Source organism: Saccoglossus kowalevskii, chromosome 18 (genome assembly GCF_978046115.1).
Source record: "Saccoglossus kowalevskii chromosome 18, keSacKowa6.1, whole genome shotgun sequence".
Lineage (NCBI taxonomy): Eukaryota > Metazoa > Hemichordata > Enteropneusta > Harrimaniidae > Saccoglossus > Saccoglossus kowalevskii.
Genome location: NC_140658.1, coordinates 21,366,441 through 21,497,448, shown reverse-complemented (window position 1 = coordinate 21,497,448; position 131,008 = coordinate 21,366,441). Strand labels below are relative to the sequence as shown.

Genomic DNA, 131,008 nt, shown 5'->3' with positions numbered 1-131,008 from the left:
GGCGCTGGTGGTGTTCGATATGAAGGCAGTGATGGCTGCAATATCAGTGGTTATAATGATCGATTGTCGTACGCATTATACTCATAAGATAACTTTTGCGTCGACGAGTTAATTTATTCACGTCAACACATTTGTGACTATATTTACTATATTATTCACTGTTTAGTACGACGATACATATAATATAATATTATTTGCATATCTGTGATGACGTGATGTGTAATGGATGTCTCCAAGGTGTAATGGAGATTAATATGGAATGTTTACGCATATACGTTAAATAAAATGTTAATTGTTGCCTTAAATGGTTTACAACGATGATCCCAGATAAAGGGATCCCATTACACCATCTTGTTCGTGGTTCGTATTCGATTCAATCCCGGATTCAATCTGTCATTCGATAAGTAATTTGTGAATACCGCTCGCGTCAAGGAATTCACCAGTTGAAGCAATTGTTGAAATAAAGCGAAGCTAAATTGTCCAACGCAGTCACCCAACGTGAATCCCAGAAAAAACATCTAGTTTCCTCACTAAAGCAAATCACTAACATGGAAACGGAACAATAATGGAGAAATTAGGGATCATTGTTGCAAACCCAGATCGCAAGACAAAAATCCAATCATAACCAGAGTCGTTTTGACGCTTGCTTTAACAGAGCTGAAATGTCCTTAATAATTTCAATAACTTGGCCATGCACACCAACCTTTGCTAGTTTGTATATCGGTATATAATAATGTACCCTTTCAAAAGCTTTTTCACAATCAAATAACGCACAATATAAATGGACCCGTGGGTACTTGTTAATTATGCTTGAAAGACAAAAATATTATTGATTGTTCGATATTCTTTTTGAAACCAGTCAGTGCCTTTTATAGTTTAAAAAGCCATATTTGAAGACGTTTGCAAACTGTGGACACTAACAATTTACCGAATACAAGAAGTTAGTTAGTCTATATAGTTTGTGGTGCATCTCTTGAACATTTTTTGTGTGAATTGAGGTTCATAAAGCACTTGCCCATTCCTCGGGGGGAAGTCACACGAATTGTGTAGATTTAAAAAAACAACAACATCATTTCTGTAACCTATTTAGTAAATTCAATCTGAATTCCTCCGTCATTTTCCGGAGCCTTACCATTACCCATCAAATTAATGCAACGAAAGATTTCCTCCACATGAACTTGACCATCGAGTATGTCATTATCAAGGTTAGTATAGATAATGATCTGTGATAATATGTCTGAATGTTGCAGGGGTTATGAGGTAATTTACCCCCATTATATTAGGGAATTCGCATTCCTTCCCGACCACTTGTCCAAAATAAAAGGTTAAAACAAACTAATGCGATCACTTCTCAAAATCTCCCAGGCAAATTGCTATTTTATGTTAAAATTATTGGGTCCTTCGGTCCTAAGTTGTTTAAATAAGTCTTTGAAGATGTTGGCAGTGCATAACTCGTGGCCTTGCAAAACGTTCTAATTACGATTATATGGTTGCGAGTTGATGTGTCCATCGCACTGCACTCAGATTCGATCTCCTACACCTCTCTTCTATCTGCGTGATTGCACATCTCATAAAATTGACAATTACCTTTTCTTCGATAGAGGTCCCCTCCTTTTCCTAGTTTTGGAGAAGCGTCAATAAAAGAAGGGTATAACGTAATTCCCACTGAATCCGATCGGCATGCGTAATTTGTTCTCTCCCAATTTGTACTTTGCCTATACCCATTTGTCACTAGAACTTGGTTTTCATATCTCGTCCGTTCATGCATCAGCAACAATGTGGCAAAAGAACTGATTTTGAATCTCCCTAATCAAAGTGATTTAGTTTGTTGACAGCAAGAAACAAATCAAATTGTATGTGTTTGTAGGTCACCTGAAGCAAAAAGCCTCTGATATCCGTCGTTTTAAACACATATTTGGTTTGCAAACAAATATTGAACGTTTTTTCAAAATCACTAACAATATAATACCTGCTTTTATGTGGCGTAAATGTCTCGCCAGTGAATTAGAATAATTCACAACGAACCTCTGTATCAATGGCGCGTCATTTGTGACAGCTCGGTCATTGCACCGGCGCACGGGATTTACGAATGCTAAATTACTAGATGTTTTGTCTCTGATTGCGGTGCAACAAGGCTGTGACCCTGGAGAGGGTCGAACAACCACAATTGTAGTGGTACTTGTATCTGATGCTGTGTTTAGAAAGGTTCTCACAGTTCGCTGTCGTGTCTCCTCGTATGACTGTGCTCGCATCGACTAAATGCTGCTATAGTGTGGTTGCCACTGGAAACGCATATTACAAGTATCCTTCGCACCTTTCGTGTGCCTTGGGACTGCCTCACAAACCACATTTTTAATTTGCCTATAAGGAACTGGACAGAAATTACAGGGGCAATGTTTTTAGGAGGAGTTTCATGTAAGCGATTGGGGAGGGTAACTTCATTTTGTGCACACATAAAAGCAGGGTCACTGGTCACTGCATTAAATATAATGATTATAATATACAACAAATGCAATAAAAACATTTCGTGTGCCTTGAGACTGCATCACAAACAACATTTTTAATTTGCCTATAACGAAAAACACTTTGATTTGAACTTTGATTTATTGTATAGCACTGAATTTGTATGAGAAAAAGTCCTACAAATTAAAACATACGACGTGTCAGATCAATGTGTATGTTTTCTAGACCTCTTTATTTATATTCGAAATCCATCATTGTTAATTGTGGACACTACTACATTGCTTGATATTTTGCACGCGACCACATTGACGATTCCACATAACCCTATAGAACCACGTCTGAAACAGTTCCAGATTTTTTGTTGATCATCCCTTTAAATCTCAATTATGTTTCAATAAGTTGAACTCAGTAAATAGTGTTGAACATTTCCATGATTGATACGAGCAATATATTGCATCATTATTGGATACTACAAGTATTAGTTAAAGTTATATATATGGTATGGTATGGTATGGCTTCTTTTAGATACAATTAATTCATAAACGCTGCACATACACCTGATAATCGTATAATATACTTTATCCATAATATGTATTTAAATAATCTTTAAGCTTTAATAGGCCTGCAGATTATAACCAACATCTGCTCTAAAAATAGTTGAAGTGGCAAGGGAGGTACTACCGGCTAATTTTTATTTTTTTGTAATGTATAGGTTCTGAGGACACCTGAAACCAAAATTACTAAAAATCCTCCCACGGTAACATACTGAAATGACGTCATCAATACTGCCGCCATTTTGTGCTGGTTTGCATTCCGTTGAGTAGTGATTGGCAGGTTATTTACATTGTTGACACACACACGTCTGTTGAACTAACACACTACCGATATATGTGACCAACTACCGATATATATGACCCACTCTTAGAACAATTAGTGCAAAAATTGCTACCTAATTTGCATATAGTCACATGATTATCCACCATTTTGTTTTCTGAAATATAAAGGCATTGGGCATCTTTTATTCAGCACGTCATGTTATACATATATATTCTAGTTTAAATGATTCTTCAGAAGATAAATCAGAGTAGACAGTTTTCCTTGTATTCATTTATTGCCTAAATAAATATTCGAAAAAATAACTTAATATAAATATAAGACAGATGTTATGATGGTCAGAAATATACAATTATATTACAATTATATATTATCTGAAGTATTGTATACTGCTTCATTCGAGCCGTTAGGGTTGCCACACCGATCATCACCCCACAGTTACACACCTGGAACAAGCAAGTCCGTCTTGATAGCAAAGACAAAGTCGTTCTTTCCGGCATTTGGTAGCTCCACTGTAGCCACAGAAATAGTCCTTTAGTTTGTCCAATGCTGTAGGTCTCTCATAGAAAACGGTAACAAGGATATCATTCTCTAGAATCCAGCCATGTCTAGCATGCTTAGGGAGTATTGGTTTTGTCAGATGTGCTGATGTCTATGTCTCTGTCTGCCATGATGCACGTTTAACATATTGAATGAAAGCAGCTTCGCATGGAGGAAGCTTTGCTACAGATACACTACGTGTTGCTACTAGACGAACACGGAGTCTGTTAAGAGATGACTGATTATCCCTACTATATTTGTTCTTTGGATCATAGAGGGAAAACACAAATAGAAGCACTCATCACTGAGTCCTCATTTACTAAGTGCCTGGAGATGAGTTAACTCTGTTTTGGAAAGTTTCAGCATTCTCTGTATCACTGTCTTTTTTCCAATACCAAAGAATGAGGAAACTGTATCGCAGCCAGTTAAAGAATGAACTGCATGCATTACTGAACAGGCAAGTGACCCGATTTTGTCTGCTATCTTGTGAATTGGAATCATGCGCCACAGATCTAGAGTTCTAGTTCTAACAGCCTGCATCTGTGGCATGTAGTGAATTAGGAGCACCATTACACCAGTGTCTGGTGATTGCACAACCAGTCTTCCACTGAGGCTATTGGAACTGATCCTCCTATCAAAGTCCATTGCATGTAGAAGCATGCGAGTGTCAGCTTCAATCTCAGTTGATAACAACTCACTTACTTCTTGAATACCATTGGCTGTAATACATTTTGTACTGAGGGCACATGAATATCCTCCTGCAAGGAATAACTTGTGACTAGAGTTGCTAAGTATTATGGTATGTTTTGCTACATTTTCTTCAAGATATACTGAAAGATAAGCTGTCAATTCTTCTTTGTTTCATAATACACCTATAAAGTTCTTCCAGTCTGGTATTGGCCTCTTGCCAGCAACAGATATTTGTGGGTGCTTCCTGCACCCTGTCGATGTGATTATTCCTCACACTTTGGAGAATGTTTATCATCATGTCGGTCGAATATAAAGTGAACCTATTTTGACTTTTCAAAGAGCCTTACTATCTTTTTAGGACATGCTTCTCTCATGCTTCTCCAACACTGTCATTTTCAGAAGGTTCTGACACAGACTCTTTGACACAGTCTTTCAGGGCATGAAGAAAGTCAGTTTTTGTAGTCATTCGTCTACTGCCATCTTCTTTGAAAAGAGTGCTGCTGTAACAGGGTAACCGAGTACTGTAGCCAGATTCACTTCTGCGCGCACTTGTGCTAATGTTAGAGCTCTTTGGTAAATCGACTCAGGTGAAACTGCTATTCACTTGGTTTTTCCAGAAATATTTACCTTTGATGTTTTCGTCATGTCCTTGAATGTCTTTAAACCTGACTTGGTAATTGTGTCATAGAATGATTTGGGGTTCTCAGAATGTATTGTAAGATGAGAAGTCGAGCCTTTAACTATTGCATTAAGAAGTGAATTGCTGATGTCAAGTGTTGCAACCAGACCACTGCCTATGTAGTAGTGGATGTGAATTGGCATCAAATGGGTCTGCCATGTTATCTTCTATGTACTTCACTATCTGCTGTGTGTCAACCTCATCTCCTTTCATCATTGTGGGCATTGCTTGCTCATGACTGCTAGACTTGGTCAGTCTTAACCCACTCTACGAAGATGCATTGACTCAGCATAATGACCCAATATATGTCACATAGTTGTCCATCGTAGAACTGCTGAACCTCTTCTCATCAATCCAGTTATACCACTGTCACCTTTACTGTCTCTAATGACGGTTGTTTCTACTCCCATATCACTCCATATTCCCTAGAATTTACCAGAGTTATGGGATCAAAATGGCGTCGGTGACATCATTTGCTGAAAACTGCTTTGCTGACGTCACTGACCATGGTCAGTTTTTTACAGTCTTGATAATATGTGTTTGGGATAAACAAAAAAAGTTTTTCTGTCAAAAAATTAAAATTAATTGATATTGTACAGCGTAACCTGAAAACTAGGATAATTAGTATGGCGGCCATTTTGATGACGTCATCTGATAATGTTGCCATGGAGGGACTTTTACTAATTTTTGTTTTTGAGGTAGTCTGTACCCATACTTTAATAAAAAAAACAAATCAAAATTAGCTGGTAGTACTCCACTTGCCACTCCACCTCTAAATGCTGGCCCAATCTGCAGGCCTACAAAGAAATAATTTTTAAATAAACATATGATAATTAGTATGTGTCATGAATATTAATTTGAAACACAGACATTCTTCAGAATTAATGTTTGTAGGTGATTTTGTTTTTGTATTGATCATTCGCACATGTACAATTAAATATATAACAAACTTTAGCTACCAACGTTCATTGTTGTAAAGTTGATATGTGGTAAGCGTGCTTAGTTGCTGTATATAAAATCTAATTATATACATCAAAGAGTCACCGACCATTGCACATGTCGCATTCATAGTTTTCCCTTGTAAACTTTGGGGCAACAGTCCCTTCCTGCCCCTTGTTGTTAGATTGTGCATGTTGTTGCCACATTTTGGTAGTTTGTATGCTGTGCTAAACCTTGTGTTATAGCGACACCCCCGTCTTCATGAATGGTCTCGACCATCATCGGCCGCTTAGTTTTGAACATTTACTCATTGTCATGTGAACATTGCGAACCTGGCAGGAAACAGTGCATTAGAATCGGTCATTGTGAATGAGGTGAGTCGCGTGCAGTCAATGACGCCAATGTCATAACTTAGCGGGAGAGACGAAGAACTTTTTTGGGGACAACTTGGCGGGAAGGACAGGACGCAACATGGACGCCGTGGTGAATAGAGAGTGAAGGACAGGCTTATCATTACCTGAACACTGCACAGCAAATGGTTTGTAGGTTCTGCGACCAGTGCTTGTAGGAGTTGAGTCGGACTTGTTTGTGACACAACACAACACAACGTACGTGAAGTACGTGTAAACATGATTCAGTGTGCAAAGGCTTGCCGTAATCGTAGTGCCACGTATTGTTCATCGTCCGAATCGCACGGTTTCGCTAAAGCCGGCCATTCATAACCGGCCTACGAACCCGTGCGTGATCGCGTTAGGAAAAGCTGTATTTCACTGCAGTTAAATTGAGTCATTTGATTGGGCGCGCCAAGTAGCTGGCGCCACCAATCAGCGTTGCTGTATCATAAATTTGAACGTCTGGCGTCATCACAGATTAAAACAATGGCGGCGTGCAGGCTTCACTGGTGAGATTTCCTACCAGATCCGGGTACTTTCATATGCAAATGCGCAGATGTCTATCATTCTATTGTGGCCCATCATGAAAAGGGTCAGGGACTCACGCAAAGTTTGTTTTGACTGTACTATACGCAATCGCGACACTTTCCACAGCAGTTTTTTTGATATCATGACACAAACAAATCTTGACGAATGCATTATAAAAGTTCTGGAACGTTTAGACTACCGTGATATTTCTTGCAAAGAATACCAGCGAGACACTATCGCAAACTACGCAGAAGGAAGATATGTATTCATCAGCGTGCCGTGTTGACATTCGTCTTGTCAAAATGAACTCAGGGATCCCTCACTTTCAGTTGCAATTCTCCTAGAGGAAAATGCCTGCGACCTTTCCAATAACTTTCGTTTAGTTTGTTAAAATGTATTCTTGAACTCATCCATGTTTTTATGCAGAGTCGACCCTCTCAGTGCACATTTTCTGCACGCATACAAACTGACAAGATGTAGATCGATCGTCTCTGCCACAACAAATTCGATTTCTGCGCATGTCGTAGTTCTGTTGATCTGTTTGACTGCCAGAAACAATACACGTTGTTTCCTTGGTTCTAGGCGATTTAATAGTTTTCTTTTCTATTTTGGTTGGAGTGACTGTATTCATTGTGTTTATAACGTGAACAACCAACGCATTCAGGGGGTCATTTAGAATAATTTGGATACATTATGTTAATATAATTTATTTCGTGACGTCAGCATCAACTATGAATTCATATCAACTAGAAACCTGCAGACGGGGACAGTCTCTTGGGACTAAAGTCCCTCGCGTGAAATGGTTCGCATTTCGGCGTTCGAATGTCTAGGAAACACAATTACATTAGGCCCCAGGATAATGTCATGCAGCTTCGAAAATTAAAAAAAGCGACGATATAACAATCATATTGGGGTATTTAAATATGTTTAGAACATTAATCAATTACGACACGGAAATAAGATTTCTACTTAAATTTTAAATTTATGTGTTTGAAATTACAATTTTGAAATTTCTAATTACAATTTTTGTCAAGGGCACACATATTCAAGTGTGGAATGTATGTATTGTGGGATCTATCCCATGTTTGTTGGTTGGTGACATTTCCCACACTGAGCAAGCACACTGCACGATTTTAATTAATGTCTTTGAAAGATATTTTATTTACGTTTTAAATTTATCTAATCAAGTCTTGGAAATTTGATGTATTTGAAATATGTTTATAAATCATTTATCCCAGTAGTTGATGGATTGTGACATGGCGTTTAAAGTAGGTTTAATCATTTCACCACAAGTTTCCATTTTTTCATCACAAACCTGTTTAAAGTCTGCACTGTCCTACAGAAAACGCGGACAAAAATAGCTACATTTGATAAGTCAAAACTTGGTTTAAATTTTGTCTGTTGGCTCAAAAATTAGGGTTCGTTTTCAGAAAAAAATATGGAAGAAGTGCGGACAAATTTGAGCAAGAAAGTCTGGTGGTGAAAAGGTAAAAACACATTCGTTATGTTTGATACTTTTTAAATACACATTTTGTGAGCTCATTTTATTAATGTTTGGAATTGTTTGGGACTTTTAAGTTAGTTAAAAGTATCAAATGTTGATTCACAGATATGACATAATGAGATTGTGGTTAAATACAATAATACAAAAGGGACAGACCTCAGATGGCATCTATGTCACTTCACTGTTGTATCCATAAAACAGAACGCATTTGAACTTATAACAGACCGTTAAACGTTTCTGGGAATCTGAAAGCTGCAACTAAAAATTAATGTAAACCCGGATTCCGATTGCAAATATATACTTCCAATCAGAATGGAGGATCGAGATGAATAGCATTCAGTCAGCGCCTCAACAATGGCAATGAACACTTTAAATTATAAAAAAACTAAAAAAAATGCGTTTTTTCTTGCGTTCGTTTGGTTTGGCGCGCTTGGTTTAGAATCCCTCATTAGCATATTGTTCGCTATAAATAGTGAATCAACGCCAATGACTGTCACTTTGAACTTCATCATCGTCATACGTTCAACATGCCTCCCAAAACTAGTGATAAAGCAGCAAAGAGAGAAAGATCACATTGTTAGAGTTCTGAATTTTGAACGCAATTTAGACAAGCCTCAGTGACACTGTTACAAAAGGGGTAGATCGGAAATAAAAGAAAATTATTCGGCCGATTTCAATAAGTGGTTCAAATGGCTAGCAAAAAGTAACGATCAAAAACCGGAAGCGAGCGAGAGTATGTAGAAGATAGGTACTATATAAAGTGATCTATGATATCGAATCACATACGAGTTTCGTCAAAGAAATTGGAATATATGGTCATTCAACGCCATATGTTATATACAAATGTATATCGTGTTCTGAATGCTTAATGCTGAACAATGTGTAGAAGTTATCCCAGTGCAGCACCAAGACCAAACTAAGGCTGTTCCAGAACTGCGTACAGATAGGAGTGGCAAATCCATGTTGCTGCCAAACATGCCAAGTTGGCATTTGGGCATGAGTGAGTGATACCATATCCACCATTCCAAAAAATAACGTCATGTTAAATTTCAATTCATTATGTAATTTCAGATGTTTGTTTGTACAGCAGGCAGTAAATAAATTGACTGATATCGCCCATCAATTTTTCTTCGAACATTGTTTCATTGAACAACCCATGAAACGTTTTTATTGCTGTTTCTTTTGACGATGGCATTTTCCATTCCAACATCCGGGGCTTCTGGAAACAACCATTTTCATCAGGGGTGATGTGTAGTGAGACCATACACAGTAACATATTTTGCATTTTACAATTAATTTAAATATAACACTGATTGAATACAAAGTCATAAAAAACATTGACATTCGGCTGAAAGGGTATTACAACTCTCCAATGAAAATCGAAGACACATCGACTGTAATACTTTTAGCCCCCCCCCCCCCCTCCACAGCTGCATTGTAACTAATTCTACGATGTACATCGCCTTAGCGTGACATTAAAACCTGGATTAACACTTCGAGATGATCACTAATTACAGTTTTTAAACAAATTAGCAAGAAAAATTAGCTTGAAGATAACAAAACAATAATTGTATTGCATTAAATTTGATTACTAATATAACAAAAAAACTGTCCTAGGTATGAACATAAGGTCTAGATATATACCAAAGTCGCAGCAATACCTGTCTAATCGCATTAGTATAGTTCTACTGATAAGCATACGGTAAACAATGTGTGTTGGGAATGTTAATTTTAATCGCTCTGTGCCATTTCAACCAGACTAAAAAAATAAATACTGGCATCAATCAGGGAATCGGATTAAGAACATTTGCTATTCAAATGACCGTATCTCTTTGATGGCAATGGTAAATATGGTATATATTGTTTGTTACACCGCAACTTTTCCTTGATCTACCCGATGAAATTAACATATAACATCTAATGTAATCCAGTTTCACAAACAATAGTCGACTGTCATCGTGTGTACATTGCAGTATTCAAGATGCATTTAAGTTATTTTCGGTTAATAGTGGTGGCGTTGGCGTATGTAAGTATTATCTATATATTATGAATCGTTTTTCAATTTGTTATGAAACGGGAGTTTACGATTAGATATAATACATTGTAATAGCACATTCTAAAGCCCAGTATGTGACGTATCATGTGTGTGATATATGGTAGACAATATTTGATAATAGTTGTTCGAAATAGCTAGACGTTTTGAGCAAAAGTGTGGTTGTGTAGGTGTGGGTGTGTGTTCGTTTGCGTGCGACTGGTAATCAAATCTAATCTAATATAATCTAATATAATATCAGATTTTATGTTTCTTACAGTTGATTATAAATGTTGAAGGTTAGTGCAACATATTGTACGACATATTTTCGTTTCTCATACTACATACACGTACAGTTAAGACTAAACATAATTATTATAATTATAAACTCCACTCATAATACCCCAAAACAGTTTACACCAGAGTGTTCTCTGTCACATGCGTATCTCGCTAGTGTTATGTAATATACGACAGAGCAGCAATACACGTCACATAGTTTGGCAACGAACAACGTTTTAATTAGATACACTACACGGACTATACTGAAATATTAACTGGATATGTCGAGTGACTCAATTACCACATAATATGATAGAACATGAACATATTTAATAAGCATATTATTTTTTAGAACAAATATTCAAAACCTCATCAGCGTACATAGGTCGTTTGCCTGCAATAGAGAACATATGGAAGTGAGTCACACACAGTGGCATTTTGTTTGCATACAATTATTTTTATTATTTTTATTTGTAGTAGTAGTAGGTTGATAATGAAGTTATGATCTACCTACCTGTCTAAAATAAAACACACACATTTTGTACACTATATTCACCATAAGTCGGTATATGTAACAGACTGAGTGTATTAGAAGTAAGCTTCAGAATTCGTGATGGCAGTCAGCATTCAGCATGCGTTACAGCAAGTCTCAGAAGTATTTGGGCAGCCAATTTGCAAACTTGCTAGCGAATTGGTTAACTGCTTGGGTTTTGGCTAAACAGTTGGCTTTCGAATCTCGCTGGCGCCGTCTTGTGATCACGCCCACTTACGGCGAATCTATATAACAGTAGGGGACGATCGTCATACCTGAGGAGCTAATCGGCGACGGTTTTACAGTTGGGTGGCGATTTCGCTTTCAAATATACTAGGGAAAGTGTTCTATTTCTTTCGTATTCACGTAAAAATGACGAATGGCTTTTTTAGCGGTCGGCTTAATTTTACCCCAACGAATCTTTTGTATGTGAAAGTTTGTTATTTTCTCCCTGATTTGTAGGAAAATGTTTCTCAACTTGACTATTTACATTTTGTAGTTTCAAGCAGTGTTCAAGATGGCTACCCCCATATAATATCGGTGAAATAATCGCATTTATCATATTATCACTTGTACGCCAGCTGACTGTGGTTATTTCCAGGCTCAAACCGGGGGCTCATTACTCAGGGGAATCCAGACATGTACCAGGCTGCGTAAAAAGCATTCTATGTCCCCTACTGCAATATAGACTCGCCCAGAGTGGACGCGATCACAAGTCGGCGCCAGCGAGATGCGAAAGCCAATCGTTTAGTCAAAACCCAAGCAGTTAGCCAATTCGCTAGCAAGTTTGCAAATTGGCTGCCCCAATACTTCTGAGACTTGCTGTAACAAATACTGAAAGAAACTTGGTTGATAATGACAATTTTGGCAGTTAACTGATAATTTCAAATATGTACCATACTGTTAGACAATTTGGAATTGCCCTTAGCCCGTGACACATCATAAACAGTACGACCTCTTGTTGGTTGTTATGTGCACATGGATAAAGAGATTTTTGATAAACGGCCTCATTAATTATGCACATATTTTATTCCAAAAAATTACTATAGATGGACATTCACATATATATTTTACCCTCAATCTTATGTATATTACATCCTGGTGAACTTCTCTTACTTTTCTTGTTATACACACAATCGACTGTCATTCTTCTTTAATAGGCTATAATGAGTGTAGAACCGAATGTAATGGACGCTGCCGTGCAAAGCATTGCAATAGGAATGAACAGGAGTCAACTAATCCTGACTGTGTCATAGAGTGCGATAATCACAATCATCGTCTGTGTTGTGTACCTAGTAAGTTTCCCAGCAAAAAAAATAATTTACAAAAAAAGCCAGATATTAGGTTATCGTAGGCACATTTATCGGGGTGCTTCCATCTAATGTATTAGTTTTAGAAATATTATATACGTTTCTGGTATAACTTCAATTTGAACAGAAAATAAATTAGTTGTGACTGACAGAAATAAAGGAACGGAAAAATCATTTTCTCACGTAAATGTGTTATTGTTTGTCTTATTTCACGAATAAATACTTTCATTTTTCTGACAGATGTAGATGAGCGGAAATGTGAAGATGAGTGTAATGGTCATTGTCGTGCTCATAAATGCAATAAGGGAGAAACCCTGTCATCTAATCCATTTTGCATGAAGGACTGTAACGACAGAAATGGGCGTGTTTGCTGCGTGGATGAAGGTAGGTGTTATACTGATAGAATGCATTCAGATCTTAATCAAATAAAATATTCTGCGTACACTATGCTGTTTTCCCTTAATATCAACTGACTCTGTTGCTGAATACACCTCACAATAATGGTCATATGAATAAAGAGATGACCTTTGTATTCCATGACCAAATCTGAGTGCCAAATATAACAAACAAAAAAAGAAAACATATGTTAATTATATGCTGAGTTATGGTAATTAGATATGACATCTAAGTGCATCGGCGGACATGAATTTGCAGTTACCGTCACTGATAAGTATCGATAATTAGTAGGATTGTGACCCTGTTAAATATTTTCGAATAAATATCCAGTCATAATATTGTAAAAATTTTTTTTTTATACATATGTTATGATACCATTTGTTATATGCTGTAGTCTCAATGATAGTCTGAATGTCTGTTTTTTTCATATGAATTTTTGCAACAAAAACACACAAACCAATCATGAAAACCTTATACACATGGTGTAGACTTCAACTTTCAACTTGACACTGGGTCAAAATAGAAATAAAGTCAAAATTCACAGTGTTTCTTCCCTTTAAAACAGTACTTCCTGGATAGTTGCTGTGTCTGTTTATGGAGACAGTGGAGTTTCTATACCTACTGGCCTCTCTCTGAAACAGGAAGTGTTTGAGGGCGCTCGACTTATGAAAATGGTCTATTGGAATTCTATTTTCAATAATCCCCTGACTAAATTGACTGTTTAAGGAAGGCAGGATTAAATGCAAGACCTTCAAAGTGTTTCTTTGGTTTTACTAATTTAAATTTTGTTAGTCACCGGGTAGGTGACGGTATTTTGCAATTATTACCAGTTAAAATAGAAGCCATACAGCATGCAGCCAGACCTGAAACAGTAAAGCAAGTAAGGTCATTTTTAGGTATGGTTAGATACTATCGAAAATTTGCACTCAATTTTGCTACAATAACAGCTCCTTTCAGTGATTTGACCAGAAAAGGTCAGCCATGAAAGGTAGTCTAGAAGAAACCCCAGGAACATGCCTTTAATCATTTAAAAGTTGTATTGAGTAAGCAACCAATTTTAAGCTTGCCTGATTTTGAAAATTGAGAAAGAGTGTTTGGCAGTGATTTGGGCATTGCATAAATTTCACCAATATTTATATGGTAAAGAAATTATTTTGGAGACTGATCACCAGCCATTGATTTATTTTAAACAAGGCATGAGAAGTAAACAGTAGGTTAATGCAATGGGCTCTATATTTGCAATCATTTAGCTACCGCATTATAGCTATTAAAGGTAAAGAAATATAGGTGTCGACTATTTAGGCAGGATTGAGAATGCTTAGAATTACTGTTACAATATTTGTTTTCTTTAAATTTTGAAAAATCTTAATTTATTGGCAGTTGATGCTGATTATTGGACTGAAAATGTGCCATTTTCAGCCTTGATAAGGGGGCAATGTCAGCATCCTTTATTCTATGTTTTTGTCATATTACCTCAAACCCTGCAAATAAGACAAGTGTGCATGGAATCATGGGAAGAAACGGTGTGCATTGCCGTGTGATAACTGTCATTAAGGTGATTGACAGGTTATACTTGCTTACCACTCTTGAGGGACAATTTGAATCTACCAGATGTGCTTGATATTTACATAACAAAGGATGTTTATAACTTTCGAAGGACAATTGTAATCTACCAGGTGTGCTGTCATTTGAATAAAAAAAGATGTTTATGATCTACGTGACACAGCTGCTAGCAAGATCACATTCTGATTGGCTCATGTGTGAACATTCTTTGTAATGAAGCATAATTTGCTGATACGTAAACAACTGTTGAAAAAAAGCTGATCACACCCAAAAAATTGTAACATATATAGCTGTATTATCGAAATTTCAATACTACATAGATTACTGCGACTGTTTTAAGTCAAGATGCATTGTTCAGTATGTCTGAAGTGTAATCACTTTCACTTATAAATTAACATTATTCATGCGTTGAAGTGTAATTAGTTAGTAAAACACTTTTAAAGGTTTGTTATAATCATGCGAATAATTCTTTTTTTCTACAGAATCAGATATATGCAATGTACGTGAGGCTGGTAGGTGTCTTTAACGAATATACGTTTACGTAACATTCATGCATGCCCAATAAGAAATAGGAAATATATCTTTTTACTTTGTTTTATATTCGTAACAAACGAAAACTGGATGGTTTGCACACTACCCGTATAAGGAAGGAGGATTTTGTATATTGTGCGTACATGTTACAAACTGATATTTATGAATGACATTCATACTTAGATTCCGGATGCGGTAGCCGAGTTACAATCAGCGAATCTCGCATAGTGGGTGGACAAGATGCACAACCTGGAGAATGGCCTTGGCAAGCACAGCTGTATTATATACCAGTAGGTGACGAGGTATGTGGTGGAACCCTAATTGGACCAAGACACGTTGTATCAGCAGCTCATTGCTTTTTTGACTCACCAATAAAGTAAGTTTCTTGGGTAGGACATATTCGAATTCGCAAGATGTGTTAAATGATCTCCTTACCTCTCAAACAAACTTAATCTCAACAATAATTTATTGATTTGCATGTAACACATTTACCTGTTAATGTACTTTTTATTTTCATAACGTATATAGCCCAGATGCCTGGATTGTTCGTTTAGGTAGATATACAAGAGGCAACCCACCAAGTCCTGCTGATGACGAGTCAATAGAGGTTGGCGTCCAAGAAATCATTCGACATAGTGAGTTTAATGGGACACACAGTTTCGACGATGATATCGCATTAATTATTCTCGACCAAGATGTCAGTGCAACTGATTTCATTAACTATGCTTGCCTTGATGATGACGTCACTTTCTATGAGGACAGCTGTTGTTATATTACTGGATGGGGAACTTTAGAATGTAAGTGTGAACGATGTGGATTTGGCGATAAATGTGTTGGTAAACATACATTACAATATGGCAAACACAGTGCGTTACTAAATTGATCACAATAAGTAAGATTCATGTGACTCAAAATTCGTGGTTCGTTGACTCGTTACTTTAAAACATTATTTTCAGTCTACCATATTGTGCTGCTATTGGTGTACTATTCCGCCACAATAAAATACACTAGTCACCGCTTTAAACATTCTAGCTTTCAGAAAACGTAAATCGCATCAATCGCGTCTATAATTGTGATGCTCGACGATTTCGTGTCGTTAACACTCTTATTACGTTTTATTGCTCATTCTGCAGAACCAAACGTACCAAAACGTGTGCTTCGGTTTTATAATTAACGACAACACCGAACACATTAATGTACATCGCTGGAATTTCCTTCTCAACGAAATAGACGCGAGAGATGTTTTTGCTCGTTAAATTGTGTTCCATTCACTCCGTTATAACGTTCTAAGCCAATAATCACGAGTTACTCTATAGAAAATGTATCATTGTTTATGATATGTTGACTGCGCGAGAAGGTTCCACCATGTCAATATCGTTTTTGCCATTGTGAACATAGTCGGAAATATTTTTGTCATCGTTAATACCATCGACATTATAATCAAATAACCATCTTCCTCGCAGTCTTTGGAGATCAGTCCAATATTCTACAGGAAGCAGTGGTTCCCATCCTTTCCAATGACACGTGCATAACCAGTTATGGTTCTTATGTAACTGAAAACATGGTATGTGCTGGTTACCTCACTGGTGGAATCGATGCTTGTCAGGTAAGATTTGTTTACATATATTTTATCAATAAAACAGTGCACTCTTTATTAAAACATATAACATTTGTTGTTGTTTTTGACAGGGTGATTCTGGCGGTCCACTCGTCTGTATTCACACAGATACGGACACTGGTATTAGTCGTTGGCATTTAGCGGGGATAACCAGTTGGGGTTTTGAATGTGCCCTTCCGGGTTACCCCGGGGTGTACACACGAGTGTCCAAGTACTATGAATGGTTGCAAGACCATGGTGTGCCATTCTAAGTTTGACTATAACTCTTCGCTTGTTATTGACATCATTCAGACTGGTAATACATTTTTAGTTTATAACATTTAACTCATACGTGTGAAAACTTTGCTACGTCAATAAACAATATCTATGTTGCCTAACAGATCAAACAAAATTGTGTGTTCGTATCAGCTGAATATTAATATTATTTGCCGCCAGTTTGTATGTTATATATTTTTTTCTTATCCAAATTTTGGACTAATCTTAGACGTTGTATTTATTAGTGTTCGTGTTTGTTATGTATTTAATATGGGACTTTTTTGGCCTGAAATCAAGGATTAATAATAATAATAATATGTTGTTTTTATGGTATGGCATCGTGCGAAGAGAGTGTACATTACAATTGTGATTGTCAGGAAAGCTGATTTATTGGTGAGGAATCTCGTTTCAATATCCGGTTGTCAACACATGTTCTATTGCAGATTCTCACTTCATTGCTATTTCAGTAAAAAAAAGTATATATGTTCCTTTTAGTTTTCAAATATAAAGAATCAAATTCAACTGAGAATCTGAAATACCTTATATAAGATTCAAAAGATTGTCACAATTCAAAATCCTCATGCGCTGTGAGCTAATTAGTACTATAATTTCAGATTCCCTATTAACTGTCATTAAAATCTCACTCCTATTCTACCTTTTATGAATGACGACACGTGTATATCTAGTTTATCTGTCTATTTAGAGATTTCATTTACCTCTTTTTGTGATGTATCTTAGTGTTTTTTTTTATCGGAATGTGTCTCTGTCGATTAGAGTGCATTATCACAAATATCACACCAACCCCGCTGTTAACCAGTTATGTTTACGAGAGACTTTGCAATACATGTCGAACGTTTAAAACCAATGTTCGCTTCAAATGTGTTAAAATACAGTTGTATTATTATATATCTTCGACAATCAATGATAAAAGCTGCGAAATAAATAAATAAATAAATAAATAAATAAATAAATAAATAAATAAATAAATAAATATTTTTATTTATTCATTTATCTATCTATCTGCGGGGGTTTCGCGAAATCAATGACACAGCAGTGAGATGTACTGCAAGTCACATATGTGATTGGATACCAACCAATGACAATTGGTGACGTCAATTGGAGTGTCTGATACTACGCGATATCAGAACACCAAACTGGTCCATCTATATAACTACGAAATGGCTAGTGCTTTCGGGGCGTGTATGAGACGCTCGCTAGAGGTAACTAGAATGTTTGGCAAATGTTTGTTTGTGTGCCCCAATGAACGAGTTTCAGGAACATGGACTTTTTTCATCTAGATATTCAGCTATTAAATATATAAGTTGTCTTGAAATTATAGTAATCCATATACAGTTTGTTGTGGGTTAAATGTAACTTTCTATGTGAATGCCGGTGTTGTAGGAAAGTGCACGGTCAAATTGACCAGATGAATTATTACAACAATTATGTGAAATGTCAATATATCATAATTAAATGGGTATTGTTCCATTGAGATTAGCATGACATTTGTTATGTAAATTACATACAAAATCAGATCAATCATATATTCACTGAAGATATATTTACACATAGTTCTCCGTTTAGTGTGGTTGTAACTGTTTCACCCAGACAACATGCATAGAATCACAAGTTGATAAAGTTCAGAACGTCTTGTCTCCATATTGGCATTCGTTGATTAAAGATTTCATTTCATCGTTTATGATTATTCCAACTGAAATAAAGAACATTGTGTCGTTTTTGATGATCAATTGATCAACACAATTTTACAGTTGAAAGTTGCCTGGGTGATCACGATATAAAGGCAAACCCTTTTCACTGGAATCCGGAATTCCAGCAATAATTCGGTCTGAGAACAGTATACAAGTATCACGTACCTCTTTGGCAAGATATTTGTCCTCGCAGTTTCCAATATTTGTATTGGATATTTCATGTTGCATTTGCTTATCTCTGCTGCATCAACTAGTACGCATATCAATCTGGTTGATCTTTCGTATTTTCGACAATCTTCGCTGAGAGTTTCAGGCGACTAGGTCGTTTCATGGTACGAAAGGTATCTACAAAAAGTTGTTTAGATTAGTGTGTTTCCCTTACATTAATTTCTGAAATAGTTAGAGGAGAGGGACATGGAATTATTAAAGGTATACTATATCAGAAAACAGCCGCCCGACTATAAAAATAACCTAGTACATTGACCTTCTAACAACACGAGTAGATTTTAGCCAGAATGCACGCTCGCAATCACTTATTTTACGTACTTCAGCAATCAGAAAAAAGGTTATGTTGCCAAAAACCGTACACAAACAACATTCACCATCTTCACCAATAATAGATCTTGAACTCATTATGACAATTCGGATTCCTTTATATTATTCGACTGGCAATTGACGTAACTATAATGTGATTGTAACATTAGTTTAAGGTTTGATTTCGAAAGGGGGACATGTGTGTCTTTCTCTATATGTAGAGCATTTGTATTCATGTTTATTATTACGTGGCCCATGTCTGGTCCTAACATTACCGATTAATTATTGTCAATGTTGTACTAATGTTGATACAGACTGATGTGTCTAATTTGGCATGCTAAAATATTTGTGATTAATTTTCAAAAACTAACCAGGAAAGGGCGTGTCACTAGAATAGGATATTTAAGAGCTTATTCCCTGTATCTGGCAACAAATGTATTTAAAATTAGTTTTCATTTGTCTCAGAGAAAATTTAATTAATATATATATATTAATTAATATAGGTATAATACTTTTGCTGACTTTTGATAACCAGAAGCATGAAACTTGGCATATGCACATGTTGGTATGCCTGAACCGGCCAAATCGATAAAATGTCACTGTGTATATTGACATATCACTGAGGTCAGAGTACGTTATCTGTTGTCGTCTCGCCATCGCATGTAGTGGCGGCAACTCCCCATCTTTTTATGTGTGATCGGGTTTTATATATATTTATATAAATGTTTGTAAGTGTTCGGGTACATGTACAGCACACTATATTACCTATGCGTAATTCAGTGTACAATAGCTGTGATTAACGTATCCAATATATCTGAACTGTTGAATATAAGGGACAGAAGCTATACTTTAACTCGAAAGCAGCATACATGTTTCCATTCACTATAAACGTCAATGATTGTCCCAGTTTGTTATTAGGGGTTGCAGACTTGTACCACGAAAAAGGCACAGAGCTGAACATACGTTACTTTACATAAATACAAACGAAGTATCGTACGTTTTGATATTCGCTCATGAATTATTCAATGCATAGCATTTTACATAGACACGACAATTTTTTGAAGTAATGAAATACAAAGCAGATTAGCGTAATCTAACCCAGTCAAAGTTACAAATTCCTTAGTAGTGCTTACTAGGAGTTTTTTTCCGACTGTGGTACAACATAAGGAAGTTCTACCAAGTGATTTGATTTATAGTTACTCAAACATCTCCATGACTGAAGAAACAAACAATTGTACAATTATGGATATGTAGTAGGCGACAATATCACATAAAACAGCTAGTTACTGCAAAAACAAAGCAAAATGTGAAATTCGCTATGTGCCTCTGCTTGTCCCCAGCCATGGTGATAAGTTCAAACATAAAACGTTCTCATTTTAATATATATATTTTAATATATGTACTTTGCATTATGTGTGTTATAAACTGTAGAAGTTTATATTGAATGATGGATCGAAAAGGGGATTTTAAAGTGGCATAGACACTCGGCATTTTGGAGTTTGTAAACAGTTAAATAGAGAATATCAATAATGCTGGGCTTCATTTTATTTTTTTTAGCTATTTTCTGTATTAGGAACGATATAGTGCGAATATTTGCTAATGTAGAATACACGTGAATATATTTCCCCACTACTGCATGTGTACATAGCGGTGTTGATTGGTTCATTATGTTATTTTGGAGGGATGTGTGTTGCATGGAGCTCAATGTGTGTGACATGTTTGTTTGTTCGTGGTATTAAAGTGCTGGACATTGTCTTTAAGCATGTCCCATTTGTGTTCTTTTTTCATAGATTAATTAGATAATCTTATAGATTCTATAAAACGTTCATTTTGATTAACATGTGTACACTTCTTACTTCCCTGTACCGGCTAAAAGGGACTATAAATGGGACGAGAATGAAATAATAATCCTAGGGCTAACAGGTATACCGTCGCAGATGACTTCGGTACCATGCAAGGCATACAACACAGTGAAAACAAGTGGCATGTATCAATCAACAGGTTTAATAACGAATGACAGATTAGTCAAAATACACTTTATGCTTTACTCGAATTATAACACTAGAGGGAGCACTTAAAGGGTCACACACTTGACCTGAGTTACCCAGGTGACCGTCGCATACAAAACGTTTGTTGGGATATGGCCCCAATGAAGGTATTTATTACTAATTGAAAAATGTATATGCAACTAAAGCTGAGGGTGTACCAAAACAACCCTACTACCGGTGGTACGACAAACAATGCAAATTAAACTTCAAATATGCGGTCTGTTACCATGGCAACACAGTCAGGAGATAAATCAAAGCAACCTCCAACCACGCTTTAACAAATATACTGCAGGTATACTCTCCTTTGATATTTTTCTTAACTAGCAATAATATCTATAACTGGCAATAACTATTTCTCAGTAAATGCTGTTTATATCATAACACAGCTAAACATGATATCAAACCAACAATACACTGTCAATAACTGTCCACGACGTGCGTGTTCACAACAGGCGATGCAAGAACTGATTGTCCTTGGTCGGTCACAGCCACAGTCACAGGCCATTTTCGTTCATGAAATCGTAGGATATCATCAGAAAACGCGGGATTTGTGCAGTTTTGAATAAAAAACCAAATTAGCGATTATGAACAATGGTTATTAACGTAACACCCGATCCCCTCTGAACTTTTGGTTTCGCATTTTAAGGTAAGAAATCTATGTGTGTTATTAAACCGACATGGTGTCGATTTCGCTAGGTACCATGTTTCATAACTTGTTTATTTATATGCGTTATAGCGGGTGACTTTAAAAAAAAATAGTATTTATTGATTTCAGCCACAAGTGACTGTGGTCACAGCTACAGTGTACTGGTCTATTACCGGTCAATCAAAACAAGATGAATGTCACGATCACTGTTTACATGCAGGAAACTTTTCACATACAGCGAATCAGTATGCAGATTGCGTCGTGTATCAGTACACAATGTTTTCAATGCAATATTCACGATCGAACGATATTATCAGGGTGACAGGCGCGTTACATGGGCGCTGCCATATTGTTTACATCGTAAACGAGGTCGAATGACGTCACGCATGGTAGTACTGCAAAAACAAAGCAAAATGTGAAATTCGCTATGTGTCTCTGCTTGTCCTCAGCCATGGTGATAAGTTCAAACATAAAACGTTCTCATTTTAATAGTGACAGAAAACTAATTTCAGTCTTCTAATACACCCGAACAATAACATTTTGCATTCTTAATCTGAATTGTGAATGAATATATGTACTTTGCATTATGTGTGTTATAAATTGTAGAAGTTTTTGTTGAATGATCGATCGAAAGGGGATTTTAAAGTGGCATAGACCTCATGGGTTTCAAATTCAAAACGCTCACCTCAACTGGAAATTCGTGGCTATCGCAGTCAGTTCATCACCATCAAAGACCCAAAATTCTCTGAAAGCAGTCCCCGTGTCTTTACCGGCACGTATTAGAACTGTTCTGTCAGCGGCTGGCGATTCAAAGCAATTTCACCACAACTTCCCAAGCATCGTTCAGAGCCATGCAACAATCTCGAGCCTGTCCCACTTTCCTTCTCTGCACTACTCAATAACGTTAGCCGTCACACGGGAAAGGCAAAGCCTCTCCCAAAGCACAGCTGACAGATTTCAAATAAAACACAATCAAATGTGAAAGATATTAAAAAATGAGTATTACAAGCAGAGAAACGATACTGTCTATAGTAAAATGCAATACACGAAAAAGTACGTCCAGACAATGACGTCATAGTTATTCTTAGGCACTCTCGCTCGCAAGCAAGGGTTGTACAAGTGTTTCAGTCGGGGTACCGACAGTACACAACACTTTGTTACACATGTACCAAAAAAGTCCATTCTTAAAAGACCATCCGTCAACATTAAGAGGACGACATCGTATCGATGACATAAAAAACGCCACTACCAAGAAATACACGTGAGGTTCAGTGCGAAATTGTATTAACCTGTGACAGGCCACATTGTCAAGCAATCCAACTAAACCATTTTGCAGATTCGCACTATCGCCTCGGCCTGAATAAATATCAGTCAACATACCACTCTTTACATCCTCGGGGGCGGAGCTACGTCACAAGATGTTCCACGTTGCTAAGACGCGCACCACTGTACCACGTATTTCTACGGGCTCTGCGCGCGCTGCTGAGGAACGCGGAACGCCGAGCGAAGAGCTGGTGAAAATTCGAGAAAACAACAGGAACTCAACTTTGAAGTAATCCTGAACAATCAAATTTATATGCGTTACGCGGGGGTAATCTTGTTAAGTACCGTTTTCTGAGAGTTTTCGGCCTTTGTTTTCACCGTGATGGTTGCCATGCGGTGAAAATGCCCGGATGTCTGCCCGAGAATACTATTGAATGGAATTCCAATGCACGCATTATATGTATTAGTTGTGATCGGTTTTGAAAATGCCGATCAAAAAGTGTTATGTGTACTTGTTGCGGTAAATAGGAAACGGCTCACGATTATTCAAAATCGCAAACAAATACAATACAAAATAAAATGCAATGTAAATACAGAATAAGAAGGCACATCCACAGTTATTTGATATTTGTCTATATTATATTTGTTAGTTGTTGTTGGCGCTGGTGGTGTTCGATATGAAGGCAGTGATGGCTGCAATAGTTACAAATATCAGTGATAACTTTTGCGTCAGCGTGTTAATTTATTCACGTCAGTGTCAACACACTATATTTACTATATTATTTACGGTTTAGTGCGACTATTTAAGAAGGCTATACAAATACTATAATAGTATCTGTATATATGTGATGACGTGATGTCTGTGTTATGAATGTCTCCAAGGTGTAATGGAGATTAATATGGAATGTTCACGCATATACGTTAAATAAAATGTTAATTGTTGCCTTAAATGGTTTACAACGATGATCCCAGATAAAAAGATCCCATGGCACTATCTTGTTCGTGGTTCGTATTTGTGAATACCGCTCGCGTCAAGGAATTCACCAGTTGAAGCAATTGTTGAAATAAATCGAAGCTAAATTGTCCAACGCAGTCACCCAACGTGAAGCTTAGAAAAACATTACATCACTAAAGCAAATCACTAACATGAAAACGGAACAATAATGGAGAAATTAGGGATCCTTGTTGCAAATCCAGATCGCAGGACAAAAATCTAATCATAACCAGAGTCGTTTTGACGCTTGCTTTAACAGAGCTGAAATGTCCTTAAGAATTTCAATAACTTGGCCATGCACACCGACCTTTAAGCTAGTTTGTATATAAGAATATAATAATGTACCCTTTCAAAAGCTTTTTCACAATCAATTAACGCACAATATAAATGGACCCGTGGGTAGGATAAATACTTGATAATTATGCTTAAAAAACAAAAATAGTATTGATTGTTCGATATTTCTTTTCGAAACCAGTCAGTGCCTCTATAATATAGTTAAAAACATCTTTGAAGACGTTTGCAAACTATGGACACAAACAATTTACCAAAGACAAGAAGTTTGTGGTGTATCGCTTGAACATTGTTTGTGAATTGAGGTACATAAACCACTTGCCCAATGCTCTGGGTGACCTGAATTGAGTAGATTAAAAAAAAAAGACATCATTTCTGTAACCTATTTAGAGAATTCAATCAAAATTCCTCCGTCATTATCCGAAGCCTTACCATTGCACGTCGAATTAATACAAGAAAGATTTCCTCCACATGATTTCCTCCACATGATTTCCTCCATCGAGTATGTGACTATCAAGGTTAATATAGCCAATGATCTGTGATAGTATGTCTGACAAGTGTTGCCGGTGTTATGAGGTGAGTTTGTTGGTGTGAGATTGGATGCTCGCCTACTTTTTTGTAACAGGACACGCACGTTATGCCTTTTCTCAACTGCGGCCGAATCTAGGACTAAGACTAGCACGCCGTCGCTCTCATACAGTGGTTGGTGTACACTCATAACGAATCTGCAGCTTTCGAGATTCCTTTCATTGTCTCCCTAGTTTAGTTGTCCCCATTAAGGAATTCGCATTCCTTCCCGACCATGTGTACAAACTAAAAGGTTGAATCAAACTAATGCGATCACTTCTCCAAATCTCCCAGGCAGATTGCTATTTTAGGTTAAAATTATTGGGTCCCTCGAACTTAAGTTGTTGGCAGTGCTGAACACATGGCCTTGCATAACATTTTGATAAAGATTATATGATTGTGAGTTGATGTATCGATGGCACTGCACTCATTCTCGATCTCCTGTACTTCTCGCATGCTTGACTTCACATCTCAGCATAAAACCGTCGTAGAATATTGTTCAGATGTTTTATAATTAATTACTTGAATCCATGATTCTTTCAAGTTGATCTTAGCCAGTCTGTTCAAAAATAAGAAAATAGCATTTTAGCAGAATTGAAAACCGCATGAAAAAATCGGCTTTTAGGGTTTAAGTCCGTTTGGACCACATTTGATCAATTTTTTCTTCTACTTCCACCCAGAACTTGAACACTGTTGCCCATAGCATTTTGAAACGTTTTATGCATATTGGAGACTACGGACGTAACATTCAGAATGTTACTTGGCTAAACCGAAAGTGGTAATTTTTAGCCTTTTCTGAGGGTATAGCCATTCAGATTTTTTTTGGTAATTAAAACGTTAGGGGACATGTAACTTCATGGCGCCATAATCCGATTATTTATTTCTATGTTGCATCTGTTGCAATAATTTGGATCAGTCACGTGACATCGCCATTTTGAAGTTTTGCCAAAAATGACAAAAACTTCGGTTGAGGTCCTCCTCGTTTTCCCTGTTTTGGGAAAGCATCAATAAAGGAAGGGTATTACGTAACCCCTACTGAAATTGGCAAGCGTAATTCGCTCTTATCCAATTTTGTCTTTGATATACTTTGTCACTAGAAGTTTTCATGTCCCGTCCGTACATCAGCATTAGCAACAATGTGAACCTTAATAGAACTGATTTTGAATCCCCCAATCAAAGTGATTCAGTTTGTTGACAGCTGGACAGAGAAGTATTCAAGAAGCAAAATTTAATTGTATGTGATTGTAGGTGACCTGAAGCTGAACCTGAAACAAAACTATTGTGGCTACGGATATCCTTCGTTTTTAAAAACATATTTGGTTTGAAATAAAATGTTTCTCAAAATCACTATATAATGTCTGCTTTTATGTGGCGTAAATGACATGCCAGTGAATTAGAATAATCTACGTGTATCAGTGGCGCGTTATTTGTGACAGCTCGGTCATTGCCCGGCGCACGGGATATCGTTTTCTACGTATTCTTCCGGTACCTGAAATAGATCGCGACACCGGGTTACGTTAATGTCTTACAAATGCAAAATGACTAGATATTTTGTCTCTGAATGTGGTGCAACGTGGTTGCGACCCTGGCGACGGTCGAACAACCGCAGTTGTAGTGGTACTTGTATCTGATGTTTAAACTGGCAAAGTCGGGACTTAATAATTAATTGTTCTTTTAGTCCTTTTAGCGTGATCGCGAAAACTAACCTGACCGCTTAAGAATTCCCGACTGGACGCATCTGCGGCCATTTGACTGTTATTAATTATTCATGATGTCATTGAATATTCATTAGTGGGTGTGTGGAAGTCAACATGACCTTTCAAAGTTGATTCGATTCGATCGTAGAGATGGATACTTTAACTTTCTAAGGGCAAATGCGATACTTTCATCCATGTTTACTGATCACCAGTCGATTTAAATGTCCAATGTATATAAGTAGTCTTTCAAAATCGCCGGGACCTCAGAAGTGAAAGGTCGCGTACATTAACATAGATAAGATATGACGTATACAGCTGCATTCTGATTCGTTGTCAATGCTAGTCAGCAACTTTTAATTAGCATAATCACCGGAGTGATTCCGCTCCGGTTTTCACTCCAAAGCAGGGGGTCACCTGCAGATGCATCCAGTCGGGATTTCTTTCGCAGTCACGCTAGTTTTCGCGATCATGTTAAAAAGGCTAAATTGACAATTAATTATATTCTTCTGTAAAACAAATAAGAAGTCCCGACTTTGCCAGTCTATCTGATGCTGTGTATAGAGAGGTTCTCACAGTTCGCGTGTCTCCTCGTTTGACTGTGCTCGCAGCGATCAAACGCTGCAATAGTGTGGTTGGCACTCCAACGCAAACTCCAAGTATCCTTCGCACCCTTCGTGTGCCTTGGGACTGGCTCACAAACCACATTTTTAATTTGCCTATAACCACGACCACTTTGATTTGATCTTTGATTTATTGTATAGCACTGGATTTGTATGTGAAAAAGCCCTATTTTTTTTTTACAACATACGACGTTTCACGTCAATGAATATGTGCCCTATAATCGAAATCCATCAGTATCTTGTTAATTGCGGACACTACTACATTGCTGGATATTTTGCACACGACCACATTGACGATGTCACATAACCCAGTAGAACCACGTCTGAAAGTAAATAGTGTTGAACATTTCCCTGATTGATACTAGTATCAGGGGGAAATTCTTCTCTCGGGGGGTTTCCACACGTGTCAGGGGGGAATCTCGTCTCGTCTCTCTATCGCGTCCCCTTGAGGTACCGGATCGAGGAAGTCACTTAAACCTTACAGTCAAATAAAACACACACAACGAAATACGTTTCAATAGCTAGTCTTTCGCCACATCGAGAACGCCTCGAGGCGAGCTGCCTCGCCGGGGTCTCTCCCCAGCACGGACCCAGACTCCTTCGCCTCGTGGTGCTCTCTCCCTCTCTCTCTCTCTGTGACCAAGCTTAGACTGTTTATTACATATCAAAACTTAACCAATTACAAAGCAGTTTAAAGACTCTAGGGCGTAACCTTCAATCATACAGCCAATCACACTAAGTACTGAACACGTCATATCTTTTGATTAATCGTTCACTACATTAATAACTACGAATACCAACCTGTCAGAAATAGTAGTCCGAATAGCGACGGTTATCTCGTAATTAGTTCCAAATCACTGAGCCAAGTTCCGTCCAGAACTTCAAATAGGCCGAAACGATGACAGACATAACACAGCCATTCGCTAGTAATCAACTAAATAAGTCGGACAACAGATACGCAAAAACAAATTCATCACACATTCTTCACTCAAACTGAGCCATGCCTCCTGGAATAACACGTTCATAAATCAAAGATACCGTCCTCTACTCTATCATACGGGTTAAATACAATACTAATAAAAAGAGGTATAAATCAAAAGAGTAAAACACACTGATTAATAAACTGATTATAAAGTCTAAAACACAATGATTATAAAGTCACAAATATCAACGGTTATGAATCAAAAAACAAGAGAAAGGCTAACAATCGACTCACTTTTCTCAAACAGTTCGCTGAGGTAACCCTTCGCTGCACTGTCTCTCGTTACTAAGGTTACAAACTCTATATCAAAAGGTCAAAAAAACTAAGGCGTGGCAGTGTAACCAAGCGATCGGCCAATCGCGGCCGTCGACAGCACGATCACGTGATTACCAGGGATGCGTCTCTCGGTTAAAGCATTGCAAAGCGGTAACTAATAAACAATGAATAAACAAGCTATTAATCAAACTCCTGTCATATAAGCTTATAAACTTCAACTGAACTCACAAGTCGTTAATCTAAACAAAAGTTATACGGCGTGGAAACGAAATGCAAAGACAAAGCCGCTATATAAACACATTACTCCTCTGGCAATAAAGACGGGAAAGGCAAAAACGATAGACACTACTAAGTCACATATAATCCTGTCAATCATGAACAAAAGCTTGCGTTATCAAACAATAAGTATATGGGCGCACCACACTCTCATCTCGAAAAGACATTAAAAAACGTTACAAAGTGCTCTCAACTCAAATCAACTCAAAAAGCGTCAGAAGTATTCCGGAAACAACACGTAAACAAAAACAACTCTTAAAACGTCGGTATCTCTGTACTCGACAAATCTCAAAACTCTTAAAAACACGTGGGGGCATCATTCCTCCCATCATATTCCGTACTCATAAACTCATTAGAACACCATAAAACTTCACAAAACTCAAAACACTGTGTTGCAAATACTTGTCCACTGAGGCGCACTTAAATCATTATAAAGGACCTCGCACGTCACTAAATATCACTTCAAAACAAAGATCTGGGCACTTACATAACATACAATTCAACATCACAAAAAAAAACGGTAAAAACGATAGTAAAAGCAAGCAATACATTACATACTGAACAATAGTGTTGGGATTCTGGAAAAGAGGTCAACGTCTTAAGTTACACAGTGTCAGTTACAGTGTCCATCGAGCGGTTATCTATACATGACAATACACAAATAGCTAAAGTTCTAATCAAAGTCTAAGCGTCTCTTCTCTTTTCGTCGCGTTAGTCCGGGTCGTTATTTCATCATCTTGTCTTTAATGTCGCTCAATTCTTGATTATTCAGTCCTATTCGATACTCGTCCTTCCGAAGGGGCTCCGAAGTCTTCATCTCTTCAGCGTTGTACATCAATGTGATTCGGGTTAGTCGTCAAGCGCAGTTTCCGAGTCGTCTCTGCCATCGAGCTGCTAGTTCGGTTCGCAAGAAAGACACACCTTCGCCATTTCACTTTTCTTCACAGGATCTCAATGTGTGTTAAACACCTGCCCGGATTCTCCACCACGTATCAGGGGGAAATTCTTCTCTCGGGGGGTCTCCACACGTGTCAGGGGGGAATCTCGTCTCGTCTCTCTATCGCGTCCCCTTGAGGTACCGGATCGGGGAAGTCACTTAAACCTTACAGACAAATAAGACACACACAACGAAATACGTTTCAATAGCTAGTCTTTCGCCACATCGAGAACGCCTCGAGGCGAGCTGCCTCGCTGGGGTCTCTCCCCAGCACGGACCCAGACTCCTTCGCCTCGTGATGCTCTCTCCCTCTCTCTCTCTGTGACCAAGCTTAAACTGTTTATTACATATCAAAACTTAACCAATTACAAAGCAGTTTAAAGACTCTAGGGCGTAACCTTCAATCATACAGCCAATCACACTAAGTACTGAACACGTCATATCTTTTGATTAATCGTTCACTACATTAATAACTACGAATACCAACCTGTCAGAAATGGTAGTCCGAATAGCGACGGTTATCTCGTAATTAGTTCCAAATCACTGAGCCAAGTTCCGTCCAGAACTTCAAATAGGCCGAAACGATGACAGACATAACACAGCCATTCGCTAGTAATCAACTAAATAAGTCGGACAACAGATACGCAAAAACAAAATCATCACACTAGCAATATTGCATCATATTGGATACTACTAGTATTAGTTAAAGTTATTCAGTTTATGGCCATATGGTGTGGCTCCTTTTAGATACAATTAATTCATAAACGCTGCACATAACCTGATAATCCTATTATATACTTTACCCATAATATGTATTTAAATAATTTTTAAGCTTTAAAAAAAATAGTTTTTAAACAAACATATGGTAATTATTATGTGTTGAAAAAATTAATTTGAAACACTGGTCACCACTCTAGAGGCGTACTGACACTCTTCAGAATTAATGTTCATTCGCACAAATTAAATATATAACAAACTTTAGCTGCCAAACGTTCATTGTTGTAAAGTTGATACGTGGTAAGCGTGCTTAGTTGCTGTATTTAAAGTCCGATTATACACATCAAAGAATCACCGACCATTGCACACCTTAGGCTATTTTCACCCAGCTCTTCACAGCTTAAACAGCTCTTCACTCTTATATTGAGGTTAATCTGATACATAGTTGTGATATTTATTTATTTATTCCTTTATTTATTCACTTGAATATTAGTACGTTAAATTTTATTTCAGTCAAATCAAGGTCAATGGAACAAATTGCCTGCGTATCATTATTGGTAATTAAAAACAGAACACATTTGAGGAACTATAAATTAAGGTAAACCTCAGATCACATTGATAGTGGTTGGAATATCAGACGCAATTTAGGAAATCCGCAGCGGTACATTCCACAGAGTACTGAACATTTGGGTATAGCTTTCCACTCTGAAAGTACATTGATCACATTGTTAGAGGTCTGAATTTTGCAGGCAATTTAGGCAGGCCTCAGCGATACTGTTACACAAGAGGTCGATCAGGATTAAAACGAAGTGGTCCAAATGTCTAGCGAAAAGTAACGATCAAAACCGGAAGCGAGCGGGAGATTGGATGAAATAGGTACTATATTAAGTGATCTTTGATATTGAATCACATATAACCACCTTCCACATCGAGAACCGCAGAAAGATCCTGCGAATATTTTGGCCTGAAACTAGGGTCGGATCAGTTATTATAGCCGGGGCTCGGCCGGCAAATTCCAGGGGGGCTCCTTATTTCTGAAGTATCAAGAGGGGGGCAGTCTTTTTCAGACAGCATTTGAGAGGGGTCACCTTATTTATAAAATATTGATATTATAAGTTACAACATGCCATACTTCACAGAATTTTGCAAGTATAAACTGTTACTTTCTTTCCAGGCTGATATTATCTGCATTGTATTTCTATAGCATTTCGAAATTATTACACTAGCAAATATCGGTATTTTAATTATAATTTATTGCGGTGCACCACAATAACAATTTATGGCGTATGACAGCAAATGATATAAAAACTTGTGAAATGGAATATTAACAATATTGCAACAATTAATGCCAACACATTTGATGTGAAAAGAGCACAGCACGCTCTGTAAGTCTGGAATGTGATTTGTAAATATAAACTGTAAACAGAAATAAACTAGTTATAAATTGCAATAATGTCAATTTAAATGTTGACAAATACAGTACATGACAACACCCTGTAAAGTATGGACGGTTATATGTCAAATTATTTATATTGACTACAGAACAATAAATTAAATAAAAATATAAAAAGTGTTTATGTAAATGTGTAAATTATACCACAATAAATAAATAAGTTTGCGTTGTTCCGTCTATTCTCTTTCCTGTTTCGGCTTCTTTTTCTGCTATCAAAATTCATTCCACTGAAGATGCTGTTTAACTTAGCCAGTGTACTTTCCAACTCAGTCAGAAATTTACCGGCTTTTCTCCCATCTCACACAGAGTTTCCATTACACTGTCATAATGTGCTTTCTGTTATAATGCCCAGGGTTTCAAATACCTGCCTGTTTTATCATAAAGTGTAAGGTATTTGTCTTTTGTCTTCATTTCTTCAGCCATAATCTTCTCTTTTATTTCTTTGGTTTCCCTCATACTCTTTTCACAAATATTTATATGATGTACTTTGGGAATGGTCTTCATATTTACAAACCTACCATATGCAGCATCATTCTGTGATGTTATAAACTCAAGTTTGGCTTTCCATCTATCAAACTCCTGTTTGCTTTCATATCGTTATTTTCTTTCTTTTAACACATACACCTTGAATTAACTCTGAAGATACGGGTAAGCAGCTTCATACATCTTTGGTAATATACAGTACGACCATGACTTTTATTTATATACAGCCATTTTTGCCAAGGTAGTATTTCTTTAAAAGGCTGTGGAGTGGACTTAGATGAACTCGCCCATGGAAGTACTGCAAAAAAAATGAAATGTTTATGAGTCACATATACAGTTCATAATAAAGTGTTTATGAATACATTACTGCGACATCTTAAAAAATGTGAACAATAACTCACCCCATTATAAACACATTTAAAGTCACCACCTGCCTCAGCAGGGTTGTAACAATTGTAACTTTTTAATTCACTCTATGTAGTAATGACAATGGGTTACCATAAAAATAATAAATACATTCAATTACCTGCAGTAATATTTACAATTGGGTGTTTGATGCCTGATAATTCAATTCATTGTTTACCGAAATACAGTCTTATTTTTTAAAAGAATATTCATAGTTGACTATGAGGTTAATCCAATACTGCCCCCTATAGAGATGATGTAATTATTGTGTAAAAGTCAAAGTTAAATATAGTAGCAGATTTTATTGATGCCACTATACATATTTTATGGGACATCAGCCTTGCTTTAAAACACTGAATGTTTCACTTTGTACGTAAAAATTCATTAATAATTTTAATTATTACCGCTTTGTCTTAAATTCTTGTTTGCAAATGATGTTGATGGCAAGCTTTTGCTCATTTTTCTGTTTCAAATGCTTTCTCAGTTGATCCAATTTTATTTTCAATAGCTTGACTAATCCAGGTTTTTCTTTTGCATCAAAACCCAGATGAGCGTAATCACTTTCATCTACCGCAGCTACGACTTCCAGTTCACAGTAGCCTTTTGCCAGAAAACGGTCAGTGAACTCGTCGAGACTAACTTCTTTAAGCCATTCAACAACTCATTTAGTCTTCTGCTCCGCCATCCTGTTTATCCGAGGTTGTTTGTTTGTAATATAACTTCTCCAATTACAGCTTTATTGAAAGCTATCTGCCACCAACAACTGTTCGCTCGCTGCAACAATGACAGTATGGAAACCATCACCATACTACGGCTATGGAGATGGCTTGATCACGTCATAAGACAAGAGGACAACCTCACCCGCACAGCCCTGCATAAATACGAACTATGGAAGCGGAACTGAGTACTTTTCAACACACCTAGGGAACAATACAGAAGCTAGCCTGGGGCAGACAGGACTGTCGAACTTATGCTGCCCTACATGTCAAGTCGGAAGGAGTCAGTGATCCCACATCCACCATTCCAAAAAATAAAGTTTAAAAATTGCAATTCATTGGATAATTTCAGGTGTTTGTTGCTACAACAGGCAGTAAATAAACTGACAAATATCGCCTATCAATTTCTCTTTGAACATTGTATCAGGGGGGAAATTCTTCTATCGGGGTTCTCCGCACTTGCCAGGGGGGAATCTCGTCTCGTCCCTCTATCGCGTCCCCTTGAGGTACCGGACCGGGAAAGTCACTTAAACTTTACAGTCAAATAGACGCACACAACAAAATACGGTTCAACTCTCGTCTTAGTCGGTCAGTTGAGCACTCTATAAGACACAGCGTCTTGGGGAAAAGTCCCCAAGACTATCGCAAGGCTGGCCAAAGACTAGCCCAAGACTGCGTCTCTCATGGAGTTCTCTCTCTCTCCCTCTGAGACCAACGACTTAGACTGTTTATTACTTATTAAAAACTTAACCAATTACAAAGCAGTTTAAACACTGTAAGGCGTAACCTTCACACATTCAACTTGCACATAGCCAATCAAACTAAGTACTGAACACGTCATATCTTTTGATTAATCGTTCACTACATTAATAACTACGAATACCAAACTGTCAGAAATAGCGGTCTGAATAGCAACGTTTATCTCGTAATTAGTTCCAAATCACTGAGTCGAGTTCCGTCCAGGATCTCAAATAGGCCGAAACGATGACAGACATAACACAGCCATTCGCTAGTAATCAGCTAATTAAGTCGATTAACAGATACGCAAAAACAAATTCATCACAATTGTTTCATTGAATAACACGTTTTTATCGCTGTTTATTTTGACGATGACACTTCCCATTCCAACCAACCATGTGGCGCTTCTGGACACAACCATTTTACAATTAGTTTAAATATACCAATGGTTGAATGCAAAGTCATACCAAACATCGACATTCGGCTAAAAGGGTATTGCAACTTTCCAATGAAAATCAAAGACCCATTGACTGTAATACTTCTTATTTTACATCAGCCTATACAGAGCCCTCCACAGCTGCATTGTAACTAATCCTATGAGTTACATTACGTTAGAGTGACATTTGAAACCCGGATTAACACTTCAAGATTATCACTAAATTACGTTATGTAATAAACTAGCCAAGAAAATTAGCTTAAAGAAAACAAAACACATATTATATTGCATTATATTGATTACTCCTATACAAAACCTAGGTATGAGCATAAGGTCTGGAAACTGATATATAGCAAAGTCGCAGCAATACTTGTCTAATCGCATTAGTACAGTTTTACTGGTAAACACATGGTAAACAATGTGTGATGGGAATGTTAATTTTAAACGCTCTATGCCAGACCGCAACTACCCGATGACATAAACATATAAATACATCTAATGCAATCCAGTTTCACAAACAATAGTCGACTGTCATCGTGTGTACATTGCTCCAAGTACACATTTATTCAAGATGCGTTTAAGTTATTTTCAGTTAATAGTGGTAGCGTTGGCGTGTGTAAGTACCATCTATATATTATGAATCGTTTTTACTTTGTTATGAGACGGGAGCTTACGATTGGATATAATGCATTGTTATAGGACATTTTTTAGACCATTATGTGACTCATCAACACCCCCAATATGTGTGATATATGGTAAACTATATTATCGTTTTTCGAAATAAGTAGACGTTTTGAGCAAAAGTATCGATGTGTGTGCGCGCGTATGTATGTAGGTATTTGTACTTTTACGTGCGACTGACTATCTAATATTATATCAGCTTTTATGTTTCTTACAGTTGATTATAAATGTTGAAGGTCAGTGCAACATATTGTACGACATATTTTCGTTTCTCATACTACATACACGTACAGTTAAGACTAAACATAATTATTATAATTATAAACTCCACTCATAATACCCCAAAACAGTTTACACCAGAGTGTTCTCTGTCGAATGCGTATCTCGCTAGTGTTATGTAATATACGACAGAGCAACAACATGTCACATATTTTGGCAACGAACACAGGCTTTAATTAGATACACTACGCGGGCTATACTGAAATATTAACTGGATATATCGAGTGACTCAATAACTACGGATTATGGTGAAACATGAACATTTTTAATAAGCATATTATTTTTAGAACAAATATTCAATACCTAAAAAATTGCATCAGCGTACACAGGTCGTTTGCCTGCAATAGAGAACATATGGAAGTGAGTCACATTTAGTTGGCAGTCAATTGCAGAAACATGCATTTTAATTATTGTTTATTATTTGTATTTGTAATAGTAGTGGTTTGATAACGGAGTTGCGATCTACCTACAAGTCTAAAATAAAACACACACAATTTGAAAACTACATTCACCATAAGTCGGTATATGTAACAGTGTATTAGAAGTAAGGTTCAGAATTTGTGATGGCAGTCAACATTCAGCATTCAACAAAATACTGAAAGAAACTTGGTTGATAATGACAATTTTGGCAGGTGTAATTTGTATTTGGCCTTAGCCCCGTGACACATCATAAACCGTACATCCTCCTGTTGGTTGTTATGTGCACATGGATAAAGAGAATTTGATAAACGGCCTCATTAATTATGCACATATTTTATTTCTATAGATTGATATTTACATATATATTTTACCCTCAATCTTATAACATCAAACATTATGTATATTACATCATGATGAACTTCTCTTACTTTTATTGTTATACACAAAGTCTACTGTCATTCTTTTTAATAGGCTATAATGAATGTAGAACTGAATGTAATGGACGCTGCCGTGCAAATCATTGCAATAGGAATGAACAGGAGTCAACTAATCCTGACTGTGTCAATGAGTGCGATGATCGCAATCATCGTCTGTGTTGTGTACCTGGTAAGTTTCCCAGCAAATTAACAATAACAAATTAGCCGGATATTAGGTTATTGTATGAACACTGATCGGGGAGCTTCTATTTAATGTATTAGTTTTAGAAATATTAAAGATGTTTCTGGTATAACTTCAATTTGAACAAAAAATAAATTAACATTTTCTCTATCAATATTAATTTTGAATCAAAATTTGCATAGCTTATGATCATAAAAAGGGGTCAGGTCACACGTAAATGTGTTATTGTTTGTCTTTTATTTCACAAATAAATACTTTCATTTTTTTCTGACAGATGTAGATGAGCGGAAATGTGAAGATGAGTGTAATGGTCATTGTCGTGCTCATAAATGTAATAAGGGAGAAACCCTGTCATCTAATCCATTTTGCATGAAGGACTGTAACGGTAGAAATGAGCGTGTTTGCTGCGTGGAAGAAGGTGGGTGCTATACTGATAGATTGCATTCAGATCTTAATCAATAAAAATATTCTGCGTACGTTATACAGTTGTCTCTTGAAATCAACTGATTGTGTTGCTGATTACACCTCACGATAACAGTCGTGTGAATCAGGAGATGACTTTTGCATTCCAAATCTGAGTGCCAAATATAAAAAACAAAAACAAAAAAAACATATGTTAATTATATGATGATTTATGATAATTAGACATGACATCTAAGTGCATCGGCGGACATGTATTTGCAGTTACCGTCACCGATAAGCAACGATAATCAGTAGGATTGTAGACCTGTTAAATATTTTCGAATACATATCCAGTCGATAATTGTAATAATTATTTTTTTGTATATTGAAAAAGTCTATTATACGTATGTTATGGTATTATTTGTTCCATGCTGGCGGGAGAATGTTTCATAAATGATAGTTTAAGCAAGTATTTCATTATGCCAAAATGCATTAAGCAATAACCATTTGGGCAACTACCCACCATTAATATATATATATATAATATTGACAGGCAAAATTCCTCACGGAGTTGCCGCTGACATGTACTTTAATAACATGTTCATTTATCCTCATGGTAAACAAGTTTGGCAATGACATCTATGTGCTATTATTAATGTTAACGGGAGGGATATGGGTAAATGTTAATATTGAACTTCAGCGAGCGGGGCTTATGTCTAACATTTCTAAATTTGTCACATTCTACGTTTTCGCTGAATAATGGATAAAGTGAGAGAGAGAGGGCGCTTGGAGACCTGTCTCCTAGGTCTTCTCGGAACAGATATTAGTCTGAATTTAAAATGATTTATATGTAGTTTTTAGAGCTGTTATCACCAAAAAATGTATTTTTTAACAGTATTGACAATTTCGTTATCCTTGGTGCAAAAGACAACAAATCAAATTTCGCAATGATAGATACATTAGGTTGCACCAAATGAGCTGTATGTAGTTTTTCAGCGTGGGCGAGCTGTTATTCCCGGGAAATGTACCCTCAAGGTATTAACAATGGAGAAGCCGATTCTGTGTATCCTTCCAGCAATAAATATGGTACCACTGCACAGTTTATTTGAACATGTGTGAAATGACGACGTTTACAGTTTTATATCAGCTAGTGATATTTTACACTGTATGTCAAAACTGTGAATGAAAAGCACTACAGTCACGTGATCAATTCATTCATTGTATTGTAATTTTATGTATCCTTGTAACATTTGAACCCCCTATACTACATAACATATTAAAATACCATATTTTGTTGATGATCAATCTCGCGCTCATATATAGACAACTGTTGAAAAAGTCTATAAAATGATCACACCAAAACGATTGAAACATACACAGTCAGTCTGTGTAAATTTGTTTTCGCTTATTCGAAATGATAACCTTTCTATTGTTAACATAAGGAAGCTGTATTGTCGACATTTCAATAATACTCCATAGATTACTGCGACTGTAATCAATGTCTAAAGTGTTATTCGTGCGTTGAAGTGTAATAGTTCTAACTTTCAATGATTGTAAGAATAATTATCCGAACAATTTCTTTTTTTTCATAAATAGACATATGCGATGTACATGAGGCTGGTAGGTGTATTTACGTTTACGTAACATGCATGCAAATGTGGTGCGTAGTTTAAAATACAATAATAATTTAATTTAAACAAATATATGTTTTTACCTTGTTTTACATTCGTTACAAACGGAAACTGGTTGGGTTGCACAACACCCGTAAAGGAAGGAAGATTTCACGACGAATTGTACCAACATGTTACAAACTGACGACGTTTAAATGACATTCATACTTAGATTCCGGATGCGGTAGCCGAGTTACAATCAGCGAATCTCGCATAGTGGGTGGACAAGATGCACTACCTGGAGAATGGCCATGGCAAGCACAGTTATATTATATACCAGTAGGTAACGAGGTATGTGGTGGAACCCTAGTTGGACCAAGACACGTTGTGTCAGCAGCTCATTGCTTTGATGACCCACCATAGTAAGTTTCTTGGGTAGGACATATTTGAATTTGCTAGATGTGTTAAACCATCATTTGCCTTTGGTCCATCTCCTTACCCCCTCCCCCCTAAAAAACTTAATCTCAACAATAATTTATTGATTTGCATATAACACATAACACTTTACCTGTTAATGTACCTTTTATTTTCATTGCGTATACAGCCCAGATGCCTGGATTGTTCGTTTAGGAAGATATACAAGAGGCAACCCACCAAGTCCTGCTGACGACGAGTCAATAGAAGTTGGCGTCCAAGAAATCATTCGACATAATGAGTTTTATGGGATACAAAATAACGACAATGATATCGCATTGATTATTCTCGACCAAGATGTCAGCACAACTGATTTCATTAACTATGCTTGCCTTGATGATGACGTCACTTTCTATGAGGACAGCTGTTGTTACATTACTGGATGGGGAACTTTAGAATGTAAGTGTGAACGATGGGCGTTTGGCGTTAAATGAAATGTGATGGTAAACATACATTACAATATTGCAATGGTTCGTTGACTCGTTAATTTAAACATGATTGAGTGCGAATTAGACGCGACAGATGTTTTGCCCATTGAATTGTGTTTCATTCGCTCCGTTATAACGTTCTAAGCCAATAATCACGAGTTACTCTATAGAAAATGTATCATTGTTTATGACTGGGCGAGAAAGTTCCACAATACCATCGACATTATATGCTGAGATTATGATTAAATAATTATCTTGCTTGCAGTCCTCGGAGATCAGCCAAATATTCTACAGGAAGCAGTGGTTTCAATTCTTTCCAATGACACATGCATAGCCAGTTATTGGTCTCCCCTTGTAACTGAAAACATGGTATGTGCTGGTTACCTCACTGGTGGAATCGATTCTTGTCAGGTAAGATTTATTTACATATATTTTATCAATAAACAAGACACTTCGCGATGAGCGTATTTTGCGGGCAGTAATATTTACGAACATTTTTGTTCACTATTGGCGATCCGCTCCGCTAGGATTGCCCTTAAAATCAATTTTGTGTGTCTGTGTGTTTTCACGTATCAATTCTTCTGTGATTTTTTTGGCTTGGCCTATTTCCCTGAAACTTGGCAAGCAGGTCACATCATCACCCTAGTTATTAGGTAAAATCTGAGAAAAAAAATTGGCCCACCGTTGCCATGGATAGCTTCGTGCCAAATGTATCTCCTCCTACAAATTTAGGACAAAACTCCTCAGACATAGCTCATTCTACTCAGCTTGAATGTGGGCACAAAGTTACTATTTGAATTTTTGATATTGTTTTTCATTACCGAGAAATTTGACTCTTCTGTGATTTTTTTTGGCTGGGCCGATTTGGTTCAAACTTGGCAGGCAAGTCACACCTTCACTCTAGTTAGGTTGTCAAATCAGAAAACATATTCTGGCCCACTGTTTCCATGGCAACAGCCAAAAAATGATTTTTTTTAATACCTTCGCGCCAAATGTGTCGCACCCTACAATTCTAGGATTAAGTAGCTCATTCTACTCAGCTTGAGTGTGGGCATAAATTTACTGGTTGTTTTATGTCTATTTTCATTACTGAGAAACTTGACCTCAAAGTTGGGGTAACTTTTCACCAGCAACGGTTTTTAACTGCTATGTGTTTTTTTTTGGCTTGGCTGATTTTGTTCATACTTGACAGGCAGGTCGTACCGTCACTAATTGATAACAAATTCTCGCTCACCGCTGCCATGGCAACAGCCAAAAACTGATTTTTGAATACTTTTGCCTCAAATGTATTACTTCCTACCAGTCTTGTAATAGCAGTGTTCATATGATCATGTTTTTTATTTTGGCTATGTTGCACACTGGTAAGAGATCACCGGCGCCAACGTATCAACGTAATCCCAACGCAACTTTGAACTATGAATGAACTGTAAATGCTGCCTTCAATCTAGAAAATACTATCGCAAAACGGTTGGAAATAATAAATTTAACAGCAGAATACGTCCTACCAATAAAAGAAAGTGACGTCTAAAAGACTGAACGTTTTTTTGCGAACTTCGTATATGGGGCCCGGTTTTAGTTATAAACCGACGTTAGCTTCACGTTCATGTCCTACCATGACAACAGCCGAAAACATGATGTTGCTTGTTTTTGAGCGGAGTGGATCGTAAACCAGCCTAAACTGGCTTGGTAATTCGCACCACCAATTAGACCATGTCACAGCATTTCGGCTACTTTTCCAACAAATTCAAAATCACTCGATAATATTGTTTACTTTACACTTGTACTATGATTACATTTTAAGTTTTGATCATTTTAATGTACATGTATGTAATGTACATGCATACATGTACACTCACAAAAATGCCCCCCTAATAAGACAAAAAAGCATTATTTTTTCTTGTCTTAATATTGCATTTTTTTTTCTATCTGTGTAACTTCATGTGAAAATCCTGATGAGATTTAAAGTTCAGTTCACAACTAACGGTTTTGCAATATTTGATGCTGTGAACTTGTCCATGGAGGCTGAAAATTAATAAATATTATATTCACTGACATTTATTTTGTATTTACATTTGCAATGAGTTCCACAGTATTTTTTCACTGGTGTGGCTACAGTGACTGTGTAGTGTTTTTGTTTTGTGGATTGTTGTCAGTTGTTTGTTTTGTGTTCTTGGAATTTTGTACAAAAATCAACAACGGTTGAAGAGGTATGTTATTTCCATTTTGCAGTATATCGTAGACAGTACTTGTATACTTTGTTATCCAGCATAAATATCAGATTGTTCAGAAGCATGAGATCGTGATGTAAATTTCGTTCATTAATGTTGTAAGATATGACGCCTTCTCCGGAGCCTTCAGAGTCCCATGTTGACTGTGTCCCGGTCCCTTTACTCACTTGTTGTCAGTGTCTGAGTGGTATATACAAAATACGAGCAAGTAAACGTCAGAATATCAAAAAAACAGAAACCTAAAAATCAGTTGCCCATGCCAAGAGAGCCACAGAACCAAAACAATCTGTCAGCCGTCGCCGTCCACGGCAGCGATATGATTTTACACATCGAAATTGAGAATCGCAGGTGTAGACATATTGCATAGCAATGAACACTAAATACATCTATCCCGGCCATCCTTTATTGGAACAGAGCATGTTCTATATTCACCAAAAAACAAAGTTGTTATGTTTCTGGACACACAACAGACTCGAAACAATAGAAACCGTCCGATTCGAGCGACCTGCGTTCTTGAAAATCGAGTCCTATCGTCCTTGCGTTTCCGAGCAAAAAAATATTAAGACCCAAAACGATCGATTTTTGCCCAATCTTCTATGAGGTTTTCATAATATAGCTAATTCAGTCCAGCGGTTAGATAGGGTATTTATTAGAGACGCCCGGAGAACCAAAATTTGGGACGTGAATCGCTCCGGCGACGAAAAATCGGCGAAAATAGCCAAGGGGGTGAGGGACTGCATTTCAAAAACTTGTTTTATATATAGGGTATATAAACAGTACACTCTTTATTAAAGCATATTATTGTTTTTGACAGGGTGATTCTGGCGGTCCACTCGTCTGTATTCACACAGATGCGGACACTGGTATTAGTCGTTGGCATTTAGCGGGGATAACCAGTTGGGGTTTTGGATGTGCCTATCCGGGTTACCCTGGAGTGTACACACGAGTGTCCAAGTACTATGGATGGTTGCAAGACCATGGAGTGCCATTCTAAGTTTGACTATAACTCTTCGCTTCCTATTGATATCATTCAGACTTGTATTAAATGTTTAGATTCATAATGTTTATAACATTTAACTCAAACGTGTGAAAAGTGTGAAAACTTGCTACGTCAATAAACAATATCTATTTTGTCAAACAGATCAAATACAAATTATGTGTGCGTATCAACTAAATATTAACATTGTTTCCCGCCAGTTTGTATGTTATATGTTGTTTTTATGGTATGACATCCTGCGCAGAGAGTGTACATTACAATAGTGATTGTCATGAACGCTGATTTATTGGTGAGGAATCTCGTTTCGATTTCCGCTTGTCAACACATGTTCCGTGGCAGATTCTCACTGCTATCACTTTAAAAAAAGCAGTTATGTTCCTTTTAGTTTTCAAATGTAAAGAATCAAATACAACTGAGAATCTGAAATACCTTAGAAAATTCAAAAGATTGTCACAATTTACAAATCCTCATGCGCTGTGAGCTAATTAGTACTATAATTTCAGATTCCCTATTAACTGTCATTAAAATCTCACTCTTACTTCTACCTTCTATGTATGACGACACGTGTATATCTAGTTTATCTGTTTATTTGGAGGTTTCATTTACCTATTTTTATGATGTATTTTAGTGTTTGTTTTTTTATCAGAATGTGTCTCGATTAGAGTGCATTATCACAAATATCACACCAATCCCGCTTTTACCTAGTTGGAAAACATACAGAATGTTTAAAACCAATGTTCGCTTAGAGTTGTATCAGTTTAATGGCTTCAGGTTAAACAGTTATGTGAGATTGAAGTATCGCTCAGGGTGATATGTAACTACGGTGAAATAAGCGAACGCTACCTCCAACAAACGCAAACGTTAATGAAATTCCGGATTCTGGCCAGAATTCCGGTCGGAAAGATGGATGATTCATACACACGTATGTCTTCTGATAGACATCGATCTACAGTACATACAGAGTACAGCCAGGCTTCAATAGGACAGTGGCAAAACTTGATGTGCAATGCTTCAGTTTGAATTGGGCAGGTACGTCAACTCATCCACACCTAAAGATGCCTATCTGCGCACTTGCACTACCATGGGGATATTAAACACATTTCCTGCAAAACAACAAACGAGTTGAAGAAAAACAAGACCAAGGTTTCAAGGCCAGCTTCGCACAGAGATTCGTTAATATTTCTGAAATATTGCACTATCACATCATATCATATCAAGTTTATTTCCAAGGGACGTGCCAGTGGAAAACTGGAAAAAGTTACCATCCAATGTTTTATTCGAACAAACCTGATAAAGTCTGAGTTTTCTTTGACTTCCCAGTTTCAAGGCACAACCCTCAATATTCAACTATTTAAGGGTAGCTTGGTTGTTGGTGTAATACTTCAATTTCGTGAAGAACAAATTGCCATGGTTGATGACATCAAACAGATGTTTCACCAAGTTAAAGTACACACCACAAATTGTGGTGCCATGAGAGTTCTAAGATCCTAAGTGATAGTTCAGCAGTTTGGGACAACATCATTACCTAGCTGATCAAATTATGCCCTCAAGGAAACTGCAGATGACAATAAACAGAAATGTGGTGGCTTTATTGTTGACAAAGCCGTTTCTTTCGTTGATGAACCTTTAATTTTTTTTTTTGGTTTGCCCGAACTGTTCGATGAAGTGGAGAGCAGAGCTCGATGTACTGAAGATAATAATCATGCCAAGATACTATAAATAAAATCAAGTTACAGACTATTGAACTACAACACATTTCAGATTATGAGATTGCCTCTTATCTGTACCTAACTGATGGATATGGCAAAATACACTGCAGCCTGGTGATTATTAAATCACGGGTCACGCCTCTCAAGCTATAACTACTCATAGGCTAAAATTAACAACCGCTAAAGTTTGGCAAACAAATTAGAGAAGGGCTAAAACTTCCTGTACAGATTCAAGATCAAATTAGTAGTTCAATCGAGAGGCTATTAAAACCGTGGGTTAATTTCCATGACAACCGGAAACTTATTGGTTGCCACAACCTCTGGATTATTAAACTAGATTTGAACCTGAAAAGAGAAGAACAAACATGATGCAGTGTATTTATATATAGATTAGAGATATAATGTAGGTTACACGTCGTCGATTCTCTTCATAGTAAAAGCTCAAGAATATAATTTCATTATTACTTCGCTTTAAGTCTTGAGCTCACTCCCTGTGTGTAGCGAAAGTCTTACAAGGGTAGCCGGAATGTCTGGTATGTCTGAAATTCAGTAGTTAGTTTAAGCAATTGAAATTCCATACGTTTCAATGGGTCATGGATTTACAATGTGGAATTCAATGTTGACCTTAATTGGCAGTTAGCCAGCAATTTGGTTGTTCAAATGAAAATGAATTAGGCAAACAGTAAATGTATCCAAGGGTGGGCCAGTTTGCGTTTGTTAATTCCTAATTGAGCAAGCATGCATAACCCACATCTGTGTTTTCTACATTTGACTCTCTTTTTGAACTAGTTTCTATTATTAAAACCTTTACGAATTATTTGGTGCTATATTTGAAATGTACAGTTTCTAATGAACGCGCATTTTAACCCATGATGAAGAACGTGTATATACGTTCTTCGGTTGGATTAATGAAATACTTTGGGATATCCACAAATCATGCATATTTGAATATTTAATACATTAAACAATAAATGGAAATGAGGGTTAATTCTTTGCACTTGGTTTTATTTGAAATAGGTGATGTCATCCAAAGGACTAGGAGTAACTTCTTCAAACTAAACAAAAATAACGTTTGCCAGTAGATAATGCCTCGGTGTGCAGTGACTAAATACAATATTCTTGTATTTGAACGTGTGATGACGTCATGGTTCACGAATGATGTCACATGTCGCCCTCTACGGCAAAAACTCTCTATTTATGTATCGTTTGAAGTCCAGATTAACGTAACCCTCATTCAAACCTTGTTATAATGAAAAACATTCATTATAGATTATCTTACTTCAGAGACATGGGGTAGCATATCAGAGCATTTTTAGATGTGTGTCTCGCAAAATCTTTGAAAACAGGTGAATATTAACCAACCGTCGCCCAGAGAGGGCGTTATCTACTCGGAAATGGCTGCCAATTTTCTACTTCCTTGAATTTCAGAATTGTATGATTAAGAAATCAAAGAGATTTATGTCAGTGCATGCTGTTTTAGTTATCCCTTTTTGAGATCGGAGGTAAGATTACTTAATATAGGTATCTGTAAATAGAGATGTTTTACAGCTGAGCAGTAAACCGCCTCTTGGGTGGGCGGGCGTCATCACCTTTGCACAGTGTCGAACGTCAACAAGTCGAATACAGTTACAGTTATAATTAGGTTCATGCTATGACCTATTTCATATATACATCACTTCCATGGACGTTTAATGGCCGGTGGTCGTTCGATATGGCGACGTAGTACACAAATATATTGTTTATTTACCAGAAAATTGCAGCCTACATAAGAACTCGCTGTGATTCATTAGGTTTTGAACTGATTCATTAGGTTCTGAAAGCCGACTACCAGTCAACAAACATGACACATTATTAGTACGCATAACAGAGGTATACCAGTACAGCAAATATTATACTACAAATCTGATGAACTGAACTGAATAATGTTCGACACTATCGTAGCATTATGCGTATATGCTGTCATAGTCCGCTAATACAGCTTGTCGTAATTACAAATACACTGATGTACCCTGACGCTGACCGTGCACAATAACTCAACATGGGTTACATTTTTACAATTAGATTTCGTCATGTGACTAAAATATCTGACATATAAATTATTCGTAGAACAAGGTTATATTCGTCACGTGATACTAGTGGATGTTACTAGCCCATGACGTCACTCGTATCAACCGGAAATACGGAAATTAATATCATGACGATCAGTTACCAGTTCTGCACTTAATTGTATACTCTATCTTGCAGTTTAGAATAAATTATTTCACTGTTTTAGTACAAATAAATATGCAATGGCCTACTTTCATATCTGTCACAATCAAATAATAACGAGTTGTAACCTGGAACAGTTTAAGATGCAGTAGGGTTTTGGGCACATGTTAATCAATATGAACAGATTATAACTTATAGAACCCGTAGATATACCTAAGTATTCTATGAAAACTTCAGAGCTCTATCATAAATGGGACTTACTTAAAACAGTAGTCAAAATAATAACCCATCTTGTTTTGATAATTAAATTTGCATTTTTGCAGGTATTTAAATAAATATTAAATCACACATTCGAGTATAAGATCATTTTCCATGCTTACTAATCAACTACATTTTACTGGACGTCAAAACATTCGACACAGAAGCTTTTATGACCATTTAAAATGACATATGTCGCAACTCTATTTATTGGTATATATGAACAATACCTCGTCGGCGATTTTTGTTGATTTCACTATCTGAGTGTAAAAGAAAAAATAAGTAGTATCCCCTTTATTTTTTTCACAGTACTCATTTTAATCTTCAATAAAGAATTGATTTACTCAGTCATCGGTTGACTACATATGAGCTGCATCTAACTTAACAGTGATTTTAATTCGTGTGAATTATGAGCTTTCATAAATATTATAATTTTATATGGTTTGAAACAATTCTATGGAAATAATTAGTGTAGATTTTATTTTTTGAAAATCTCCATTACATCCTTTGTTTTGGATTTGTTTTGATGTGGTACATGTTGCAGCTTTAGCAATTTTTGGATCAATCAAACGCACAAAGTTTAGGAATCAGCACCGTTAAAAAAGTAGCATTAGACTGGCATTAAATTGCTATAATGTCATTATGATAGGAAGATGGTCTCACAGTCCTGTCGCGTAGTCCAAAACTCGAATATGCTTAAGGTAGCGGGACTATTATTTGCATACTTGTTTTCATCTTCTAATTGTGACCAAATGACTACAAATAGACCCAGGAAAGTATATATTTTTGGAATCGCCAGACTTCAAGCTTTTCAAAGGTGTGTTTGCCATGCCCGTATCATTCTACGGTGCGTTACTTAAAGGGGAGCAGAGGTGTGGCTTTTGACACTCTGTACATGAAATTTGAGATCTTTGAATGAATTCCGTCGATAAAAACAACTTATATGTGCTGCGAAATGCCCTAAATATCGGGTATAAAACGGGCCGTGAAGCAGACGACAAACGCCCGCTTTGCCTGGCGTCATTTCGCCTCTAGAGGGCCAGTCAGATGATGTCATCAGTGAACACTGATAACTGAACCCATTCATTTTAGTACGTCAATCCCATAGAAATGCTACTATGAAAGACCTTGTTAACTGACAACTTAAAAGTTGAAACATGCAGAGGTGTTGTGTTATGAATGCCATAACGATTCATGTTATGTTTCCCGAAATCCCAAATAAAAATCACGTTGCTGGTTGCGAGAAATCGGCGGAAGAACTAACCTGAAAGTGAAGACACGTACAGCGTTCTGGCTGTAGTAAACAGTGAGTGAATAAATATTATACGAGTTAAAACTAAATGAGAAATATGCTAATATCACTTGAACCACAGTACTCATTTTGCCCAACTTCCCACTTTTTAAAAGATCGCTTAATTTCCGACCTCACTGTATTTTCCAACCGGAAAACGACCACATTTTTACCGTTTTTTTCTCTCGCTCGCTTATTGAAAACACCGACCGCTCGCCCAAACACTGGTCACCGGCACAGGAGTAGTCAAAATGTTTGGGGGTACATAACGAGTGTTAACTATTATAAATTCTGAACGGCTCTTCAAATCTATACCACTCTGTATCATTCGCGAACAACTTCATCTGTGTCAAATACTAGAGCCGGTACAATATTGTAAACAAATGCCATGATATCTCAGTCATATCGCTATTGTATACACTACCTTTTTTATTCTGGTTTGCACAAACGTTGAATAGCCGTCAAAAATTCAAATATATTTTGTTTTTAACTATCTATAATTATATGCACGCAATTTGACCCTTTGACCTAGATTTGATTGGGATGGAATATTTTATTTTAAACAATATTCTGACGTTACTTACTGCCCCAAAAATGTTTCAACACAATTGCGGTATGACTGTCCGATTTACAAGTACATCGGGTAATATATTAAAACCATTCTCACCAATCGCTAGCTCAGGAGAGAGTAGGAAATCAAACATCCGCAGGTCGCCCGCCTTTTATGCATACATTTCATGACGCCGTCTGACCGCGGTCGGGTACGAAAAGCTCGCACAGCAATTCACATATATTGTCAAGACAAAGAATGAACAGAAAGGACTGGGAAATTAAAAAGATTATATTGCCACAAAGTTAAATAAATCTGGCTGCATCAAAAGTTTGGAAACTAGTTATAATATTTTGCAAAAGACTGAGTCACGGTGATCAACGACATCATTTTGGGACGCAATTGAACTTTAAGTACTTCATTGCGTAACTTACTGCGCGGCGATGCTGACATCAAGTGTGTGTTGACCGAAGTTTGACCCTCAAGTCACGCACTGAACAGGCGCGTTACCTTAGCAATCTTTTTCTTTCATGCTCCGCGCGTTGATCTTGTAAAATTGTTATTAGTTCTGACGGTGCTGTACACAAACTTGTATATTTTGAGGTCGTTTACTTAGTGCGCTGCTTTTCTAATTACGCAAATTTGTTTACAGTGTTGTACCGGCTCTAACAATTTCAACATTGTAATATATCGCTTTCATAATAATCACGCAAAGTCAGTTATTTAATATTGGACACAGGTGAAGTTTCGTCCGCGAACGATACAAGGTGTTGTAGATTTGAAGAGTAGTTCGGAATTTAATAATAGTTAGTACCCGTTGTATCTCCAAACTATATCACTCAAAACCACTATTTCGATCACTCCTGTGCAAGTGACCAGTGTTTGGGCGACCGGTCGGTGTTTTCAATGAGTCGGTGAGAGAAAAATTACGATAAAAATGCGGTCGTTTTTCGGTCGGAAAATACAGTGCGGTCGGAAATCAAGCGATAAGCGGTCGATTAAAAGTGGGAAGTTGGGTGAAATGATTACTGTAGTTCAAGTGATATTAGCGTATTTCTAAGTTAGTTTTTAACTCAAACAATATTTATTTACTCACTGTTTACTATAGCTAGAGCGCTGTACGTGTCTTCATTTTCAGGTTAGTTTTTCTGCCGATTTCTCGCAACCAACAACGTGATTTTTATCTGGGATTTCGAGAAACATAACATGAATCATTATGGCATTCATACGCACAACATTTCGCCATGTTTTAACTTTTAAGTTGTCAGTTAACAAGGTCTTTCATAGTAGCATTTCTATGGGATTGACGTACTAGCATGAATGGGTTCAATTATCAGTGTTCACTGATGACATCATCTGACTGGCCCTCTAGAGGCGAAATGACGCCAGGAAAAGCGGACGTTTGTCGTCTGCTCCACAGCCCGTTTTATACCCGATATTTAGGACATTTTGCAGCACATACAAGTTGTTTTTATCGACAGAATTCATTCATAGATCTCAAATTTCATGTACAGAGTGTCAAAAGCCACACCTCTGCTCCCCTTTAATCCAAAGTGAAAAATTACTTTTTTTGTAAAAAAACGCATTTATGCTGGTGATAAGAAGTTTTTTTTTCTCACTTTTCCTAGTTGATCAATAGTCTGGTAAATTGAATGTGTCTGGTCAGTTTTATTCAAGCAACGCCTTTTGAAAAGTAGTGTCCTGAATTTTAATTTCTGTTTTAGTCGCATTGCCCCCAACTAAAACCACAACACATTGGTAAATAATCCATGAAATAGTTTGTCTGGACACATTCACGTTCCTCTCATTGTCACCTTAAAGCTGTGAAAATTTTGTGTTAATCCGACGACAATAAGTATACATTATTTTTTGTTAAAGACCTTGTATTTTGAAAAACATAAACTCCTAGAAAACGTCGATGAAATCACAGCAAAGATTTTCAAGCTTGTTTATCTGCACAAGCGATTTGTTTTCCCACCAAGGTCTGTTTTAACATGTGTAGGGGCATCCAAATGTGTAAGGCTATTGGAAACCAACAAATAAAGGAATGGGATAGCTATAGTTCGATAAAATCGGCAGATGAAAACACCAAAATCATTGATTTTTTTCAGTGGCTGTGTGACCTTGTGTCTGACACATTCATATGCAAATGACTAATCTGTGAAATAAACCGGGGCGGAGACAAACCACTCAAATGTTTGGAAACACTAATTGTGTGTCAGAAAGCTACTGATAACACATCCTAACATTGCTTTGTCTTGAGTTAATCTTTGAAACTTATAGGCACACAAATTAAACCTGTGTTGTTGATTTTGGAAAACACTACTGAAGCTGCCTTGCTTCCCTTCAGAAAATCTACATTTTAACCAACTTACGACATTCTAGGTTACGTTGACTTTATCAGATGAAAGTTTATAGTGACATTCATCAATTAATAAATAAATGTGAAAATCGTAATTTTCAACACAAATAATAGTCTCGCTACCTTAATGTGGCGAAAATGCACTATCTCAGCACTTAAATACATTAAATATCTGAAACTTTTTTGAAAATCTCTATATGAATAGACGAATTTAAAACACGTGTGCACAAGTGCGGTTTACAGAGACATCTACGAGTGCGTATTGTTAAGAATTATTGTATTATTGTTTTGAACAAAATCGATGTTATATTCTAGTTGTCAACATAATTGAATGTAAACTACGAGCAAACATCACATACCGGGTGAGCAATGTAATTCTCTTTTAAAGAGAAGACTTGCAGAATCGGCGTTTAACATATTGTGACATATACTGGTTTACAATATATTAATCAGTTTCTAACAACAAAGAATTATTTTCAGTTATTACCTAGGCATTTTGATGAACATGAAAACACGTGGAACTTTTCCACCACATTCAAACGCACCGTCATTTAGATAATGATATAACCGTAAAGCTATTTAATTATTCGCTGAACTTCAAACCTCAGTAGATATTTGTGGAACGATGTACGTAAATACATCAGATTCGTTTTATTTTTGATAGTCGTCACTGTTCGTAGTGAAATAGCGAGTTGCACGAGTCTTCGCTCGCCACCCCTGTGTTCGCAAGCATTAGATAATAGTTTGATTTATGTTGCTTCCAATGTCCTGTGGTGTTACCTAATTATGACAGGTTGATTTAATTTAAAGTATCATGCAAGGTCAAAACAATTCCAACCAATAATTCTCTAATTTACACTTACACAATTTACCTTCGTAATGCTGTTAAGATTCACTAAGAGTCTATTTAGAGGTATTTGTGCTTACGAATATGCGCGGATAGTGAGAAAACAGTCCGTCACTAGCGGTACACAACTAATCGACGTCTCCCGATCGTTACTGATTCAACCCGCGTCTTTCTGGTGCTTTGTTATGAGAGTCAGTTCTCATCAGCCTAAGGAGTTCACAGTAGCAATTCAATTGCTGACAGGAGCAACAATTACAAGAAAGTATAATTTGTAATATTGGCGTTCGGTGATGTTTATTGATTAATATGATTTTATGTAAACTAATACAGTTGTTCATGCATCATACGACTCAATTATCCGGTGAAAAGCGACTCCTCACTTTTCAATATTATGGATTGAAATTACATTTTGTGAATAAATATCAATGTTTATTACAAGAGTGTAAACTTGGAGTCCATCAGTGAAATTCAAAAGTCGTGTCACTTCAAAATGGAATTGTGTTCGATGTGACGCGTCCGTTGCGTCATCACTTTACACATGGTTTGATTGGTCATTGCCTTTGTTGATACTACTGTGTATACTGTATCCTGTATTTATTCATCGACGAATGTATTGCAAGTCGTCTACCAGTTTCAACAAAAAAGTTTTTTTTTTATTAATTCTTATATTTATATTGAACAAATCTGCCATTGCATTTGTGTTAACTTGTGTTAAAATTCATTTTCTTTTCCTATTAAATTCTTGCGTGAAATTCCTGTAATGCTAAAAGAAATAATAAAGATATTATTATAAACTTATCTTGTATACATGTCGTATAAAAGTACTATGATATAGATGTCTCACGTTTGATCACACCGACATCGCATTTTTAATGTTATTAAACATTTTTTTTTTTAATTTTCAGACCTCTTTAATTTTCATATCATAACAGAAAATATACTAATCAAAGATGAGTTCAGCATCGAGTGATGAAGATGAAAATGCTCGTGATGACTTTGCCATTTTTATCGAGGAGATAGGTGCAGAAATAAAAAAACGTAAGTTTTTTGCATAGTAATTTAAGTCATATAACCCTGCTCTTTGCTAATGAACAGCTCCGTAAAGTGAGTACGCAACACTTGCATTTTGCTTGTTTTTTTAGCTGCATTTCGTGCCATGAAACGTATGTGTCGTTGTAGATTGTCAGAGAACAAAATAGAATCAATGGAAGACCCCGCAGATCTTATTTGGGCGCTTGTAGACGCATCTGTGATATCTAAATATAATCTGAGCTATCTATCAAGATTATTAAAGACTACAAAGAACTCTACACTTGCTAAACGAGTGAAAGAGTATCAAAATCGTTATGGTGATGCTATAGGTAGGTACCTCCATTCTATATATAAAGTAGGCACATTCAGCAGGCTTGACTGGTTATAATGAAATAAACTCGGTTGTTTACTGGCATTTTGACCAATGAAAATTCGTTTTACAGACGCAGACAAATTATTAAAGCAACGTCACGTGACAGCCAGTATAATCATATATATGCTCGATTAGAAGTAAACTGCCTTTTTCTTTTTCCCAATTATTATTATTAGTGGGCAATGAATGTTGGCGCATTATTGCGTCGGTTTGCTCCTTTTCAGTATGTATTATATACACACAAGTACACCTCCCCTGGTTACCCATATATAAGCGTTTCTGCTGTACTTAATATTGTATTATTGACATTTATTTCATTCACTCGTATGTCAATCCGACTACCACCCATCAGTATTCCTTAGCTTCCTTGGTCAATCAGTGAAAAGAAGTCCAGAACCAAACTACTCTCCCTTTGTCATACTTGCTGTAATTATCACCGTGTTGGTCATTTATTTTCATCAGGGGAGAAAAGAAAACGAAGAGCCTCAGATTCGTGTGTGCAGTACTCAACGCGATGTGCAGGTAGATTAATCTTTTATCATTAACGAATATCCTAAAATAATAATTATATTATACAAGCAATTGCATTGTCCGAATACCTCGTTCCGTTTGGGCGGGAGTGTGTTTTCAACTATGCAAGCCACAACCGGTGAAAACAATGGTCGAAAACTCCCAAAAACATTGGGCTAGTTGTTGAGACTCTCCTGAACAATATAACAAGAGTATCCTCTACATGTGCAACATGTATAAATTTAGTTGTTCAGGATGATCTCATAGTTGAGTTTGGGACAAATACACGTGCGAATTTTCTCCACTGCTCGATGTATCTGTAATCGTTGTATGCTGGTTCCTGGTCCATTTTTATTTTACCACGGTTACAAGTAGAGAGTTTGGGGTGCATTTGTACATGATTATGTTATGGTGTTTTAAAGTTATTTTCAAAAATACATTTAAAGTAATGAAAGTATATATAGCACAAATCACGACATGTGCACATGAGCGTTAGCGTCCATCATAAAAACATCCTAATCGCCATATTTGTATTACAGATATTATGGTTCCAATTTCTTTAGAAGGAAGCAGTGTGGACGACGACGAACAATTTAGGGCGGCAATGACCTTATTTATTATACAGATGAAGAAAATGGTGAAGAGTGATGCATCGGAAAAGGAGAAAAAGCAACTGATGAGAGAGGCATTCGAACAAGTCGGTGTCAATCTCTCTGGTATTACAATATCGAGTGTCATACTCGTCGCCCGTTGCTGGAGTCTGAGAGGATTGGTGTCATTCCGAGATGGTTTGAAGAAGCTAGAAGGATTGTTAACAAATATTCTGATAACAGATGAGATGAAATATTTGATAAAAGACCGTGATATAACATTACGAATATCAACCAATGTGGATTCGTCGTGTTTAGAGATTGTTGAGAAGTATTTCCAAGGTATTTTATATTATATTCTATATGTTTGTCACTGTGTACACAAAACAACATTGTATACTGTGAAAAATAATACAAACGATCAACGAAAACTATCACGGAACAATGATTAAGAAGTTAGCATATTAGTATACCAGTACTGTGCGCTGGTGCATGGTCACATTTTCGCGAAAATGTATGCAATGTTTCATGTCAGCCTTATTATCAAATATTTCTAAATGAAACATTTGTAAGTTCAAAATAATGAAAAGGCATGTCTTCAGACGGCGAGCGTTAAGGGTGAAATAATGTAATTATTTGACTTGCTCAAGATCAATTGCTCTTGTTGGGTTGCAGAAGCAGAAGAGTTTCAACTTATCACGTATGGTTGTAAAAGGGCTCTTACACCTTCCTCATCACACCAAACCATGACGTCACTCACCAACCTGAATCTATTCACAACGTCATATCCGTCAAGACGAAGCTTGGAATCATTTCGAGATTTAGTACCACTATTACAGCAGATGGTAGCTCGTTGTCGGAGGAATGTGTATGATTTGACAAAGCAGCGAAAACGAGTGGAGGCCCTTACTAAGTCAGTAAGAGAAAAAGATGAGATAATTGACTCGCTCAGATTAGGAATACATAGGCTACAAAACGTAAACTGTGAATTATCAACCAAGTTATTTACAAAGCAGGTAAGAATAATGATAGTGATTAACATGCGAACATATGGTAATAGAATTATTGACAAAATTACACACGTTACACAAAGATACACAATTTTTGCAATAATAATAAGGTATACCAAATTATTTTTGTGTAGATTTGGTTGATACGAGTGACGTCATGTAGTGTAGTATCCAGACATAAAGTAACATACTTAGTAACGGACACACATAAAATGGTGACGTGTAACGAATTATCGTAAAGTTTACCTTGCCATATAAGCTTGTACCATGACCATTTTTATTTCACTAGTGCGTCACCCCCAATTGGATGAGAGGTACTTTTAATTTATGCAAGCACGGCTTTCTGTGTTAAGAAGTTGGCCCCAAACGTGAATATCACACAATAAGGTTAAATGCCTAGTAATAATAATAACAATAATAATAATATACCACTATATTTTGACAATATACACAATTGCTATCGCGCGTGTGTATATGTGGTAAAATTGGTCGAAACCTTCTGGTATAATCGCCTCCGCATCTGTGAGGGGATTATTCCTTAAATATTCTTATTTATGTTTTCAGTGTCATGAACAGGATGACGACATCCAACGAGGTATGTATGAATTGGGTCATGTAAGATCAATATTAGTGTTGATCATTCAACGAAACAATATTTATTTACAAAATTACATCGTCGGGTTATAGTGTCAAAATGTATATACGCTTGTTACACGTGCGAACATCATGCAACTGCACATTTCTGAAAACTGGAAGCCATTTTGCGCTACATATATATTTATCTCCAAACGCCATTTATTTCAATGTCATTCCAATAAGTTTTATTCAAAGCACAAATTGCAATTAATGTTTTCAATACCTGTAACATTAAGGTTGCATTTATATTGAAAAAAAAAAATTTTCCTCATCAGATATAGGATTTAGGTTTAGAATTATTTGACTTCACAGACCCGGGCATTTGAAATTTTTTTTTTGTCTTCACCAGCTAGTACATGTATAATGTTTGTCAAAGATATTGTAATTATTCTTTCAGATGTTGAAGCGTCAACCACTGAATCTAGTATTCTGGAGATTGGAGGCCTTAAATGTGGAATGTCAGAAAGTTTAGCTGGGATTACCATTAATGACAGAGGAGAATTGGTTATTGTGGATATGGGCAATAAACGTGTACATATATTGAACTGGAATGGCCGATATAAAGCAATGATAGCATTTAACTTTTCCAAGCCATTTCTGCCTATTGATGTCACCGTCTCGTGTGATGGGATCTATTACATAGCTGACACCAGTAACAAACAAATAGTAGTATGTACAGTCGAAAATCGACTGATAAACACTTATCCTGTACTTGGTGTTATCGATCCCCGTGGTATTACACTGACCAATGATGGTAAAAATGTCGTGGTAATCGATCATCAGAGCGATAATCACAGTGTGAAGAAGTACACTGTAGATGGCGTATATGTATCAACTTATCAACCAATAGATCGAAAGCTCGGTTATCCGTTGTCAATAGCTGTCAACAGCAAGAATCGTGTAATCGTTTCTGACATTATTAATTGTTCTATTCATGTACTAGACACTAATCTAGAGTGTATATATTTGTGTCCATGTATTGGTGAGGATGGTGGGAAATATTTTCCTTCAGGAATTAGTGTTGACAGTGAAGATAACATATATGTGTGTGGTGTGAGTAATAACAAAATTATGGTTTACAACAACCAGTTTGAATTTATAGATGTTATCAGCGGTGTGCACAAACCATATGGTATTTGTGTAAATCGAGGCTCGCCATTGAGAATAGCAGTCACAGAGCAGTTCAGTAGCATTGTCAAAGTCATTCATTTACAATCCCACCTACGATGAGTGGTAATTATAACATTTCAGTCAAGGCGTTAGCATTACTGAAGCCAGAGCTTATCTGACATATGTCTGTACCACATAACTAAAACAATACAACCGGTAATAGGTAAATACGAGAACTAATGAACAAGATTTCAAACCGTAAAACTGGTATAATACATATTTTATCGGATCCAACGCCTCGCTGTCTCTAACATTCTCTTTCTCAAAAGCAATTGGTTTATTTCGCGGTAACCCGGCTTTCGCCATATATACACTCCCTTATTTTATTTTATTGAAAAAAACTCCAAAAAATATTACAAGAGACTGTATAAATCTCCTTCAAATGCTCCGTATATATATATATATATATAATATTGTTGAATTTTTCGTTGTTTTCTCTAAAGTTAAATCAACAATGTTCACTCTGCCAGTAATTGTTCAATATAATTGCACATCGATCGTTATCGAAATCACGCGTCACTTAAACATCAGGTCAAATTTCTATTTGTAAGTTTTAAATGTAGCGCCCGTTAAAGGAACACATCGTTTGTTAACATGGTAGTATAATGCACAAATTAATTACTCAACGGTGTTTACTATATTTTAAGTGAGAAGTTGACTGTATTGTGTATTTATGGCGATTTGGTTTTGAATTGTCCCACACATGTGACTAGATTTGATCAGCCCATAACGTTTTTCCTGGACGATTTACTTGCTAATCTTTATGCGGAAACGCATTCTATATTACTGAAAGTTTACTATTTTTTTCTATGCATCATCTACACATAGCTTTGTGATTTTATATGTTCAGATTTTCTTTCCCAGTAATTGGAGGTCATAGTCACCGTGACATACGTCACTAATATATGTAGATGTTCGTCTTTTTGTTTGGGAGTGTTTTTTTCGATAAGTCATTTTGTTCTTATTATGCTACTACCACTAATGTGTACATGTCAAGCATTTCACTGAATTTATGAATTTGTATGGGACTTGTTTATGTCCATGTTTGGATATTTACTCGGTATTTTGGGATTATTCAAGAAATGCAAGGAGTAATTCTTCATTTTTGTACCTTTTCAGTTTAATCGTATGTACGTGACACATGATTACGTAATATATGATACACCATGTCTCTGAAGTTGAGTCTCCATGATTTTATTTTGGTTTTTCAGAAAATGTCTCACATGGGTGAACCCACAATGTCGACTTTAAGTCCGTGGCATGATACTTGATTATTCACTAACAAGGCTATTAGTCCAGTCAATTTAGCGACAAATTTGGCCTAACCTATCACTAGTTTCAACATTTAAATATGACGATGGAAAATTTTATGAAATTATCTAAATAGTTCATAAAATGACCACGTTAATGCTGTAATTGCTAAACTGAAATTTGTATAAAAAACATATATATATACAGTTCCTTTTACGGGCAATGATCACTTTGGAAATCATTCCGATGGGCGTCGTTACAGGACGTCAATGTTCGGATCATAGGCTAATAATAATTGAGAGTAAAAGGGAACGAACACATTCATCATGCACGCACAGAACCAAGCGACACTAAACAAAGATGAAAATAACTCAAATGTACGTAGCAAGTTGTAATACAAAGACGCGTTATCTATAAATTTGGCAATCAATATATGAGTATATAGCCATACCCCGCGATCAAATAAATACACGCAATTGGCTAAACGTTTCAATAAACGTAACTATGGTCAAACCATGTAGGTAAGGCTGGGGAGCTGAAAGCCTAGCTGTTTATGTGTGCTATGTACTTTACCAGACGTGACCCCGGACTAAAGTAACGAACATCAAATGGCTTGGTAGTACCATAATAATTGACACTGGAACTGTTGGTGTACCATTCGTCCGATGTATAAACAAATATGTAAACCCGGGCATGGTTTCTCATTCAGTCTATAGACAAAAAAATGTAAATTAAAAAGTAAATCAAGATGACGACGACTTTGTTTACACTGCCTATCTATAATTGGTCGAAGCCGAGGTGTTCTCTGGTGGCGGGAACTGATAATAAACATTCATGTATGCATCATCAAGGGAATTGCCGATTTAGGCGCATTAGTTTATTGTCATGCAATTAAATTAACTTTTGAGACAATTGATTGTTATGCAAATCAACACATGTGCGTCGGTAAAATTTGTTGACCAGTATAATTAGATCTATTAAAGCGGTGGGAGTCGTCACCTGCGCATGCGTCAGATGGCCATAGCGTGTCATTGTTTACAAACAAGCGTCTACCCATAAGCCTGTGCGTTTTAGCGTGCACTGTTATCGTCGCTTGGGACGACTCCTCCACTTTAAAGTGTGTTAATTTCAAGCTCACACATTTAATTTCATATCACTGTAGAACCATATGTGACGTCATTCGATTATTCGAGTAATACACGGTCGACGAGTCGTCTGCGACTTAGTAATTGGAGATAAATCTTTGCACAACAGATATACTTACTATTGTCCAACCAGCCAGTACCCCTTCCAAGGAAATGTACAAAGACAATGTAGCGATACGTGCTTGTGGTATACGTATTAACATATAGATTGCATAGATTACGCTCTTCTGAACATAATTATGCAAATGACATCATCAACACGCCTAGTGCTACAAGACACATGGGTCACTGCGTTGGCCGGTTGTGCGGCGAGCAAAAGCCATAGAAGACGCAGTCAATTCGTTTTATACAAAATCTTCCCACAGTCGATTTGTCTCACTAACATGACCCCCCCCCCTCCCCCGAGTTTGTAACACCAATGTAACGGTATACAGTTAACAGGCATGTCTTGCAGCCGAATTCAAATGTTGCTCTACTGGGCATGCTACTGCTTATTTTTTGTTTATTGCTCTTTTTTTTAATTATTTTATCTATTTTTTTTATTATTACATGTATCACCAGTTTTGTAATTGTAGTTTGTTTTTTTGTTTTTTAAACCATTGTCGTGCTTTAGATAGTATCTTTTGTAAAAATTGTATGTTTTAAATATGTGTTTTAGCAGTTAGTGTGACCATTTTAATTCCCTCTAAGGATTTTTAAGTGTTTCAATAAACTACTAAACTACTGCACATATACGCTATGAATTGTGGGAGAGAACCTCTCAATGTTAAATAATGGACAATTATTATCATCCTACAAACTCACTAAATCGTACGTAGATTTTTTTAAATGTTTCCACAATATTAGAATTCCTCCCATGCCACCCAAGAAAATTTTGAGATGTAAAGAAATATTTCCACCTGCGTAAAAAATGACACCAATTTCCATGACATTTGCGACTATAAATAAACATGTGACTCTGTTAGGATTCAGAATTTCCTCTGTTATACACATTATAAGATACTGAACCGTGAATGGACTTAGGGCATCCATAGCTAGTTTAGATAGTGGATATACTGGAAACGGATGCAATGAAATACATCACAAGATATAGCGGTGTTACATTAGAAATGTGATTTTCCTTTGTTCTACAATTACTACAAGCAATATACAGTTGTCGACCAGTGGTCATAAACAGTTGTGAGGAAAACATTGAACACGCCGCGAATGAGTTGTCAGTGATCATGAATAAAATCAGGTTGCTCAGTAAATAACATTGTCGCTGAATACAGAATCAGATTTTACTATAGAATACTATAGAATCACGCGTTTCATGTATGATAATTATTATTTTGCATTGTTTTCACATGATAATGTTTTACCAGTGACTCACTATTTCGAACTATTTACTGCGTTCTACAAAATTTGGGAAGGTGAAATCATTTTGTGTTTATATGTAATTTTTAGTTATGTCTATCGTATTCATGCATGTTAAGCCTTAAAGCTATCTTCAAATCCATGAAAACAGGGGAATACCAAGCATAACGGAAAGAGGGCGTAAACAGCATTAATGGCGAGATACTATCGGCGGCATTTGCTACTTCCGTGTAAGGGTAAAGGGTATTTCCTGAAACCATAATTGATTGGTTCTTAAGATATTGTTACAAGTGTGATAGGAGGTAAGATTAGTCAGTATTTATCTACATATGCAGCAACATATATAGCTCTTTGTATAGCAATGCTGATGCCGGCGATTCATGGCAAACGACAGCAGTCCGCAGGGTGGACCTATCGGTGCCACCCTTTCCGAAGTATTGCAGAACAAAGGCCATGAGTACAGTTTATTAAATGGCTGTTATATTACTGAGCACTGGGCGACAACATGTGAAATATCTCAAAATATATTTCAACATCACTGTGTCATTGATATGAAAATTATATAACCACCTTGTTGTGATCTTTGACATTTGAAATACCGGTCAACAAACACAACACGTAATCTTAAAATAAAATAGAACCAATCAACCGTAAGCATATATATATAGAGATATTTACCAAAGCGCAGAACCACTGGCCTGAGCAAGCTCTCGTGTTATAATGGTGGGTGTCTATTTGCTGCGTTTAGTACGTTTAATGGCGGTGGTCGTCGCACCCTTTCCTTTCAGAGATTTGATTTCAGTTTGGCATAGGTTTTTGGCTTCTCTTCTAGGTTTCACTTTCATTTCACTCTTTAGTCCAGTCATTCTAGCTAACCCGTCACAAATTGCAACAGAAATAATTTCTTCACAATGCTTTTCGGAAAGGTATCTAGATTGATATACTAAAAGTCTAGGAAAATTTAGGCTTCCGAAATATACCTAATGTGCATATATTCAAAAAAGCCGTTTTGCACATTTTTACAACATAGAAATATAACTATTTGGACATATCTTTAATTTTAGATGAGGTATTATAAAAATTCATGATGCTATGGTACTGTTTTGAGTCGGAGAAGGTATGAGAGTGCCAAATGTGTTGATTGGGTAGATGAAAATTAGCATAAATCCAATATGGCCGCGATAATATAGTTATTTAATGTAACTTCTCTTCCGGCTTCTCTTCTATGTGGCATAAGTAATAAGTTTAAGATGCTAGAATACAATTTTAAACAGAATCTTACAGTACAGAAAAGATGTAAATAAATGGTTTCCTGGGTAGACGGATGCTTCATCTGCATAAATCCAACAAGGCCGTCACATCTAAAAGAAAAACTAGAGGGATGAAACACCTTGGTTGGATCTACAAATCTGCTATACTATGTACATAATAGACCATTTAAACGTAAATTTTCAACTCTATAAAATATATTTTTGATTTAACAAACTGTATTAAATAGTTATATTTCTAATCTAACCTAATTTCTAATATTTGCTAATCGTCATCACTATCTTCATCAGATATCTGAACTACATTTGTGCATCCAGATCTTCGACATTGACCACAAACTGCAGAACATTCAAGGTTGTGCTTTCTGCAGGTACATCTGACTGCAACAGTCTGTGGAGCAGTTGCATCTCACTATTCTCAAGAGAAATTCAGGGGCTGCCTCCTTGTCAGTCATTACAGGAATTACGATTGTTTGTGGATCACATGCTGGGATTTGCTTCCTGGCGAGAAACCTGATTCGTGTCTTTATCACGACTTGATTGTCCATAAAGATGACACAACCGTCCGAGAAGGACAGGGCCCCTAATTCAACCCAACACCTATCTGAGGCGAGGGTAGGAAGACTGCTTTCCACGTCAAAAGTTTAAGTGGTGGTGATCAGAGAGGCTCAAAGGGCAGTCTGCTTAGAGCGGCCAACACAACTGATAATTTCCAATTGGTTGGTTCCCTCGTTCGGGGTATAGGTCTCTGATTAAACAGAAAAAACCTAATAACAGCCCAACAAAGGATGACATGGATCTCCCTTCCACTACACCAATCAGTGTACGCACATAATTTTGAGGCATAGGCTGTGTTGGTGGGATCCCTGTTCGCCCTAGCCAGGACGTTGGCAGCCCACTCTGAGTGAGTCAACTTAGAGCCTTGATGCGTGTAAGTGGTACACCGCTGGCCTCAAAGGCAGTGCGCCATCCGGTTGGGACAGCAGATCCGGAAGTCCGGAACCACCCCTGGTGTTTCGATTAACATTTCCAACAGTAGTGGAAACCAGACCTTGCTCGGCCCATTGGGCGGCACCCGCGACAAAGTGCAGATGTGCTCATGTCGAAGTTTCTCCAGTACCCGGTGAATAGCGGGAAGGGAGGAACGGCGGGTCTATAAGGGTTGACAAAAGTGTCCCTGGCCCAGGCTCCTGGAGTCGGCAGGAGTGTCGTGTACATCGGGAGCTTGGCGTTCCGGGGTGTGGTGAATAGGTCTAACCTTTGACCGTCCCACCGCCGAAACAGTCTGGGGGTTACCCATTGGGTATTTGCCAGAGTCGCCATGAGAGGGTGTTCGCTTGACTGTTTCTCGCCCCTGGAAGGTGGTGTGTTGCTAGCTCCACATTGTATTCCAGGTACCAAAGGAGAATTTGCTCCGCTAGGACTTACAACGATGGGGATCTGGTCCCCCCTCCTTGTAGCTATAGGATACCGCCACTGTGTTGTCCGTGCAAAGCAACTATGGGTAGAAAGTGAAGTAGTGCTAAGCGCACTTCTTTCAGTTCGAGCCAGTTGATATGGCAGTCGTGAATCTAATGCAGGGGCCATATTTTCTATTGGGCTTGTTCGTCCAATAGGTGCGCTCCCCAACATATGAGGGAGGCATCCGTTTCCGGAGTCATAACCGTGGCGAGTGGGTCCAAGAGAACTCCCTGCCTGAGGTTGGCAATTGCTGACCACCAGCACAAGGCATCCTTCGCTTGGCCCGAGAGTGTTACACCTTCCCAGTTCCCATAAAAGAGCCAGGTGCTGCAACAAAATTGCACTGTAACAGGCAGCTGCATAACGCGGCATGGAGGAACTACCCTGCAAACCGCTAACATCATTCCAATGATCCGCATTAGTTCTCGGAGGGACACAGAGGGAATGCTGACTAGGCATTCGGCTAGGTCGTTTAGGCAATGGGCCTGTGGCGACCTTACCAAGCCCACCTCCGTGTCAAACTCCCTGGCCAGTAACACCAACTGTTGTGTTGGCTGAGGGTGGGACTTGCTCGATTTACTAGGAAGCACAACTGGTCTAGAGAATCTAGTATTAGCCTTACTGTTTAACTAACCATCCCTTGTTGGGTTGTGTAGCAGCCAGCCATCTACCATCTACCAGCCAGGTACACATTGATGTGTACCAATGTGATGTGTACCAGCGCAGCAGTAGCACCACCTGTTTCCACACTCTGATGAATACGTATGGAGCCATGCAAAACCTGAAGGGGAGCCTCAACTGCGCTCAACTACTTGGCCCAACTGGACGAATTGAGGGACTCACTGGGTGTATCTGTATGTGCGGGTAAGTATCGCTCAAATCTAGTGAGGCTAACCAGTAGAAACAGAGCATGGAGAATAATATGGTGCTTGGTGTTTCCAGGAAGCTCATACTGATTTAGTCTGCTTAAGTCCAGAACGGGGGAACAGCCACCTGTAGTCACAGTTGTAGTCTTTGGAACCACAATCTTGCGAGTAGAAGCCCGGACTTAACACCGAGTCACCTATCCTGTGTATAGCGCCCTTTGTAAGCAAACTATCTACCTCCTGTCAGATTGCTCCCACTTTGCGGGGGTCCCCTGGTAGTGCCCCGAACGGGGGCTGGTGCCAGGGGAGTGGAGATCTTGTAACCGTGTATCCCCACCTGGAGAGTCCAGGGATCTGTTACGTGCGCTGCCTCTGAACTGGAATACACTGGCACAATCAGTGCAACAGAGATGTGTGGGTTCGGCGGTTCCACATCAGGGTGATCTCTCCTCCCCCGAGGTGAGACCCTATGTGGTCTGTAGAAGTCAATAGGTTTGATACCTCCCGCCGAACATATGCCCATCCCCCTTGTCGCAAACCTGCTTCCCCTGCGAGCTTGGTAGGAGACCTCAAGGAAGAGGGGGGACACCACCTGGTCCTTCTTCCTGGTGGCGCATCGCCACTCTTCCCTTCCCTGGAAGAGGCGGGATGCTTGCTTCCTGGCCCACCAATGGCTGTGTCTGCTGCTCTAGGAGGCTGGTGTGTTCTGCCATTGAGACTTCAGAGTGCTGGTGACGCAAAACAATTTGTTCCAGTGGGCTGGCCACAACTTGAAGATTGATTGTCGCCACTCTGCTCTCAGTGCGTGGATTGTTGACTAACTGGTTGAAATATTCCATGAACGCAGCCCCCCTCCCATTTGCCAGCCCCACTACACCAAAAAAAATTGTGGTACCGGGGTCAGGGGAGGAGCCGAATGATCCAATTGGGGCGCAAGATTTGGCTCCAGAATCTGCTGGCTCCGGGTGGGGGTGGGTGGTGGTTGAACATCGGGTCACTAGGATCGATGTTCCCCACTCACCCCATGGCGTGGCTCACGGAGTCATTACGAGGAACAGACTCTGCGGGGCCGCCTGAGGTTGCACATTTAAATGATACTATTTGGACGGCCATACTGGATTTATGCAAATGATTGTTATTCAATCAAATGTTTCACAATCACATACATTCACACACACCAAACCATATCGCAGCAACTTGAATATCTAAAAAATGTCATCTAGAATTAAAGATATGCCCTAATAGTTATATTTTCCATGTTGTAAAAATGCACCAAACGGCCATTTTGAATATATGCAAATTAGGTATATTTCGGAAGCCTAGATTTTCCTAGACTTTAAGTATGCCAATCTAGGCACCTCCCCGGAATGTATTGTGAAGAAATTATTTCTGTTGCAATTAGTGATGGGTCAAACCATGAATTGACTGGACTACTTCCTCGACACTGAAAAACATTGCTCCCAATTCATACTGGAATATTGCCAGCAATAATTAATAAAGCTTGTTCAGAAAACCATTTATTCCCGACATCATATTCAATGGCTAGTTCTCAGGATCTACAACAGTAAATAAATAAACAGAAATCATTTTGATGCGTGGTTTTTAGACGACACTGCCATATCGCACAGATATTCAACACCACCATATCGAATTTGGATTTGGCCATACCATTTTAAGCTGCAGGGTGTCTAAACAATGACTCAACAAACAATAAACACATCTCCCACCCACCACACAAATTTTAGCCACAATTGAACAACCAAGAAAGCAACAAATATCAGGCTGCATCTTGAAAACAACGAGATACCACATTACAACCAGTCATTACAAACATGAAATCCTCCACCCCTCCCAGTACAACCTACAGCATTAATGGTTCCTATACTCATTTGCATCTATGTACAACAAGCTTAGCCAATAGATGCACCTGACTCATCAAACCTTTGACCAACCACTCATTCTAAATATTGTGGAGTGAGGGCGCTATTTACTAATGAGAGGAATCTTTTAAACGAATTAAACAGATCTAATATTACAAGCAGTGAGTATCTAGTTATGCTATAATTAGAGAAGGTATACAATTCACTCACCTGTAAACATACTGTGGCATGACTTATAACTTGTTCCTATAGATTTGGTAGCCTAGGCGTAGTGAATACGTGTACGATATACGTCTCAGATATTGAATTTGCTTTACTTCTGAAATTAAAATAAAATATTAAAATTAATTCATTACAATTACAAGCAGTGAGTATCTAGTTATGCTTTAATTAGAGAAGGTATACAATTCACTCACCTGTAAACATACTATGGCATGACATATAACTTTTAGCCCTAGGGGGGTCAGACTAGCCACCGTTGAAATCTTTTAAAATTTGATTTCACAGATAGTGATTCAGCTTTAGTTCTGAAATTAAATTAAATTATTAAAATTAATTCATTAATATTACCAGCAGTGAGTATCTAGTTATGCTATAATTAGAGAAGGTATACAATTCACTCACCTGTAAACATACTATGGCATGACTTATAACTTGTTCCTATAGATTTGGTAGCCTAGGCGTAGTGAATACGTGTACGATATATGTCTCAGATATTGAATTTGCTTTACTTCTGAAATTAAAATAAAATAAAATATTAAAATTAATTCATTACATCTGTTCTATTTTTATAGAAGAACCTTCCCAAATAAAAAAAAATTCTAAAATTTAAAAATATAAGAGGTAGTCACTAAACCATGTACTTTCACACTCAAGCAAGAGAATAGACATGTTGGTGAACTAGCCTTGCACTGTGAGTGTTTTATTGTTTACACTAAAGTTTTTTTCACAAATAAAAAAATTAAAAAAAAAGAACTGCAGACCACACTTCTTTATATTTATTAGTGGGCAAGCCATGTTTCCACATACAAAAATACACATAATATATTTCTATTTAATTTATTTTATTTAAAAAAAAAATATTTTAGAGGCATAACAATACAACGACTAGATTTGGTGTCACAGTTTGCTCCCAATTCATACTGGAATATTGCCAGCAATAATTAATAAAGCTTGTTCAGAAAACCATTTATTCCCGACATCATATTCAATGGCTAGTTCTCAGGATCTACAACAGTAAATAAATAAACAGAAATCATTTTGATGCGTGGTTTTTAGACGACACTGCCATATCGCACAGATATTCAACACCACCATATCGAATTTGGATTTGGCCATACCATTTCAAGCTGCAGGGTGTCTAAACAATGACTCAACAAACAATAAACACATCTCCCACCCACCACACAAATTTTAGCCACAATTGAACAACCAAGAAAGCAACAAATATCAGGCTGCATCTTGAAAACAACAAGATACCACATTACAACCAGTCATTAAAAAAACATGAAATCCTCCACCCCTCCCAGTACACCCTACAGCATTAATGGTTCCTATACTCATTTGCATCTATGTACAACAAGCTTAGCCAATAGATGCACCTGACTCATCAAACTTTTGACCAACCACTCATTCTAAATATTGTGGAGTGAGGGCGCTATTTACTAAGGAGAGGAATCTTTTAAACGAATTAAACAGATCTAATATTACAAGCAGTGAGTATCTAGTTATGCTATAATTAGAGACGGTATACAATTCACTCACCTGTAAACATACTGTGGCATGACTTATAACTTGTTCCTATAGATTTGGTAGCCTAGGCATAGTGAATACGTGTACGATATACGTCTCAGATATTGAATTTGCTTTACTTCTGAAATTAAAATAAAATATTAAAATTAATTCATTACAATTACAAGCAGTGAGTATCTAGTTATCCTTTAATTAGAGACGGTATACAATTCACTCACCTGTAAACATACTGTGGCATGACTTATAACTTGTTCCTATAGATTTGGTAGCCTAGGCGTAGTGAATACATGTACGATATACGTCTCAGATATTGAATTTGCTTTACTTCTGAAATTAAAATTAAATATTAAAATTAATTCATTACATCTGTTCTATTTTTATAGAAGAACCTTCCCAAATAAAAAAAAATTCTAAAATTTAAAAATATGAGAGGTAGTCACTAAACCATGTACTTTCACACTCAAGCAAGAGAATAGACATGTTGGTGAACTAGCCTTGCACTGTGAGTGTTTTATTGTTTACACTAAAGTTTTTTTCACAAATAAAAAAATTAAAAAAAAAGAACTGCAGACCACACTTCTTTATATTTATTAGTGGGCAAGCCATGTTTCCACATACAAAAATACACATAATATATTTCTATTTAATTTATTTTATTTAAAAAAAAAAATATTTTAGAGGCATAACAATACAACGACTAGATTTGGTGTCACAGTTTGCTCCCAATTCATACTGGAATATTGCCAGCAATAATTAATAAAGCTTGTTCAGAAAACCATTTATTCCCGACATCATATTCAATGGCTAGTTCTCAGGATCTACAACAGTAAATAAATAAACAGAAATCATTTTGATGCGTGGTTTTTAGATGACACTGCCATATCGCACAGATATTCAACACCACCATATCGAATTTGGATTTGGCCATACCATTTCAAGCTGCAGGGTGTCTATACAATGACTCAACAAACAATAAACACATCTCCCACCCACCACACAAATTTTAGCCACAATTGAACAACCAAGAAAGCAACAAATATCAGGCTGCATCTTGAAAACAACGAGATACCACATTACAACCAGTCATTACAAACATGAAATCCTCCACCCCTCCCAGTACACCCTACAGCATTAATGGTTCCTATACTCATTTGCATCTATGTACAACAAGCTTAGCCAATAGATGCACCTGACTCATCAAACTTTTGACCAACCACTCATTCTAAATATTGTGGAGTGAGGGCGCTATTTACTAAGGAGAGGAATCTTTTAAACGAATTAAACAGATATATATATATATATATATAAAGACAAACAGAGTAGAGTACTCTGGTATTGTGAATTATTGGTCGTTGAGCAAACTGAACTTTGTTCATTTTAAACAATCTGTAGACGAAGTCACAGGTCGTGTGTACCTGACCTAACTATATTTATATTTACATTCAAACACAACGAAATGAGTACAATGTCTTTGAAAGGGTGTCCGACCAAATATACTATCTGTCGGATTTGAACTTTACAATCCTGCGTTTATGTATCCTCATTATAGATCAATATATAGAGCCAGTGATGAGAGCCCCCCCCCCCTCCCCATTGCGGAATTTGCCACACAAATATTTCCTGTTATGTTACTGAACTCATGCTTTTTTGATGATTTTTAATTAGTGAAAATTATCTAATTTGCATATTTGTGTCAATAAATAACGTAGTTCTTATATAAAATGTTTTAATGTAGAATCTAATACTGAAATAAGATCGTAAATCGGATCAATACATTTTGAGATATTATTTTAATTCAAATTTTTTATTAATTATTCAAAAAGAAAATTAGGTCATCTACACTATCAATCTGATTAAAATAACATCCTAGTTTTGGCTTCTTTTATTTTTTTGTATATTTATTTTATTTTACTCTATCTTATTTTATTTTCATCTAGTATTTTTTTTGAAGTTTTGGTAATTACGGAAACCAACAAGGATCTGACACAATGCCAATGTAAACAAGTGCGCAAGTAACAGCCAATCACAGCCCTCCTTTATACAAGCTGTCGGTTGCTTACAATTCATACTTTTCAGTGTGGAACAAGACGTTCCACGTTGCTAAGACGCGCACCACTGTACCACGTATTTCTAAGGGCTCTGCGCGCGCTACTGATTAACGCGGAACGCCAAGCTAAGAGCTGGTGAAAATTCGAGAAAACAACAGAAACCATAGACCTATGTCTTTTAAGGTCTATGCAGAAACTCAACTTTGAAATAATCCTGAACAATTAAATTTATATGCGTTACACACACAGGGGTAATCTTGTTACACTGTTCAGGGGAGTCTCAACAACCATCCCGAAGTATTTTTTTCTGAGAGTTTTCGGCCTTTGTTTTCACTGTGATGGTTCCCATGCGCTGAAAATTCCTGGATGCCCCCCCCCCGAGAATACGGGCAATCTTCCTGTACACTATATTTTGGAATTTATTAAATAGTAATAAAAGTGGCCAATCTACAAAAATCCAATCAAGCGCATGGCATGTTTATTTTTCTCAACTCTTTGCGAGTACAGATTTGAATTATGGGAATGAAAGTAACATGTTTTTAGAAGAAGTTCAAGACTCTCTTGATAATTTATTAATTTTGCCAGAGTGAAATGCAGTTATTGACTATCAGATTTTAGATCAAGCCATTACAATTGTGGAATTGGAACATGCCCTCAGTCGGTTAAATGCAAATAAGACAGCTGGTATTGATGGTTTATCGCCGGAAATATTTAAGCATATTCCTATGATTTTTAAACAATTACTTGTTAAACTTTTCAATACAATACTTAATACTGGTATATTCCCTCCACAATGGGTGCATGTGATACCAACATAAGCGAGATGCTTTTTTTTAGTATAATGGTACTGTGCCCTCAACGGCCAGTTTGGGTCAGCTTTCACTTTGAATTATGTAGTTTGGTAAAGGATGCATTTTGGGCTAAACGAAAGTCCTACGATTTGCTAAAAATGTTGTTTTATTAATTATGAAGTTCTGATGTGTTATTTGTGATTTACGATGGTTATTTCATAAAAGCCCTATTTCATGATGTATTTTTATTAGTTAAGTTAGGGAGGCGAGCGATCGCTCACGCGCTCTCTCTCTCTCTCTCTACAAATGTCGGCAGAGCACATGTGAGGATTGAGCTGCTTCGCAAAACGAAGTATTAGTGCTGGATAGATTTGAATCCGAACTGACCGATTTTGTCCAGTCAACAGAGGACACTTGGTGCTCTTATTGAAGGCGTTTTGACTTGATTTATAATTTAGTAACCACTGTGAAATAGCGTTTTTCCGATCTCTACTCGGGCCGAGCTGAATTGAACTCCCACAAAATGCGAGACTCGGTTTCCATGGGAAACAAGATGGCGGCGCCCATGAAGTAAACACGGAAGTGTGAAATCTCTCAACCGCAAGCCAGATAAGTGCGTTACGAATATAATCGATTACTACCATTGCCTTATGTACAACTTAAGTGCATATCGGTGCATATGAATTGTTTCCAGCCTCAACATTATTCATTCTCTTCCGCATTGTTATACTGTTGATGTTCGCCATTGCTGAGCATTGTACGTACATACGTGCCACTTGTTATAGTAATACGTCTATGATCGATGCTAGATGTAACGTTATTGCCAATATAGACATTTGATTATTTTACGTCTTCGTGATTGAAGAAAGCGCCCTCAACTTCAAGAAGTACACCTGTGCAGCGGAAGCTATGCCGACATGGTAAGGGTCGTGGGGGGAATGTCCTGTGGGGGTCGGGCCCTGCCAAACCTGAATTAGGGACTGACGGAAGTTCACGCCTTGAGCTGCATAGCGCTAAATGTGTCACTGGTAGCATAGTGGTTGTCGCATCGGAGTCATGATCGGTAGACCCAAGTTCAAATCCTACCTTAGGCTGAACATCAAAATGGTCGACCCCTACCCTGGGTGAGTGTACCGCAGACTCAATGGGAAGGCCAATTCCACTGACCGAGATTCATTCACTAACGAATGCGACTTTGGGGGAACCTTGGTTAAGGTCTGCAGGTGCTTGTGTTCGACCGGGCCTGGTTGACGCCAGGATAGCGCATTACAAATTGCCATTTGACAGAGAGATGGCCACACAGCCCTGTCATGTAGTCCCAAACATGAATACGACTTCTGTGGCAAAATGCACTATGTGTTTTCACTTGCACTTGCAATTTGCACATACAAAAAAAAAAGTCAGGAGAGACAACAGTGACACTGAATGTCCGGAACTGTCGCCTGGCACAAAAAATTAGACGTAGGCGTGAGCGCCGACGAGAATGTAGTGATGTTGGTTATTCACACATGATAACACCAGCTTCTTTGCATTTACCGCGTATATCGACCTTTATGGGAGACCCGAAAGGTAAGGATAATGTTACGTTTGAGTGTTGGAAATATGAAGTCCAGTGTCTATTGAGGGACAGGGTTCACTCTCGTAAGGTACTCACACAGGCGATACGTAAGTCTGTGCATGGAGAGGCAGGTCAAGTAGTTATGGGTATGGGCGTAGATCCTACTGTGGAAGCTATAGTGGCCAAACTCGAAGGTATGTATGTGGTAGTGGATACTGGATCTGCCCTCTTGCAACAATTTTATAATAGTAAGCAAGAGAGTGGTGAAACCATAGCTGCTTATGGGTGTAGAATGGAGGTGAGTATACACAGAGTATGCGAACGAGGTGGCATAGCTAGGAGTGTCCTGGATGAGACACTCAGGACAGTGTTCTGGAAAGGTTTGTGGAACCAACGTATAAAAGATATTGTGAGGCACCGATATGAAACTGTGAGAGACTTTGACGAGCTGCTGCGAATAATGAGGGTGGCAGAACAAGAGGTAAGTGAGCAAACGGGTATGCATGACGGAGATCAGAGAGATGCCAGATCTAGGGCAGGTAAGATGAGGTTACTGGTAGGTGTGAAAGATCAACGTCGTAATGGAGATGACAGTACAGATAGTAAGTTATTTGTGGAAAAAGCATTGCAGGCTATTCAAAACGAGATGCAAGACCAAACTCGGCAGGTAGATGAGCAGATGCAGCAGTTGCGAAGTCAGATGGCTGCATTGACTGCGCAATCTGGTGACGTTGTTAAACATGAATCGGTGAAACACCACCTTGGTGACTCGTCTGAAGGACAGGCTCACTCGAGAGCCTGGGACAGTCATCCTGGAGAAACTACAGACAGAGGTAGATTTGGGGGAGCGAGGCCATCGTCTCGTCAGTATCGAGGTGGTATGAACAGGAACATGGCTGCCATCAACTTCTACAACTGTGGCAAGCCAGGACATATGTCTGTGGATTGTAGTGCACCTTGCAGGAAGTGTAAGCAGCAGGGTCATACGTCGGGTAGGTGTCTGAATAGTAATAAAGAACAGCCTCGGAGTAGCCAATCTACGAGTGGCAGGTCGATGGGCAAACAATCCAAGCGTGGTCGACCAATTGATGATAAGATACTGGGTGCTTTGAGTGAGGAGTGGGCATCTATTGAGGGAATTCAGTGTTTGACGATGATAGACACTGGGTCATAGGTAACTATGATAAGTGGAGCCTTTTACGACAAATATCTATCATATATCCCATTCACGCCTTTGGATGAATTATTGCAGATTCAGGGAGTGACGGATAACGTGCTAGAATACAGAGGGGTGATAGAAGTTGAAGTAGCGTTTCCACGCAATGTATTCAATGACGATAGTAAGAAACTCCTGTTGGCACTGGTTGTGAAGGACAATGCATACAGTAAAAGAGTACCGATGACTGCAGGTGCAAACTGGCTGAATTTGTACAGAGATCGGCCAATACGAGGTGATGGTCGCCACCATTGGGACAAACTGGCACCAGTCGCCCGTAGGGCGATTGCGACACTTCGTGCACGAGACAGGTTCTGTGGTAGTTCGGGTAGCATGGGTAATGTTAAGGCTTCATTTAGGGGATCAATAATCATAAAGCCACGTACGGCCATTGCCGTGCCTGCATGCATGAAACCAGGATCACCTGGCGATAGAGTTGAGGTAATGGTGGAGGCAGACCAATGCGGTAACGAAAGACATGGATGGACGGTTGACCCTATGGTAACTATTGCGGAGTGTGGACGTAAAAGTTCCAAGGTACCTGTGGTGGTCTGCAACAACACACCGAAGCCCGTGAAGATACGATCTGGACAGGTGGTGGGGACAGCACATGCCGTGCGTTGGGTTGAGATTGAACTGCCGGCTACCGAGCAAGCAAAGGATTCTAATCCAACTGTCTCTACAACGCGAACATTGACAAGTCGTGGTCTTGATTTTGACTTCACACCGTCACTGATTACTGATGTGCAAGCTCGTGAAGTACAGGAAATGCTAGATCGAAATCACGAATCTTGGTAGATCTTGGTAGATGTGACATTGTTAAACACGAAATTCGCTTGAGGGATGAGAAGCCCATACGTCAACCATACCGGAGGGTCCCACCTGCCTTGTATGATGAAGTGCACACTCAGAGCAAAGCGATGCTGGACAATGGTGTTATTCAGGAGGCAAACAGCCCGTGGTCATCACCGCTTGTCCTTGTGACCAAGAAGGACGGCACTACGCGTATCTGCGTGGATTACCGGAGGCTAAATGGCCAAATGATCCCAGACGCTTATGCTCTTCCACGTATAGAAGAAGGTCTGGACTTGCTAAGTGGAGCAAAATGGTTTTCATCGATCGATCTAAAATGCGGGTTTTGGCAAATAGCAATGTCTGAGCCTGACATTCCTAAGACGGCGTTTACGTCACCCTTTGGTTTTTACGAATTTATGGCCGTCCCCTTTGGCCTTATGAATGCTGGAGCGACATGCCAACGTGTAGTTGAGAAATGTCTTGGAGAGTACAATGCAAGAATATGTCAAGCCTACATGGATGATATAGTTGTTTTCTCTGAAGATTTCGAGGAACACTTGCAGCATCTGGAGAAGGTGTTGGTCAGATTACGGGAGCATAACCTGAAAGTAAAGTATACCTAATGTAAACTGTTTCGGAATAAGGTTAAATATCTGGGACACGTTATATCTGAGGCGGGAGTTGAGACTGATCCTAAAAAGTTCAACACAAATATTGGCATATGCTGACTACAAACGCCCGTTTGAACTACATACTGATGCTAGTGTACAGGGATTAGGAGCAGCTATCTACCAAACTTCTAATGTTGATGGTAAGGATAAACTCCGACCTGTAGCGTATGCGAGCAGGAGCTTGACGTTAAGTGAAAGTATATACCCTGCACATAAATTGGAATTTCTCGCTCTCAAATGGGCAGTGACGGAGAAATTCCGCGATTACTGTTACGGGAATGAAGTAACAGTCTTAACTGATAACAACCCATTGACGTGTGTGGCAACGACTGCAAAACTTGATGCCACAGGTGGTGGGCAGCACTATCCAATTATAATTTGAATATTCACTATCGACCCGGAAAGCACAACGCCGACGTGGATGGATTGTCTCGGTGCCCTCACACCAATGCCAGAGTTTTTAACGAAACAGAACAACGATTCCAGGGGCACACTCAGTTGAGCCCGGATCAGGTGAAGTCTATCGGAGAACACCATGATGAGAGTGACGACACACCGTGGGTGGAAGCATTGGCATCTGCAGCGACAGCTATCCCTTGCCATCTTGAGTCACCACCTACTGTGCCTGGAGAGATGATACTTCCCACCATTACGAATAGCCAATGGGTAAGCCTACAAGAACTTGATCATGACATTGAGCGTATCCGGTTTCTGAAAGGTAAAGGCGTTCCACCAACGCGGCGAAAGCGTTCACAGGAAAGTGCGGAAGTACAAATAGCCTTGAGGGAATGGGGTAGATTATGTTTTCGAAATGACATACTCTATAGAATATGTGGTGCCGTCGATGGAGGTAAATATTACCAATGAGTGTTGCCAGAAGCGTTTCAGAAAGAGGCAATGAGGGGATTATACGACCAATGCGGACATCTAGGACAAGACAGAGCAATCGACCTCCTTAGAGCGTGATTTTATTGGCCAAGAATGTCCACCGATATGAAGGAACATATACGTACATGTCGTCGATGTACACGAAGGAAGGACCCCGCTGGTGCCAAAACGCGTGCTCCCCTTGTCAATATAACAACGAATCAACCCATGGAGCTGATTTGTATTGATTACCTGAGTTTAGAAGAGTCCAAGGGTGGTTATAAGGATCTGCTTGTAATTACGGACCACTTTTCAAAGTATGCGATTGCAATACCAACACGCAACCAAACTGCGAAAACAACGGCTAAACATCTGTGGGAAGGTTTCTTGGTACAATACGGCTTTCCTGGCCGATTACATGCAGACCAAGGAAGGAACTTTGAATCGAAGATCATAGGTGAACTCTGTAAACTACTTGGCATACAAAAGTCCCGAACATCTCCCAACCATCCCCAAGGAAATGGTCAGACAGAGCGGTTTAACCGAACGTTGCTTAACATGTTGGGCACTCTTGAAAATGATAAGAAGAAAGATTGGAAGACATACGTCGCCCCGCTCGTTCATGCATACAATTGTACTGTCCATGACACTACTGGATTCTCGCTTTATCACCTCATGTTTGGACGTAGAGCTAGGGTTGTGTTGGATGTACGATTTGGGATATCACCAGAAGATAAGAGTCCTGGAACTCCCACGCAACATATAGCTACACTTCAGGGGAGAATGGCACATGCTTACGATATTGCCAAAAGGCATGCTGATCGAACTGCCATTGGTAGTAAACTACGCTATGATGCGTGGGTCAAAGATGCCTTATTGGAGAAAGGTGACCGAGTACTTAAACGCAATGTGGGACTTCGAGGTAAAATAAAGATTGCGGATCAATGGGAAAGCGTTCCCTATGTTGTCAAAAGCAAGTTAAGTCAACATATCCCAGTCTACGTAATTAGATCGGTGGACACTGGTAAGACTCGGACAGTTCACAGGAATCTATTAAAGCCATGTTTGGATCGTAACTCAACAGATTTTGATGATGTTTGTGAAATTGTGAAGCCAACGACGCAGAAGAATATGAGGAACAAAGCGGAAGATGTTGTGCAGCAATCGACAGATGGGGAAGCGGAGCATAGTAGCAGCATCACTGAAGATGGTGTGATTACAGTGCTAGATCCTTGTAGACCAGTGTCTCAACCATGCGAAACCATGATACTAGGTGAAAAGGGAGGATGTAATTCTATCTCTGACACACCCATAGAGATGGCTCAGTGTGACAGTAAAAGCGATATTCCCATAGTCGATCTAATTGAACCTTCAACGATATCCATGGTATTATCTGATGCTAGTGAGGGTACTGAAGTCAGAAGTGAAGCTGAGAGTACGAGTAGTTCTGATACTACGGAATTGAATATTGGGTATTCAGGAAGACCCACGAGAATCAGACGGCCACCTAAGCGTTTTGGATGGAGTTCTGGACTTGCGAGGAAACAGTCATCTTTAGGACAAAAGGCAATCAGTTCCAGATTTGACGCTGTGGTATCTGCAATTGGTTCGATGGAACGTCTGATGATGGCAGGTTTATCTGCTGTGGGGGAGGAAAAGCAAAATTGACACAAATAGTGTGGAGACTAATTGCTACTTTAGGTGAGTAGTATTCAGTAATTTGACTCGTGTGTTATCGTGTATTTACCTTTTTTATGCAAGTTAGATTAATTTGCCGTTAGCTTGTCTTAGTACAGAGGTAATTTGCATTTTAACCAAGTAGCGGACCGAGACGATGCTCGCGACAACAATGTGTGCTAATGCGCCTAGTTGTAGTATAATGCGGCAGCTTAGTATAGTTATATGTGTGGTGTCACACTTACGGATAGGAACAGTTTGAGGACCCGAGGGACGTGCCCCATCCCAGGTTGTGACATAGTACGTACACCTTTAGAAGGGGAGGCTGGTCTTTTACCGCATACGAATCCTGTTTTCGTTGCGGGTTATCTCAGGGATGTCATTTATTTTTTCTCTCTCTCCCCCCTTTGTTTGGGTCTAAAGTCGGATGACGGACAGACTGGAATCTATCCGTTGACCCAAACCAAAACAAGGAGTTCGCAACAAGAAACGACACGAACACAGGATATTATCAAATTCTATTATTGTATTCGTGTAAATAAATAAAGTGCGCTCACGAGGTATCAAAATACATTAATTCAAATGAACAATAAATTCACAAATTCAGCATAATACAATAACAGTGTGGTAAGACACACAAAATTAGACAACGCAAGGAAAATACATTTACAGTCGCCTGGAGTCATAAAATGATATGGACACTAAAATACCTAGTTTCAAAAGTCAATCTTTTTGACGCAAACAACGCGTGGCCTAATCTTCGGCTGGCTTCGGCTCGAACGATTGCGACGTGATGGATGGACGGCAGCGAGTTCTTGTAAATCTTGCTGAGAGAGAGGATGCAGTTCTTACAAACGTCCGTGGAATGACATAGTGAAACTGTACGTTGTCTTCAATTCGGCTTGACGTGAAACAATCTGTCTTTGAGAACTCGTAACGAAGCAACTGCGTGCCTCCACGTGGCAAGGTGTCGGTGATTAGCCGTGTGTCCAGACTCGGTGATAATAGACGACTCATTGAAATTGACCTGTGACCTACATTTATAGTGGACAAAGACTCCTTAAGCTCCAGTAAATTCGATCATTATTAACGCCCTCTCGTGAGCGTCTATTGGCATACAAATAATACACACGTCTATAAATATCAAATTACACAAAATGCGTCACATACGTACATACGTGCCACTTGTTATAAGTAATACGTCTATGATCGATGCTGGATGTAACGTTATTGCCAATATAGACATTTGATTATTTTACGTCTTCGTGATTGAAGACAGCGCCCTCAACTTCAAGAAGTACACCTGTGCAGCGGAAGCTATGCACGTTTTATGCTAGGACTCGTGGTATCTACGACACCTTTACATGCTGCAGAGTTTGTATTCAACGTTTCTGTATGACTAATGCCAGACATCGTACATCCGTCGAGCAGTTCAACGTACACCTGAGTGAACTCTTGTATTGCTGATTCGAACTCTTTTATTTTATATCTGTATCGGGGTAGTATTTTATATTGAAAAGGAATATTGTACCATCACTGTTGAACGTTAATACATTGTTTATGCATACTTTGATTATTTCCCTGCTTATGAGTCTCTTGCATGTGTGTGTCCTGCGCTACCATTTCGGACCATATAAATTGATTATTTTGACTACCCTTAGTCTGCTCTATCGCTAGCCCTGGGGCATTGTTTTTGGAAAGAAGGGTAACACATGGTTTAATTATTCCTGTCTATAAGAAGGGTGAAAGAGATTTAGTTAATAACTATAGAAGTACAGGGGGGTATTACATTATTGACATTGATTACAAAAGTTTTCAGTGATATTATATATCATCGTCTGCTTAATTGGGTAAACTTGCACTATCCTATTATGGAAGAACAGGCTGGTTTCCGTAAAAATTATTCATCAGTTGACAATCTATTCATTTTATCAACCATTATTGATCGTTATTTGTCATTAGGAAGTAAATTATACTGCGCATTTATAGATTTTGAAAAGGCATTTGATAGGATTAACCACACCTTACTCTTTTATAAACTAACAAAATCGGGTATGGGTGGCAAACTATTTAAAGTATTGAAGACCATGTACCAAGATATCAGGGCATGTGTTCGCTCCCCAGTAGGTATTTCTGAATTGTTCAAATGTGAAGTAGGAGTCCAACAAGGCAGTGTTTTATCACCACCCCTTTTCTTTCTCTTTGTAAATGACCATGGCGAATCAATACAACATAGCCACGCCGGAGTTTATATAACGCCTATAAAATTATTTTATTTGTTATTTGCAGACGATTTGGCAATTTTTAGCTCTTCCATTATGGGTTTGCAACGTCTTCTAAATAATTTGGATCTATATGCAAATAAATGGAGACTAAAAGTTAATATTGATAAATCTAAAGTAATGGTATTTAGGCGTGGGGGCAGATTGAAATCAACTGAGCAATGGTGGCTTGTAGGACATAAACTAGAAGTTGTTTCTTATTATAATTATTTGGGTATAGTATTGTCGAGTTCTGGGCTTTGGAACTATGCTGAGTCTAGTTTGGCCAAAAAAGCGTCAGGATCGTTGTTTGCGATTAAGAAAAGTATTTCGCAATTTGACGGTATTGATGAAAATATTGCATTTAAAATCTTTGATGGTAAAATCCTACCAATTTTAATGTACGTGGGCGAAGTCTGGGGCTTTTACAATGGCAATCAAGTTGAAATTATACAAAACAAATTCTGTCGATTTATATTGACAGTCTATCATAATGCACCAAATTTGGCTATAAGGGGGGAGTTAAGTAGGTTTACTATTAAAACGGTTAGACTTATTTGGATTATTAAGTACTGGCTTCGCATTTTATCATTACCCCGACACAGACTGGTATATTTATGTTACATGTTTCAGTACCATGAAGCAGAAAAGGGCAAAAAGTGTTGGGCTTTTCAAACAACAGCACTGCTTGGACATTGATATTCAAAATTGGCAAAGTGGACTCGAGCTATTTCTGAAGCTGTGCTTTTATAGAAAATTTTATTATATATTTGGTCAAGAGAATTATTTTAAAACAGTCCAAAAAGACTGTTACAGGGAAGAATTGTGTCGCCTAAGAATTTCTGTCCATTGTCTACGTATTGAAACTGATAGAAAAATCCATAATACACGTACAGAAAGAGTTTGTATTTTATGTAATACCAATTGTGTAGAGGACAAGTACCATTTTTGCATTATCTGTCCGTTTCACCAAGAGTTCAGATCTAAATACATCCTATGTTATTATTATACACTTCCCTCACCCGAAAAATTTATATCGCTAGTACAATTACAAAATGCAGTAATCTTGCGTATTATTTCTAAATTTATTTTTCTCGCCACAAAAAAACCTAATACAATTATTTTGGTCTGACAGTTCATGTTCTTTTAATATTTTCTTGTTCTTTTTCAGTCACTGTAAAATGACATTGTCCTTTGTAACATGTTATGTAATTACAATGAGTATACCTTGAGGCCGGAGGCCTACAGTATTATAAATAAATTTATAAAAAAAAACTATATTTTGCCCACTTGAATAATCCATTTACAGAAAATTACTAGTATATTGTTTTTATTTGCAAAAGAGATTCCATAGCATTTTACAATTTTCCTTCATTTCCAACAAACGTGTACACTTCCTGATGCATCGTCGCCAGCCAAGGTTCGTTTATTTAGTCATCGCTTTAACTTTACACCAAACACTGACCATAATTATCTAGAATGGAAGCAAAAAATAAGTAAATCATAATGATTAGAACACTGTAAACCGCAATAGTAAACAATGCAAACTGATTTTAAATTGTATAACGGTCACCGGCCCACGGCATCGACGCAGAATATTGGAGCAACAAATATTTCCTGATCAATTGCGTTGTGTTTCAAATAAAAAATATTCTATTGCAGTCCAAATCTGCTTAATTACTTTAATAAAGAGTTAGTGTATAATGTACAAAATGTTGACACATTTTGATAAATATTCACAGCTACGGCTTCAATACCGTAGACGATTTTGGCCCGATCGTCAACAAAACATCACCCGTCTCCAGGTCAAGCGACTGGAAGAAGATACAGGTGTTCGGTCGAACCGGTGGGAAAAAATCGTCACTCCCGGAATAACTACGCAAAATAACGACCTAAACTGGAACCATTTAAGCCACAATATCAACGTAAAAATAAAAATGACTTTCCTTGCAATTGACAATGATAAAATTACCGAAAAGCCGTGTTTTCATCGCTATCATCGTTAACATCGGTATAATTCGCCATTATATTTGAGTGTGTTTGCGACCCACTCTCCACACAGTGGGCGCTCGCTCCCAGCATGCTTCACGCTCAGAAACATGCTGGGAGCGAGCGCCCTCTGTGTGGAGAATGTTTGCGACCTGACTGCCCGGTGACGTCATCAGGTTTGCTATAGAAGGTCTGTGATTCGTTGTCTAAACTAGTCATAGGAGGTCTCGTTGAAATCTCGTTAAATCGGCGATAGTTAAAATATACCGTCTCACAAGTACGTAACAAAAAACATAAACAATAAAAGTGGAGATAATGGTAATTTGCATAACCATTCACTCATATAGAAGATTGCTAATGCTCATACTTAAAATGGCTGTAATAGTCCCAAATTTAAACCCATTATCTTTTTGTAAAATGTTAAATATAGTTCATAATATGGAGATTCCGCCATTACTTTTTTTCGCCATGTTTCTTTCTTATTATTTATGTACAGGCTTGCTAAATTTTGCTAAGTATTCAACCGACAACTGATGCGAACATCAAACACTCATATAACTTATTGAAAGCACTCTCACCTTCAGTGTCCAAGTAAAACATTATTTTTCTCGGTTAATCTATGCAATAACGCCGCGTACCATAGATAAGTGGTCCCAAGAACTCATCTTTCACTCAACTCTCATTCTTCATGATTCCAGGTGTTTACACGACTCTCACTTTGTCAGTTGGCACTATATGGCTGGAATGATTCTATTAGTTTAACACATGGTATTATCATCTCATTGCCGGGAGGAATTTCAACCACTTTTATCAACATCACTCTGGTACAAAGAGTTCATGCTTTCCAATCGAAACATGGTACGATTTTATCAACAGATTTTAGCTGTAAGTTTGTTATGTCAACCACACAGCCCATTGTGATTACCCGCTTCATACAAATGATTGCAACAGCCTCCATATTAACTAATATTCGACATTTGCTTACATACTTCTGTATTATGTGTAACTCTAAATTAGACCAAGTTGTTTCATGGTTGTTCCATCTGCTTGCCGGATCTTCGCTGTGCTCGTCTCTAATGCTTGTCTCTGCTCTTTTCTGGGTTCTTCACACTATCAGACACCTATGTTTTTCTTTCCCTTACACCATGTTTACTCCTGGTTGGGGGTAGTTTGGGCATGTCTCCATTCCCGACCTAGTTCTGGTCCCTGGGTTGGACGTGGTGTGTTTCCCAGATAACTGCCTGCTTGGTTATGGGAGTCCCCTCCCACATGCCCTCATCCCAAGCATCTGTAGCATCAATTTGTTGGAGTCTACCCACATGTTCTGTTTTCTAACTCACTGCCAAATATCTGGACTTTTTGTCACAAATAGATTGTTTACCAATGCCCATTGCCCACAGTATGCCTTTTAATAACTCCATAGTGTCTTACCACTATTTTTTCTGGAATATTCTGACAGGAAGTTTTCTCTGCTTTCATGGTTTTCTACAATTGGCAGGGGATTGTGTAGCTTTGGTTGATTACTGGTTCTGGGCCCTCTCTTGTCCCTCAAACAAGTCTGCAGTGAGGTTTGCAAACCGCCTGCCTGTTGATTGTGCTTGGTGATACCTAATCCATAATAAGTTATTCGCTCTGGTAACCGCTCTTCCTGTCATTCTCCAAGGTATATCTTTTCTCTGCTGCTACCTCTTTAGTACGTTTCTCTGTTGTAGTCTTACCAATCAGCAGTTTTATATGTTGGGTATGGCCCATGTTGGTGTTACTTGTGACGGCAAAATGCTAAAATGGCCAACAATCTTGAGATTGGGGTCAACAAGTTCGGTATGACTGTGAAAATGAGAGCCAAAACAGTAATCATACCCTATATCAATCAAGAAGTTATGGACAACCTTCAGAACATCGACAATAGTTTGGCAGTATGTGACTATCATGTGATAATAGTTAAATGAGGTACATGTGAAGATAGTATTGTACAGTCTATTACAATCTTTGCAGGTCTTTGCAGAGAACCATGGGATGAATTATGGAGCTGTGACCAAGACGACAATCAAGTAAATAAAGTCTGCTTATAAACAAAAAAATAGTGGTTTGTTTCCCGCCATTATTACATAATGTGTGACCTTTCATATTATAGGTCCGATAAGAAAAGTTGCCAGGATGGATTCATCATCAAGTGAAGACAGTGAAGATGAAAACGTACACCCATTTGACATATTTGTTGAGGAATTAGGTGTCAAAATAACAGAATGTAAGTTAATTTGTATATTTTAAACACGCAATGCTTTATGCAATATTTGTCCTGCACCCGATGGAAAGTATTCATGTCATTAAACAATATAATATGTACATTAATTATAAAAATTCAATTATTTTCGAAGGAACCAAATGTTGAGGCCCCTGACAGTGACTATATCCTCTATATGAGCCTAAATATATCAGGATTCACACTAATCTAAAATCCGGCTTTAATGTTTTATATCTGAAATTATATTTACCGATATTGTTTTTTTTTGCATGTGTCTGAGCTCATAATACTATCATTGTGTTAACATTTTTGGCGTCTCATGGTTGCTGTGCTTTTATCTATGCAGTTCCTTCCAGTATTTTGTGTTGTTTGTTTTCACCTTGGTTCCTTGTTTATCATGGTTGCGCTGGCTCATGTTGCCAAGCTGTGATTAGGTGTATTGATAATTATCTCTCTTGAAAACACTCAATGAAATTACTCCTTTTAAATTATGTGTGCTATCAAATTAGTTCACGTGACGTATTTCGATATTATACAATCATTTATTTCCTATCTAAATACTCGCTTTATAAATGTATATTTACTCGTTGGGGTTTAGTATATTCGACTATCGCCAGTAAGCCAAACCTGATGTCCATCTAATGACGATCACGAATTTTGCTGCCATCTGCCCATACTGATTACATTGTTTTTGATCAAATTTATATGATTCATATAATAATATAATTTCTATTATTTTTAGCTCCACTGTCGACTTTGTCGAGCGGAGCTTATCATATGAGTGATTGTCCGTCGGTGTCCGTCGTCGTCGTCCGTGTCAACTTTTCACTTTTTCAACTTCTTGAAAACTACAAGCCTGAATGCTTTGATACTTGGTGTATATGTATCTTGGGTAGACCTCTCTTAGATTGTTCATTTCGTGATGGTATCTTCAATTTTCTAATATTGGTGAATATTTTAGTCAAGTGATAATTTCGACTTCTTCATATCTGTCATTGAAAATGACACTTTATCCGAAACATCTGGTCATATTAATAATTAACAAAGACATTTTCTATATATTATATTTAACTGTTATAGAAGCTTTCACCAATTTTAAAAATTATTTACACTGTCATATATGTGTTATAATTTATATTAAAAACATGTGTCTACAACGTGATTGATGTGTTATTATACTATATCTAACCTTAAAATAGTATTATTTTTTACTTCTGTAGCTGTTTTTTGCACTATGAAACGTCTTTGTCGTCGTAAAATATCGACGCAGAAAATGGAGTTGATGAAATACCCGGCTGATCTGATATGTGCACTTATAGACGCAGCAGTAATTTCGGAGAAAAACATGAAGTATCTGTCAGAAATACTGAAAGTTGCGGGAGAAAAAAAACTTGCTAATGAGGTTGAAGCATATCGACCCTGGCATAGCAGTAACAGAGGTAAGTGCACTGCTAAATACAAAATAAGTTATTATTGTTGTTGTTGTTGTTATTTTATGTTATTCAACAATTTTATTTGCCGCAACTTGATCTAAAATCGCCGTTGCTTTGAAGCCTGCGTATTGGATTAGCACTACAATCAAATTAACTTCCCATCAACACAATGTTGATAAAATTCCCCAGTCTATACGTTCTAGCCAATACAGCCAGTATACACCAATTGCGAGATACAAATGAAGTTCATCGAACGTGGGATAAAGACTATAAATCTCGCCTGCATATTCATGGATTGTATATGTATGGATGTAGTGTGATATCAAGCATTATGCAGATTTGATCACAGACACTAAATTTATATGAATAATATTTTTCATTGTCAGGAAATAAAAGAAAACGAACAAAGTCAGATGCTGATGTAAATTACAATGTAGGACGTTATGTAGGTTAGTATTACTGGTGTAGAAGTTTCATTGTTACTGGGCTGTACTATGATTTGTGTGTAACAAGACTTGAAATACACGTTAACTGATTTGTGTTTTAGATATTCCAATTCCAATTGGATTGGACGAAAAGTCAGTAGAAGACCAGATGTTATACCAAGCAGCGATGCGAGTATTTGATGCGATGATGAAAGCAATTAATAGCAGTGATGACCAATATGACATGTTGGAAAAGCGATGTAACAGTGCATTTGAGGAGCTACGTGTGACTCTTGGTAGATTGAAAATATCTTCTATAATACTCATTATGAGATGTTGGAGTCTGGAGGGAGTTCGGGCATTCGCAGATGGTCTGAAGAGTGGGAAGATTGAAAGACTATTGACTGATATTCTGATCACAAATGAGATGAAAACAATGTCAGAATTTCATGCTGTCACTTTACGAATATCAGCAACAGTAGATCCTATCCTTCTTGAGATGGCAGAAAGACATTTTGAAGGTAGACTGTAAATCATTATATGTAGATTTTTGAACTAATGCTTGTCCAGCCTGCCTTATCTAAAATGAGAGCATATGAGCGTGGAAGAAAAACATTATTTTTAGTCATTCATATAAAACATCGTCATGTTAAAGTTGTCCATCAGATAATTTTTGGCTTATTATATGCCATGTTTCTGGTTTATTCCCACATTTCTACATAAGTACATATTGAAAAAATGTGGTGATTAGAAGTGTATTATACATGCGAAGATTTGGTCAATTGTATTGTATTTGTATTCACGTTTAAAGTCGTTTTACTCAACTTTACCCAACAGATAAGAATGCCAAGCAACCCGTTGGATCCCGGAGATTGCATCACTGTATGAAATCGGTCAATTACCTAGATCTACGAACAATGACGTATCCATCAAAAGCGAATTTGCGAACATTGCGCAAGTCACTGCCTTTATTACAGCAGGTGTCAGCAACATTTCAGAGGGAAATATTATTACTACAGAAAAGTAAAGCTGAAGTACAGAAACAAGTAGAGACTCTGGCGGACCTTGTAAACCAAATCACCTCAAAGATGAGCAGGATAAAGATAAAGTACAACAAACTAAGGAAACAAAAGGTAAACAACAATTTGATTACGTCACATAGCCCAGTTAATATTACCATACATAGTGAAATATCACATGCGTGTTGTTGGAACATCCATAAAATGACGAATAATTCCATGTTTATTACCTCAGCAGATTAGGCAGGACGAATATATGAAATTGGGTATGTATTGTCAATTATATTATCTTTGCAATTGGTAGTTTTTTTTACTTCTTCCAATTTCCAAGCCTTCTGTTTGATTGTGCTCCCTCTCCCGTCTGCCTCGGCGTATTGCATTGTTTGCATTAAATAAGATCGTCATTGTTAAATAAATAAACCAATCGCTGTAACATACCGATAAAGATATGTGTTTTGTTTTTTCTATTTTTTTTTTAGTGTTATCAAAATGTTGCAGGAATAATTGTGTTACGTTGTGAGATTTTATTTTGTTTGATTTGTCGTGTATAGAAACAATTGGACTTGAGCCAGCATTGTTCAAGTGGCCATTTGGGATCGCATTTAATGACAAAGAAGAATTGGTTGTTGCAGACCGCGGCAATGAATGTGTAGCCCTGTATGTGAATGGGCAAAGGTTGAGAAAGTTAAAGTTCAATGGTTTCCCAGACACATTTGTGCCAATTGATGTTGCTGTGTCAATTGATGGAATATACTACATAACTGATTCCAGCAACAAACAGGTAGTAGTATGTAGAGATGATAATGAGCTGATAACTACATTCCCGATAAATGATGACATTGACCCTCATGGTATCACACTGACTAACGATGGTGAACATGTCCTGGTAACAGATTTTGAAGGTGATGCACACAGTGTGAAGAAGTATACCATAGATGGCGTATATATATCACAATACCAGCCAGAGGGAAAACTGAAGCTAAGTCGTCCAGAGTGCATAACTGTCAACAGCGACAGTCAGGTCATTGTTTCTGACACTAATAATTCTCGTATCCAAATATTGGATTCTGAATTGAGGTTTTTAACTTCGTTTGAATGTGTAAACAAAGATGGGAGAAAGTATTCGCCAACAGGAATCGATGTTGATAGTGAAGACAATATATATGTATGTGGTTACTTCAGTAAATTTATTATGATTTACAACCGCCAACTGACGCAAATAAGTTACATTGACGTTGAAAGTAAGCCACATCATATTAGTATACATGAAGGTAAGCAAATGAGAATAGGTCTTAGGCGGTCTTACTGAGATATCCAATAATTTTGTCACGGTTTTGTATTTTTAACAAACACATTGCGTGTTTTCGTGCTGTGTTTTCTTGAAAACTACTAGCACAATTGGTTTGGTACTATGAGGTACCTTGGGTGGCCCTCTATCTGAACTGTTTATTTTGTTCACTTGGCAAAACAATGCTGACTTATTGAAAACTACTAGCATGATTATGTAGGTATTTAAGTAATTGTAAATAAGTCTGTGAGCTGTAATTAGTATACATTAACAGGATTTTCAGCAAACATAATATTCATAGCACATTTAAAACCATTTTATAATCTATGTATAATCATGTGTGGTTCATGAACAATGTGATCAATTATAGTCACTGTATGCTTCCAACAGAATGTTATTTCAACCGCAACATTTTAAAAACTCAATACATTGTTTTATATTGGAAATTGTTTATTCTCACGGGACCAGATCAATCGCAGGGTTACTTGTTCCAATAAGATGCATATTATTTTTTTTATTTTCTAGAATAAGTACTGTTTTTGTAATAAATTCTATTCTAGTTCCTCTTTTGGGGATGACAAATTGACAAGATTTGTAAATGTTTGAGTATCTGATTCAGTTATATTACTTTTTTGTGTTGTCATATCAATGTGATTTAACTATGGTTTAGATTAATATATGGTGGGTGCCACATGTATACGTAACGGATTTGTTTTCGAAACTATTGTCATTGTGTCAATCTTATGCTAATTTGTCTTCGTGGTTTAACCAAGTCCGATGTATGTATTTTGCCCACCATACACACCTATCAAATAGAAATATATTCGATACATTTTGAATGTATATAAAAATATGTTTATGTGACAAATAAATGTATTGAAAATATTTTTTTTAAATAAACGTGTTATAATTCTGTTTTAAAGTTCACTATTGAATTGTAGCCTTAAGTTTAGCTTAATGCAACATACAACTCTACAAACAGGTTTGTTCAATAGATCTTCAAATCTTCATGCACCTTTAACTTGGCTTTGATTGACAAAATAGTTCAGCAACTTGTGTTCATCGCATTTTTTACAAGAACATTCACTGGTACACCTGGCAGTCTGGACAACATGTCTGATATAACCTGTTTCATCCAAAAGATAAACTCTGATATTACACTGAACATATCAGCAATTCATTCCTACGATTACTAAATCATTTGGGTATAGCTCACTACTAGTTCCAACATTCAAACCACATGTATACAAGTGCAATCATTCTTGATATTCTCTTACAACACATGCATCCTACAGCTCCAGAAATTAAAATAGGGGGAAATTGCGACTTGGAAATGCGATTTACCACAATTTTTAAAGTGTGGGAGTGATGCACTAAAAATATATTTTAACCCATTCTTCTCACTAGTTGATTGATGAATACAAAAATAAAAGATGATGATTTACACGATTGAATGTTTTTTTTTTCAAAATCCACATATAATGAATAATTAGTTGATAATCGAGTATTTTTTGCGAAAACCTGCTTGGCTTGTTTATTAATGATAGGCGCGGTAATATTGCTCTACTTAAATATTCTGGAATATAGTATTGATGCAACACCTTGCCAGTAACTGTAATACTGTGCCGAGTTATGTGGATTTTTTGAACATATGAGAGAATGATACTTTTACACGATACTTTGGTTTGTTAACTTCGCTTGAGATTCTTGGCTGCTGTGTATACTTTGGATTTGTCCTTAAAACAGGATCGGGTCACTGGTAATTTCTGTCGCGCCTGGAAGTCGATAAACACGCTGAAATTAAAGATTACCTGTTTGTGAATAGAGTTCACTTGTTATTAAGTGTCCGGCTTTGCTTCGGGATTTTCCGAGTTTTTTTTCATCATGTATGCTTCATTTGATCTTCTTGTTTCACTGTCCAGCTTTGCAGAGCATAGCTTAACTTTTCTCTCAATTCGCGATTTGTTCCTTTCAAAAATGTTACCCGTTCATTAATTCCTTTCAAATCACAACGTAATTTGTGTACGTCGTCCAATAGCTCATCCACTTTATGTGTGATATCGCTATTCAACTTGTCCATTTTATTGGAGAGTGATGCATCCATTGACTTCATTTCTGCCATTAACTTTGTCGATGGTGCTTCGTTATCTGCATCACTAATATTAGGTTGTATATAATTAGCACTTGAACGGGCGTGTTAAGTGTTAAGATAAAGGAAGCATGGCCGAAATATTAATTCATTTGCATTTCCATTATGTTCACAGTGAAGCCTATGATTGCTAATTGGCGTGAAACAACCGATTTCTGCACGATATTGTTCAATAGAGATATTCATAACTTAAGGTTGGTGTGGATGTAAAGTATTACGAAATCAGATGCAACAGATACTCAGCCCAAAAAGTACTTTGCATGTCCAACGACACGCGCCTTCAAACATATTCTGAATTTTACTAAAGCAGGCATTGATCAGGATTTTTAAAGGGTGGTAGTCGTTGCGTGGCATGTTACTGAGTTTTAATTAGGTATTTTTCAGATGATTGGAAGGTATCGAAGGTGTCACCGGCGGTAATTAGTGCAAATCGTTTCTAGGTCAAACCTCACACTTGTGATTTCTATTAGAAGAGCGCATTGGATTGTGGGAAACTCAATGTTTATCAACACAAATGTACATGCGCAGCGCGACGACTGCCGCCTTTTAATTGTCTTCAAAAAAGACTCAGCCACTTTTCAGCTTCAATATTTTTCATATTAATTTAGATTGAGTGTGTGTGATGAGTAAAGTAAACAAGTAACAGTAAATAATATGAATAACCATCTACACATTCGCGTTGATTGTTCCAACTGATTGACATTGCATTCCATACCAGTGTTGTTGTTTTTATGGAGCACGTTAGTCACTATTTTGTGGGTGCTCAGTAGTGATGTGCTGCAGAGCGATAGATGGCCGGTCCAGCCAAAAATTGTTCATTGGCAATCTGACAAATGATCTGCCAATCTGTGCCCAAAAATTTGGCTTGAGTTCTTGATAGTGCATTGGTTATGGTGTTGTGATCTCGTGATGTTCTTGCACTCTAAGGTGAGAATTTTCACTGTCAAACTGCTCAAGAGTCGTGACTTTGTGCCCCCTTCTTAGTAGGTAGGTCACTGTTGAGACATTGTCGCACCTCACTAATATCTGTTCAGATCACTGTCTTCCATCATGATGTGTTCCTTCAGACAACATTACCCTATGTGACGTCTGTCAAATTGACACTGTTCATAGGAGTTGTATTTAGGCCATTCTGACCACCAGGTGGTCGGGATGGTTCATCAAACTAACACCTCCCTGCAGGTCAACTTGGTGGTCTAGGATAATGGCAGTATGGATTCTGTACATCCTGGCTCAAAAAAAACAAGGGCCCTTGAGCTAGAGGTGAAAAAGCCTGGGGCAGAATTTGTGCAGACACGTGCCACAAACATATGTGCAGTCAGTTTGGTAACACTACTCTACTACTAAAGTGTGAAAGGGTCTGGTAATGACCCCCCCCCCCCAACAATGACGTTGATTTGCGCGGAGACAGAATGCTACTGGCATGCCCGGTAGTAGTGGTGAAAGCAGACATGTAATCAAGAGGAATTTGCCTAAGGTGCTGAGATGCCTTCTTGGGGGTTCATGATTGTGAAAGCCTGGGGCAGAATTTGTGCAGACACGTGCCACAGACAAAAAAACAATCAAAATGGCCGCCACACTAGTAACAGTGTGGTTACACCAGCTCTGCTAAAATTTAGGATAGAGTTTGGAGGGAAGGAAGCTATACAATATAATCATCAGTGAAGACCTATAAAGTAATTCAACACACAGCTGATTCAAAATGGAGGGAGTACCAGATGAAGAACCAAGCAAAAGAATACCAAAACCTTTTAGACTCTCAAACTTTGAATACGGGGATGACCTTAACACAGCAGACATTGCAGCTTATAACACAGTAAGAAACTTAACATTCCAATGAAAGATATTCCTAGGAACGAGTCCTTATATTTTGACTATAAGCTAGTTGGTGGAGTCAAAGTTCCATGTGATGTTAAGTTCAAATGTATAGAGGAAAAGATTTCAGCATGGATCACTGTATGCAAACAACATTACAACAGTGGATATGAAAAACAACATAAAGTAGCAGTTGAATGGGAAGACAACTCAAATAAGTATGAAGTGGCTCGGATGACTCACTATCATCTGAATCCCTCAAAGGATAAAGAAAACCAGATGCTGTATATCAAATTTTATTCAAATGGGGGAGTTCTAGTTCAATCTACAAATGTTCAGGAATGGGCTGAAACGGATTTCACACTACTCAAACATAAAGTTTCAGAGGAATCAACTCATTACCAAAACAAACAAGTGAGTCTGTTACAGCTGAGGCTAACAGGAGGTGTGAATCTGATATCACACCTATTGACAACAAAGGCAGTGACAGAATAAATCAACCTGCATATAAAGTTGGCAAGAGTGGAAAAGAAGCCAGGGAAGAGAAGAAAGAACATTTCGAAGAGTTACTAATGAAAAAGATTGAGTCAACTCCAAATAGTTCATCTGTGAGTGTAAGCAAAGTTTTTCAAGGATATTACAAAGCACTTGAAAACCAATTCAGCCAGCTAGAATCTAAAGTAAATAATACAGTGTCAACAGTAAATACACTTGAAGACAAATACACATTCTGAATGATCAGAAAGTTGAAATTATTGATGTCATGATAAGAGACAAAAAAGGTGAGATGTCAGCTATTGAACTGAAATTTAAGAATGTTAATATTCGAGTAAATGATGATGAGAAGAGAATAGCCGACTCTAATGAGGTTATAAGGAAATTAGAAGAAATTGAGATAAACACTGATAAATATATGAATGTGGCAATGGAACAAGCAACACAAATAAATACAATAATGGGAATTAATACTGAGTTGAGAGAAGAAAACGAACACCTAAAAGTGTCCAATGACAGCTTGATCAATAAAATCAAGATTCTTGAGGAGAAATATTCAACTTGAAGGACTGCAAACAGATTTCAAGAAAGTAAGAGAACCATCTAAAGAAAAGTTGAAAAAAGCATAAAAAAAGATGTGAGATAGCCAGTTACAACAAGGAGACATTACTTCTACCAGCAGATAACATTACAGATGAACACAATTTTGAGATAAAAGATACTTTTAAGAAAAGTGAACAATCTCAAGGCAAATACCAATCAAAGTCAATAAGTGAAAATATCTTACTGATAGGTGACTCCTTAATTAAATACATTGAACCAGAAAAGTTATCCAGACAGAATATCACCAAGATAAGATCACCAACAGTTGCTGATACTGCAAAATACATTGAACAAAACTCCATAGAAAATTACGACAAGATAATTTTTCATGAGGTAGTAATGATATTGCAAACAACAACAAAGAAAGTCAACAGGTTGCTGAAGAGATCATTACTTTGGTACACAATACTGAATCTGTCATGAAGAAATCAGGTACTGTCATCATTTCCGGTATCCTACCTAGAGGAGATCCAAAATTAAATGAAAAGATTAAAAGTGTTAATGTGAAAGTGCAATCGCAAATAGTAAATGAAGACAATATTTTTGTCAACCATAGAAAGCTGTACAGTGCCAAGAAATACTATCATCAGGATAGTATTCACATAAATGATATAGGAACAAAAATCCTGGCATCCAACTTCATTAAAGCCCTAAACAACCAGATTAGAAGTGGACGTGGTATGAAAGAAAATACAAGTACACGTAACTACAAGAGAAAAATAACACACCAGCCTTATCGCCACTCTACACGACAAAGAAGTCAAAAGACAAAGAGCTTTGATAATTTAAGTAATGAAAACTACAACAGTACATCACCACAAATCAATTATGCTTCAGTAGCCGCTAACAATAATAATAACTTAATAAATGAAAATAATATTAGCAATGATGTCAACAGCAACAATATCAACAGATCTAAATTACCACCAGCATTCAATATGCCGCAGCCAATGCCTAACTGGTATCAATACAACATGCAGCCAATAATGGAAAGACCACTGCCATGGATGCCAGTACATCTATTTAACAGAACATTCCTCACCTTACTCTAATCCTTCATGGGGTTATGGTACTTAACAGACACAAAGAACAGCTAAAAATAGCCTTGTGGAACATTCATGGGCTGAAAACCTGTATTAATGATAGTCTATTAGAAACTTTTGTTAGTAAGCATGACATAGTTTGTTTATTAGAAACTTGGCTAGATTATACTGATAGTGTTAGTGTGCCCAATGGTTACTTATATTTTAGAGTAGATAGAAAGAAACATAAATATGCACGAAAAGGCTCTGAGGGTATGATTATATTTTATAAATCAAAATTTAGAAAAGGGATAAACAAATTCATCAGTAAGTATAAAGAGTCACTATGGTTAAAACTTGATAAGCATTTCTTTGGTTTGGAAAATGACTTGTACATAAACAGTACATACATTCCACCAATAGGATCATCCTACTATAATTCTCGTGACCTTACTGGTGAAGACATTTTTAACATTATAGCGGAGGAATCACTGCATTATTCAAACCATGGAAATGTCTGTATACTGGGAGACTTAAACTCTAGGACAGTTAATTTAAATGATACACTTGATGATATTAATATATCTGACATTGATATTTTCTTATACAGAACTTATGGACAATAACAGACAATCTATGGATACAATGAATAACAAATATGGGCAATATTTGTGTGATTTATGCCTGACTACTGATATGATAATTGCTAATGTCGTATTGTAGGTGATCTAATGGGAAAAATAACTTGCTTCCAATATAATGGTGTCAGCCAAGTTGATTACTGTGTGGTTCAAAAATCATTTTTGCCAAAGATCAACTGCTTAAAAATCAATGAATTAAGTAATATATCTGATCACTGTTCACTATCTTTAGCTATAAATACCAACTATGTTAATGAACACAGCATTGAAATCTCATTGACTCCATACAAAAAATATAATTGGAATAACTCCTCAAATGGAATTTTTTTAACTCAGCTAAACTCTAAGGATTCAGTAGACAAAATGAATACTTTTCTTGATAACCATTTTAATTTAGAAGAGAGTGACAAAGCGATATGAGACTTTAATGAAATTATGCATTTCACAGCTGACACAGCTTTAAAATTCACTACAATTAAATCAAGAAAATTTAGTAGAAAAAACAAAAACAAAAATAAACAAAAATGGTTTGATAATGATTTAGCGCATGTCCGAAAATGCCTAAAAGATATTTCCAGACTTGTTGACAAGTTTCCTTTTGATCAAAACTTGAGAATGCAAAGGATGAGTATCAATAAGCGATACAAAAAATTAGTCAAATTGAAGAGAAATAAGTTTAAAGAAAAATTACTGCATGACTTAATGAATTTGGAAACAAAAAATCCATCAGAATTCTGGGATATCATCAAACAAATTAAAGAGTACAATAATTTGGATACTAGTAAACATCCTCCATCCATTGCATCAACAGAATGAACTAATTATTTTTCAAAATTATATAACATTAGTGCAACAGATTCCAATTCAGTGTTGGATTCTGAGGTAACTAATTTTGTTGATAACATGGATCATAATGCTACTAGTAATCCGGATCTAGACAAAGAATTTAGTATAGCTGAAATAATCAAGGCTATCAAGAAAACAAAAGTGAATAAATCATCAGGCCCAGATTCAATTCTCAATGAGATGTTCAAATGCTATAGTCCACTATTATTAGCTTGTATAAGCAAACTTTTCAACCATATTTTATCAAGTGGATGTTTTCCTGTACACTGGAGTACTAGTTATTTAGTACCAATTCATAAATCAGGCCATTTTTGGGATGTAAATAACTACATAGGAATTGCACTTTCTAGCGCCACCTCAAAAATCTTTAATACAATTATTCATATCAGAATACAGCATTTTCTTGACAAAAACAATTTCTTTCAAGATACTCAATTCGGTTTTAGAAAAAATCATCGAACTACAGACAATGTCTATATTCTGATCATCATTAATTAACAAATATACAAATAAAGTGGGCAAACATTATCTATATGCTTGCTTTGTGGATTTACGCAAAGTCTTTGATAGTGTTTGGAGAGAAGGACTTCTTTTTAAATTGGCTAATGCAGGAGTGACAGGAAAAATAATCCACTTGATAAAATCAATGTATAGTAATACTAAATACGCCATCAAGACTAACCAAGGTTATTGTAAACCCTTCATGTCTTCTAGTGGTGTTAAACAAGGGTGCAATCTAAGTCCCCTGTTGTTTAATATCTATATCAATGACCTATCTGAAAGTCTAGTACAAACTGAACCTGTCAGGCTACATGACATGTCATTTAACTGTCTACTCTTTGCGGATGATATTGTCATACTGTCAAATTCAGGTTCTGGGCTACAAGACAGTCTTAATCTCTTTAATGACAACTGCAAAAAGTGGAAACTGACTGTCAACATCAAAAAAAACAAAGTTATTATTTTCAACAAAAGGGGGAGAAAAATTAATGATATCTTTTTTCTAGGTGATGAACAATATGAAGTAGTATCTTCATATACATACTTAGGGATCACCTTTCAGAATAGTGGCAATTTTACAGTCCCTGTTAATAACCTTGTAAAGAAAGCACAGCGAGCACTAGGGGTCCTAAAACAAACTCTGCTATTAAACAACATTATTGCCTCACCAATTAATGCAATTAAACTATTTCATAGTTCTGTTATGCCTATTCTACTATACGGCTCGGAAATATGGACAGCTTTTAATTTTAAACGTAATATCATCCCTGAATTATTTATTCAGAAATTATTTAGTGATAGCTCAAAAATTGAATCAATCCACATCAAATTCTGCAAACGACTACTTGGTGTTCACAAAAGGGCAAGTAATATTGCTGTTAGAGCAGAGCTTGGTAGTTATCCCCTAATTACTGAAATATGTACCCAAATGTACAAGTTTTGGTTAAGAGTAAAAAATAAAGAATGCAGTAATATAGTGCACTGTGCTTATCAGTCAGAGTGTACAATCAACAGTAATTCATGGGCAAATTTTGTTAGCAAACTACTTGAAATAACTCAATTAAATGTAACAGATCATAATGCTAACATTTTTAGAAACAATCTTAAAAGAATTTACTATGAAAAAATTTGGTTGCCAACTCTATCCAAAAAGGAACATAATAAACTACTTATTTACAATAAATACAAATCAGATTATGAATTTGAACCATATCTGAATAAAATTAATAATTTAAATCTCAGAGTAAGTGTAACCACTGACTGATTTCTCAATTATATAAAATACATACAAATATGCAAAGCTATTCATCTGGCCACTGTTTTAATATGTTCGATTTATGATAGAGCTCTGAAAATTTCTTAGAATAATTAGATATAGCAATGGATTCTATATTACTTTTATTAAGATGAGACTAAAAAACTCACACATTTCGTTTGCAATAAATATTTTTCTAGTACATTTTACTGACAACACCAATAACCAACATTACGCGAAGGTACATTGAAAGAACACTTCCTCATTGCCAGTGAAAAATAAAAACAACCAAATATCAGTGATTGCCACAGAGGGCGCTGAGAGAAAAACACAAGGACTAAAAAAAGTAGAAAATGGCAAAGTGAATATTTATTCTAATCGACCAATTACATTTGACATAGTATACAATTTCTGACATGAGCGATTCAACATTATTACCCTTGCAAAGAGCAATGCCATGGTATCATTTCCGAATATAATTGTATATAACAAATATCAAGAATTCCCTACCCTTTTAAGTGCAGGAAGGTTGTTTGTCTAATTATGGGATTTGTATACTGACCGGATATAGTACACAATGACGAAGAATGCGATTCCCCATAATTGTGAGATCTTAGATTGACAATTCATGTTTAAATGGATAGTATTCCTATACTATTAATCAAAGCTGGTCAATGAGATATTACTGTAATGACTTGATATTACCGGCATCATACCTAGGCATAGTTGATGAAATTTTTATAAAACCAATGAAATCTGTCATCATTAGGTCAATGTAATGAGATATCACTAAGCGTAATACCTAGACATTATAGGGGGGGCTTATTTGCTATATTAACTTACCTAAATGAGAAAAGAGTGTATATGCATGGTCAAAATGAGTCGTATTTGAATGAGCTGGTATCATACAATACATACAACTTTTAGTTTACATGTACTTCTATTGGAGATAGAGTGCTTTCAATGGAGCAAATATGGTACTGTTAAATACTTTATTTTAGCTGGAATTAATTTTCGCCAAAAAGACATTTTGTATGGAATTTATTTTCACTGATTTTTGACAAGTTGCATGTAAAATATAGGAAAAAAGGTATCGGTATATTCACTGAATTTTATTTTGACTGAATCATTCCTTCAGCGAAAATTAATTCCAAGCAAAAATAAAGTATTTTACAGTACACTGTAGCCTCGTTATAACGAACTCTTTGGGGACATACATTTAGTTTGTTATAGTGAAATGTTCACTATAATGAAGCACATAAAGCATTGGGTTTGTTGTGAGCGGGAGACATGTTATGTGTTCATTGTGTATCAGGAAATTCATTATAAAGGTGTTCAATATATATTGAGGTTACAGTGTATATGCATTTATTGAACATATACACAAACACACTTAGAATTACCAGATAAATACAATACATACAACTTTTAGTTTACATGCACTTCTATTGGTGATAGAGTGCTTTTAATGGAGCAAATATGATATATGCATTTATTGATTAAACATACTTAAAATTATAAGATATATACTATACCTTGTAAAATGGGCAGCTAGTTCAATATGTGCCGCAAATATGTCTGTATGTCTTGATCTTCATATCAAAAAACTTTTAATTTACAATTTTTATATTTATTCAGACTTACAACAATCAACATTTTCAATTTATGTCAGTTTCAACAAATTTCACCACATAAGATTAATTTTATTTCATATAAAAAAATGCACATATTCATAAATTACTAAAAGTTTCATAATTAAATATATGAGAACTATACATATTTACAGCAAATGTATAAAGCAATCTAGAGAGCAGCAAATAATAGCAATTTCTCGTCACAAACAAAATTGTAAATAATAAATAGGATCTATTGCATTGAAATGTTTCATAATTTAAAGATATCAGACTATATACAATCTATTAGAAGTGCATGTTCTGGTAGGATTGTAAAAGTACATGTAGCATTGAATTTACATGGTGTTCCAGTCATACCTCACTCTACTCCAGGCTATGAAGTAATTGATTAGTTGTTTTGCATGGCATGGGCCTTGTCAATCACTTTGGAATCATGTGGTTATGGGGAATTGCCTTGAAAGTGTGTGACAACTTAATGGGTAATGAGATTTTACTAGCATTGTACATAGGCATTTTGGAGTAAAATGTAGTGATCACTTATGACATCACATAGTATGTGACATTTGCATAATTCAGAATCAGTAAAGAGATATTACAAGCATTGTACCTAGGCATTGTGGAGTGAGGTGCAGTGAGACTACTTATGATAGCCCATAGTGTGGGAGATTTGTACAAATCTAAATTGGTAATAAGATATTACTAGCATTGTATGTAGGCATTGGGGAGTGAGGTGTAGTGAGACTACTTCTGACAGTGCATAGAGTGGGACAGTTGCATAAATCTGAATAATAAGATATTACTAGCATTTTACATAGGCATTGTGGAGTGAGGTTTAGTGAGACTACTTATGACAGCCCATAGAGTGGGACATTTGCATAAATCTGAATGTGTAATGAGATATCACTGGCATTGTACCTAGGCATTATGGAGTGAAGTGTAGTGAGACTAATTATGACAGCCCATATAGTGTGAGACATTTGCATAAATCTGAATAAGATATTACTAGTAATATACCTGGGTATTTAAGTGAAGTGGAACACTGCATAGATTCTAGGCTGAACACAAAGCTTACATCCATGAAAACAATAACATATTCAATGCACATATTACTGTAATTTACTTTATTTTAGCGGGAATTTATTTTCGCTGAAAAAACTTTTTAAGTGTTTTGTATGGAATTTATTTTCACTAAGTTGAATACACAATATAGGAAAAAGTATATTCGCTGGATTTTATTTTCACTGAATCATTCCTTCAGCGAAAATTAGTTGCAAGTGAAAATAAAGTATTTTACAGTATGCACTTCTAATAGGGCCTATTTTTACAGTATTTTTTTTCCTAAAATTGGAACAGATACAGTGCTATGAAGTTGACATAGGACTGTCAGCTAGCATACAGAATAGAATTTCGAACTGATGACAAACCTGAGCAAAATCTATCAACATAGGGATAAAATTCAGAACATCTAATAATCAGAACAATAATTTCATGAAAATACAGCAACTATACTCAAATTACTAAAATTAATGATCTATGCAATGAACAGATGAAATTATACACACTTTAATCAAAATTTCACGAAAGTAGCCCTATAAATTTTTCCCAATTTACAGTATTTTGTACATTATACTACAGTTGCTGTGAGAAGCCTATCACTAATAGAAGAGAACCTAAATCAGTAATTGTTATTACTGCATACTCAAAGGCAACTTATTTTGACTATGGTCAGTGTCATTTACTGGAGCATATGCGATACATAGTCCAAATATAGTGTATAGTGATAGGTAAGTTGGATTGTTAAATACTTAGAACATACAAATTGGCAAGACACTTTATACCTTAAAGCAGGGGGGTCGTCACTTGCGCATGCGCGGGAATTGAGTTCCAAGCGACGATAACAACACACACTAAAAATGCAAAGGCTCATGGGTAGACGCTTGTTTGTAAACAGTGACACCCTATAGCCATCTGACAGATGCGCGGGTGACGACCCCCCCTTTAAATATCTACATAAAGGTGGTAGAATTACAATATAATTTTAACCTGTACACTGTTATAGTTGTATACAAAAGTCTGTAGCAAGTTGATGTAAACAGATGCTATTTAATTTTGCATGTGTTGATTATGCTGCAAAGTGAAACGAAAAACAACGAATACTAAAACTACAATAATCTATGGCAGAATATTACTTCCACATATGCACATGAACACTGTAAAACGCTTAATTTTTGTTGCTAGGATTTTGTATTGTGTTTGTGTGATGGCAAAATTGTGTGGAAGTCACTGACACTCTGTGTTCACTGTTGTAGACACCTAGAAGCATCCTCACTGCTACAAAATTTCATGATTTTCGCGAAGTCAAGAAACTCACAAAAGTATTTCGTTTGCGAATCAGAGCAGTTTGTCGTATATACCATATTTCGCAGAATATTCTGTACATGTACATTGAACGTATATGTTGTTTTCTATAATTACAGTGTGTACAGACAGTACAGTATTTATAATTAAAAAGTTCTATTGGTTAACAGTGGTCATATATATATATTTTATGGTGATGTATTTTACTGCAGCATGCACATCTCTACCCCTAGAAACATTCAATAAATAGTAGGATATATTCACTATAAAATCAGACTTAAAAGGCAAGTGATATAAAGTCTTGAGTTCTATTGCTATATGATTGGGAAATTGAATAAATTATACCAGTAATTGTAATGACACAATTATAACACCACTTACGTTTGTACTACATTGCACATTTCTTGTTTGTTTATGTTTTTGTTTTTGTAAATATATTTAACACAGGGCCTGAAAACAATATTCAAGTTACTGGGTCATTTTTCAGTTATTTTCCCAATTTTCATAAACAATTAAAATGTTTTATGACAATTCATTTGTTGTTGTTGTTGTTGTTGTTGTTGTTGTTGTTGTTGAAAAAAAAAACTAGCATCTGCATTGTTTTTTGAAGCATAGAAAAGAAACATTTAAACGTTTTTGTGCCTAAACATGAAACATTCTATTTTACACTCTCACTTACCACAGTTATTCACTGGATGGTATAACACTCAATTTCTATTAAATTCTCTAAATTTCTATGAACAATGAGAAGTTTTCACGAACAATATTTGAACCCTGTTTATACACTTAGTGTGTGTGTTTTATGCAGCACTTTGTGATTATACACTGTAATGCTCAGATAAGATTTGAGCTTCAAACTTTAACTGTATTCTCTGAGTTGACAATTAGTTTTTCACTAATTTATAAAATTTGAGGAATCTGATGGTATGATTTGAACAGTCTCTGATGTATTGTACTGAATTTATGCTTTTTACATATATTATTTCACTTTTACTTAATTTTTTTAATATTTTGTAATTATTAGTTTTATTACATACTTTTATCTCATTTTGTATTTTTTTTAATTTTTGTCACATAAATCCTAAGGGCTTTCATGTTTAAAAAAACTTGAAAAAAAAAAACTAGCAAATAAATAATACAATTAAAAAAATAAAATGGAATATGAAAAATAATTAAATACTTACTTAAAAAAAAAAAAAAAATGGATTACCAGTATGTGGAAATTGCAGGAAATATGTGAGGATTATTAAACATATGTTTAAAAACACTTCAATACCTACAAGCACCATCTCAGAATACAGCTTTATATGGAACTATTGCACTCACTATCATTCAACAGCTTTCAGGCTAAAATAATTTAATAAATAAAAATATAAAACATAACAACAATACAGCCCCTTCACACCACCAACTTATGAATGGTGGTGACTTTGCATATCATGCCATCTCAGGGGGTACCTGAGTAAATCTTGGCGAGGAGAATTGAATTTTTTTTTTTAAACTAAATATTGTATTCTCATGTTTTGTTTTTTAAATGACAAACAATGCGTTTTAAACACCTTGTGTAAGTCGCTTTGAGTCCCATACTGAACAGGACGTGGCACAGTGACTACCGCCCTCAATCAACAAAAATAAGGCTCCTCATCACAAAAAGAAAATAAGTTAATCCTTAAATCTCTCTGATAAAATGACTTGATTGTACTGGCGTGCGTGTACATTGTAGTTGTGAAGGGCAGCTTATAATGTGACTGAAAATTTCTAAGGTTGTGAAAATTTGCAACCATATCATGCTTGATCAAGAATTGCAATGAATTGTGGGTAGCAACATCACATGACATTTCAAGGAATCATGAGAAATCTGTACTGTTACTAGACAGTGGCCTCGCACTCTTTCTGACTATCAACACTAACATTATCAACTTCATCATAAATGACATTCTGCGGCAACGCACTATATGTATGAACAGCGACATTATTGGTATCAGCATGTGCACTATTACGAGCTAACTGCATATTCTGCCAGCCACCGCCCCACGTCAGTGATCTATGCTGACGCTTAAAGAAGTGTGCCTCACAAGGACTCATGAAAACCTGTTTTGTTCGCAGACCATCAACGCGATCACTTTGTCCATCCACAACAGTATCAAGCTGAATAGAATGTAATGACGTACTTTTAGTTTGTAGTCGTACACAGCACTGAATATTACCAGTGGGATGAAGTAGAAGATAATATAGCACCATGAAGATTATACCAATCAAAAATCCAATCGTGACGATTAATATTGCCGGTATTGTGTAAATATAGTCTTTGTCCCGTCCTAAGTACCAGAGAAAAATCAATAATGTATTCTCCAAAAAAATAATGCTATAAAATGCAGACATACGGAATCGACTTCGTCCTTCCTTCATGTTGAAATAGCAGAAAATATAAACAATTCCGATGACAGCATCAAAGATAAGCTCTTCTGTTTGTGTCAAGCAGAATTGGGTTTTTTGAAACACTAGCCACATAAACATCGCAAACCAGTGTATAATAACGACAATGAACACAATCCACAGGTATGTAGTTGCAAAAAGTGCAAGAGCAACTACGCGAGCCCCGATGGTGAAGAGTCGCCATATTAGCTGGAACAGTATGCCACAGTATTGAATGTTTTCTTTATCATCGCGAGATTCTCTGAGAGCTTTGTGGTATGCTGTCAATGCCCAGGCTAAGGCGATGAGGGAAACGCAGGCAGAGATGACTGTGGTAAAAAATAAAAAAATAAAATTTAGTGGGATTTTAAAAGATAATTAAAAAGATACCAGTATAATAATAATTTATTTTATAATTCTACCGACTGACTGACAAGCAGAGATATAATTTAATGCACCTTTGGATATATCGTTTCTATCGATCGACAAGCAGAAATATAATTTATTGCACCCTTAGATATATCAATTCTACCTGTTGACAAGTAGGGTTATATTATATAATTTATTGCACCTATTCAATAAATCAGATGTAAATTAAATCAGATTAAATAAAATAAATTAGAAAAGATCTATTTTTTAAATATTTTCATAATATTTCAGCCAAGTATTAGAAAATCTTAAAACATCTGATATTCCTGAATTTCACAAATAGTAAAATAGACAAAAAATCTTATTACAGAGCATGAGAAAATGTATTATATTTTCAATTTGCTCACACATTCTATTTTCAGGAGAAGTTTAAGGATGAGAATGTCTGTCTTATTCAATTTTAGTATGTGATTGCTTGCTGTGAGACAAGTCATTGATATTCATGTACATGTGTATTTCGAAGGGTATTTATCTCAAGGGATTAGTAACTAATATATGCGGATATAAGGTAGTACAAAGTCTGATCTTATGAGCACATGTTCAACTCAAATGTCAGATGTCATCCAAGATGACGTACATTTCTACCTTTTGCAATTCCGACCAATGTACAGAAGGTGTATTCTTAGTATGCAAGTCTCATGAATGTATAAACAACCATGTGAAGCATAACTAAATAATTGACATTTTTATCACAAAACACATGCGCATCTGCCAAGTCACTCACATCATGCTGGTGTGACATGTATTGAGAAGTATTTCCACATCACCTGCATCATGCATAAAATCCCCCGCATTTTATGAAAGTGGACAATATTTCTCTTTATCATATACACCTTCGTAGACTGGACTGTCTCCTCTTATTGTATTTGAAAGAAAGAGATTTTAAATTATTGATGAAGGAGATTTTGGTCTAACATTTTTATGTACTTTTCTTTATTTATTTTTATAATTTTGGACCAAATGAAAATAATTCTTTTGGGCTATTGATAAAAATTTAGGAAAAAATCTGAAAAAAAAAGTTTTATGTGAGTTTTATTTTATGAATAGTGACAAAAGTTGTCTTTGGTGCTCAAAGGGTTAATGATATGCAAATTACCCAATTAATATGCACAGACAGTATATAGAACTATTTTGTGAATGGTGACAAAAGTTGTCTTTGGTGCTCAAAGGGTTAATGATATGCAAATTACCCAATTAATATGCACAGACAGTATATAGAACTATTTTGTGAATGGTGACAAAAATTGACTTTGGTGCTCAAAGGGTTAATGATATGCAAATTACCCAATTAATATGCACAGACAGTATATAGAACTATTTTGTGAATGGTGACAAAAGTTGTCTTTGGTGCTCAAATGGTTAATGATATGCAAATTACCCAATTAATATGCACAGACAGTATATAGAACTATTTTGTGAATGGTGACAAAAGTTGACTTTGGTGCTCAAAGGGTTAATGATATGCAAATTACCCAATAAATATGCACAGACAGTATATAGAACTATTTTATGAATGATGACAAAAGTTGTCTTTGGTGTTCAAATGGTTAATGATATGCAAATTACCCAATAAATATGCACAGACAGTATATAGAACTATTTTGTGAATGGTGACAAAAGTTGTCTTTGGTGCTCAAATGGTTAATGATATGCAAATTACCCAATAAATATGCACAGACAGTATATAGAACTATTTTGTGAATGGTGACAAAAATTGACTTTGGTGCTCAAATGGTTAATGATATGCAAATTACCCAATAAATATGCACAGACAGTATATAGAACTATTTTGTGAATGGTGACAAAAATTGACTTTGGTGTTCAAATGGTTAATGATATGCAAATTACCCAATAAATATGCACAGACAGTATATAGAACTATTTTGTGAATGGTGACAAAAGTTGTCTTTGGTGCTCAAATGGTTAATGATATGCAAATTACCCAATAAATATGCACAGACAGTATATAGAACTATTTTGTGAATGGTGACAAAAATTGACTTTGGTGTTCAAATGGTTAATGATATGCAAATTACCCAATAAATATGCACAGACAGTATATAGAACTATTTTGTGAATGGTGACAACAATTGACTTTGGTGTTCAAATGGTTAATGATATGCAAATTACCCAATAAATATGCACAGACAGTATATAGAACTATTTTGTGAATGGTGACAAAAATTGACTTTGGTGTTCAAATGGTTAATGATATGCAAATTACCCAATAAATATGCACAGACAGTATATAGAACTATTTTGTGAATGGTGACAAAATTTGACTTTGGTGCTCAAAGGGTTAATGATATGCAAATTACCCAATAAATATGCACAGACAGTATATAGAACTATTTTGTGAATGGTGACAAAAATTGACTTTGGTGTTCAAATGGTTAATGATATGCAAATTACCCAATAAATATGCACAGACAGTATATAGAACTATTTTGTGAATGGTGACAAAAATTGACTTTGGTGTTCAAATGGTTAATGATATGCAAATTACCCAATAAATATGCACAGACAGTATATAGAACTATTTTGTGAATGGTGACAAAAATTGACTTTGGTGTTCAAATGGTTAATGATATGCAAAGTACCTAATTAATATGCACAGATGGTAAATAAAACTATTTTGTGAATAGTGACACAAGTTGACTTGAGTTATGCTATCTTTGTATCTCAGTGATTGAATTTCATCCAGGAGTTCAGAGTTTGCTCTATGATATTGTTATTTTCATAAATTATGTCAAGGCAATTTTATCAATTTTGGACTTGAAAATGGGTGTTCTCTCAAGTCTGAAGTAGAAGTTCTGATATCATTATGTACATGTATGACCTACTTTTTTAGCAAATGTATCCGACTAACACAATTTTGACACTGGATTTTCCTGAAAGTATTTAATGTGACTGGCTGTGTTTAAAAGAAGAACCAAACCCAAACTAGTTTTTGATTAATGAACCTCTGTTTTACATGTACAAATGTTGATAATTTTTCAATTTAATTAATATGGCCATTTGCAGAAATATGGCAAAATATAACATAATGTGGCAAAATACAATAGAATTTGGAAAATATAAGTATAGGGTGTGGCAAATATAATAGAATTTGGAAAGTATAAGTATAGGGTGTGGCAAAATATAATAGAATATGGCAAATATAATAGAATGTGGAAAAATACAATAGAATGTGACAAAATATAATAGAATATGGCAAAATATAATAGAATGTGACAAAATATAATAGAATGTGAGAAAATATAATAGAATATGGAAAATATAAGAGAATATGGCAAAATATAATAGAATGTGACAAAATATAATAGAATGTGAGAAAATATAATAGAATGTGGAAAAATACAATAGAATGTGACAAAATATAATAGAATATGGCAAATATAATAGAATGTGGCAAAATATAAGAGAATATGGCAAAATATAATAGAATGTGGCAAAATATAATAGAATGTGACAAAATATAATAGAATGTGACAAAATATAATAGAATATGGAAAAAATATAATAGAATATGGAAAAAATATAATAGAATATGGAAAGTATAATAGAATGTGGCAAAATATAATAGAATGTGGCAAAATATAATAGAATGTGACAAAATATAATAGAATATGGAAAAAATATAATAGAATATGGAAAGTATAATAGAATGTGGCAAAATATAATAGAATATGGCAAAATATAATAGAATATGGCAAATATAATAGAATGTGGCAAAATATACTAGAATATGGAAAAAATATAATAGAATGTGACAAAATATAATAGAATGCGAGAAAATATAATAGAATATGGCAAAATAAAATAGAATGTGGCAAAATATAATAGAATGTGACAAAATATAATAGAATATGGCAAAATATAATAGAATATGGCAAATATAATAGAATGTGGCAAAATATACTAGAATATGGAAAAAATATAATAGAATGTGACAAAATATAATAGAATGCGAGAAAATATAATAGAATATGGCAAAATAAAATAGAATGTGGCAAAATATAATAGAATGTGACAAAATATAATAGAATATGGGGAAAATATAATAGAATATGGAAAGTATAATAAAATGTGGCAAAATATAATAGAATATGGCAAAATATAATAGAATATGGCAAATATAATAGAATGTGGCAAAATATACTAGAATATGAAAAAATATAATAGAATGTGGCAAAATATAATAGAATGTGGCAAAATATAATAGAATATGGCAAAATATAATAGAATGTGGCAAATATAATAGAATGTGGCAAAACATACTAGAATATGGAAAAAATATAATAGAATGTGAGAAAATATAATAGAATATGGCAAAATATATTATAATCTGGCAAAATATAATAGAATGTGGCAAAATATAATAGAATGTGGCAAAATATAATAGAATGTGGCAAAATATAATAGAATGTGGCAAAATATAATAGAATATGGCAAATATAATAGAATGTGGCAAAATATAATAGAATGTGGCAAAATATAATAGAATGTGGCAAAATATAATAGAATGTGACAAAATATAATAGAATATGGAAAGTATAATAGAATGCGGCAAAATATAATAGAATGTGGCAAAATATAATAGAATGTGACAAAATATAATAGAATATGGAAAAAATTTAATAGAATATGGAAAGTATAATAGAATGTGGCAAAATATAATAGAATATGGCAAAATATAATAGAATATGGCAAATATAATAGAATGTGGCAAAATATACTAGAATATGGAAAAAATATAATAGAATGTGACAAAATATAATAGAATGCGAGAAAATATAATAGAATATGGCAAAATAAAATAGAATGTGGCAAAATATAATAGAATGTGACAAAATATAATAGAATATGGAAAAAATATAATAGAATATGGAAAGTATAATAAAATGTGGCAAAATATAATAGAATATGGCAAAATATAATAGAATATGGCAAATATAATAGAATGTGGCAAAATATACTAGAATGTGGCAAAATATAATAGAATGTGGCAAAATATAATAGAATATGGCAAAATATAATAGAATGTGGCAAATATAATAGAATGTGGCAAAACATACTAGAATATGGAAAAAATATAATAGAATGTGAGAAAATATAATAGAATATGGCAAAATATATTATAATCTGGCAAAATATAATAGAATGTGGCAAAATATAATAGAATATGGCAAATATAATAGAATGTGGCAAAATATAATAGAATGTGGCAAAATATAATAGAATGTGACAAAATATAATAGAATATGGAAAGTATAATAGAATGTGGCAAAATATAATAGAATGTGGCAAAATATAATAGAATATGGCAAAATATAATAGAATATGGCAAATATAATAGAATGTGGCAAAATATACTAGAATATGGAAAAAAATATAATAGAATGTGACAAAATATAATAGAATGCGAGAAAATATAATAGAATATGGCAAAATAAAATAGAATGTGGCAAAATATAATAGAATGTGACAAAATATAATAGAATATGGAAAAAATATAATAGAATATGGAAAGTATAATAAAATGTGGCAAAATATAATAGAATATGGAAAAATATAATAGAATATGGCAAATATAATAGAATGTGGCAAAATATACTAGAATGTGGCAAAATATAATAGAATGTGGCAAAATATAATAGAATATGGCAAAATATAATAGAATGTGGCAAATATAATAGAATGTGGCAAAACATACTAGAATATGGAAAAAATATAATAGAATGTGAGAAAATATAATAGAATATGGCAAAATATATTATAATCTGGCAAAATATAATAGAATGTGGCAAAATATAATAGAATATGGCAAATATAATAGAATGTGGCAAAATATAATAGAATGTGGCAAAATATAATAGAATGTGGCAAAATATAATAGAATATGGCAAATATAATAGAATGTGGCAAAATATAATAGAATGTGGCAAAATATAATAGAATGTGACAAAATATAATAGAATATGGAAAAAATATAATAGAATATGGAAAAAATATAATAGAATGTGGCAAAATATAATAGAATATGGCAAAATATATTATAATCTGGCAAAATATAATAGAATGTGGCAAAATATAATAGAATATGGCAAATATAATAGAATGTGGCAAAATATATTAGAATATGGCAAATATAATAGAATGTGGCAAAATAAACATGTAATAGAATATTGCAAAATCCGCAAGTCAAGAAACATATTTGAGTACTGGTAAATATTGACAATTTATTGCACTTTTTAATTTCCAGCAATTTTATCATTTATTAGCCATGTTCATCTTTCGACTATGATTGTGACTCATCACTCAATTTTCTGTCAAAACAGCAATATTGAGGTTTGCTCAGTAACTAAGTAACTAGAGAATTTAAAACTGATTTTTTAAACCATACACAAGTATAATTACCTGTTAACCAGTAAATATCTTCTATTTTCACCATGATGTACAACTGTAGAACTAATTGTGGAGCTGATTCCATAAACGATTCCAGTAAACGTAACATTGTAACATCCCGGTATTCAAATATCATCTTATAGTAATGTTGAGGATCATTATCTTTCCGACTTTTATATCCATACCACAATGTCATGATGTATCTGCAATATACAACAATGTCATACTGTATCTGTAATATACCACAACGCCATGATGTATCTGTAATATACCACAACGCCATGATGTATCTGTAATATACCACAACGTCATGATGTATCTGTGATATACAACAATGTCACGATGTATCTGTGATATACAACAATGTCATGATGTATCTGTAATATACCACAATGTCATGATGCATCTGTAACATACCACAATGTCATGATGTATCTGTAATATGCCAGAATGTCATGATGTATCTGTGATATACAACAATGTCATGATGTATCTGTAATATACCACAATGTCATGATGTATCTGTAATATACCACAATGTCATGATGCATCTGTAACATACCACAATGTCATGATGTATCTGTAATATGCCAGAATGTCATGATGTATCTGTAATATGCCAGAATGTCATGATGCATCTGTAATATACCAGAATGTCATGATGTATCTGTAATATACCACAATGTCATGATGTATCTGTAATATACCACAATGTCATGATGTATCTGTAATATACCACAATGTCATGATGTATCTGTAATATACCACAATGTCATGATGTATCTGTAATATGCCAGAATGTCATGATGTATGTGTAATTATACAGTTTGCTGGAGATCAAAAACGTCTCTCAAAAAACACCTTGACATCAGTTTTTTTATTATTCTTTCAGCTCTTTCAGAACTACATGACAGGGCTGTGGGACCATAATTTAAGGCAATTTAATGCACTACTGTCAGCCAGGACTGGTCAAACACAAGCACCTGCAGACATTAACCAAGGTTCCATTCATGTAAATACATACCCAGTATATCAGGGATTTTTTTAAACAAGGGAACATGGCCATGCACCCCCTTACCCTGGGGATGGGATCTTCTGGCAACCATAAAATTCTGATTGACCAGGGATCACATGTGCCCACAGTCTTCAACTGTGACCTGTCTGATAGTAATTTTGGCCTAAGGAAGACATATATGTAGAATGCTCTATTTTAACTTAGAATTATCAAAAATTACACGTACCCTGGTAGGGAGAATCCTATCTCCCCCACTGGGTGGCGCCGCTGAATTGCAGTGCTCTTTCTTGCAGTTTTTTTTCTCGAAAAACCTCTGTATATATATTAGATGATAATTCTAACCCAACTGAACAAATTAATTAATGTGCACAAGATTGTTTAAAACATTACGTCACTGCTTCTGCACAAGCTGAAAAGCATATTTGTGTATATATATACAGCTCCATGAACTCTCAATTTAGGCTTTGGACAGTGTACTCAAATTTCCCCCATTTCCTCATAGTCACATGCACGTAACACAATAAGACCCAGTCTATACCCCTTTGTTGTGAAGTACCTACAGACATAATGGAAGAAAGACACTTAACAATGTTAAGCCAGCCATTGTGCTGATGTTTTCAATTTTCTACCTGCCTGTTGATCAATTCAAGACTTCCATATAAAAGAACAGCAGTATATCACGAAAACTTTATGACTCACTTTTATACATCCCGTAAAATAACACAACAAAATATTTTAGTTTTATCACCCTACCAATTTGAAAGTACTACAATCTTTGCTTTTGAAAAGCTAGTGTACAATTATCATACAGGAAATCTCCTACATAAATGTGAAAAACCTCTTCAAACCTTTGAATTCCAAGCAACTTTTGTGGCAGTCACAAAATAAACAGCATAATATTTTTTTTTTTTCATAATTTTGATATGAAACTAGGATGGTATGTGATCGGAATTCTATTTGTATGATGTCATAAGATCTGAGGCCAAGGGAAATTTATGTTAATTTGGTCAAAAAAAATGAAGAAATTATAGAAAAAATTCATACAAAAAATTCATATGCATCAACATCTTGGCTAGTGTTTATCCTTTTCACCACCAGTTCCCACTGTTCATCAAAAATACCTGTTTATAGTCTGCACTTTCCTTTAGAAGATTGGGACAAAAATAGCCAAATATTTTGAGCAAAAATCGAAAATTGACTCAAATTTTTCTGTTGGCTCCAAAATTAGGGTTCATTTTCAGAAATATTGTAGAATGTAAGAAAAAAGTATAGAAATTTGTGGGTGAGAAAGTCTGGTGACGAAAAGGTCGCAATTTAAACACATCTTGGCTCACTAGGATGTTTAATTGATTCATCGGTTGTCTCAAAATCAGAATTTTTTTTTCAAAAATGGCAACTAGTGTCAAGGAACAGTGTAAAACAGTAAATTTAACAGAAAACAATAAGTCCTTTTGTCTTAAATTATCTTACAAAATTGGCATGTTTAAAAAAAAAATACCAGCAAAATGCTGATGTTCAGTAAGTATGTGAATCGCAGGTGTTTTATGTGAAGACCTACATTTTGTACCAACTGATAAACACTTTGTAGCTACAATGGAATCTGACAATAGTGTTTGCGTATCTGATTCTGTGATTCACATTGTAGATGTCTAGACGAATCACACCCTGCATGTGGTATTGTCTGTATGTCATGACATCATGGCTTTTTTATCATATTACTATCATGATGTACTACTATCATTTTGTGACAACAATGTTACCACCATCACATTTCTTTACCACCAATATAAATTAATTGGACCATCCTTTGAAAAACATTTGTTTTAATTTATTTTAAATTAATTTGATTTTTTAATATATTTAATTAATAAATTAATTTGAAACTTATTCTGTGATATAACATTACCTGCCTACATTGTTTTTTTTTCATTTATTTTGGATTATTTCAGCGGATGATCTGTAAATTATTACCGGTACCCCTAAAGTTCAAATATAGGCAAATGAACTGAAAATTATTTCTTTGCAAAATAGCTATGGTAATTCCACCAATGTTGTATTTTTTCATTTCATGTACTTCCTTCAATGTAGTGAAAAACTAGCACTTAGATGAAATACGGAAATATATTTTGAAAACTAGCTTACCGATAGATATCATTTTTCAAATCTGTAGTTCAACCATTATTACTATATGTTTTCTCAAAACCGAAGAGTACAACTCAGTGGGGGGGGGGGGGGGGATCTCCATTCTGTGTTTAGAAATATTTGTTCATTTAGCCATATTTTCTGTTACTTTAATATACAAGTGTTCCTATTGCTTAGACATAAGTACAATGTGCAGGGTATTTTGTGGTTATTAGACCTCCAGTGTCATCTTTTGATTTGATGGATAAGCTTTTCTCACAGGTTAAAAATGCTTTATTGGAGTTTTAAGCAGTTCACTGAATCAAACAGTAGGGATCTTTACAATCACTGATGCACAAGAAATGCAACTTATTTGTAAACGGTACTGATGTATTAAACCCCTTTATGCAAAATTTCTAAAAATTCTAACCAGTTATTACCTAATCAGCAAAATCAAATCATATTTATAATTTATGATTTATTAATATGTACTGTACAGGTGTAAAATGGTGAGGTCACAAAGAAGCTGATAATTCATGACACCACTAGACAGGAACTGATGTGTTTACGCACACTGTCACATTCATTGATATTTTTCTGACATAGTTCACATTCCCACTCATCTATTATTAACCCTTTAAAGGGGAACCGATACTATAAATAGGGGCAAGATGGCCACCGCAATTAGTATGCTAATCCGAACCAAGCCGCTCACATCGTGACAGGAGCTCCGTGAAATGTGCCATTTACCATGTTTAGAGATCAAGCTGTGATCCAAATACATTTCTACGGGGGCATGAATATGTATGCTAGAGATTACACTTGTCTGGTTGGGCTTTTGATGTATACAAGATGTTGTTTTTGATCGAAACGTGCCGCGACAAGTGAAAATCCTGAGTTTAAAATGGCGACTAATATATGCAAAATGCTTGTCAATCACAGTTTGAGTAAGCGAGCATGATAAGCATTCATTTACTTAGTGGATAGAGGCGGAGTTAATTACCCATGAGCACGTGTACGATCCATGGGATTGAGCGGTTCCCCTTTAAGTGCCATTGTCAACTTTTGCTTCCATTCACAAAATATTCTGGTATAGTCTGACTTGAAATCTTGATAAAAATTGACAAACCATTCTATCAAAAACTAAAAGCAAATGTCAGATACTGTTTGTACATGTATGGTTCAAAATTATGTTGAAATTTTATGAAAACTTTGTAAATTGTGTAAAAATTTAAGCTGATTTTTTTGGCGGAAAAAATATCTAGCGGTCAAAGGGTCAATAATTTTCATGACATCATACAAATAGAATTCCTATCACATACCATCCTAGTTTCACTATCTTTATATTCTTCCTTAATAAACCAAACCTAATACTGAACCACACTATACAAAAAAAACATTTTCCAATGTATTTTCTAAAATTAATGTGGTAAACTTTTTAATAAATAAGATGGCAGTTTTTATTTACTGATTTTAAAAGAAGATTGTGATTTTAAAATCAGTGACCTATTTAAGCCAGAAAATGTTACTTTGATTGAACTAAATGCAAATAAAAGGGTTGGTGGGATACCATTTGTCGATGCGTGATGACAGTTTTATTACTTGGGGGAGCCAGAAAATCCACAATTGATTGAACTTTAGGGGTACCAGTAATAATTTACAGATCATCCGCTGAAATAATCCAAAATAAATGAAAAAAAACAATGTCAGCAGGTAATGTTATATCACAGAATAAGTTTCAAATGAATTTATTAATTAATTATATTAAAATCAAATTAATTTAAAATAAATTAAAACAAATGTGTTTCGAAGGATGGTCCAATTAATTTATATTGGCGATAAAGAAAGCCTACTTTAATTGAAAAATGAATATAATAATTAATTATTCAATCAATTATAACTCAGTCAGACAATGAATCAGTCACTGATTGGCATATTTATTTTTATTTTAAGTACTAAAAAAAATCAATCACTTGATACGTAAATAACCAGACATGCAAATTAGCCTACTAGCCTAGCCAAGCTTGGAATAGGAAAGATAAATTACCAGTGATAATAATGTAGCTAACTGCTAACCTTTTGTCAATCACCAATGACAAATTACTTTTACTATTCCAATACACGTGTTATTCTGAGAAAATGGTCAAAATTTTAAATAGCAAAGATGAATTAAACGCATAATTTGACTTAAAATCAAAGGAAGGAATTTTATTAAAAGAATTACAGTTTTACCTTTGAACAATACATTTTATTGAACTGAGACAAAGCTCAAAATAAAAGCTGTTAATGGAGAGTTTTGACCACCTACATACTAATATATTCATTCATAAATACAAAGAAAACAATTTTATGTTCAGACAAATATTTAACACAATATAACACTAAATACGAGAGTAAGCTGGCACACCTCATACACATACTATCGCCTAGACTGGCGCAGGCGGAGCAATTAATTTGTTTTTGTAGTTTAAATAAAATTAAAAAAAATCGCGAAATGGAGGTGTTAGCGCGAAATCACCCCCATTTACGGAGGATTTTGCGCTAACACCCACATTTCGCAAAATTTGTTATTTTATTTAAACTACAAAAACAAATTAATCGCCTCGACTGCGCCAGTCTAACTATCGCCAAGTTTTTCACTTTCAATTTCAAAATTTATAACAATGGAAAATAGAATAGTGATTGTTATGCTAATTAGATGACAAACCCAAAGAGCACTACATTGTAGTAGATGTGAAATCTACTTCTAGTTTAAAGTAGTTTGAAAACATTAAGAATTTTCTTATTCTTACTACACTGGGAGATTAGCCTATTTTGAGGAAAAATACAACAAATTTGTTTCTGAAAAAATGTTATATTACACAGTTATTATACAGACTGTTAAACAGACTGGCTTTCAAATAAAAAAAATGAGGGGGGTTTGTAGAAAGATTTATAACACGTTCTACAAATAAAAATAATAAGTAACTAATCTTTTTTAAATAGTTTTTATATTGTAACACACTAGTACTTGGTTTATGTGACAGAACATTTTCTCATGTGAAGTGATTCCGCACCAACAAAGAGTTTGTGAGGTAGAAAAATAATCATACTCAAGTACATGTATATTTTAAGTATAGGTTAAATCATAGACATAGTATAGTATATATACTATACTATGTCTATGATTAAATACCATTGAGGTTTTATAATGTTTTGGATTGAGAATCATGGAGCTATACGTGAAGAAAAAATAAATCTCAACAAATAAAACATTTGAAGAGTACTTTATAACATGTGCATGTGTTTCTGGTACATGTATATGAACACTGGTATTCAAGGAGCATTTGTGGGTGATCTGATAGAAACACTATACAGCTGTATTAATCCTATAGGGATGAACACTAATCCTATAGTGATATACAATTGATCCACAGCTCAATACCAAGACTTTCAATAATAATACCCATCAGCAAAATGATTTCAATCTCAGTTTCCACAAATACACTGACATTAAATCATGCAATCACATTATAAAAAGGAGTGAATATACGTGTACAATTTAAAAACATCTCAAATGACTGCAGTCATCACTTATGTAGGGTCTTAAACAAAACATTGTGTTTGGGCTTAGAAATACATAATTTAGTTTAATATATTTGCTGCATTTACAGTGATAATTCAAGTTTTGGTTGTATTAGTTTTTTCCATGTACTGGGTGTCACTCATATACAACACACAGTCCAAGTGTAACTTTTAGCTAGCTTAAATGCTTTCAAAACTACGGTATCTAAATACATATAGTGCATAAGAAATCTACATAAATGTCTCATATTTACACTTGAGTGAATACTACAGAAAATAAGTTGAACTTATTGATATTTTAGGATTCTTACTTTAAAAAAAAAAGTTTTTAAAAAAAGGTGAAGTCAGCTGAGGTGTTCAGTTAAGCTGGAACTGCAATGTACATGGATTGATATGTATATGTACAAAGCTTACAGTATACCACTCAATATTTGAGTGCGCTTATGACAACTAAATTAAACAAAGAAAGTCAATGAGACTACCTGCTGCAAGAACCCATGCAACAAAATTTTACTAGTAAAGGCTTTGCCAAATTATAAAAATACATGTTATGAACATCACCAAATAAAGTATACCTCAGTCTTGCATAACCATAAATGTAACAAAATCATACTCTGTCCGTAATTTAAAGCACAGGAATTGGGTCCTAAGCTATGATAATGCACACTGAAAACAAAAACACTTGTGGGTAGACGCTTGTTTGACAGTCGTCTACTGCATTGGTAGATGACGACTCCCTCGCTTTGACGTTAATGGAATCTTCTGAAAGCTTGGATACAATTATTTTTTGTGACATTGTTTGCTCGACTCCAAAGGAATGAGTGTTATCCCATTGTGTATCCTTACATGGGATGTGTACTCTGGTTCACTGTTGACATTGTATTAGTGGTTTCCCACTAACTGGGAATATAATCTTTTGCACATCTTAGATTTATTTTTGCCTTTTATGACCTTAGTATATTATTAAAAGCCCAAATAGAAATGTATAATTTTTCTATATAAATAGAACTATCTTATCTCATCTCTTTAGGGATGATGTCAAAAGATCGATGTCGGATAAAAAACTTATTTGCTTTAGTTTGGGGGTGGGGGGTTTTGACCTCAAAAAGTTTCCATCCTACAAAAACAATTTTATTGTTTAATGAAGTCAAAACAACCTTGGAGTATTTGTAGTTAGTTTTTTTCTATCCAATCATAGACAAAAATAACAAAAAATGAAAAAAAACGCATCCAAGACGAGAAAATGGTTTGGTCCGAGTGTGAATATGTGCGTCAAATGAGGTCAATTTCTGGTCATGGAACTAGAGCATGCGCAAAACCCTGAAAAGTAGTTTGTGCATGCGTATATTCCGCTTCATTATTACAACCAACTGCTATGCCATACTACTGTCCAATTATCAATTTGTATTTAATGGTTAATGTAGTCTGACGCCATGACCAATATTTATCAATTAAATTTCAGTGGGGGGTGGGGGGTTTTGGGAAAAAACTAAAAGAATTAAGGTTTTTTTATCTGACATTGATCTTTTGACGTCGTCCCTTATACAAACTTTTGTTTAAATAACACTTTATCACAAGATGTAACAGAGTTGGACCATCCGATCAGTTTACACATGTAAAGTACACTGTAAATGCAGAATTTTATAGTAATTTTTCAAATCATAGAAGTTCTCTCATTTTCATATTGATTTTGTATTCATTGTTTAAATATTAACAAATTTATATGTTGATTATTAGAAAAAATAATATGCACAAAAAAGGACTCAAACATTATCCTGAAGAAAAAACAGACTAGCTCAATGTTATTAGTGAAGGAAAAAAATAATTTGCAGCAAAAAAAATTCTAGGACACTTATTCTCTTTGGTGATGTCTATCAGTGCAAAGCAATGGTTGATATGTGATGTGTATTGATCCAAGGTGGGTTGACTCAACCAACAGTGGTTCCTGGAAAGTACAAATGTTTTCAAGGTCCTGACAAAATTGAGTTTTGACGTTAAGGAGAGCTTAGATAAAGAAAAAAATTAAATAATATTTTAAATTTAAGTTTGAATACCATTACAAACATGCATGTAACAAGGTAAATAACAAAAGACTGTTGTTATGGTAACCATGCAGAGGCGTTGGTGGTCATTCTGTTTTGATAGGTAATGATTCTGACAACCATCTGCCAACCAACACTTGTATGTAGTCTTTTGTGACTAATACAATATAACTATTAATAAGTTAATAAATAAAAGCAGAAACATGACAAGCGATTGTTTGTTCAAGCATTTTTTTTTTTCAGTCTGTGAAAAAATGTGAGGCGATATACAGTGGCCACTGGATTTAAAAGCAATCGGAGCCTCAACCTAAATTAGATTTACAGCAAGTGTCAGAAGTATTGGTTTTGACTAAAGCAGATGACCTACAAGTTAAATGTTACCGATCATTTTTCCACCATAAAATGCTAGTAATATCTAAATAATTTTATGAGGTTATACAAGGCTGAAAAGTATGCAAAATTGTTTGCGAAGGTCAAATCTACTTTGTCAAAACCTTTAAGTTGTCAGTGAATTAGCGAGCAAGTGCTGTCCCAATACTTCTGTGACTTCCTGTAAACGGATTGACAAGCTACCCATTCACGATTACTCACCTGTTCAATGGACCGAGCTGCAAAACATGAAAGAGAGCCCAAAAGAATTTTTCCAGGCATGTGCTAGTTTTCTTGACGCTCCCGTCTTCCTGGTCATCGGTATTTCGATGATCGGACACATACCACCGAAGACTAAACAGTTGCATTATAATGGACGGGATAAAAACAAAGCTGAAAGTCAGTCCGCTCCACCAGTAGTGTCCGTCGGTCAGGTACTGTACTGACACCAACAGGTCAGTGCAAATATCGGCCAAAAAAGTCAACATCGAGCCCATCGTAAACATGAAATCAAAAATGCTGTATTTTTGTATTTTTATACCGCGATACGATTCCATCTTCACAGGTGAGTGAGATTTCTCCTCGCTTACATGCGAATCCATTGTGGCGCCTTCTGCGGACATTGCCACTGCGGTTAAATTCCAGAAAGCGGACAGTAGCAGTAGCAAGAAATTTATCGATCTTCATGAATAGTCCGGAAGTGCTATTTTTAGAGTGTGGGGAGAACCGGAAGTGAATATTTTGTACTACGCCATCTACGCATACTTTCAGGAAACGAACGGTTGCATTGTATGGTCGTTGGTGGAGCTGTTATTAGAACACGGGTATTATATTCTGGTTCCCTGTGCCAATTTCTAACATGCCTTGTTCGATGTGAAAAAATAAATAGCACTTGCCGACTTGAAACCTGGATTACAACAGTCATACCAACACGTATACATCAATGAACAACTTACAGAAAATTATGGAAATGAAGCAAACGTCAAGCGCAAAGTCGCTAAATCGAAGTTGATTTAGAAAAAAAAACACCTAAACAAATTAATAAGTTGCTATGTTATAGGTGGACTTAGATATAAGGCGTGGAGGTCAGTGGTTTCAATCCAAACAACTTAACATTTGGATTGAATGACCGAGCATGTAGTAAATATAAATTGGTCACAGCAACATGTGATTGATGTGGTGTTACAGGAAATAAGGAACCGAGCAATGTTGAAGTTATCGCAATAACAGAATAGCTACGCAAATATGCGTGTTCTGGACTACCCCCATTTGACTGTCCACGTCACTGTGAAGAACGCCAACCTTATAAAGAGAATACGGGTTTCACCAACAGAAGTTTTGAACTGGATTTTTTGTCAGAATGATATTGCTGTTCTTTTATGAATAACTGTTTAATGAAATTTCCCTGGATTATTTTCACAGCAAAATCTATCCGAGTAAAATTAATTAGTGAAAGTGTACCGAAAAATGCTTTTTTTTAAAGAAACTGGCTATTCAATTTTTTTTTCAAATTACTATATTACAGTAACCTATACAAATTACCATTGATATCTGAAAATGACCTGGTAAAATATAGTTTTACCTTATATAACCAAAGACAATAGAAATCTGTTTCTAATGTTTTTTGATATAACCAAATGATGCTCATTATGAATTATTAGTTTTATGCACATTAAGCATACAATTTCCTTGATGACTTTGCTGGAGATGCCATTAATCATTCCGACTATGTGCCAAATTCTCAGAGTGGTGACTAATTTGCATATAATTTACATACTCATTAGCATATGTCTGGTGGTAAAGAAAACAATAAGGACAGGCTTGCATGAATAAAATTGTGTATATTTTTTAACAAATTTATGTACAATATTAAATAAATCGGCCGCTATGTGCTTTGTATGTAATATTGATTCTCCGGACTTTCATGGAAGCCCAGTGGTCAGTGCAGTTTTCGATTTTCTTTGCTTACCACTTCTAATGACATGGCTTTCTTGTGCATCTCCGAGTGTGCGTGTTTATCGATAGCATATTTCGTAATATTTATACATGGCATAGAATTCCATACCAAACAACTATTTCTGGATGATTTCAAGTTGAATTTTCTACATATGTGACACAGCATTCCTAAAAGACAAGAAATAGGGGCGAATCGATATCGACCCATTATGGTCTTGATATATACAAGACCACACAGCGATAGAATCAACACCACAGCACAGTGATATATTGAAATCCTGCAACTTATTAGTACAGACAATGATGCAGCTGAAGAACATCACCTCTTCAGACAATTTGCTGAAATTGTGTGTGACCACCCAGACAGTAAGCATAACAGAAGATCTTTGGGTTCAACACCAGGACTGGATGTCGCCTTTTGTTTGCTGTCCAATTCCCCCAGAGATAGTTGTACTGATAATCTTGGTACTGTGGCAACTATTAAATCTTCTCCACATTCACATCTACCTTCTGTCAGCTGTGTACCCACATATCCACTGCCACATTAATAGATCAGAGAAAGGATTGGTAGATGTTCTCTCCCTATTGGTTGGGTTTACCTTGCTGATGATGAGTGTACTATCCTCGTGGAGCGGGCACATGGTGGCAAAGCATAAAGGGTACACACAGTTGGCTGAATATCAAATGAACACCAGTTCAAGTTTATTCAATTACTTATATAGGCTCTTAATTTATGCATACAATTCATTCAGGTGGGAATGCTATTCACATGTAAACTAGATCACTACATTTCCCTACACCTTAGAATACAACTTGTAAATCTGAAATATTCATGACATTTGATACTCTCTTAATGCGATACATTAACGTTATACACAAATTACATATATATTTTTTTATTTCATTTTATAATTGTTTTACTTATTTTAAATTTATAGATTTTTATATTCAAAACATACATTTAACTACAATTCCATGATACATAGTCATTTGAATTCAATAGTATAAATAATCAGGTTTAACATTGGTTTTCCCAATTCTCCCAGACCTTCTAAGTACAATTGGTTCTTCTTCAGTGTGTGTGTGTGTCTACTTGTGGTGTGGAATCGGTGTTTTGTTGCGTACTTAATGCGTGTGGTGATTGTGAAATGTCTTTCTGCGCAGGCGCAAGATTAGCTTTACAATCGGCCATTTCTCGCAGAATTCTTTCTATTTCAAGAACTTCATCAAACTCATTTATATTAATATTAATATTATCACAACCATGGTACGTTTTAAAATGCGATTTATCACGAGTTATATTTTTACCTTGTTTATTTGTCGCAGAAATCATGCTTCCTTTCACATTATCAATTTCAAATATTTCTTTCCTATAACGTGGTTCATATTTTGTTCGTCTTGTGTTTCTGACTAATACTCTCTCCTTTGAACTTTGTGAATTTAACTCTGCCGTGATTATCGTGGTAACGTTTGTTTTTTAGCATGCTTTTATTATGCATTCGTCTTTCCTCGTTTTCGATACTAAATTTATCAGAATCTCGCAGTTCGAAATCAGGTAATTTTACTTTGATTTTGCGACCAAACATTAATTCAGCCGGTGTTTTGCCAGTTGACGGGTGAGGGGTAGCACGATAATTCATCAACATTTTAAACATTTCAAATTTCCAATCTTTTCTCCCGATAAGAGAACATCGAATGACGTTGCCAAGACTTTTCATAAAATTCTCAGCCAAACCATTAGCTCTTGCAAACTCTGGGGTAATTTTCTGGTGTTTGAAACCAGAACGTCGAGCATATAGTTTAAACTCCCGGGAATTATACGGAGGTCCATTATCACTTTTTAAATTTGCCGGGTATCCGTAGGACGTGAACATTTTTTCCAGCTTTGGTACAACTTCCGCCGTACTTGTAGAATTTGTTATATCTACTTCTGGAAATCGAGAATATTCATCAATTACCACCACCAAATATTGGCCTGATGGTAAAGGACCGTACATATCTGTTGCCAGATGTGACCACACTAATTTCGGTAATGGTGTCTGTTTTAGTGGTTCACGGACTTTCATGTCTACATTTAATTGGCACGGGTGACAATTGGCTACAGCGTTTTCAACTAACGAGTCCATTGCCGGGAACCACACTTTCTCTCGCATCAACGCGTTCGTTTTTGAAGCGCCCGAATGACCTTCGTGCGCCGTACAAATCATTTGAGTTTGGAGTGGAGACGGTACAGCGATTCGCGAACCTCTAAGTAAAATTCCGTCGGAAAAGCATAGTTCGTGTTTAAGTTGTTTTAATATACGAACCCTCTCACCGTTTACGCTTACCGGGATTTTATGCCAATTATTAGTTTCCAAACAATTTATAACAAACATTAGAGTTAGATCGTTGTTTGTAGCAAATTTAATTTCACCCAAACTAATTGCACGAGGTTTTGTATTTTCTTGTACGAATGAAACATATTCGTCAGACCCTTTGTCAGTAGAACAAGTTTGACGTAGAGGGTGCCGGGACATATAATCGCTAGGATTGTTAACTCCGGGTCTGTACACAACAGTGAATTTAAACCTTTGCGCTTTAGTCACCCATCGTTCAACACGACTCGACATTTTATGTAATTCTTTGCAGTTAAAGATATTTATAAGCGGTTTATGGTCACTTTCAACAACGAATTCTGGAGAACCATCAAGATACAAACGATGGTGATTCATTCCCCAGTAAATGGCTAACGCTTCTCTTTCGAGTTGACTAACGTTTTTTTCAGTTTCCGAAACGGATTTGCTGGCACAGCTAATTAAGGTGTCGCCTTGCCTTAATATTGCACCCAAACCGACAGGGCTTGCGTCGACGGTAAGTGTTGTAGGTTTGCTCACATCAAAATAACCAAGTGATATGTCAGAACACAATGCATTTTTGATGGAGTTGAAGGAATTCATTTGAGACTCTCGCCCAAATGAATGGAACGCCCTTTTTCGTGAGATGTCTTATTGGTTCACTCAATGTACTGAATTGAGGTACCATCATTGACGGAAGTCCTAAAATGCCCCAAAATGACCTAACATCAGAAATATTCTCCGGATAATTCAATTCGCGAATGGCTTTAATGCGTTTTTCATCGCATCGCATACCATGTTTGTTAAACAAGAATAAAAAAAAATGTAATCTCTGGTACCGAAAATTTACACTTTGACAAATTTAGTGTCAGATTATTACTGGCAAGACGAGACAAACACTTTCTCAAAGCCGCATCGTGTGCTTGTTGATCTTGGCCATGTACAATAATATCGTCAGAGATACTCTCAACACCTGCCATATCTTGCAACAGCAAGGACATCTGATTTTGACATGCCTCAGCGGCTGCATTGATACCAAATGGCAAACGTTTATATCTCCTCAGACGTATACGTGTACTAATTGTCAAATTTCGAGATTCCTCATCAAGCTCAAACTGTAAATAATGCTTATTTGCATCCAACTTACTGAATACAGTTGCGCTATTTAATTTCGTACGTATTTCCTGAACAGTGGGCGTTACGTGGCGCTCTCTTTGTATGGCTTTATTGACGGCTCGGTAATCACCACATATTCGAACATTTTCAGTGCCAACTTTCGGAACCACCACTATTGGGCTTATCCATGGGGTTCAACCCTTTCTAAAATATCGACCTTTTCCAAAGAATCTATTTCCGTCTCTACCTTTTTTCGCAAGTGATATGGAATACGTCGATGACTCTGGCGTACAGGATTTATTTCGGGATTGATATGTAACTTTACTTTCTTACAGTTAAATTTTCCTACTCCTTTAAATACATCAGCGTGATTATTTATGATTTCTTTGACAGAGGAAGGACAATCTGGAATACTTAAATTAGATGTTATTTCAGTTACATGTGTGGAAAGTGTACATGTCTTGGTGTTTTTAACATTACTCTCATAATGAGGATGTACTTGTATGAAACCAAGTTGAGTTGCTGAAGAATACCCTAAAATGGACGAATCATCAGTATTAACCACAATAAATTTCAAGTTTTGATCATCATTCTGCAAATTCAATTTGGCTTCAACAGTACCTAAAACATGAACCTTCTTTTGTTTACCATATACAAATACATTTCTGTGTGTTGGCATTAAAGTAACCGACTCGCTAATTGTATCAAAATCTTGACGATTCAAAATATTACATGTCGCACCAGAATCTAGCATCAAACGAATTAATTTGTTATTTATAGACAGCTCAGCAAATGGAAGTTTTCCTCCGTAGTTCTCACAAATGTGAATATTGAACAAGTATTCAGCACTAGTATCAGAATCTTGCTCATTTACATGTTTAAATTCTAATCTAAATTTACCACTTGATCGATTCTTATTGCGCAATTTGCGCAATTGTTCTTGTAAGCGTTGTCATACTGTTCTTCAGTAGGCATCGTTAAAGTTTCATAAATTTCGAACAAGTCGTCGCCACCTCTGTCTAAAAGCATAGCTTTTTTACGCTCCGCATCTGTAATATCCCAGGCCACACAACTATTTTCAAAACGGGCTAGCCAACGTTTCCATCGTGGAGCTAAAGTACCAGAATCTCCGTGCACGTCAAAGGGACCAATTTGTGAAAAAACGAAACCAGTCTGAGCAGCCATGATAGCTAGAAGTTCAACTTCACATTAAATATCAGACTTTCATTGAAATAGCGTTGTCAAACAACATGAATCTTTAGATTGACTCACGGGTCCATCAGGTTGGGATCCTCGTCGCACATGGTGGCAAAGCATAAAGGAAACACACGTACATACAGTTGGCTGAATATCAAATGAACACCAGTTCAAGTTTATTCAATTACTTATATAGGCTCTTAATTTATGCATACAATTCATTCAGGTGGGAATGCCATTCATATGTAAACTAGATCACTACAATGAGTGTATACAGTTATCTTATATTGTGAAGAATGCGACAAGACAAGTCAACCTGAAATTGCAAAAAACTAACATGTGTACAGAGATTTAAACTGGCAGGCCCGTAGCCAGCACCTTTGAATAGGGGGTTCGAAAACCACAATAATATATTTTATGTGAATTTTAGAATATTCAAAAAGCGTCATTGAACTTGCATTTTTATATTCTCGGTTTTAAATTCAATTGGTTTACTTTGTGTTACGTTGGTAAGTTATTTCACATAACATCTTTGAACTATTTTACCATTTTAGAGAAAGGAGCCATTCCCTACCCACAGACAAACACACCCACACCCCAGATCCACTACGGCAAAATGTTGTACACAAGAAAGACAAGACTGTACGTATCTTAGCATTATTGTCTAAGCATTATAACTTAAAGGTAGAATGCTATTCACGACTTTTTTCGCTCTTCGCAAATGTTAACGCACATAAAAGTGACACTATTTCATGTCGAAATCTGTCTACAATTATTCATTTTAGTATTAGTCAATTTTGTATTATGTAATTTTATTTCTGTACAGGGCCTCAGCCCATCGTACAAAATGTAATGGGTAGAAAAAGTGCATAGCACGTTTTAAAAACAATACAACATCCATGTAAACACATGATACTAAGTTAAGCTGGATTCATATTCATCTCGTCCCTTGAAAACTTTAAAAAGATACAGAGCTAGTTGATATATACCGGGGTAGTGTGACAGTTTGTGTAGCGACGAAGTAAGCCCAGACTGTCAGTATTTGCATAATTGCATAGGGTTATTGACAAAAGATCAGCCCTTAGATGGACAAAATGGACATATAAAAACAAAGTGAATGTCATTTACCACCATGCTAAATCCAAATGTATCACTGCAAAAACTCAAAAATGAAGTGATCTAACTGTATTGTTGTGTGTCTGCCGAATTCAACATTATGTTTATAGCCAAAACAGCGAACGCTCGTCAGTATATATTTTAGTCTATAATTGCTTGCCAATAAATCTCCCATGTTATAATACTACTTTGATTTTTCCGAAAGTATACAGCCTGGATGATTGCGAAATTGAGGCATGCCATTCTTGCTGACAACATTTTTTTATTCTTTGAGTAAATATCTCTAAGAAATTTACAGTATCTCCAACTTCTCTTTCAAACCAGACAATGCCGAAACCAGATTTGAACAGGAGATTTTTATGTGGATTTCCCAAGTAAGTATCAGGGGTAAAATCTTCTCTTCTGGGTTTCTCCACACTTGCCAGGGGGGTCTCGTCTCGTCTCTCTATCGCGGCCCCTTGAGGTACGGGATCGGGAAAGTCACTTAAGCTTTACAGTCAAATAGACGCACACAACAAAATACGGTTCAACTCTCGTCTTAGTCGGTCAGTCGAGCACTCTATAAGACACAACGCCCTGGGGAAAAGTCCCCAAGACTATCGCAAGGCTGACCCAAGACTGCCTCTAGACTGCGTCAAGACTCGCCCCAAGACTCTCCAGAACTGGACTGCGTCTGCCCTGGTGTACTCGCCAAGACCAACTAAAAACAACTTTATTCATTTTCAAAACCTTAACCAATTACAAAGCAGTAAAAAGACTCTAGGGCGTAAATTTCAATCATAAAGCCAATCACATTAAGTACTGAACACGTCATATATTTTGATTAATCGTTCACTACATTAATAATTGCGAATACTAACTGTCAGAAATAGTAGTTCAAATAGCGACGGTTATCTCGTAGTTAGTTCCAAATCACTGAACCAAGTTCCGTCTAGGGCCGAAACGATAACAGACATAACACAGCCATTCGTTAGTAATCAGCTAATTAAGTCAGTCAACAGATACGAAAAAACAAATTCATCACACATCCCTTCACTCAAACTGAGAAATGCCTCCCGGAATAGCACGTTCATAAATCAAAGATACCGTCCTCTACTCATCGTCATACGGGTTAAATACAATACTGATAAAAGGAATAAATCACACTGATTAATAAACTGATTATAATTCTAAATACAATGATTATAAAGTCACAAATATCAACGGTTATAAATAAAAAAACAAGGGAAAGGCTACCAATTGACTCACTTTTCTCAAACAGTTCGCTGAGGTAACCCTTCGCTGCGCTGTCTCTCGTTACTAAGGTTACAAACTCTTTATCAAAAGGTCAAAAAAAATAAGACGTGGCAGTGTAACCAAGCGACCAGCCAATCGCTGCAGTCGACAGCATGATCACGTGATTACCGGGGATGCGTCTCTCGGTTAAAGCATTGCAAGCGATAACTAATAAACAATGAATAAAAAATCTATTAATCAAACTCCTGTCATATACGCTTATAAACTTCAACTGAACTCACAAGTCGTTAATCTAAACAAAAGTCATAGGGCGTGGAAACGGAATGCAAAGACAAAGCTATCATAACACATTACTCCTCTGGCAAAAAAGATGGGCAAAAGCTAAAATGATAGACACTACTAAGTTACATATAATTTTGTCATCATGAACAAAAGCTTGCGTTATCAAACAATACGTATCTAAGCGCACCACACTCTTATCTCAAAAAGACATTAAAAAACATTACAAAGGTGCTCTCAACTCAAAAAGCATCAGAAGTATTCCGGAAACAACACGTAAACAAAAACAACTCTTAAAACGTCGATATCTCTGTACTCGACAAATCTCAAAACTCTTAAAAACTCTTTGGGGCATTACTTTCTCCATCATATTCCGTACTTATAAACTCATTAAAACTCCATAAAACTTCACAAAACTCATAACACTGTGTTGCAAATACTTGTCCACTGAGGCATGCTTAAATCGTTATAAAGGACCTCGCACGTCACTAAATATCATTTCAAAACAAAGATCTGGGCGCTCACATAACATACAATTCAACATCACAAAAAAAAAACGTTCAGAAAAACGATAGGAAAAGCAAGCAATACATTACATACTGAACAATAGTGTTGGGATTCTGGAAAAGAGTTCAATGTTTTGAGTTACACAGTGTCAGTTACAGTGTCCAGCGAGCGGTACTCAGTAATACACAGATAGCTAAAGTTCTAGTTCAAAGTCTATATAGCGTCTCTTCTCTTTTCATCGCGTTAGTCCAGGTCGTTCTTCATCAACTTGTTTTTAATGTCTCTCAATTAACCTATTCGATACTCGTCCTTCGTAAGGGGTTCTGGGGTCTTCATGTCTTCAGCGTTGTTCATCGGTGCCATACTGTTAACGGCGTTAGTCGTCAAGCGCGGTCTCCGAGTCTTCTCTACCATCGAGCTGCTAGTTCGGTTCACAAGAAAGACACACCTTCGCCATTTCACTTTTCTTCACAGGATGTCAATGTGTGTTAAACACCTGCCCGGGTTCATCCAAAACGTATCAGGGGTAAAATTGTGGGGGAAAACTGCCACAAACAGTATTGGATCTTTAAATCTCACCAGATAGACTGTAGATACATCAAGCAGTAGACGGTATACCAGTGTGCAATGTTCTAATGGTGAACACGCATTTATTCAGTTGTACAGCAACGAGATAGAGCTAGTTGAAAAACTACATACGCTAGGACGATTTGGAACAATGTATCACTTGGAGTACAAAGGATGAAGTCTGTCTTAATTAACACTCTT

The 131,008-nt window shown here is 36.2% G+C and overlaps 5 protein-coding genes and 2 long non-coding RNA genes across 8 annotated transcripts; 4 read left to right on the top strand and 3 right to left on the bottom strand.

The window, feature by feature from the left end:
- Positions 1-10,457: 10,457 nt before the first annotated feature.
- Positions 10,458-17,221, top strand: LOC100374298 (serine protease hepsin-like). 2 transcript variants are annotated; one of them, XM_006811083.3, is made up of 9 exons: positions 10,458-10,595; positions 10,882-10,900; positions 12,573-12,707; positions 12,963-13,106; positions 15,164-15,193; positions 15,396-15,588; positions 15,741-16,009; positions 16,676-16,818; positions 16,902-17,221. In XM_006811083.3, exons 1-9 carry the CDS (start codon positions 10,551-10,553, stop codon positions 17,079-17,081), a joined length of 1,158 nt encoding a protein of 385 aa, XP_006811146.1. In that variant the 5' UTR covers positions 10,458-10,550; the 3' UTR covers positions 17,082-17,221. The 2 variants fall into 2 exon arrangements, with proteins under 2 accessions (XP_006811146.1, XP_085348980.1); XM_085492854.1 differs by having other exon boundaries at positions 10,536-10,595; positions 10,864-10,900.
- A 1,394-nt stretch (positions 17,222-18,615) lies between these two features.
- LOC146731672 (uncharacterized) lies at positions 18,616-22,894 on the bottom strand. The gene is made up of 3 exons (XR_014926983.1): positions 22,708-22,894; positions 18,960-19,139; positions 18,616-18,796 (listed from the first exon to the last, which is right to left on the bottom strand). It is a non-coding gene; the product is annotated as an uncharacterized LOC146731672 (long non-coding RNA).
- A 9,399-nt stretch (positions 22,895-32,293) lies between these two features.
- LOC144348877 (uncharacterized) lies at positions 32,294-49,247 on the bottom strand. Its single transcript, XR_014926931.1, has 2 exons — positions 49,144-49,247; positions 32,294-32,876 (listed from the first exon to the last, which is right to left on the bottom strand). It is a non-coding gene; the product is annotated as an uncharacterized LOC144348877 (long non-coding RNA).
- Positions 35,359-43,166, top strand: LOC100374150 (serine protease 30-like). Its single transcript, XM_006811082.3, has 9 exons — positions 35,359-35,489; positions 35,772-35,790; positions 36,725-36,859; positions 37,146-37,289; positions 38,870-38,893; positions 39,116-39,305; positions 39,488-39,756; positions 40,051-40,196; positions 42,828-43,166. Exons 1-9 carry the CDS (start codon positions 35,445-35,447, stop codon positions 43,005-43,007), a joined length of 1,152 nt encoding a protein of 383 aa, XP_006811145.2. The 5' UTR covers positions 35,359-35,444; the 3' UTR covers positions 43,008-43,166.
- On the top strand, positions 46,095-58,733 carry LOC146731671 (uncharacterized). Its single transcript, XM_085492661.1, has 8 exons — positions 46,095-46,221; positions 53,141-53,273; positions 53,378-53,596; positions 54,103-54,162; positions 54,690-55,082; positions 55,416-55,756; positions 56,315-56,345; positions 56,784-58,733. The coding sequence occupies exons 2-8, from the start codon at positions 53,186-53,188 to the stop codon at positions 57,614-57,616; spliced, it is 1,965 nt and encodes a 654-aa protein (XP_085348787.1). The 5' UTR covers positions 46,095-46,221; positions 53,141-53,185; the 3' UTR covers positions 57,617-58,733.
- Positions 58,734-61,495: 2,762 nt separating this feature from the next.
- LOC102809776 (uncharacterized) lies at positions 61,496-89,701 on the top strand. The gene is made up of 8 exons (XM_085492994.1): positions 61,496-61,610; positions 84,543-84,656; positions 85,874-86,092; positions 86,473-86,535; positions 86,634-87,032; positions 87,349-87,644; positions 87,766-87,796; positions 88,082-89,701. The coding sequence occupies exons 2-8, from the start codon at positions 84,566-84,568 to the stop codon at positions 88,837-88,839; spliced, it is 1,857 nt and encodes a 618-aa protein (XP_085349120.1). The 5' UTR covers positions 61,496-61,610; positions 84,543-84,565; the 3' UTR covers positions 88,840-89,701.
- A 14,305-nt stretch (positions 89,702-104,006) lies between these two features.
- On the bottom strand, positions 104,007-121,102 carry LOC100373996 (XK-related protein 6-like). Its single transcript, XM_085492993.1, has 3 exons — positions 120,723-121,102; positions 111,402-111,592; positions 104,007-104,881 (listed from the first exon to the last, which is right to left on the bottom strand). The coding sequence occupies exons 1-3, from the start codon at positions 121,100-121,102 to the stop codon at positions 104,007-104,009; spliced, it is 1,446 nt and encodes a 481-aa protein (XP_085349119.1).
- Positions 121,103-131,008: the final 9,906 nt, after the last annotated feature.

What these genes read in the sequence shown, in the direction of transcription:
- LOC146731671 (XM_085492661.1), top strand. Translation starts at nt 53,186, where the DNA reads ATGAGTTCAGCATCGAGTGATGAAGATGAAAATGCTCGTGATGACTTT. An exon ending in AGGTGCAGAAATAAAAAAAC is followed by an intron (nt 53,274 to 53,377) that starts GTAAGTTTTTTG and finishes TTGTTTTTTTAG; the next exon opens with CTGCATTTCGTGCCATGAAA. An exon ending in TGTTGAGAAGTATTTCCAAG is followed by an intron (nt 55,083 to 55,415) that starts GTATTTTATATT and finishes GTTGGGTTGCAG; the next exon opens with AAGCAGAAGAGTTTCAACTT.
- LOC100374150 (XM_006811082.3), top strand. Translation starts at nt 35,445, where the DNA reads ATGCGTTTAAGTTATTTTCAGTTAATAGTGGTAGCGTTGGCGTGT. An exon ending in TGTTTGCTGCGTGGAAGAAG is followed by an intron (nt 37,290 to 38,869) that starts GTGGGTGCTATA and finishes TTTCATAAATAG; the next exon opens with ACATATGCGATGTACATGAG. An exon ending in TGGATGGGGAACTTTAGAAT is followed by an intron (nt 39,757 to 40,050) that starts GTAAGTGTGAAC and finishes TCTTGCTTGCAG; the next exon opens with TCCTCGGAGATCAGCCAAAT.
- LOC100373996 (XM_085492993.1), bottom strand. Translation starts at nt 121,102, where the DNA reads ATGGATTCGCATGTAAGCGAGGAGAAATCTCACTCACCTGTGAAGATG. An exon ending in CAGCTCGGTCCATTGAACAG is followed by an intron (nt 111,593 to 120,722) that starts GTGAGTAATCGT and finishes TGTATATTGCAG; the next exon opens with ATACATCATGACATTGTGGT. An exon ending in AGATATTTACTGGTTAACAG is followed by an intron (nt 104,882 to 111,401) that starts GTAATTATACTT and finishes TTTTTACCACAG; the next exon opens with TCATCTCTGCCTGCGTTTCC.
- LOC102809776 (XM_085492994.1), top strand. Translation starts at nt 84,566, where the DNA reads ATGGATTCATCATCAAGTGAAGACAGTGAAGATGAAAACGTACACCCA. An exon ending in AGGTGTCAAAATAACAGAAT is followed by an intron (nt 84,657 to 85,873) that starts GTAAGTTAATTT and finishes TTACTTCTGTAG; the next exon opens with CTGTTTTTTGCACTATGAAA. An exon ending in GGACGAATATATGAAATTGG is followed by an intron (nt 87,797 to 88,081) that starts GTATGTATTGTC and finishes TGTCGTGTATAG; the next exon opens with AAACAATTGGACTTGAGCCA.
- LOC100374298 (XM_085492854.1), top strand. Translation starts at nt 10,551, where the DNA reads ATGCATTTAAGTTATTTTCGGTTAATAGTGGTGGCGTTGGCGTAT. An exon ending in GTTGATTATAAATGTTGAAG is followed by an intron (nt 10,901 to 12,572) that starts GTTAGTGCAACA and finishes CTTCTTTAATAG; the next exon opens with GCTATAATGAGTGTAGAACC. An exon ending in TGGATGGGGAACTTTAGAAT is followed by an intron (nt 16,010 to 16,675) that starts GTAAGTGTGAAC and finishes TCTTCCTCGCAG; the next exon opens with TCTTTGGAGATCAGTCCAAT.